At 43.0% G+C, this 142826-nt stretch overlaps 8 protein-coding genes across 19 annotated transcripts in view; 3 read left to right on the forward strand and 5 right to left on the reverse strand.

The window, feature by feature from the left end:
- LOC139411428 (myotubularin-related protein 13-like) overlaps positions 1-2859 on the reverse strand; it is a 160275-nt gene extending 157416 nt beyond the window's left edge. For both annotated transcript variants that reach the window (XM_071157776.1, XM_071157775.1), the window contains exon 1: positions 2710-2859. In XM_071157776.1, coding sequence (XP_071013877.1) covers positions 2710-2764 — 55 coding nt within the window. In that variant the 5' untranslated portion in view covers positions 2765-2859. The remainder of the gene's footprint in view (positions 1-2709) is intronic.
- A 3491-nt stretch (positions 2860-6350) lies between these two features.
- LOC139412177 (adrenomedullin a) lies at positions 6351-8979 on the forward strand. The gene is made up of 4 exons (XM_071158994.1): positions 6351-6510; positions 7072-7187; positions 7324-7449; positions 7674-8979. The coding sequence occupies exons 2-4, from the start codon at positions 7084-7086 to the stop codon at positions 7975-7977; spliced, it is 534 nt and encodes a 177-aa protein (XP_071015095.1). The 5' UTR covers positions 6351-6510; positions 7072-7083; the 3' UTR covers positions 7978-8979.
- A 4019-nt stretch (positions 8980-12998) lies between these two features.
- Positions 12999-30883, forward strand: LOC139411431 (adenosine monophosphate deaminase 3a). Of its 4 annotated transcripts, XM_071157780.1 has the most exons (16): positions 15540-15710; positions 16283-16344; positions 17665-17887; positions 17989-18175; positions 20537-20702; positions 21270-21489; positions 21571-21700; positions 21797-21991; positions 26225-26356; positions 26575-26738; positions 26885-27011; positions 27100-27263; positions 28096-28216; positions 28742-28915; positions 29015-29125; positions 29511-30883. In XM_071157780.1, exons 3-16 carry the CDS (start codon positions 17667-17669, stop codon positions 29688-29690), a joined length of 2292 nt encoding a protein of 763 aa, XP_071013881.1. In that variant the 5' UTR covers positions 15540-15710; positions 16283-16344; positions 17665-17666; the 3' UTR covers positions 29691-30883. The 4 variants fall into 4 exon arrangements, with proteins under 4 accessions (XP_071013878.1, XP_071013880.1, XP_071013879.1 ...); XM_071157777.1 differs by lacking the exons at positions 15540-15710; positions 16283-16344 and adding an exon at positions 12999-13107; XM_071157779.1 differs by lacking the exons at positions 15540-15710; positions 16283-16344 and adding an exon at positions 14586-14746.
- Positions 30884-31024: 141 nt separating this feature from the next.
- LOC139412178 (lymphatic vessel endothelial hyaluronic receptor 1a) lies at positions 31025-33864 on the reverse strand. Its single transcript, XM_071158995.1, has 6 exons — positions 33580-33864; positions 33002-33179; positions 32755-32894; positions 32151-32339; positions 31932-32010; positions 31025-31703 (listed from the first exon to the last, which is right to left on the reverse strand). The coding sequence occupies exons 1-6, from the start codon at positions 33662-33664 to the stop codon at positions 31463-31465; spliced, it is 912 nt and encodes a 303-aa protein (XP_071015096.1). The 5' UTR covers positions 33665-33864; the 3' UTR covers positions 31025-31462.
- Positions 33865-36436: 2572 nt separating this feature from the next.
- Positions 36437-58003, reverse strand: LOC139411434 (inositol 1,4,5-triphosphate receptor associated 1-like). 3 transcript variants are annotated; one of them, XM_071157794.1, is made up of 23 exons: positions 57759-58003; positions 54494-54653; positions 53816-54113; positions 47887-48099; positions 45662-45780; positions 45379-45440; positions 44835-45008; positions 44192-44269; positions 44021-44067; positions 43877-43933; positions 43120-43617; positions 42804-42882; positions 42177-42279; positions 42039-42069; positions 41230-41370; positions 40999-41130; positions 40184-40337; positions 40036-40085; positions 39682-39834; positions 39484-39548; positions 38561-38680; positions 37155-37286; positions 36437-37031 (listed from the first exon to the last, which is right to left on the reverse strand). In XM_071157794.1, the coding sequence occupies exons 4-23, from the start codon at positions 47956-47958 to the stop codon at positions 36785-36787; spliced, it is 2514 nt and encodes an 837-aa protein (XP_071013895.1). In that variant the 5' UTR covers positions 47959-48099; positions 53816-54113; positions 54494-54653; positions 57759-58003; the 3' UTR covers positions 36437-36784. The 3 variants fall into 3 exon arrangements, with proteins under 3 accessions (XP_071013895.1, XP_071013896.1, XP_071013894.1); XM_071157795.1 differs by lacking the exons at positions 53816-54113; positions 54494-54653; positions 57759-58003 and adding an exon at positions 53441-53447; XM_071157793.1 differs by lacking the exons at positions 53816-54113; positions 54494-54653; positions 57759-58003 and adding an exon at positions 53294-53427.
- Positions 53878-67948, reverse strand: LOC139412422 (centrosome-associated protein CEP250). The gene is made up of 11 exons (XM_071159218.1): positions 67885-67948; positions 67556-67736; positions 66424-66570; positions 66180-66297; positions 65505-65537; positions 65327-65386; positions 64633-64773; positions 64342-64436; positions 63342-64059; positions 54593-54653; positions 53878-54113 (listed from the first exon to the last, which is right to left on the reverse strand). Exons 1-11 carry the CDS (start codon positions 67946-67948, stop codon positions 53878-53880), a joined length of 1854 nt encoding a protein of 617 aa, XP_071015319.1.
- A 2030-nt stretch (positions 67949-69978) lies between these two features.
- Positions 69979-79400, forward strand: LOC139411433 (CTR9 homolog, Paf1/RNA polymerase II complex component). The gene is made up of 22 exons (XM_071157792.1): positions 69979-70142; positions 70597-70695; positions 71513-71752; positions 71845-71962; positions 72055-72144; positions 72227-72483; positions 72574-72681; positions 72773-73009; positions 73159-73377; positions 75074-75257; positions 75347-75621; positions 75723-75810; positions 75923-76071; positions 76185-76301; positions 76862-77007; positions 77093-77164; positions 77367-77502; positions 77710-77853; positions 78002-78129; positions 78214-78313; positions 78425-78531; positions 78631-79400. Exons 1-22 carry the CDS (start codon positions 70098-70100, stop codon positions 79022-79024), a joined length of 3453 nt encoding a protein of 1150 aa, XP_071013893.1. The 5' UTR covers positions 69979-70097; the 3' UTR covers positions 79025-79400.
- Positions 79401-81632: 2232 nt separating this feature from the next.
- On the reverse strand, positions 81633-88782 carry LOC139411435 (eukaryotic translation initiation factor 4 gamma 2-like). Of its 6 annotated transcripts, none has more exons than XM_071157802.1 (21): positions 88589-88782; positions 87668-87778; positions 87445-87510; positions 87237-87362; positions 86883-86985; positions 86656-86787; positions 86446-86512; positions 86209-86360; positions 86015-86125; positions 85753-85935; positions 85526-85661; positions 85277-85440; positions 85060-85161; positions 84814-84942; positions 84610-84714; positions 84292-84507; positions 83929-84187; positions 83621-83825; positions 83312-83520; positions 83089-83210; positions 81633-82941 (listed from the first exon to the last, which is right to left on the reverse strand). In XM_071157802.1, the coding sequence occupies exons 8-21, from the start codon at positions 86290-86292 to the stop codon at positions 82876-82878; spliced, it is 2091 nt and encodes a 696-aa protein (XP_071013903.1). In that variant the 5' UTR covers positions 86293-86360; positions 86446-86512; positions 86656-86787; positions 86883-86985; positions 87237-87362; positions 87445-87510; positions 87668-87778; positions 88589-88782; the 3' UTR covers positions 81633-82875. The 6 variants fall into 6 exon arrangements, with proteins under 6 accessions (XP_071013903.1, XP_071013900.1, XP_071013901.1 ...); XM_071157799.1 differs by having other exon boundaries at positions 85048-85161; XM_071157800.1 differs by having other exon boundaries at positions 85060-85167.
- Positions 88783-142826: the final 54044 nt, after the last annotated feature.

Consider the following 142826-nt stretch of genomic DNA (forward strand, 5'->3'; position numbering starts at 1 on the left):
ACAAGAGTGTAATTACCAATTGATCTCACGAAAAAGTGGGGAGGGAAAAAAAGCGTACAAAAAAAAAACTGCGTGTAGCCTACCAATAGCCTACTTTTATTCTGGTAAAACAACCTTTTGAAAAGTGCATTTGATTTTTTTTTAAATAACCTAGCAAATTACATTTGTTGTCACTCAACTAGTAAAGCCTATTGCGCAAGCCATGCATAAAATTATGAAGCGTAGCCTTCAGTCATTTAGTCAATCGAAGGAAATAGGCAAAAAAAAATTTAAACAGATCAAATGCAAGACAGTTAAGAAGTGTCCGCTATTATTAAGTATAGACTATAGCCTAAAACCCAAGCATCCGACCAGGGGGTGGGGGTGAAGAGAAACCATATATTCTGACAGGAATTCTCCGCTCTGTCTGGCCTGCATTACTCTCTTGCGTTGTGTAACATATTGAAATAGGTAATAGCAAATAGAATAGGCAAATCACTCGGAATTTCACTTGTGTGCTGCCCTGCTGTGCTCTACCAGACACTGTTCTATACTGTGGGGTGCCAGTCAAATTCAAATAGGCTAAACCGTTGTCTGTCACATCACGATGTCGTCACCATCAACAATGGCTGTCAATCACTGTCGATATTATCGTAATATCGTCCAACCCAACTTCTATTCATTGTTATCTATGTGACCACAGTGATGCAGACACAAAAGAAGAAAAATAATTTCCAACAAAAGCTGCCATCATCATAAAAGGTTCCTTTCCAGGTAGGGCCTACCTCTCACCCATGCTGAAGTCAAATTTAGTGGTATGACAAACTGAATGTAGTGGGTTGATGTTGGCTAGATACGTGCCTTTATTAAGGTCTCCAAGGAATGTAAGAGTTTGTGTGCTAGGCCAAAAATCCATGAAATTATGCCTTGGACAATATGTGGCTCGTCCTGTTAGTTTAATGTCTTACCTGACCAATGTATCTTTTCCCAATCTTCCTACATGGAGGGAGGCTCCCATTAGTAAAATGTCACTGGAGTAGAAATAGCCTAACCTAGCTTATGCCATGGACTGGCTGGGCCGCTCTCTTGACAGCAGCCCTATCCTTCAACAAATGACAATTAGCATCAACATGATTTTTTATGAGTCAGTCATTTGGAACAGAATTGGGTCAAGTGTGGAGCAGGAGCCACAATAAAGCTGGGAAGTGATCATGACTTCTGTGTGGATCCCTGGCTGGACTTAACGATCAAGGTGGAGAAAAAACAGCTGCTGTCTGTCTACTCAGCCCACTGTCTGCAGTCCAGCTTTACAAAAGAAGGACAAAGCAATTAAGTGAAATGCATTCTCAGGGAGACATGTTCTTGTTGTTTGTTTTCTTTTTGTGAGAGTCTGTATTAACTCTAAAAAGCATTTCCAGTTTTCTAGTAGAGTAGAGAATGCAACTCCAGTTCACACAACGGGACATCTATGCAGTACAACTGCTGATTCCCCCCAGGTCCAGACATCCCTGGATGTACATAATCCCACACCTCAGTAACACATGAGAAGAGGATGGGAAAATAAACAGAGGATGGACAGAGATACTTTTTTATCTGGAAATTCCCATCCCTACTAGAGGCGTATTCAATCACCTCTGGCTGTAACAAACATCCTCTTATCAGGGAGATCCACCACTCTCTCAGTCTATTCATCATTATCCATCTCGGTCAGAACTGGGGGTTTTATGAGCGGGCAGAATCCATCTAGGCTCCAGCGATGCCTAAATGGATGAACATTTTGTTCCTACAGCACAGAAGTTGTTTGTCAGTTGAGTGATATTGTGGCCACTATTTACCTAGTCATGTGGCTGCCTCTAGTGAGTGAGTTGATTCAGCTGGATTGGTTGGTTGTCTCCCTCTCACACATGTGCCTGGAAAGATGCCACTGCACTTGGGATGTGTCTTTACTCCCTTACGGATAGTCTACGTTCCTTCATCATTCTTCGAATGCAGGCTATACTTTGGGCTCAGTATAAACATCCTGTTTCTTGTTTGCTCTTCTTCAGTAGGTTCCTCTTTCAACCAAGCCAATTCAAAAGGAATGTTCCAACGGTAGGCCAAGTAATTTTGTTACAAAAGTACAGTATAACAATGGTTTAGCAGACCAGAGTGTGGGTCTGGTTTGGAACCTCAGTTCTGGGCCCCACTTTTGAGTCCCCCCAAAAATACAGAAATACCAAGTAATTGACTTCCCCTATGCCCAGCCCATCTTGGAGGAACGTTGGATAAAAACAATTTCATATAAGACAGGAAGTTAGGATTTCTATTCTCATTCTGCCGGTGTCAAACAAAATATGATATCCTACAAGTTGCAAATGATATGATTGTAAATTATATGAGACTTATGCAAACCTTACAGCTGAATGCATTCTCCAAAATCATGATACCAAAGCTGCTCCCGGTGCAAGCCACGTACGTCACGAACTACAATTCCAAAGGGCTGGATTTGTCACATCAACAGGATGTTACAGTTCGACTCAATGAAACTCCAGTAGTGGTTTAAATATCTACAACACTCAGTCCCAACAATGACACGCTGCAGACTGTTTCAAATCTCAGATATCAATAGCTAACCACCTAGCTAGTCTAAGCTAACCAGCAAGCATTACCAACACTGACGGCCTGGATAAACCCAATCATTTGAAGTTCAATGTAGCATTCGTGTCCCAAGCGTTACATTCAAAAACTCACCAGTTTTGTCCTGATCTAATCTCACGACAATCAAATAATCAGCCAATCTCGCCATGTTTGCTTCTTATTCCGAAATCTACCAACACAATTCAGCATTTTTCTTTCTTCAAAAGCACAGCCATGTTTGACAGAAGGAGTGATATTGCGCCTGCGTGTAGAAGTAGCGACGCCATGGGCGTGGGCGCTTGGTTTACAAATAGAAACTGTGTGGCAGCAAACAGGGTCACACCCTGCCACACCGCTTGTTGGCCCGCACGGAAAACCATCTGATGACCACTCGAATCCCTTTAGCATGCTCATTAAAAAAAAGTTACCTACCAATTGGGGAGAAAAGGGGTAAAAAAATAAATAAAAAAATGTTTAAAAAAATTAGTTACCCAAATATTTTCAAGTCCATTCGAGAGTAGATGAGACAAAATAGAGAACTAGGCTAGATGAGAAAAAATAGTAGCCTAATTTTCTTTGCAAGAATGTGGGTTATAATACATTAAGATAAATTAAAAGTATTGTAGGTTGTGGCATCCAGTATTTCTTAAACATGTATTGAATTAATTGTGTAGGATATTTAGTTTGCTAGAAGCACTTAGCAGAGGGTGCTGGTGGGAAAATCTGTGTCAATAGCATGATTACTATTTTCCATAATCACACTGCCTCAAACTTAAACATCCCCTCCCTTCTCTCTCTCTCTCTCTCTCTCCCTCTCTCTCTCTCTCTCTCTCTCTCTCTCTCTCTCTCTCTGACAAAAACACGCGCATTACCTTTAAATGTCTATGGCGCACACACACAAACACACACACCGGGGGGCATTAGGGTCACTCACACACAAGACTTGGGGGTAAGGTCAGGCAAAATGTGAAATAAGAGCGCACAACTCCACTCACTTCTGGAATTCTGTGGACAGTGAGTGACCTTTCCTGCCAATTAATAGGGGAGGGAGACGCTGCTGGGTGGAAAACACCAGTGTGCGGGAATCCTTCTCTTGTGCTGTTTTTGCCAACATCTCAACGACTTGGACTGAACATATTCCACAACATCATGGTCCCTATTTTTTCCCAATTTGAGAGAGAATCTCTTCATTAACAAGTAGTCTATTGTTAAGTTAATTTTGATGATTCCGCTCCGCCAAATATTTTGCTTATGCAATCAGCTGCTTCTCTCCTGTAAGGTGTTATCATATCTGTCATGATAGGGTCTTCACTTCAACACCAGACATGTAGCTTAGTTATATTTTTCACAAAAGCATAATATTTCTGAATAGAAAGTATTTTACAATAATACAGTATGTCTGCCGCTCCGTCTGCAGTTGAAATAATAAATCAGGACTTTCGTCGTCTACTCTACAGAATTTGGTATTTGAGTTGTTGAATACATATTTTTAAAAATTGTTTCAGGTCAATGGGGTTCAAGGGAGCAGAATGAAAGAATGAATGACTATACAGGTGCAAACCCCACAAAGCTTCCAGGTCTATCAAATCACCATGACAACATTGAGGAACATTTCCATGACATATCAATATCTAGGTATGTGTTCATCTATTCCTCTATAAACCTTCCAAGACATAGCTTCATAGTTTACGTTCCTTCCCACCTTACCTGTTACATTAACATACCACAGCTGTGACTGAACAAATTGCAGTCATGTTCTTGACACCTGTCTTACAAGAAGCTAACAAATGATTGCTCCATATAAAGAGCCACTGAACAATGATGCTGTCATGGTTGCGCAATATTCTTCTCTCCATATTAGGAGATTAAATGACTTGGGTACTTGGGGATTACTTGTCTGGCAGAGGCAATTATCATTACAAATGGTTACAAAATGTTTGCTGGTTTACAACACGTGTTTCACATATGTATTTACATATGTATTTACAGTGACACAAGGGACACCAGGTAAGCAAGGAAGCCGTAAGAGTTATGTATAGAATTGTGTGTAGTAGGATTTCTATTCAAGGCTGAAGGGAGATTTAGGTGACTTTCTGTCTGAATTACTGCACGTGACATAGTAAAATGCGATACACACAGATGTGTTCTATTCAGCACGTACAAGGTTCTTTATCAGTTGTTTGAGATACATTCTGAGCACTGAGAAAGCATTTCACATGTTGTTCCCAAAATACTTACGTATTTGCTATTAAAGACATTACACATTGAAAGCCACAAATTGTGATTATCTGATCACATCTAGGCTTACATGTTTTTCAGTGTTCTTGAGATTTAAGACCAAGTCTTGGGGACTACACAAGCTAATTTCAATGCACTGTTCCCATCCCCAGACATACCCTCACCAGACACCAGCTTTGGGTCAGCTGTGTGGTTGACTGGAATGAAAAAACTAAAATCGTTACACTCTGTGCTAATCCTGATGGCATCTTCTGCAGATATCTGTCCCCAGGGGCCTGTAATCAACATCTGCCTTATGACCCTCGCTGAAATTGTTTTGACCCCGCTGCATATCTCACTTTATTTCACTGGCCGTACTTTGCAATATGTCTCACCATTCATTCGGAATGGTTTAATTTAGCTAAGCCCATGTGAAAAGTAAATGTACTTTTATTATGGTCAAAGAGCTAAAGGGGTTGAGTGCAATCATTATACTTTGGTTTGAGATGAAGTCATATAATCAGTGATTGTGAGGAGCAGATATCAGTAACACAGGGATAGACTTGCTGTCTCTTGTGACTTAACCTATTATCCCCTTGATTTAATGGATCTCAGTTGTGATGTGTTGAGCACGAAGAAGTCATCCTAATTGTTTTTGAAATACCATGTTAGTTAGAGATTATGTAAAGCCAACAGATATAATCGTATGATAAATAACCCTCTTGATTTATTTGAGATAATTGCTAAATTCCTCTAAACATTTACATTAGTACAGCCAAATATTTGCCCTAATGTCTAAACAAATGCAGACACGGAGAATGTTGTGGTTATAATTTGACACACTTACTATTAATGAATAACTACTAAGTGTTCTTGTGTTATCTCGTGTCAAGCCCACTAATCAACTTTTCCTCAAGATGACTAAACTTGTAATCAGATCATTATTTTGCCCCTTGAGAGGGCATTGTGTCAACATTGAAGAAATTATATATGACAAAAAATGTGCCGGAATGCAGGTGGACAAAAGTTTATAACCCCTTGACCTCAAAGCTCAGTTATGTCTAAAATGTTTCATTATGTCAGTGGACATAATAATTTGGTTTAGAATGTTCTCTGCCTCCTCCCCAAATACCAAAGGAATGAGCACTCACCATTTTCTCTGTTGGGAGTGTGAATCATTATTTCATAATGTGTTTGCGAAGACATACTTTTTTTAATGTAATCTTTATAAATGCATTTGATAAAAAGAAAGTTGTAAAAATGTGAATTTCAAATCACAAATAAAGATTCTGTCAATGAAAAGCAGGAAACAACAACAACATTCCTTAACAAGTATGACAGTAAATCACTCTCATGTGACCCAAATATTTATTGAATTACTTCTGGCTGATTTAAACTTTTTTATTCTCCTGGGTTTGCTATGCTGTTGCATTATCCCACTGATAAAGCAGGCTTTCAGCAGTCTTGGTCTGTGTGGGGTGGAGTAGTGGGACTGGGATGAGTCTGTGTGTGTCAGTCAGTGAGCCCCTCCCACCTCCACTATAAAGGCTCATCGTCTGGTGTGTAGAGACTATTAGCACAGTGTCACAGCTGCCTTTCAGCACCAACAGCAACTTCAAGAAGCCTTTGGAATACTCTCTCCACATTGACTCTACTATAACTACTTTATCACCCAAGTGAATTATTGAAGGATTTCAGGTATGTACTTTCAATTGAACCAGATATTGACTGTTGCTCTGTTTGCTACAGATGGCTTTATCAGGAGCTCAAGTGCGTTAGACAAGGACAGGTTATCAATCTTATTATATAAGGAGTGCCGGTCTTCTTGTGCATGACTGTGGGGGGTGGTGGACGTCAGGCAAAAATACCAAATAAGGCTTATCTCTTTCTATCCAACCTTAGGTTTACCTGTTTTTTTGGGTTATGGATATAATTGATTGAATGGGATTGACTTTGCTCAGGGGAGGTTAAAGCTTACTCTAGTTGAGGAAACTCTGTCATCTATAGACTGTGTCCTGCTTTTCACTGGCCAGGGCCTGCAACTTGGCTGTAAGTTTACTTGAGAGAACAAAATGTGACCTTAGTGTGACATTTAAAATAAATGAATGATAAGTGCAAATAACTTGGCTTTTGGACTCTTCTGTAAGCAACAGCAAGAGGTTTGTGGGGGGGGGCTCACATGTAATGATAGGAGGTAACTAAGTAAGTTATCGTTAATAAGTAAATAACTAACAAGTTTTTTTCCCACTTTCCCCACAGGTACCAGTCAAAATGAAGCTGATCCTGCAGTCTTTCCTCTATGGCTGTCTGCTGGCCACCATTGCACAGAGTGTGGCTGGATTCCAACTTGAAATTAGCCCAGAGCTCAAAAAGAGGTGAGCTAATTGATGAGCTATTTGTCAAGATAAGTCTGCTACAATGCATAGTGACCATGATATCAACACTTACTGTTGTGTATTTTTGTGGACTTCTTTGAACAGTTTTTAATGAGTTGGATTTCTTCTTTCCCAGGTTAAGCATATGGATGCAGAGCAGATTGAGACGAGATCTAAACAGTTTTTCTGCAGAGAGGATAGCAGAGTCTGTACAGTTTGTCAGCCCAGAAGACGTCAGGGACACCCTGATTCCTCATTCCAGGTAAAAGCCTATACCATACAAACCTTTAAATAACTCAATGTGCATGGTGCTATTTCGTTATCCTTGTGAAATCAAGATTTCAAATCGAATTAAGAGACTAATCACCATTGTCAAACAAGGGTCATTAAAGTAAGCAAGCTGCGGAGGGGATCTCTGAGCCAAGTTGTGTCCGCTCAGGAATGCAAGGCATTAATTAATGGTCCTCTCCCTCCTCTCTCTTCCAGCACTGACATCAGTGTCCGAACCAAGAGGTCCAAAAATTCAGTGAACCAGGCCTGGAGACCGGGCTGCTCTCTGGGCACCTGCACTGTGCACGACCTGGCCCACCGCATCCACCAGCTCAACAACAAGCTAAAGATTGGTAGTGCACCCATCGACAAGATCAGCCCACATGGCTACGGCCGGAGGCGTCGTTCCCTCCCTGAGCGCAGGGCCACACTGAGGCTGGAGGGAGGCAGGCTGAGGCCTGTGTGGGGCAACACAGACTCACACGTTCACAAGCTGGAGGAGCTGCTCAGACGGACATGAGCTGGACTTGTACGGGGGAGGAACAGGGGAGGAGAGCAGCAGCCGAGGCTTAGTGTCTCTGCCCTGTTCTAAAATTCTCCAAATGCCTCAGACTTTTTCCAAATGTTCTCCAGTGCATTTTTTCCAGACGTGAGTACTGAGCGATAGCTGCAGCGCCTCTGGAAGCTGGACTTAGCAGAGGCATTGGCGATGCAGAGCGCCAAAACGACAGCTGGTCTACAGGCACTGGATGGCACCGTGAAGAGAGAGAAGGAGAGATGCTGAGGATGGTGCTATCTCTGCCCAGCTGTGGGAGAGGAGCAAGGTCAATACAGAGGTACAGACTCAGAGAAGAGTCCACCGCGTAAATACTGGGACTCCATAAACCTGTTATGCAGATCCTGAACTTTGAGTTTTACCCTGTGGATTTACAGGAGCCAATTTCACCAAACCCTCTATACTCATCTGCACTTTTCAGTCCCAGCCTTCTCAGTCAGACATCTACGTGGACCTAAAATATATCCAAAGACATCTGGTCCATGCCAAACAGGGAGATAAGACATAAGGAGATGGACGTATAATAAAGAGCTATGAAGCTGAAGTTTTTGGTCACTGTATGAGGGAAATGCATTAGAGATTGTATGAAATATCTGTGCCAGTCCACAATGGATGGAACTATACTTGAATATGTTTTGTATAAAACACATGTGCAATCTATGTATGTATATTTTTATTTGCCAGTTTGTATATAAGATATTTCAGATATCATTATTTAAATATTATATAGGTTAGATTCAACTACTTATGGAGAGATAACTATTTTTGTACAGGAAGAAAATATAAGGGCATTGTAACTATTTGTTGTTTCCACTATTGTTTGCATCATGGATGTTATATGTTTCGAACTGTGCTCATAGGATAAATGGTTTTATAGCTATGGTATAATATATTTGTAAATGTGGTCTATTTTATTTGTGTCGAAGCAATTAACATTGTCATACAATAAACATTTTGCATATACAAGTTGACTCTGTCCAGACATTCTCTTTTCCACAGGAAATTACTGTTGTAAATTGAAAGTGGCATTCTATTGTCTGCCCAGCTCCAGTGAGACATGTAGCACCTGGTCTGGGTTAAGTGATTTTAGGGTCTCATTAAATCAATTCCCCTTCCACTTTCCCTGTGGCCCCCCTGGAGGGCAGACAGGAGTGCCAGGCGCATTCCTGCATAGTACAGTGCATATTTGCTGGCTCGCTCCACACTGCAGCGTGGCCCTTCAGCCATTACGGGAGGATGAGAGACCCAGCTCCATCTGCACACAATGGTAGACGGTCTGGACATCAGGATGCAGCGCTATGAGGGGGATGGAGGGGGGTCTGTGTAACATTCCTGCGAGGCACGCAGAGAGCATTGAAAAAACAGCCATCACGAAGCGCGTTCATGAGCAGTGCAGACAGACAGACAGACAGACAGTCATTGCTATTAATCAGCCACAGGAAGGTTGCAGTCACTCCATGGATGTTTGAAATATCAAAGCCTGTAAAAGATTATGTCTGTTATTTAAATATGCCCATTAGGTCAGGAACAGTTATTAATGCCAATAACAACATTCAATTTGATTTCATTAAACTTTACTCTTCCACAGGCAAATTCTAAATGAAACTTTGAATAACATTTAAGTGTTTCCAACAACTGTCTGTGGTAAACCCTACCTAGGTTGGTTTGCTTGCTGACCAAATCTATCGAATATGTTGCCGCACAAGTGAAGTGTACACCAGAACTCTATTTGATTGGTATGCCAGATACAATTTGGATGAATGTATGGTTCAAGAAGAGGCCATTGTATTTCCTTCCTGTCTTTTTCAAAACATGGTCATTAGTAACTCCACGGGGCCAGAGAGAGGTTATGGACTGTCTTGGGTCATTGTAAAAGTCAGGGATAGGTGCCAATGGAATTGCAATGCAATTATTATCTGATTGTATAAGAAGGCATGCACTACAAGACAGCTTGCCAGAGACATGTTTAATTACATTGTTTTGGTTCTAATGCCATCTAGTGACTTAAAATGGCACCAGCTTGACAAGGTAATTGCTTTCGCCACTTACACAAAAGCACAATTTTAAATGGTACTAATGGAAAATACATATGCCACCTATTCATTCTCCAGAAATGGTTTTTGAAATCCCTAAAGAGTAGTGAAACATCCTGGGCCTGTTACAGTTGGACCACAGCAGTGCTGAAATCCAGACAGGCAACACTGAGGACAGTAGCAGTCTATAAGGTGACATATGAGCTAAATGATGAGTATACTCAGGTAAATGTCTCCCTAACCAGTGTTTGGACACCTCATCATCAATCCTCCTTCCTCCGGGGGACACCTGGACAGTTAGAGGCGTGGCAATCCTATAAGCCTGGGGGCCATGCATCTCAAGTTCATTACTTTCCTTCATGTAAGGAATGTAATTCTTAAATGTGAGAACCGAAAAACAGCGGAAATATGCCAAGAGGCTAAAACATGCAATGGACCTCTCCATCTTCAAAGCCTCTGACAGTAATAATTTGAGTTGAAGAGGTGAGAATCTCTTTGCTTTTGAACAGGGTGATCTGACTACAGATGTCACAGGACAGACGGTGCAGCAGGCCTTACATAAAGCATTATGTATACAGGTCAAGACTGATCAAGGAAAATGTGAGAGTTGTCAAATACTAATCAATCACATTTTAACAAATTCCACCATGGGTCACCAAGAAGGCCCTGCTAGCCAAAAGTTCAAGGCTTTTCCTGGAACTATGCAGACAGAACAAACACAAGACTTCTGGCCAAGTGAGACAACAAACTACCTAAAAACTACCCCGACCCCAAAATCTGCAAGCTATGTCAAGTTTCCAGGATTCTCTTTTTTTTAAAGTAGAAACTAAGTGGCTAGCCAGGTAGAACTTCAGCGTATGTAAGACCATCAAGTCCAGACAGTTGTCCATAAAGCCAAGAAGTTACCCATCACACAGTAAGACGGCACGGTACTGATGCCTTAGGGCTGTCATTCATCATATAACTGTAATGTACATTAGAAAGGAATATCACACGTCTCATACTGTACTGTAGAATATAGAATATACATGACAATACGCTTGCCCACACATGTTCATATTAGCTCACACTTTGGATTTATTTCAACAGTACCTGGCCTTAGGTTCCGCTCTATCAATAGACATATGGATATGACGCTACGGTACTACGCTCTTCTTTCTTGGCAACTCTGCCACCTGGTGGTGGGTACAGTATCTGACGCTTGCCATACGCTGCTCTACAGTCAGTTGAACGACTGCTCACATAGGAAAACTCAACACGGGTCCTGTCATTGTTCTGTTAAAAATCTGAGAAGACAATTAAATGGATAGATGTGCCTTGCCATAGGGACACAAGGAATCATCCAATGGTGTGATAGCGTCTACAAACTGACTAGTGCAGGTTTCCAATCAGTCAAAATAATAACTCTCCCAGGCCCTCCTAGATGCTTGATAAGAACCCATGGATTTGTAAGAGGTGTGATTCTTGTGTTCCTCTTAGACAGTTATCACAAAGTCACAAGAGGGCCATTCTTTCACAATGCCATTGGAGATACTGTATGTCAACCAATAAATATCACTAGATATCAATGCATAATTGAATCCTCCAAATTAATGTAATCAATTGGTTAGCACAGCATGGCACGTGTGATATAAACACAGTCTGAAGCTGTCAGGGAAGCCAAACACCAGCATACAACAAGGCTTTGATAAGATCACATACCTATGCTGTTTATGGACGCAGCCAGATCACTTCCACAGTCATATCGGTGGGACTCCATCTCCTTTCCCAAGCTTCACATGGAAACATGATGCAGTTTTCCATTCTAGTTATGGAAGAAGTAAAGCATCTGGCCAACTGTGACATGCTTTTCTCTACCCCAGGACGACAACTAGAGGAGCCCAGGGCAGATTCATACAGTACAAGCCCATATCATTCTGTCCTGCTGTCTGTCATTCAGGAGCAGCAGACCGATGGCTCTGTGAGTGAGTCTTCCCCAGTCAACTCTAAAAGTGCCCTGATAAGTGGAGCAGGGGAGGATTAGTGTTGTAATCTAGCACAGTGCCAGGCTAAATCAACACCACAAGGCCTGTGGCGGAAAAGGGCACAGCGGTAAAGCTGGATCGCCTCCTAGGCGTAGTTGGAGTTGACATGATACCAGATCTGGGACCAGGCTAATCTCACCCTAATATCCTGCAATAACAAATCCTCCACATGAGGGCCCTCTGTGTCTACAGCTGAAAGAGGACTCTTCACAAAGGACTGATGTTTAACAATATGCTCTTTGCAAAACGTCAGCACCTCTTTTTCAGTTTGTCTCAGACTGAAGAGGGAGTTGCCAAAATGAGGGGCAGCAGTAGAATATGCAGAGAGGGACGGTGAGAGGACAACAATGGTAGTGTAACCTATGTGAGTTATGACCAACTGATACTCATTTGCATTCTGGGTAAGTAGTAAGAATGAACACTTTACTTTATGTCATTTTCTATGCAGCAGCAGTGAAAGAGTTAAGGATGGTGTCTTGTGCACTGGAGGGTGATAAGTGAGTTATCTCCTTACCACCACAGGAGCAGATAATGACTGAGGGTTTTCTCTCAGGGAACTTCCAGAGTTCAAATAGTCTGCCTGACTGCAGAAGGTACGGAGGCACGGAGACAGAGGAGGTGAGTGAACAGCTATGGTCTAAAGATGTTATTGTATCTCACGAAGACTCAAATGATAGATCATTGACATATGTTGGTGATATGTTGATGCTACATATTGAATGTGCATTGTGTTTCTTACATATTCTTACATATTCAGCAAATTGCTGTCTTCTCCAGTTTCTCTGTCTGAGATCATATCAAAGTGATAAATGACTTGTATGTTTATGAGCATCAATCTGTCAACGCTATGAGACTAATGTAAATGCATTAAGGGCCCATCCAATTGTGTCCGAGGAACACTCTGGGTAAAGCTGCGTTGCGCTCGTGCATGACTGCACTGTTTTGTTTTTCTCTCCCAGCCCCAAACACTGTGAGGAAGATGAGGAGAGGAGACACCCCTCTGCTAAAGCAGCAGTCAAGCCCCTGCTTGGGAAACAGTAAGCTTGCTCTCCCCCTCCTCCCCCTCTCTCCCTTTCTCCCCCTCTCTCAGGCTTATTCATTCACTCAATCTCTCACATGCTCTCTCACTCATACATGTAGACCCTCAGACATGTAGACATCAGCCCTATAAATAAAACAACACCACTCCAACCAGTGCTCATAAATGTTGATGTACTGTACTGTACTCTCTTAAAATATCTTTAGCCAGGGTGATACGTGTCTTTCTCATACACAGACTGACAGAGATGTAGTTGACATTCTCTTATAGAGGTGTCTTTGACAGAAGGTACAGTAATTCAGGACTGGACCCCCACCAGTGACAACAGGCTGGTGTCTGAGAGAGCCCAGAGAGGACATGATAAAAACTGTCACGATCGTTGTAAGAAGCGGACCAAAGCGCAGCGTGGTGTGAATGCATCATTTAATAGATGACGAAAGCCGTGAAGCTATCATAAGAACTGTGCTGACACAAGCAACTAACAGACAATCACCCACAAACAAACAGTGAAACCCAGGCTACCTAAGTATGATTCTCAATCAGAGACAACTAATGACATCTGCCTCTGATTGAGAACCATACTAGGCCGAAACATAGAAATCCCAAAAATCATAGAAAAACAAACATAGACTGCCCACCCCAACTCACGCCCTGACCATACTAAATAACGACAAAACAAAGGAAATAAAGGTCAGAACGTGACAAAAACAGTGTGTGACAGCTGTGTTTGAGGCAAGAGAACGACTAATGGCTGCCCAGAGACAGGGAGCACTACGGTAAATGATCCAACACAGACAGGAAGATAGCAGGAATACAATGACCAGACCGTTAGGAAACAACCCATTCAGGAGATGCTCAAAATTCCTTTTTGCTCCAATGTGCTAACATCATGGTATCAAAATGCCACTTGCAAACTCAAAGGGGCTTCCTGGAACGTACAGAGGCTTAGAACAACATAGCTCAACATGATCATGGCTCAGTTCTCTCTCATTCTCTCTGTCTCTCAGTCCCCACATCCCACTATCATAAGTACATCAGTGCAGAGGGGAACCATTGAGATCAGACTGTGTCTGTGCCTACATTTAATCTCCTGTAATGCTCTCTATGGAGCTGCAGCAGAAATCCCCTCGGTCACATGATCTAATGCTTCCAAAACCAGATGTGCAGATCAATAATAGGAAGTCAGCTCCAATGCAGAACAACATTATTTCTCCATGTAATGAAGCTCTGAATGAAATATAGAGCAAGCTGAATGACATTGTTGCTGTCCAAAGATACTGTAAATAATTCTGCTGTGAGGCATTAGACCTTCAACTTCAACAGGCCAGGTAAAAATAAACACGGATTGTTAACATTGTGACCTGCATGTTGGAGTGTGTGTGTGTGTGTGTGTGTGTGTGTGTGTGTGTGTGTGTGTGTGTGTGTGTGTGTGTGTGTGTGTGTGTGTGTGTGTGTCTGAGCCGTGGGGGTTGGACAGGCAACTGGGATGTGAGTTGTAGTCATGTGGGGGTAATCAGAGCTGCAGCAGTTGTCCATTGGGGGAAACAACAGGACCTTAACGACAACACTGAGTTTAATCTGCCCTACATCTCTCTTTCTGGACCTCTACTGGGAACGCTGAACAACACCAATACCAGGTAGGGAATGAAGTCCTATGTCATGTATTTACAGCATACTACAAGCTATGTGAGTGTCTCTGCTGAAGCCAGTGTCAGATAGGATCAGCCTGGACTGAAATCACACAGATCAGGGTAGAGGGTCCTATATGGTTTCAAATTGGCAGTTTTGAGCACGAACATGAAGGACAGTGTGTGCATGGATAAACATGGGTTTGTGGGTCACTGTTTTGTCATCACTTATTCTAATTGGGCGATGTTAGAGTGTGAGGTAGTCTGATCCTTTACTGAGGATGATTACCCATCAGCTGACTGACATGATGCCAGAGAACAACAGCAGAATTATTCATTCTAACACTATGCACCTAAACCAAGGTCAGTCAGGGCTGAGATTAAGTGTGTGGGTGGGTCTGTCGAGGCTCTGAGGCAAAGCAGTGATGCATGGCTGCGCAGCGGCAGTCCTCTCAATCAGGGCTGCCTGGGTAATGTTTACAATACTTGCAACGGCTGCATAGCTTGCTATCTGGCTCCTTAAGGAGGAAGGCTGCGGCTACCAGCTTGTGATTTATCACTGTCCCAAAGGTGGAGAGGAGTGTATGAGGAGTGTTTGTGTGTGATTGTGTGTGAGCCCAGCCAGCTGAGGGGAGCGCCGGTGGCTCGCCTCTGGGCTCTCTCTTTGTTGACAGCCAGTTGTGACATATCCCAAGGATTAGTGGCTCTGTCGACATGATGCCATTGGCTTCTTAAAATAGATAGAGAAGGACACTCAAAGAAAACAGAACCGCAGTCGTGAACCACGGCAGGCTCAGAGTGGGACCGACCCACATCGCAGCCAGCCTGTCAGAGTCAGGCGACTAGCCTGTTAGCCAGTCTCTACCGCAGAGAGCCTGTACAGAGACACTGTGATCCTAGCTGAGATCTCCATCATCAGGACTCCCAGTGGTGACTGTACAGCACAGAGAGATGGCTGTGAACAGACCGGAAGGTAAGGCACGCAGATGATAACGAGTTAAGGTACACTACATACTGTTCTAGCAGCTAGAGCCTTGGAAACTATTGTGTTGCTGTTTGAGAGAGTGTGTTAAAGTTCATAATGTGTGATAGAAATGAGATGGCTATTACTCTGGGAGGAATACTGATGGCTTGTGGGTGTCTCTGACTGAGAAAATGATGTATAACTGATGCAGCAGTATAAGCAGAGAGACAGAGAGAGCGAGAGAGAGACAGACAGTGTGTGTGTGTGTGTGTGTGTGTGTGTGTGTGTGTGTGTGTGTGTGTGTGTGTGTGTGTGTGTGTGTGTGTGTGTGTGTGTGTGTGTGTGTGTGTGTGTGTGTGTGTGTGTGTGTGTGTGTGTGTGTGTGTGTGTGTGTGTGTGTGTGTGTGTGTGCGAGTTAGGCAGCACTCCAATTCATTGAGAGGAAGAAGCGGTGCTAAATTATTTATGAGAACCCATCTATTAATCAATGCTGCTGCTTCACCGAAACTCTCTCAGCTTTCAGAGTTCACCTGTGGTCTTTGCTGTAATGTGCTGCTCTCTCTCTCTCTGTCTGTCTGCAGTGCAGTGGGCAGTGGACAGGCGCTAGTTTGATCCACAAAGCTGTTCTTGGAAGTGGCTTAGGGTGAGCAGTGGGGTGTTTGTGGCACAGCATTTTGGCAGGAATGGCAGCCCTCTTGGAAAGGCTTGGCAGAATGGAGCTTTGACATTACTCTGTCACTGATAACACCAGAGCTTTTCTCTCAGGGGCACCAGGTCTGTATGGCCACAGTGCTGCCTGGGTGGAAAGGGTTTTATGTCATTTGGGGTATCAAAAACCCCTTGCGGTTTGGTCACTTGATCTGTCGGTGCAGACACGTCCCTGAATGGGACAGCAGTGTGGTAATTGGACCAGTGACCGACAATCAGACACTGGGCTATAAAGTCTACAGTACAAACACTACTGTCACGGTTACACAGTTTATTATGATTAGGACCATAAACCTGAAAGGAATAGAGCTGGTATGTGTCTGGAGACAAATCAAAATGGCAGTCATACTGTATAAGTCGATACATGACCAACAAACATGTTCATGTAACAGTATAAACAACATCGTTGCAGCCTGAGTGTACCACTGCAGATACTCTGGTCTTCAGAAAAATGAAAAGAAAGATGGAACAGCTGGGAATGAAAACTTCATTAAATCCCAGGGGTAATAAGATGACCTCTGACAGTACAATTCACTCAGCAGGCAGTCTATGAATAAGATAAACACTAACCTGATGTCATTCTCTACCCTGTCTCTATGTTGTCCTCAGAGAGGATAGTATGGGGCCTGGCATTGACCCTAAAGGTCATAAGTGAAAATAGCATATTGTCTCGGAGGCAAGTACAGTTAGCATGTTGGATGTAACGTGATCAGTTGTCAGTATTTATGTCGGTCACAAGTGCTCAAGGATCCGCTTACCAGAGTCATTTCAAAAGGAGATTGCAGTACGCCACAATTTGTCAATCTGTCATGGCGGTTGTTTTGCCTTGCCTCGAGGTAACTGCTAAGCAAATAAATGAATATATGCTAATAGATCTAATATTAGCTAACACATTGTGCTAATAGTTCCCATTTAATACTAGGTGAATATGCAAAGCAATGCTTATATAGCAGAGGGATGTCATGACAGTGAGGTGTCGTGATGACAATGCAGATTTGAGTTCTGAGTGGATAGAAACGTCGGAAATGGCCGCTATTTCCGGGGAGAGATTAGGTGGCAGCTCCACCTCCTACAATAACCCCTCCAAAACTCCAATCTAACCTCTCCAAAACTCCAATCTAACCCCTCCAAAACTCCAATCTAACCCCTCCAAAAATCCAATCTAACCCCTCCAAAACTCCAAAGTGTATACAGTATGTACATACTGTATCTGTACAGTGTTTCTACTAAGCTGCTACACCTGGTGTTTTAACAGACATGCCGAGACAATTCCCTAAGATCACGCTGAGCGAGGTGGATGAGGAGACACGTCTGCTGGCTGAGAAGGTGTACGCGTCAGCGCTGAAGGAGGAGGACACTAAGGATGCCCTGTCCATGTTCACCGTCCCTGAGGACTGTCCCATCGGCCTGCACCAGGCCAAGGAGAGGGAGCTGCTCAAAGAGCTGGCAGAGCAGCACTCAGAAGAGAGCGCCAAGAGGTGAGTCTGGCTCTCAACAACACAGGACCTCATGGAATCTAAACTAGCTGATCAATTCAGTACTGGAGTGTTAAGTATTTATAAGAATGTTTGGTTTCCAGGAAGAAGAGTTTCAAGATGATCCGTTCGCAGTCTGCATCCTTGCAGGGCCTGCAGATCCCTGTGACTGCAGAGTGGGCCCGTTCTGTGGTGACCCCATTCCTCTCACCCTCCTCCACCTGCTCCTCACTTCCAGAGAACTGCCCCGAGTACCAGAGGGTCACCATCAGTGGAGACTACTGCGCTGGTGTAAGTGCTCCAAGCAGGTGGCATACAGTTCATACTCAACTCATACAGTATTTCACTGCATACTGGAAGAGTTGCAATGAAATGGGACAGTAATGATTGTGTTTAGCTTTTCGTGTATTGATGTGAATATTGATGTGTATAGTGTATATTGATGTTTTTGGTACATCTGTAAAAGAGAACTTGGACTCTTTATTTTATTTTTATTTCACCAGGTAGACTAGTTGAAAACAAGTTCTCATTTGCAACTGCGACCTGGCCAAGATAAAGCAAAGCAGTTCGACACATACAACAACACAGAGTTACACATGGAATAAACAAACATACAATCAATAATTGTAACGGTTTTCTTCCTGGGAAGGAGAGGAGGACCAAACTGCAGCGTGGTTATTGTTTTAACATCTTTAATATAGACGATCAACGAGAACACTACAAAATACAAAACAATAAATGTGAAAACCGAAACAGTCCTATCTGGTGCAATGACACAAAGACAGAAGACAATCACCCACAAAATACCCAAAGAACATGGTTGCCTAAATATGGTTCCCAATCAGAGACAACGATAAACACCTGCCTCTAATTGAGAACCAATCTAGGCAACCATAGACTTCCATAAACACCTAGACTAGAAAACACCACATAAACAGAGATTTTTGAACTGGAAGGAGAGGTGGCCAAAGGAAGAATTGGCTTTGGGGGTGACCAGTGAGATATGCCTGCTGGAGCGCGTGCTACGGGTGGGTGCTGCTATGGTGACCAGTGAGCTGAGATAAGGCGGGGCTTTACCAAGCAGAGACTTGTAGATGACCTGGAGCCAGTGGGTTTGGCGACGAGTATGAAGCCAGGGCCAGCCAACGAGATCATACAGGTCGCAGTGGTGGGTAGTATATGGGGCTTTGGTGACAAAACAGATGGCATTATGATAGACTGCATCCAATAAATGCAAATGACATCGCAGAAGTCGAGGATTGGTAGGATGGTCAGTTATACGAGGGTATGTTTGGCAGCATGAGTGAAGGATGCTTTGTTGCGAAATTGGAAGCCGATTCTAGATTTAATTTTGGATTGGAGATGTTTAATGTCAGTCTGGAAGGAGAGTTTACAGTCTAACCATACACCTAGGTATTTGTAGTTGTCCACATATTCTAAGTCAGAACCGTGATGCTGGACGGGCGGGCAGGTGCAGGCAGCGATCGGTTGAAGAGCATGCATTTAGTTTTACTTGCATTTAAGAGCAGTTGGAGGCCACAGAAGGAGAGTTGTATGCCATTGGTTATGATGTCGTTGGAGTCCTTGAGTCCTAAACGACATGCACCCATGACCATCTCTGAAACCAGATTGCATAGCGGAGATTCGAAATGGTCGGTATTCTGTTTGTTAACTTGGCTTTCAAAGACCAAGTAGGCAGGGTAGAATAGATATAGCAGTTTGAGTCTAGAGTGTCACCCCCTTTGAAGAGGGGGATGACCGCGGCAGCTTTCAAATCTATGGGAATCTCAGACGATACGAAAGGGGTTGCAATAATTTTGGCAGATAATTTTAGAAAGAGATGGTCCAGATTGTCTAGCCCGGCTGATTTGTAGGGGTCCAGATTTTGCAGCTCTTTCAGAACATCAGCTGTCTGGATTTGGGTGAAGGAGAAGTGGCGGAGGTTTGGGCGAGTTGCTGTGGGGAGCGCAGGGCTGTTGACCGGGGTAGGGGTAGCCAGGTGGAAAGCATGGCTAGCCGTAGAAAAATGCTTATTGAAATTCTCAATTATTGTGGATTTATCGGTAGTGACACTGTTTCCTAGCCTCAGTGCAGTGGGCAGCTTGGAGGAGGTGCTCTTATTCTCCATGGACTTTACAGTGTCCCAGAACTTTTTTGAGTTTGTACTACAGGATGCAAATTTCTGTTTGAAAAAGCTAGCCTTAGCTTTCCTAACTTCCGGTGTATATTGGTTCCTAACTTCCCTAAAAAGTTGCATATCACGGGGGCTATTCGATGCTAATGCAGAACTCCACAGGATGTTTTTGTGCTGGTCAAGGGCAGACAGGTCTGGAGTGAACCAAAGGCTATATCTATTCCTAGTTCTACATTTTTTTGAATGGAGCATGAATAACCAGGCATCCTCCACTGACGGGATGAGGTCAATGTCATTCCAGGATACCCCGGCCAGGTCAATTAGAAAGGCCTGTTTTCAGAAGTGCACTCAGCATGACTCCCTGTCAAAATACAAGTTTGATAAACAATTTAAATAATAAAAGTGGTACTTTGGTATGACTTTAAATCCCCAGGTGGTTAGGAATACATTTGTGTGGCAGAGATGAAATTTAAAGCCATGTGGGAAGACTAGTAATGACAGCTCTCTCCTCTCCCCAGATCACAGTAGAGGACTATGAACAGGCAGCAAAAACCCTGATGAAAGCCCTGTTCATTAGGGAGAAGTACTCCAGACTGGCCTACCATCGCTTTCCCCAGACCGTCGCTCAGTTCCTCCGCAGCGCTGAGAACCAGACGTGGAAGGAAGAGGACGGGGTTCTACCAGGTATAGACTGAGTGTACAAAACATTCATAACACCTTGCTACTATTGAGTTGCACCCACCTTTTGCTCTCAGAACAGCCTCAATTCGTTGGGGCATGGACTCTATAAGGTGTTGAAAGCGTTCCACAGGGATGCTGGCCAATGTTGACTCCAGTGCTTCCCACAGTTGTGACCATTCTTGATACACACGGGAAACTGTTGAGTGTGAAAAACCAAGCAGCGTTGCAGTTCTTGACACAAACCGGTGCACCTGGCACCTACGACCATACCCCGTTCAAAGACAGTTAAATATTTTGTCTTGCCCATTCACCCTCTGAATGACACACATACACAGTCCATGTCTCAATTGTCTCAAGCGGATTTAACAAGTGACATCAATAACTGAACATAGCTTTCACCCTGAATTTCCCTGGCCAGTCTATGTCATGGTGTTGATAATGTTTTGTACACTCAGTGTACACTCAAACAGTGCCCATAAATTAACTATATGTACATAATGTGTTCTTAACGTCCTGTACAAGTGGAGTCCATTGTATTAGTCTATGTCAGTCATACTGGTCTCCCCACAGATGTCTGCCCTTGCCCTAGGGAGGGGGAGGACCCTTACAGCATTGAGAATATCCCAGACAACCTGAGCTATGAGCTGCAGACGAAAGATGGCATAGTGTATGTGTATGAGAACGCAGAGGCTCTAAGTCAGAACAGGCCCCGCAGCCTACCCTACCCTGACCTGGAGACCTTCGCCATAGACCTCAGCCATGTGCTGGCCATGATCGTTGATGGACCCACGTGAGTGACCACCACTTCCTGAACTCACCACTGTGTAATGGAGCTTAATTTGTGTCTCTGTATAACTAATGTGCTTTACAGGAAGACCTATTGTCACAGACGCCTGAACTTCCTGGGCTCAAAGTTCTACCTGCATGAAATGCTCAATGAGATGGCTGAGCTAAAGGAACTGAAGGGTGTTCCACATAGAGACTTCTACAATGTCAGAAAGGCAAGTTCCAACACTTGAAGGTGAAAGCTAAATTTGTCCACCATTTAGACTCAATCTGATTTGTCCACTTTCCGACTGTGATGTCACTTTCCCCAGGTGGACACACACATCCACGCAGCCGCCTGCATGTCCCAGAAGCACCTTCTTAACTTCATCCAGACCACCTACAAGACGGAGGCAGACCGTGTGGTGCTGGAGAAGGGTGGGCGGAAGCTGACCCTCAGAGAGGTGTTTGAACACCTCAACATGGACCCCTATGACCTCACTGTGGACTCCCTGGATGTACACGCTGTAAGACCCTCCCTCTCTCTATCTATTTCTCCTGCCATCATGCATACCCTTACAAAGAAAAACAAATGAAAAAATGTGAAAAAAAAGGTGTTTTTCAGACACGTGTGAAGTTTCACATGTTAATTTTCCATGTATTTGTCCCTCGTGTGAAAATATATAACTCTAGTACTCTATTAGGTGTTTAAAGCGGCAATCCTTAATTGAAACATGAACAAAGGGGTCTCCCCACCACAGTTTCAGTAAAAAGCCAAGGTTTGGGGCTGGAGAAATGCAACCACTCTCAAATCCTTACCCTACGCTATGGATGCAAGGACTGTACATCCATGATACACTACATGACCAAATGTATGTGAACACTTGCTCGTCAAATATCTCATTCCAAAATCATGTGCATTAATATGGAGTTGGTCCTCCCTTTGCAGCTATAACAGCCTCCACTCTTCTGGGAAGGCTTTCCACGAGATGTTGGAACACTGAATCTTCTACAATGTCATTGTATGCTGTACCATTAAGCTTTCCCTTCACTGGAACTAAGTGGCCTAGCCCGAAACATGAAAAACAGGCCCAGACCATTATTCCCCCTCCACCAAACTTTACAGTTGGCACTATGCATTGGGGCAGGTAGCATTCTCCTGGCATCCGCCAAACCCAGATTTGTCTGTCGGACTGCCAGATGGTGAAGCGTGATTCATCACTCCAGAGAACTCGTTTCCACGGCTCCAGAGTCCAATGGCAGCGAGCTTTACACCACTCCAGCCGACGCTTGACATTACACATGGTGATCTTTGTGCATGGTGAACCCATTTTATGAAGCTCCCAACGAACAGTTATTGTGCTGACGTTGTTTCCGGAGGCAGTTTGGAACTCGGTAGTTGCAACCAAGGACAGACCAACTCCAGAGTGTTGCAACCGAGGACAGAACATTTTTAAGCGCTACGCACTTCAGCACTCAGCACTGAGGCAACATATTTTATATTCTTCAAGAATAAATTGGTAAATATGATTAATTCATAAATCCAAAAATGGATGTAGTCACTAAGGATTGCCCCTTTAATAACAGGCAGTGACTTTCATACAGCAGAACGACACGGAGTGTACAAAACATTAAAAACACCTTTCCATGACAGACTGACCAGATGAATCCAGGTTAAAGCCATTATCCCTTATTGATGTCACTTGTTAAATCCACTTCAATCAGTGTAGATGAAGGAAAGGAGACGGGTTAAAGAATAGTTTTTAAGCCTTGAGACAATTGAGACATTGATTGTGTATGTGTGCCATTCAGGAGGTGAAAGAGCAAGACAAAAGATTTAAGTGACTTTGAACGGGCTATGGTCGTAGGTGCCAGGCTCACTGGTTTGTGTCAAGAACTGCATTGCTGCTGGGTTTTTCAGTTTCCCGTGTGTATCAAGACTGGTCAACCACCCAAAGGACATCCAGCCAACTGTGGGAAGCATTGGAGTCAACACTGGCCAGCATCCCTGTGGAACACTTACGACACCTTGTAGAGTTCATGCCCTGATTAATTGAGGCTGTTCTGAGGGCAAAAGGGGGTTGCAACTCAATATTAGGAAGGTGTTTTTAATGTTTTGTACACTCAGTGTATATCGCCATTTGAACGTGATCCATTAACATGCCCGAAAAGAGAAATAATGTTGTCCATTGTTCTGCGAATGTCCCGCATAATTTGTAGAGCATTTAGGATTTTTAGATGCAGTCACCCTAATTCCAGGGGTGGAAACATTGCTACTGCAACATGTTAACAGAATAACATTATTTCAACCCCACATGTGAACTTGCAACTCCACATGTGAAGTTTTCTTACATGTGAAACTGCACATTTGAATTATTCGTAATTTTTATCATGAATTGTTCACATACAGTGCCTTCAGAAAGTATTCAGACCCCTTGACCTTTTTCACATTTTGTTACGTTAAAGCTTTATTCTAAAATATATTTAATTGTTTTTCCCCCCTCATCAATCTACAATCTACCCCATAATGACAAAGCAAAAACATTTACTTATGTAAATGTGAAATATCACATTTATATAAGTATTCAGACCCTTTACTTAGTACTTGAAGCACCTTTGGCAGCGGTTAAAGCATCGAGTCTTCCTAGGTATGACACTACAAGCTTGGCACACCTGTATTTGGGGAGTTTCTACCATTCTTCTCTGCAGATCCTCTCAAGCTCTGTCAGGTTGGATGGGGAGGACAGCGACCCTAAGCACACAGCCAAGACAACGCAGGTGTTGCTTAGGGACAAGTCTCTCCAGTGATGTTCGATCGGGTTCAAGTCTGGGCTCTGGTTGGGCCACTCAAGGACATTCAGAGACTTGTCCCGGAGCCACTCCTGCGTTGTCTTGGCTATGTGCTTAGGGTCGCTGTCCTGTTGGAAGGTAAACTTTCGCGTCAGTCGGAGTTCCTGAGCGCTCTGAAGCAGGTTTTCATCAAGGATCCCTCATTACTTTGCTCCGTTCACCTTTCCCTCGATCCTGACTAGTCTCCTAGTCCCTGCCGCTGAAAACCATCCCCACAGCATGATGCTGCCTCCACCATGCATCACCATGGGGAAGGTATTGGCCAGGTGATGAGCAGTGCCTGGTTTCTTCCAGACGTGACGCTTGGCATTCAGGCCAAAGAGTTCAATCTTGGTTTCATCAGACCAGAGAATTTTGTTTCTCATGGTCTGAGAGTCGAAGTGCCTTTTGGCAAACTCCAAGCGGGCTGTCGTGCTTTTTACTGAGGAGTGGTTTCCGTCTGGCCACTCTACCATAAATGTCTGATTGGTGGAGTGCTGCAGAGATGGTTGTCCTTCTGGAAGGTTCTCCCATCTCCACAGAGGAACTCTGGAGCTCTGTCAGAGTGACCATCGGGTTCTTATCTATCGGGTTCTTATGTCCTCAGCTCAGTTTGGCTGGGCGGCCAGCTCTAGGAAGACTCTTAGTGGTTCCTAACTTCTTCCATTTAAGAATGACGGAGGCCACTGTGTTCTTTGGGACCTTCAATGCTGTAGAAATGTTTTGGTACCCTTCTATAGATCTGTGCTTCGACACAATCCTGTCTCTGAGCTCTATGGCCAATTCCTTCGACCTCATGACTTGGTTTTTGCTCTGACAAGCACTGTCAACTGTGGGACCTTAAATAGACAGGTGTGTGCCGGTCCAAATCCTGTCCAATTAATTGAATTTCCCACAGGTGGACTCCAATCAAGTTGCAGAAACATCTCAAGGATAATCAACAGAAACAGGATGCACCTGAGCTCAACTTCGAGTCTCATAGCGAAAGGTCTGAAAACTTATGTAAATAAGGTATTTATTTTATTTTCATTATTAAGAAATTGGCAAAAAGTAAAAAAAAATAATAATAATTTTGCTTTGCCATTATGGGGTATTCTATGTAGATTGTTGAGTTTATTTTAAAGTTTTTTATTTTATTCAACTTGGCATATCAGTTAAGAACAAATTCTTATTTACAATGACGGCCTACCGGGGAACAGTGGGTTAAGGGCCTTGTTCAGGGGCAGAACGACAGATTTCTATCTTGTCAGCTCGGGGATTCAATCCAGCAACCTTTCGGATACTGGCCCAACGCTCTAACCACTAGGATACCTGCCACCCCAATTTTCACCTCAGCATGTTATGTGAAAACATGTTTCTCTCCTCACATGTTCAACGGTGGTGTTAACATGTGGATTTAAGTTCAACATCTGAAAACAGAATGCTTATTTGACATGTTTTTTTGTAAGAGTATATCATCCATACTGTACAGGAACAGCTGTTATGCCATAAAACACATTTATTGTGTAACCATAGCTGTTCAGTTATATCTATATGTAGCGGTCCTATGTGTAGCTGGTGTAGGGAGTCAGGCGCAGGACAGCAGATATGAGTAATTAAAGTACTTTACTCAAAAATTCCAAATATACAAGGCAACAATAATGGCCCACAAACATGGACCGAATACAATAAACAATCACTCACGAACACAAAGTGGGGAACAGAGGGTTAAATAATAAACAAGTAATTGGTTGAGTGAAGCCAGGTGTGATAAGACAAAGAACAAATGGAAAATGAAAAGTGGATCGGCGGTGGCTAGAAAGCCGGAGAGCGACCGACTTCGGCGGAAGGGAAGTCGTGACACTATAGCTAGAGACACGTGTTCGTTTTGGAGATCTGTTAGCACCAATCATAAGCTAATATTAGATCACTGTGTGTGTCTCACCCCACAGGGCAGACAAACCTTTCACAGATTCGATAAGTTCAACTCCAAGTACAACCCAGTGGGGGCCAGTGAACTCCGAGAAATCTACCTGAAAACAGACAACCTCATAGATGGAGAGTACTTTGCACGCATTATCAAGGTATAGTTCATTCATACAGAAAACATTCTGATTCTCAAATTGATAACACATGTTATGTTGCATAAGCTATCATTATTATGCAACAACATGTGCAGCAACACATTTGCACATGTGCTACTCTGATGGCTGGGAGGTGACAGAGACCCCGAAGAATGGTGTTTGGAGATGAGAGAACTTCTCATTTATTTGATCTTTCTACCACGTCTTGCCCTTGACAGGAAGTGTCCCATGACCTAGAGGAGAGTAAGTACCAGCATGCTGAGCCTCGTCTGTCCATCTACGGACGCTCTGCAGACGAGTGGGACAGCCTCTCCAAGTGGTTCATCCAGCACAAAGTGCACTCTACCAACATGCAGTGGATCATCCAAGTCCCCAGGATCTAGTAAGGGCTGCTGCCTGAGTGACAGCTGAAGGCAAAGAGTTACATTTCACTTTCAAATGGCGGAAGAATGTAACATGGCTACTATGGAAGGTAGTCCTCTTTTTGTGAGATGTTTGTCATGGTTAAAAATGTTTCACTTCTTTCAGTGATATTTTCAAGTCAAAGAAGTTGATCACGAACTTTGCCAAAATGTTGGAGAACATATTCCTTCCTCTGTTTGAGGCTACAGTCAATCCACAGAAGCATAAAGAGCTACATGTATTTCTCAAATATGTGAGTATAATTCATTTAGATTTTCCTGCAAAAACTATCCTGATAGTGTCAACCATTCACCATTCAACCCCATATTCTTCCTGTACAGGTGACAGGCTTTGACAGCGTGGATGATGAGTCCAAGCACAGTGACCACATGTTCTCCTACAAGAGCCCCAAACCTGAGCAGTGGACAGCAGATGAAAACCCTCCCTACAGCTACTACCTCTTCCACATGTACGCCAACATCATGGTGCTCAACAATCTGAGGAAGTAAGTACCTGTTGCTGTCTGCCCCTCTCAGGCCTCTGGTAACGGACCCAAACCATTATATCTCTTTCAAGAGAAATCAAGAGTTCCAACTGTCCTTCTACTGATGCTGCTGACAGGAATACGTAGGTGTTACACCCATTGTTCAGTTGCTATTATTCATTGAATTTCCAGTAAGGCACTTCAGAATGTCCTGAGGGCAACCAAGGGGAGCAGAACAGGTGTCTGATTGCAGGCATGCTACATTGCTGCACAGTGTAATGCACCAACACATCTATAAATAAATTCCCTATGATAATACAAAGGAATAGAATTACAGTCTCTGACAGACTTGAATTACTGGCACATTGTCACGACTTCCGCCGAAGTTGGTGCCTCTCCTTGTTCGGGCGGCGACGTCACCGGCTTTCTTGCCTCCTCCGATCTATGTTTCCTTTTCCATTTGGTTTGTCTTGATTGTACACACCTGGTTTCCATTGCGTTATAATTTATTCCCTATTTAACCCTCTGGCTCCCACATGGTTTTGTGCTGGTTTGTTCTTTGTTAAGTGGTCAAGATGTCTGTGAGCTGGTGTGGTTTTTCCCAGAGTGGAAATTATTGTTTTATTTTCGAGGAAAGTATGTTTTTACTCAGTTTTGTGTCCTGCGCCTGACTCTGTCCTAACTGCTGCACACTGACACTTGATACACATATGGTCAAGGATCTCCTCCAAAGTCACTGAAGATGCTACTGTAGGCCTGGATAATACGTGTGTGTGTGTGTGTGTGTGTGTGTGTGTGTGTGTGTGTGTGTGTGTGAATACGACCACTGAATATTTCCCTGGGTCTCTTCCAGAGAGCGAGGCTTAAGTACCTTCCAGTTCCGTCCACACTGCGGGGAGGCTGGATCCATCACCCACCTGGTCTCTGCTTTCCTCACTGCTGACAACATCTCCCACGGCCTCAACCTCAAGAAGGTCCTCTACTACCATACTGATTCCTGCATCATCTGTCCTCAACACACTCTAGCCTACACACACTTATTTGCCATCAAATATGCTGTAATTGCTCAACTCCCCAGCATGTTTGAGTGGAGCACTCTCATGCTGATCTCCCATGTGATACAGTAGGTGCTACTCATATGAATAGTGGATGTCATGAGATTACCCTAAATAAATGCAAAGCTATCTGAAATATTCTCACATGAAAGCACGCTGTATAAATGCTAGTCATTGTAATGCAGTAACAGTGTTCAGCCCTTTAGGCCTCACTGTTTGCTTCATTTTCCTGTCTATCTGTGGGCCTAACCAGCACACAGACAAAGGCCCTGTCTACCAGGCCTGCTCCATGCAAATACAACCACTGAATATAACCGAGCCAGGGACAGGAGCTAGTTATCAACTTCCAACATTTTAGCATCCACCGTGTCTACTGAGCAGGTGACAGCGAGGTATGTGTGAGTCTGTGTGTATGTACTGAGTGTCTGTCTCTCTCTGCCACAGAGCCCCGTCCTACAGTACCTGTACTACTTGGCCCAGGTGCCCATTGCCATGTCTCCTCTGAGCAATAACAGCTTGTTCCTGGAATATTCCAAAAACCCTCTCAGGGAGTTCCTACACAAGGGGCTGTGTGTGTCTCTATCAACAGATGATCCTATGCAGTTCCACTATACCAAGGTAAACTGTTGGAGAAATAGTAGCTCAAATCAGCTCCAGCTGAGTGTTCCATAGCTGTTTTGTAGGACAGTACTTGATGACAGTGTGTCCTGTCTGTAGGAGGCACTGATGGAGGAGTATGCCATTGCGGCCCAGCTGTGGAAGCTCAGCACCTGTGATGTGTGTGAGATTGCCAGGAACAGTGTGCTGCAGAGTGGCCTGTCTCACCAGGTAGAGCCCTGGGCATTGATATCTACCCTCTTAGAAAAAAGGGTTCCAAAAGGGTTATTTGCTGTCCCAGTAGGAGAACCCTCTTTGTTCCAGGTAGAACCCTTTTTGGTTCTAGGTAGAAACCCTCTGTGGAAAGGATTCTACATGAAACCCAAAAGTATTCTACCAGGAACCGAAAAGGGTACTTCAAAGGGTTCTCCTATGGGGACAGCCAAAGAACTTTTACCTTCTAGATAACACCTTTTTTATAAGTGTGTATCATAGCATGAATGCAAAATAACATTAAAATATCCTTCCCCTGTCCCCCATCTAATGGAGTGATTATACCTAAGGAGCTTACATGATATACAATCTCTGGTAATACTGTATGACTCATTTTGTGCAGGAGAAGAAGCACTTTATTGGGGCCAATTACTTGAAGGATGGACCTGAGGGGAACGACATTCGGCGGACCAATGTGGCTCAGATCCGCATGGCCTACCGCCACGAGACCCTGTGCAATGAGCTCAGCTTCCTAGTGGATGCAGTGAAAACTGAAGCGGCCATTGGCACACAACCCGAGTGACCACAATAACATGGGATTTAGCTCAATCTGTGCATGTAAGCTCTCAACCCTCACAACGATATCTCTTGCATTCACGGGAGAAAAAACCCAATAGTTTGAATGAATAAGTGTGTCTCTTGTTTCTCTGGCTGCATGTGTGCTAGTAGTGCTCAAGTGGCAAAGTGGTCCCTGAAAATTGTGTACTATGTGCAGATATATGCCTAAGTGGCTGGCCCACATGGAGGAATATGTAGGCCAAGCACAGTTTCCAGAAAAGCAGTTGCTTTCAAACTAGGCATTTCATGGATAATTGAGGTAAGACAGTAATTCTGCTAATATATCATGCATGTATGAACTACACATTGACACATCCAAAGTGGGAGGCTTAATAAATACTTATTAGTCGCCAAAGTTCCGGAGCATGTCTTTAACAGTATAAAAATAGTTTGGAGAGGTAGCAGTAGGAGCCAACTACATCTTAGTGTCTAAATTATGTATGTCCACAGTACAAGGGTTTCCTTCTACAGTACAGCAACATCATCTGCACTAAGGCTGGCTCACTCTGCAGAGCACTTACTCACAGTTCAGTAATGGAACAAAATATTTGGGAGAAAAAACACTGGCCACATCTATTTTGATGTCCGACACTCACTGTATCATGCCTTCGTGATGGGCGGTCCCAGCTGTTGGCGGAACCTGACAGTGTTTATCTCTGGAGCTGGAACACTGCTTTAGCTGTGATGAATGGTACATTTCCACTGTCCCTTTCCATGTGAGCTCGTTTTTTACAGGATGTCATGCAGTAGGTTGCAAGGAGGACACTGAAGTCAGTTGTGGGCACTGTAGGTACAAAACATTGTACTTGTATGCACTGTATGATATTTGCTTGAAATATTTGTGTGAGTGTTTTATTTCAATTTGAATGAAAACGGGCGTTTCTATTGGTCAGAGTATGCAATATTTAATTTGAATGTACTGTATGTATAACTTTGGAAAGCAACTATGAGCCAATTGAATGTTGAGAGTTTGGACAAGAGAGAAAAATGTGAAGGCATATCTTCTCCTCTAGTTGCACTGAGATACAAGTGTCCAAAGATGGACAAAGATGTTATACTGCTCTCTCACCTCTTGCTCGTTAATGGCTGACAGAATGCTGTGAAATAGCCTGTTCTTAATTATGTTACTTTTGTTATCAATAAAGATATTTAAAAGTGGATTATTCCCCTTTTTTTTGTCATGCAGCAATTTAAAACTGTGAGATGATGGAATACATTGTTTATTAGAACACGAACACTAGGACTTATCATGGCAGTAACCTGCCACATTTCCAAAAAGGCTAAGAAGTAACTGCAAGGCAGGGAAACAAATGTTTGAATTTATTGCATCAGTTCAAGATTGGCATTAGTTAAAACACATGATTTAACATGCAATGGCCATGGCATACTGACTAACTTTATCTGAAGTCATCAAATTAATCTGTATAGCAGAAAATATGAACCCATTTTCAATTCAGCTACTCAACTCATCCAAGCTGCAGCGATAATTGCCTTGATGACATCGCCATCTAGTGGTTAAAATATAGGATGATCTCTAGAACAATCTATTTTGAATATGAATGACACAAAGTCACTTTGTAAAGCAAAATTGTAAAGGCATCCCATGCTATAAATAAATGCATTTGAATAACATCAATGCACACTTTGTACAAACTACTAAACAAAACTTCCATAAGCAAGAACATAACTTTAAAAAAGCAGCCTGACCTTATCTTTGGTTTTACATAATCTAAAGCATCAAGGTTTTGTCTCTGATGCTGAATCAGTGTTGGTCTCATCACTGATGTTCACACTGATGTCACTGGCGGTCTCTTTGCACACATCCTCCTCAGCCTCAGCCTCAGCCTTAGCTTCTCCCTTAGTCTGGGCTTCCTTTGTGTCCTTCATACAGGTGTGTGCTGCACACTCCTCTGTCTCAATGTACTCTTTCTGCTGCTCCCCATCCCAGCAGAGGAGAATAGTCTTGAGGCCATTGATCCTTTTTAAAGAGGAAAAATAAAATGTGAATTTTTTTAAACACAGTTAACACTATATCAACTTACATCCCTAAAGTCACTCTGATATAAATCAAACGTATGCATGACCATGTCAAAATGTATATGGTATAGTAATTGTGCTTAATGAATTACCTTGATCTAAATAATGGCTTTCAATTCAAGGGATCTATTTTTTTTCCCCTTTTACAAAAGAAAGTAAAAACACTTACGTTCTGAAGTACAAGAGAACGGCCATTGCAGTCAGAAGAAGAACAATGGCCGAGGTGATAAGTAATGCTTTTGGCACCGCTAAAACAACAGAGCACAGGAGAGGGAAGAGATTACTCATACAAAATGAGCCTGGTCACTTTCACTCCTAATGGTAATGATGACAGAACATAGGAGTGGTTTGATGGACAACAGCAATGTTGGTAGTTAATGTCTCAAACCTCCAATTGAAGACTTTGCACTGCTCATGGACTGAGGTAGTTCTACCTCTACCTCCTCTGGGTTATCAGAAAAACTACTGAGAGAGAGAAGGGAGGAGCGAGAATGAGAGGTGGGCCGTGCGGACTGTGTGGAAGGGACAAGATGAATGATGGCTGGAGAGAGGGAGGTAGAGGGGGGTGAGGCCGCTCCTGAAGGAGAAGGATGTGGTTAGCAATTTTATTCACATTCGATTAAATGAATAAATTGATATCCAGCATTGACATCACAGTGGCTGTTTGCCAAATATTTTCATTTCACTCAATTCCTAAAACTTGGTCAAACCACCCCAGGGACAGTTCAGGAAGTTAATGTAGGATGTTTTTCACACTCAAATGTTCCCTTTTCCTCTCACGTTCATACAATTGTTAGTTTCAGAAAGGAAATGAAAGTACATGATTTGACTTTCTGGAAAAATTCCAATTACCTCAGAGTTTAGGGTCAACAAAAAGCTACAGAGCAATTAGATTATGTATCCATGAATCACCATACCATAATATTTCTCTACTTTATCTTTGATCCATTGACTGCATGGAAATTAAGATTTAAAAAAATCCTTTACTGTACCTGAAGCATTGAAGCAGAACACATCAAAAAGTTTGGTGACAGAGGCTCTCCATTTGATGACACCGGTCTGGTTTTGACCACAGGTTTTACTGGCCTCAATACGAGGGATCACTGCAAAATGTTCATCAATCCACCCAAACCTAGAGACACAGCCCATTTAAAATGGATTCATTCATTCTCAGAGGTTATCTATTATGAAAAGGATCACTAGCATACAAAGAAGAATCGAATCCAAAAGCCATTTTACCTGCATGTTTCCAAGCCCAGTCTCTGAGCCTCCTCAACCTGGGAATTGGAGGCCATGGTTACACCCAGAGACCAGCACACCTCCCTTGCCTCAGAGGCATTAAAGGAATAGGCAAACTGGTTGAGGTCATTTGTGTAGCTGACCAGAAACACCCCAGCTATGTGTCTCTCTGGGAAAGCTGGTGATAAGGGAATTGAAGATAAGTTTCTGTGCATATTTGCTGGTTTTAAAACACGAGCAATATTTCACTGTTCTTGTTTCTAATTAGTCAAGTTTATCAATTTGAAAATCCGATAATAAGTCCGAATATTTTAAAGTCCTTTTTCGTTTAGATCATTTAGTGAAAAATGATCACTTAATGCATTTCCATGCCTTGTATAATTTAATGTATTTTTATATCAATGTTCATCAGTAATCATTAATGAAGATAATAAAATCACTTCAAAATGATAATAATTCTCCAAAAGCACAGTGCATATTTGAGAACTGATTTTGATTAGTGAAAGAAGGCAACATCTCTGAGCTTTGAGGCACATGCAGTATAATCAAAATAATCAAAAGAAAAAAAGAATTCTTACCATGAATTTTGCTAGGATCAACATGTAGACCAGAGAATGACCGTGTGAGAGGCAGCAGTAGTGAAAGTATCCAAACCTGCATCATGGTTACCAATGGTCAGAGACACAGGACTGGAAGCTACTGGGGTGACAAGTGTTCCACTGTGTGTCTGTGAGCCAAAATGAAGAGGTAAGTGAGAGGTGATTCTCTTCAGATCAGAAGGGTGGGTTCATGAAGTAAACAAGGCTGTTGCATAAATGACCAGTCAGACGAGGTGCTGACATGGCCACGGAACCACCACGAACGGGAAGCAGGAAATACGTTGTACAGGCCATTCAGTATGGGCACTTTAGGATCCAACCAGGTCCAAGAATAAGATAAATGTAGCAAGACGTTAACATAACATGGGGCAGAAGCTTCGGAAGTGTGGCATAAACTGCTGAAGCAGTTAATTAACTGAGAATACGATGAACATCTCTTACTCATAATAGTCTGTAATAACGCATGCTTGAAAAGACGTATGGAGGATTCCATCCAAACTGATCTTCAGAACTCCTTTACCAGTTTCAGGAAAACATTTCTGAGATGATCATGTAAACTACTAACATCAAAACATTGAACATGAGGGAAATTTGTTTTAATAGATAGGCACGTCAAATTGGGAGACTGCCAAAAAAACGTATGAATACAGAATAAGCAAAAATCAAACAAGCTAGTCCTTAAGTTGTATTCTTTCAAGAGAGTACAGGATAGATGTTGGGCAAGTTGTTTATTTTTATTGGCTTTGGCACCTCACACAATAATTTCCTCCCTCTGCCCATTGCTCAGTCATTAACAAGCTCATGATCCCTGGCATCCTCTGATGTGACTCTGACACACAGCGAAATCCCACTTCCAGCAAACACCTCACCCCAACCTAGTACAGTAGGAAATGACGCAGGCAGAACCGAAAAATAAGCAAAAGTAGTTGTTTGCTGTATGAGAAGAGTCAGTGACATTTAAACATCCCCAAAAAATTGACATCTAAAGAGAAAATTTATATTTTATTTTGTGACATTAATTTAATATTAAAATAGAGAGAATCACTCAAGCAGCCTTGACACACTGCAGCTACAGCTTAATGGAGCCAAGTAGATTACATAAGTGGTTTCCTGAGAGATATGAAAGGTTCAAAAGATCTTTCATTTTCATAAGTGCATGGAGGAAGAGAACAAGCGCTGTGCTGAAAAATACAATTACTGTGTCACTCATTCCTCCAAGGAAACGACTGATTTGGGAGGTTAGCATGAGAACTCTGCCAACACACCTGTTTGCTTCATGGAAACTGCACCTGTCTGTCTGACATACATTATTCACTATGGAAATGAATACTGCGAGTTAAGGCACCTTTATTTCAAGGCGAAAATGACACAACAGAAAACCCTGGCACGCATGCGGGAAGAAGACTTCTCATGCTGTCTAAAAGTGCTCTCGTACATTAAGGAAATCTTTCAAGGCTCGGAGGACGCAAACCAACACAGTAACAACACAAACAAACAAGAACCATCAACTGCTAAATATTGCACTTGAGGAACTACTTTGGAATGTGTTTATATTATAGATTTTCCAAAAAGTATCTGCTTAAATACCACAAATATATATATTTTACTAAAGATAAAAACAAAACAAAAAAAACATAGCTATGTCCTTAAATATCTTTGTAAATCTCTTCAGGGGATGTCCTCTTACTGGACCTGAGAGAATGAACATAAAATAACAGAGTGGTAGATGAATGTACATTAGTTTAATGTCTACTGTGACATTTGTCTTAGGGAACTCATCAGGAATCTTCCATTTTTGCCCATGGGGCCACATTCAGTCCTCCAGGAAGACATTCAGGGTAGGACCAGGAATAATAACAATACATTGTGAATACATACAGTGAGGTCCAAAAGTATTTGGACAATGACAAATATATATTTGGGGGGGGGGGGGGGGGGGCTCTGAACTCCAGCACTTTGGATTTGAAATGATAAAATGACTATGAGGTTAAAGTGCAGACTGTCAGCTTTGGTTTGAGGGTATTTTCATCCATATTTCATCCATTAAAAATTACAGCACTGTTTTGTACATAGTCCCCCCATTTTAGGGAACCAAAACTATTTTGAGAAATTCACTTCTATGTGTAACAAGTAGTCAAAAGTTTAGTATATGGTCCCATATTCATAGCAAGCAATGACTACATCAAGCTCGTGAATACAAACTTGTTGAATGCATTTTCAGTTTGTGTGTCAGATTATTTTGTGCCAAATAGAAATGAATGGTAAATAATGTATTGTGTATTTTGGAGTCAATTTTATTGTAAATAATAATATAACATGTTTCTAAACACTTTTAAATGAATGTGGATGCTACCATGATTACGGAAAATTATGAATGAATCGTGAATAATGATGAGTTTGAAAGTTACTGAGGTGTAAATATCATACCCCCCAAAATGGTAATCCTCTCTGTTCATTCTGTTCATTGTGTCCTTCAGGATTATCCGCAATCATGGTAACATCCACATTAAAGTAGAAGAGTTATTATATTAATATTATAATATTATATTCTTATTTATAACATCAAAATGACACAATACATTATTTACCATTCATTTCTATTGAGCACAAAATAATCTGAAACACAACCGAAACAAACTGTGAATGCATCCAACAGATTAGTAGAGTCACACGCCAAATACTACACTTTGGACTTCTATAATACGCATATAAGTGAATTTGTCCAAAACCTTCTGGCTCCCTGAAATGGGGGGACTGTGTTCAAAAAGTGTTGTAATTTCTAAACAGTTCACCTGGTATGGATGAAAATACCCTCATATTAAAGCTGACAGTCTGCTTTTTAACATCATAGTCATTGTATAATTTAAAATCCAAAGTCCTGGATCTCACTGTACATAAGAAAATATTTCATCACACTATTATACTTGGCCCCCTAAGCAACAATCATATATCACCATCACAAACACTTGGACAGCTTTCCTAACACGACATAAATATGCCTTGATAAAGTTTATGATCATTAGAAGGCTTATCCTCTGAAACCAATAAAAAAAACTCAATAAACGCTCCCAAAGATACATCGCCAAACCCTTCAAAACCCTATATTCAAGTTCAGCTCTTGTATGGTGATGTATCATGGAAAGAATTGTCTGTGGACTGAGAGAAGTATGAGACAGGCTCTTTGTTATTCTGGAGTGGGATTCTTTGGCTGTACTCCTACATTCAGTTCAAAGATCTTCTTCTTGCCCTGGACCATGGCTTTTTCTGCCGACATGTCCCCATGGTTATTATAGCGATCACTAAAGTATGTGAAAACATTGACGACCAGAAACGTGACCAGGAACAACGTCAAAACAATCCAGAGAAGTCGGTTACCGCGGAAGATCTTGGGGCAAAGCCGGTCAAGGACAACTAGGACCTCTTCAACCTTACTGTAAAGGCAAAATTGAGAGGGGATTCAGAACAATTCAAGGTATACACCCAGTCACTATACAGCGGCTAGTATAACTACATAATAATTCATTTACAATTGATCTACATGAAGTGAAAATCACCTGCTGAACTTTTCTTTTCTGGTGATTTCTTTTCCTTTTCCTTCATCCTTCTTTTCTGGCTTTTCCTCTACTTTCTCCTCCTCTTCCTCCACCTCTTTGATTTCTTTGCTTCTCTTCAGTCCCTCTTGGTAGCTGTGTTTGGAACGTTACAGTTGTTTTCTCATTAAAGGCACATGAGCTGATAGTAGAGGAAGTATCAGCAGTGGCACAGCAGTGGCACATTACTACCATTCAAAAGTTTGGGGTCACTTAGAAATGTCCTTGTTTTTGAAAGAAAATAAACATTTTTGTTTTGCTTCATTAAGTAGTACCCGCAAAACGCCAGTCTAAACGTCAACAGTGAAGAGGTGACTCCAGGATGCTGGCCTTCTAGGCAGAGTTCCTCTGTCCAGTGTTTGTGTTCTTTTGCGCATCTTAATATTTTATTTTCATTGGCCAGTCTGAGATATGGCTTTTTCTTTGCAACTCTGCCTCGAAGGCCAGCATCCCAGAGTCGCCTCTTCACTGTTGACTTTGAGACTGGTGTTTTGCGGGCTCTCTTTAATGAAGCTTCCAGTTGAGGACTTGTGAGGCCTCTGTTTTTCAAACTAGACACTCTAATGTACTAGTCCTCTGGCTCAGTTGTGCACCGGGGCCTCCCACTCCTCTTTCATTCTGGTTAGGGCCAGTTTGTGCTGTTCTGTGAAGGGAGTAGTACACAGCGTTGTACGAGATCTTCAGTTTCTTGGCAATTTCTCGCATGGAATAGCTTACATTTCTCAGAACAAGAATAGACTGACGAGTTTCAGAAGAAAGTTATTTGTTTCTGGCCATTTTGAGTCTGTATTCGAACCCACAAATGCTGATGCTCCAGATACTCAACTAGTCTAAAGAAGGACAGTTGTATTGCTTCTTTAATTAGCACAACAGTTTTCAGCTGTGCTAACATTGTTGTAAAATGGTTTTCTAATGATCAATTAGCCTTTTAAAATGATAAACTTGGATTAGCTAACACAACGTTCCATTGGAACACAGGAGTGATGGTTACTGATAATGGGCCTATGCAGATATTCCATAAAAAAATCTGCCATTTCCAGCTACAATAGTCACTTACAACATTAACAATATCTACACTATATTTCTGATCAATTTGATGTAATTTCAATGGACAATGTACTTGTCCTTTCTAAGTGACCCCAAAATTTTGAATGGTGGTGTATAAACTACTTTACTTTATTGCAATGCTGACTATACTGAATGTACAGTATATTTCGTTGAGTATTCATATTCTATTATGTACTGGGGCTATTATGTCAGTACAGTACAGCCCGTGTTGAGCCACTCGTCTGTCAGCGTGCACAGGGTGTGTGACTGTGGGTATGATTGTGGGTGGTCAGGGTGAGTGAGTACATAGAAAAGGGCCTCACCCTTTATTGTAGGCCTCCTCCTCGATCTTTGCCTTGATCTCTGATCTGATCTCCTCTAGGTTGATGGAGGGCTTGGCTGGGGCAGATGGTTCAGCTTCCTGCTCTGCCACAGTCTTTCCACTGCATTGTTTCATAGCGGAAAAAACACATAGAACATTTTACCAACAGACATTATGAGAGAGAGGAGTGCATTATGGTCATTAGGCTTTCCATCATAACACTGTGGCCTTGTGTTAATGGACAGGCTGGAACGCAGTTGAAAGGCAGCGTGCGTGGATGGCACCATCACTGCCAGGTAAGCTTGTGTAAAAAACAAGTACGAAGGCAAAATGTGTACATGGGGACTCTTAAAATGTCCCTGGCTTTTACTGAGCAGACACTTGATACATTGTTATTGTCTCTCTTGCTTTGAGAGATCCTGAGATTTTGGCATGGGGCGAATTAAGAGAGCACATCTCCCTCTCCCTCTCCCTCTCTCCTGGCTTTTGTCAAGCTCCCCAGCCCAAATGTTTAGATTACATCTCAGAATAGCCCATCAGCCAGTTGCAGTTGGGTTTTTATGGAATGTTGCATAGTTATTTTGGGTGCATAGACAATCTGGGAGTTGCATAAGGGTAGTGCAGTTATCTGCTGTGTATGGTCCCTGGTATCCGGATGGTAATGATTAATCAAGTTACTCCCCCGGGAACACTTCCTGAAGGTCAAGTACATGAGGCAAATACTCTGATACAGCACAAGATGTCTTCTGATAAGGGTTTACATATATTAAGGCCCCGCATCGCCCATTGTTTCACAGCGCTGTGAACTGACCTTGGGAACCAGGCAATACAGGCAAGGAGATAGATTGTGCTGAGTACAGTATGTACAGTATATTTGTGGGTATGCATTAGGTCAACATTATGACAGAGGATGGAGGAACATACCTCTCATCTATAGCTGGATGTGTAGGCTCAGTGGGAAAGTTGCTTTTCACACTGTTGGCTTCACACTGTAATTAACAAGAACGAACAACATGCATGTAGACGAAGCAGACCAATAAACTTAAATAGACAGGATATTACCACTTAATCATGTGGTCAGGTTGACAGGCTGAGAAGGTTGTGATTGGGTAGAAAACATACCAGGACAGGAAGTGCTTGGCCCATGGTGGGTTGGGGGCTGGGTCCCATGGCAACGCTGGGGCCGGGTCCTGCCATGACCGGGGTCTGACCAGGGATGTTCAGGAGGTTAAATTTGGGGACTACCGCAACACTGACCCTCCGCCTGGGCAAAGCCTGATAAGGAACAATTGGAAAGGAGGGAGAGAGAGAGGGTGAGAGATAGAGGGAAGAAGAAAATAGAGGGAGAGTTCAGTTGGGGGGATTATCCTTAAAAATATATTGAGATGTGTCAACCTGATATAACCAGTCAAATCCAGTGCATACTCTCAACAACAAACCCAGTGGAAACACTCTGTTCAACACTACAGCACCAACCTTTCCCAGGGTCAGCGACATTGATCTGGATGGCCGTGGGACTCCATCATCTAACCAAAGGACACAGGAGAATGCAGTTTAAGTCAATCAACATTTTGCAACAACTCGCCTATCATGCACTGGAGATAAAGGGTTTGTGCAGGTGTACCTCCAGTGTCTATGGATCCTCCATAGCAGCGACTGGAGTTCTGGTTGGCCAGCTTCTTGAACTCCATCAGCTCAGCGTGGTCCTTCTCATAGGTCCTCTTCAGATTCTCCACGTACTGCATCATCACCTCTGTGGCCTTGTTCATACGTTTCTCCTGTCACACAAAGGGTTCCAAAAGGGTTCTTTGGCTGTCCCCATAGGATAACCCTTTTTGGGTTCCATGTAGAACCGTCTGTGGAAAGCGTTTTACTTGGAACCCAAAAGGGTTCTACCTGGAACCAAAAGGGGTTCTCCTATGAGGACAGACAAATAACCCTTTTAGGTTCTAGATAGCAGCAACAACAGTCATTACTCTCTATGGGCAGGAGAGTTAACCATACAGTCACACGAGAGAGAGAGAGAGAGAGAGAGAGACTCCAACACTGTAGAAAACCATCATCATGTCAGGTCTGAGATCAGTTCTGGGGTCAGCAGCAATATGTTGTTAGTCTATAAATCACAAGGGACTTGTGTGACGTCTAGCAACGGACATACCCCTGAGTCCTTCCCTAGTAATTTATTGGAGTTGGCTTTGGCGTGAACGATAACCTGAGGGAAAGCATAACATCAGACTAAATCGTTCATAAACATAACTTATCTGTCCAAAAACAAACATACCCATGGCCCTGAACATCCCAAAGTGTTTTTCTCATGACAGGATCATGGAAAAGTTTTCACTTCCACTCAATATTTTCTTCTCTCATTCATGGGTTTCCTCGAATCATTAGTGTACCCCGCGGATGGCCTATCCTATCCTATTGCCTGCGTTCCAGTACCTGTCTGACTGCTCCAACCATCTCAGCTCTGCTGGAGAGCCTGGTGGCCAGACGGTGCAGTACTGCTACTGTCTCTATGAGGCACTGGTAAGACTCCCGCTGCTCCATGTTACTCCACTGTGGTGCCGTGCACTGAGGAGACAACACCAACAAAACACAGGTCTTTTATAAGTGAAAGTGAATCACAACTCATTTATTTTCCTGTGTCATCATGGCCGACTAAAGGCTGACCTTCAGAGAGCCTTTGAATTCTTCCAGTTCCTTCTCCGTGTTCTCCTCGGTCAGGGTCCGCTCCCGCACCGCCTGTTTGAGCCGTGTCTCCAGAGTGTAGTTGTCGTTCCGGAACGCCAGCGACAGTTGAACAAACGCATTCTGTGGGGAGGATATGACTGTGTTTAATGTTCATTAAACCGTCACCAGGGGCACATTAGATACCATTATTAAGGACTGTGACACACCAACTCACTGGACCTCCACAAAACTGTAACATAACTGTTATGCTAGCAATGTACAGTATGCGGTAATGTAAAGCACAACTACACCAGCTGGCTACCCAGCTGCCATATAGAGCACCAACTAGCCAGTGTGTTGACAGTGCTGCTTGCTACCAGGCCTTAGATGAGCCTATAACGTGCAGCGATGCTGACAGATGAACTCCTGGTGCCATGCTGTCATGATCAAACGGTCTTTGCTGCAGAATCCCAAACATCGTCGCAGAGTACCGAGACAGGCGTTGAGAGGAAATCGGGGACTTCGACTGTCCTAGTGCACAACATGTATCCCCCTGGGTGGAACCGGTGTCTGGGTGTATAGGCAGGCGGGGCTATAGCCTAGGCCAAGTGCTCTGCACTCAAACAACACAGCCATGTTTGCATTTTCTTCTTAGAGACAGGAAATCATTAAGGCTCTCATTAGTCTCAATCATGGGTAGGGACTAGGGGCTTCCTGTACATTACATTCATGAGGCCACAGACAGGGGGAGAACATGCACTATAAAACTGTTACTGTTGTATAATACACTCTCCAGAGTAGATACTAACCTCAACTTCTTTTTCCGTGAGTGGAGGTGCACTACAAAATAATCAGAGAGGAAATATAGGTTCAGTATATAAGTAGAAAAAAACCTAAATATATGGTCAAAGGTCATTCCCTGTCAGTATAAATACTGTGATACCCACCAGCCTGGTAGCCCTCTGTGCAGTTTGAGTTTCCTCAGCATGATGTCTGAGATGTTGGGCATGGCGTCTGACTTCTCTTTAGCCTCCTCATCAGTAGGAGACCCTGCAGGGGGCAGAAGAGAGGGACCAGGCCACACACACACACACACACACACACACACACCCATTAGATAGTTACAACGTGGCAATCTGGTCTCTATGGGAAAACCAAATTTATTTAAATGATCAGATTACTATTTCGATAATCGACCTACTTCTGAGAAACATTGTACTGCAATTTTCTTGGATCACAAACTACTTCACTGATGTCTTTTCAAAGTTTGGGCAAACCAATATTAGCTGACTGGGTTCTCTCATGTTTTAGTTAACACTCACACCATCTGCTGGTGCAAACTAAAAATAACATTTCAGGTTGCCAATAAATTGCAGCTCTGTGCAAACTTAGAACAGAACATGCCCTCAGTTCTAAGGAAAATCTCGCGGGGTCAGTAAGGACTAGCATCCTGTGACGTAGCTGGGAGCCTTGACTCCTTTCCCCCTCACTAGATAAAAGTCTACTGTCCACAACCAATGGTCTGTTACACAGCACTGTCTCCTCTGCAGGTCAGACACAGGGTAACACAGTACCTCTTTCCTGTTCAGCTGTTTCATTCAAGTCTGCCAACTTTGACCCCACAATGCTTTGGTTCCACATCAGCTTGTGCTCCTGTATACAGAAGAACAGTGCACATTTAGATTTTTAAGAGCTTTCATGTTGTAATAACTGTGTCGCACAAAGATGTTTACAAGAACAAAACATTACAAGAACAAAACATTCTCTCTCATGATTTTAGCATTTACTAAAAGGCTTTTAAATCCCCAAAACATGCAATAAATGTCACATTAATGCTGTCAGGTGAAACTCAAGGGATGAGCCCCGGTCCTTAAAAGACTCCCATCGTACCTCTCTTATTTTGGACAACTTCTGCACGTTGACAGGCTGTACAGGGAAGTCCTTGTACCCAGAGGACTTGAGCAGGGCATCCCGGGTCTTGTCTTGAAAGGAGAAGGTTTCCTCGTTTGTAGGGGGGAGACTTGGTGCCCCATTCCTGGCGTTGAGGGTTCCAACAGTGTCCCAGGACACAGCTCTCATGAGGGGAGGAAATGCCCCGATTGTCTTGATCTCTGCCGTGCAGGGGGCCTGTTGAGTGGGGGGCCGAGGGACAGGCTTGGCCACCCCAGTGGCAGGGGCCTGGTTGGGGGCTCGAACCAGACCCTCCTCTGGCTTATTGACTAGTACTGGTTCTGGGCAATTCTTAGCTGTTACCCGGGGGTCACAGTTCTCCTTCTGGCCCCCATTGGGCTCCCTGGGGGGTGGGGGGCCAGAGTAGCGGGGAGCCAGGGTGCCTGAGGACACCTTACGCTTCTCATTGGGCTTCCAGTCCACCAACCTCCTGGTGCTCTAAAAACAGCAATATCATAATTCCTTAAACACTGTCAATTCAGGAGAAACAAATAAGATTTTCTTGGAGAGCAAGAATGGCAACATTTACAATTTTCTACCGTAAATGAATTATTGTATCCAACATAGCTATGAGCATAGCTATTCTGGAGTATAAACTCATGTAGGTTTTACTAACTACGTATTGCATTTTCATGTATGACTAACTGTTCCAGGGTGCCACTTGAGAATGAGAGTGGTGGTGAGAGTGCTGTGCTACCTCATGCTCTGGTGTACTGGTGTCAGCCTGCTCCCTCGCAGACAGAACCTCCAATCGCTGCCAGAGAGGAACACAAAACAACACACATCAACATAGTGTTGACACCACTACTGAGTGCATCAGAGAAATCCATACTGGTCTTACCAGGCTGACAGGCGATGAGGGGGCATAGTTCACCTCTGTGGCTACAGCTGAAAGAAAAAGGTTTAGAACAAAAGCTGTTTAATTAAATGCATTTTTTTATATTTTTAAGCAAGGCTTTTCATGCGCTCCATTGAAGAGAGTGAGTATTCTCTAACAGACAGAAATATGTACCTATTTGAGGGGCTGTGATAAGAGAGCTGCTTCTGGACGGTACAGGTGATGAGGATGGTGTGTGGTTAGGAGAAAGACCTGTGGATAAAACACACACACGTGTTTTATGTTTGGACAATGAAAGTACAGTATACTGCATCAGCATCGCTTCCCAGATAACAACGCAACAATAAAACTATAGTTATTGGGACTTCATTTGATATCTGTCACTGTAGTCTGTTACGTGATGGAAGACTGGACTTATCTGGCGTGCATTCAGAATGCTGCAAGACGAAGGCATGAGGGCACGTACGTGATGTTCAGATAACTCCGGAAGTCAAGATAGAAAAATGCTGCAATTACAATGACTCACTCACGCAACTCAGCTAGCAGACCTGAGGGACCCTGTTTCACTTGTATTTCATAACCAATGTTAAGAGTCAAAATATTGTTCAACCAAATCTACACTTCAACAGCTGACTAAACATCTACTGTGCAAATAGTGGTCTTAAACTGAAGAGCTTAATAACGTGACATTTCTTGTATCATCTTTCTGCCTCTGTCTTACATACTGTATACTATACAGTAAGACTTATCATAAAGTACTTGTATATTTCCCTGTTTCACTTGTATACCAATCTGTAAACCAGTGAGTGTCTCTCACCTGTGGGGGATTCAGAGAGGCTGCAGGTGGACTTTCGGCCCCTGCGGCTCAGGAAGCGGTCGCTGACTTTCTTGGCCTCCTGCAGCAGCACCAGGTTCTTCTGACGGTCCTCCACTGAGAGCTGCAGCTCAGGCAGATGGTCTTTCACCAGGTCTATCACATTGCCTGTACTGTCTGAGAAGGACACACACACACACACACAAACACACACGTAATTAAAACACAAACAGAGACAATAAGAGACAAATGGCAACAACCAATAGTATTCTCTCTGAACTCAGCACAGAGCAACAAGCCAACATCAATAGTGATCAAAGCAGAAGCATCCCGGCGCTGAGAGCTTGGGCTATGCTTTTCTAAGGACAAAGGGCACAAGTCAGAAACTGATGACCAAACTTAGACATTTCAATAGATGGAATTAAATTAGCCATGCAATGTTATGAAGAAAAAAATCCCAATGGAACTCACATTTTGAACAATGGACTTATGTACGTTTTGGTAACACAAGGCTATATTTAGCCTTTAAGTATTTGATTGTACCCACCGACAGTAGTGATTGGTCCTCCCAGGGAGTTTCGGGACAAGCGAGATCTGGGACTGTGTGGTCTGGGAAAGAGAAACGTTTCAAATTAACAGACGGCGTGTTCTTACGACACAGTCTTTATTTACATTTAGCTACTCTAAACACTTGAAGAAGGACGGATTTTATTTTCTAGAAATATCTCGATCCTGGCTTGGTTAAAGTGGCAAATCTTTCAAGAGGTGGTTTGCTCTCAAGCCTTTTTGACATGAACAGTCCTGTTCTCAGGATTAAATAACACATGTACCTGGTCTGCTCCAGAGGGCGACCATCTGCTTGGACCACGGTCACGGTCGCTTGCTTTGGGAAGACAATGGTGGGAGCAGGCATCGCCACGGTAACTGCTCTACTTTCAACTGGTGTATACTAGATAGAAAGACATGTGAGAAACAAAAGGTTATGCAGCAAGACCAGAACTAGACTGCATGCAAAAGGTTTTGAGTGGACTTTTGAGGGACCTGGATCGCAGACATGGGATCCTGCCATAGAAAAATCTGATATTGTCTCTCAAATAGAAGGCAAATTCATAGATATGGATATTGTTATTGCAATGACGTAAATTGGGGAACATTTTCATTTAAATCATTCAAAACATAAAAGCATGCAACACAAGGATTACAGAGACATTTGAGTAAACATGTCACCAATTGGCTTGTGTCACCGCAAAGGCACTTTCTCATTCTCTACCCTTTAACCTTCCTGCTTATGTACACATCTATAAAATATTGTGTACACACCTTCACAGAGATGTTTGGTGACTTGGTTCCCCAAATTGAAGACTTGGTGTTTTCATAAGCTTTTAATGTCGATATTAATGTGAAGACAGAGCCAAATATACACCTTTATGTCTCTCTAGACCCTCCCTGATGTTGACCATGGCTGGGACTGTATGGGGATCGTGGTGGAGTCCGCAGGAGGAAAAAGACTTCAAGGCATACCCATTTCAAAGTACTTTTAAGGGGAAAATAAATACACTTGTGGTCCTCTGTGATCGGTGGGTATTTCAGTGAGGCACTTAGCTCTGTTGACTAGGAGGTGGTCCATGGTTTCCAGCAGCAGCAGCATTTTTAGCTCAGCAGCACAATGTCAACAGCCTGAACCCCTGAACATCAGAAACTCTAGACAACGTCCCTCTGGACTAAACACATCCTGAACTCACTGGACCTCAGCATCCCAGGAGAGTGGAAGGACAGAATGAACACTCACTTGAACCAAGTCAACCATATTAAGTATATTTCCAACATTAAAAGGTCAGGCTTATATACCCTGTACATGTTTTATTTATATCCTAGTGTCCCAGTTCTATCCTCAGAGAAAATTATGCAAATAAACAGGGAGGCATTAAATTAACCTTCACTGAGAGCTTCACTGTGACCTTTGTCCTGGAAGAGAATATGAATAAATGTTATCCCTGTAACAGTCTAAAACTGAAAGGCCAGGGAATTTGTTTAATAAAGGAGGATCATTTCATACGGCTGCCATACCCCCAGGTTAGATTACAGAGGCTCATTGCATTCCTCAGTGAAGTCTTATCTAGGCCGTGTTTATGACTGAGTGAAACGAGTGACAGTATACTTCTAGGAGGTGTAACTCTGTGGTTCTGGTGAGGCAGTCATCCGCTCAACACAAATCTGTATATAGGTCCTGATTGTACACAGACAGCTTTCAGGAAGCCTCTACTTTTTGTCTCAAAAACAGAGTTTCAAGAGCATGTTTTCTGGGAGACACACTGGACTAGGCAAAGCCACATTCAGAGACTCATAAAACATCCAATCTGTCCACTGCTCTGTACAAGTACAAGTACTCAGCTCAATAAACATTAGGGTGGGGAGTCACACGGGATCTGAACAGATGACAGAACAAAACAACGAGAGACAGTGCAGTCTTCAAAGTAGAGCCAAGATTTGGAGTGGTCTGGACACACTGTGCTAACCTGTCTTGACCACCAGCGCAGTGCAAATTATCTCATCAACACAAAAAACAGGTAATAAGAGGCTCTGGGAAAAAAAGGTTGTAATCTGGACAGAAGAGGAAAGAACATCCTGCTCATGTTTTTGCTGGGATTAATTACATATTTTCACTGCTGAGTGAAGCTTTGTTCCTGAGCCAAAAATAGAAGTGGATGAAACGCACCCATAAAGCACAGGAATCCCAAACTCAAATCATGAATGAATTAAAGTCTGGTTAAAGACAGTGAAAGGATTCATTGTTACTAAAGATACACACATCCAAAACACACTAACATGTATTAGCAATGAATATGTGAGCAACACTATGAGCATAGATATGAGCTAAGACTAATGCTCATATTGCTCATATGCTATTGTTGCTCACACATTCATTGCAAATCAGTATAGCTTGTCAATACTGAGGTTCTAGGTTCTGTATTAATGAGATAGTGTCATGTATAGCTCTGAGTGCAACATACCACAGCTTTAGAGGGAAGGTTTAATGTAATGGATAGGTACTCACTGTGCTGGGTGAGCTGGAGGAACTGTCGAGCTCCTCAGGGGAATCCTCCTCTTCTTCCGGGAGGATGGGCATAACAGGGGGCTGTGGGGCTCGGGGTCGTGTCAGGGGGAAGAAAAAGGGACTCTCAGCTGGAGTGGGTTGGGTAGGGGAATCCTCTAACTGCTGTTCAGTCTGAACCCAGGGAAAGCAGTACAACTCGTGGCCCCCTCCTTCCTGAAACCAGAATTATATGCATGCAAGCAGGAAGTCACACAGGTACAAGTGAGAATAGGCAGCCTCTGATAGCTTCTAACTATCTGGGAAACCACAAAGAAGCATGACGCTTCCTCAAATAGGATAAGTGTATAGATACATTTGCTTGAACAGGTGTGCCAACTGGTGGTGGCTATGTCTGTTTGAACTTTGATGTTGGAAGACAAAAACCTATGATGTCATAAGGAAAGGGCCTTGTAGACATACATACATACATACATTCAAAGTCTGTAAATAGTATTGCAGTTGCACTGTTCTGGTCATCTCCGTGTAAAAGGACCAATGAGCACCAACATGTGACGCTTATGGGTTACATATCACATTTGGTGTCAAATGAAAGTCTATATCATTTTCCATTTAAAAAAATGTGACATAAGTCAAAACTTTGATTTGTGGATAAACAGAAGGAAAAGGGGTCTTAGTAAACATCTTCCAGAAAAAGTCTTAAAAAGGTATCAGAAATACATTAAAAACAATCATGTTGAAGTAAAGACCTCATGAGGAGGGAGGATAATGACATTTCACAGAAATAACAAGTAATGGTAGACCTACCGATTAGTTATAATGTTTCTACTGATAATAATATTGGTAACAGAGTGATTGAAAAATCTGCAACATAATGACTGCAATTGAATTGGCCAAAATGGAAAATCATAGTAGTCATAAACCACAGTTGCAGTACAACAGAGTACAGGACAGTAGAGCACAGTAAAGTAGAGTACACTATAATTGATTGGACTCTTCTGCACTGTACTTTACTGTACTGTACTGTGCTCTACTGTTCTCTACTGTGCTGCACGATGTCCAAACTTGTGAAACATAGACGTCTATGATTGGTACAGATTTGGTCCGGTCTGTGTAGAATAATACCCAAACATGCAAAGGAGGATATTACATTTCTCTACCTTTGTGTACCCATTCAGGTTGTATCACCATGAATATAAATGACATTCACAATTGCATTTCTGTATAGTCCAGATCAAGGACCCATGATCTGATTTCTGTTACCATCATTATACTATCGGGTGTTGATCCACTTCACGTACTAACCAAAATATACTGAACAAAAATATAAACGCAACAGGTAAAGTGTAGGTCCCATGTTTCATGAGCTGAAATAAAAGATCCCAGAAATTATCCATATGAACCAAAATCGTATTTCTCTCAAATTGTGTGCACAAATGTGTTTACATCCCTGTTAGTGAGCATTTCTCCTTTGCCAAGATAATCCATCCACCTGACAGTTGTGGCATATCAAAAAGCTGATTAAACAGCATGATAATCACACAGGTGCACCTTGTGCTGAGGACAATAAATGTTCAGTTTTGTCACACAACCCAATGCCACAGATGTCTCAAGGTTTGAGGGAGCATACAATTGGCATGCTGATTGCAGGAATGTCCACCAGAGCTGTTGCTAAATCATTTTATGTTAAGTTCTCTACCATAAGCCGCCCCTAACGTAATTTTAGAGAATTTGTCAGTACGTCCAACCGGCCTCACAACCTCAGACCACATGCAACCATACCAGCCCAGGACTTCCACATCTGGCTTTTTCACCTGCAGGATCATTTGAGAGCAGCCACCCGGACAGCTGATGAAACTGTGGGTTTGTACAACCAAATAATTTATGCACAAACTGTCAGAAACCGTCTCAGGGAAGCTCGTCTGCGTGCTCGTCGTCCTCACCAGGGTCTTTACCTGACTGCAATTCGGCATCGTAGTTCGGCACCTTCAATGGCCACTGGCACACTGCAGAAGTGTGCTCTTCACGGATGAATCTCGGTTTCAACTGTACCGAGCAGATGGCAGACAGCGTGTATGGCGTTGTGTGGGCGAGCGGTTTGCTGAACAGAGTGCCCCATGGTGGTACGGACAACAAACACAATTGCATTTTACAGACGGCAATTTTAATGCACAGAGATACCGTGACGAGATCCTGAGGCCCATTGTCGTGCCATTCATCCGCCTCCATCACCTCATGTTTCAGCATGATAATGCATGGCTTCATGTCGCAAGGATCTGTACACAATTCCCGGAAGCTGAAAATGTCCCAGTTCTTCCATGGCCTACATACTCACCAGACATGTCACTCATTGAGCATCTTTGGCATGCTCTGGATCGACGTGTACGACAGCGTTCCCGCCAATATCCAGCAACTTCACACAGCCATTGAAAAGGAGTGGGACAACATTCCACAGTCCACAATAAATAGCCTGATTAACTCTATGCGAAGGAGAAGTGTCGCGCTGCATGAGGCAAATGGTGGTCACAACAGATACCGACTGGTTTTCTGATCTACACCCCCTACCATTTTTTAAGGTATCTATGACGACAGATGCATATCTGTATTCCCAGCCATGTGAAATCCATAGATTAGAGCAGTGTTTCCCAACCCTGGTCCTTCAGTACCCCCAACAGCACACAGTTTCGTTGTAGCCCTTGACAACCACACCTTGTTCAACTAATTGAGGGCTTGATGATTAGTTGACAAGTTGAATCAGGTGTGCTTGTCCAGGGTTACAATAAACATGTGTATTGTTCGGGGTACTTGAGGAGCAGGGTTGGGAAAAAAAACTGAGAGATATTTTACTGTCATTCTGTTAACAAACTTTGCATCTGCACTGTTCCTCTAATAAATGTGTTTTAGTAACATTTTCAGTGGCAGTTGTTAAACGTAGACTTCTGTGTATAGGGGTGCGGTTTGGTAAAGGCTCAGTGCAGTCAAAAATGAGATTGTCTGTGTTTTGATATATATTTCCACACTATGAAGTTGGACTAATACTGTGAAATTGTGGAAATTATAATAATGCATTTTCAGTATAAGAGCTGTTTGAACTGTACTTTCAGCCTGTTTTGGTCTGCCTGGTGACATCACTAGGCTGTAAGTGTTAATAATAGACCAGTAAGAAAGAGAGTTCCTCTCTGCCAATAACAGCTAGTTTTCAGATTTCCCATCCCCACTCAGACCACTTCCAGACAGTCCTAGCAAAATTTTTGCTTCAGAAATTGCTCTTGCTGAGAAGCTTTAATTTTGATTGAAAACAATCACAGAAGTTGTATAGGGCTGGTGAACTGGCGAATACACAGTATCTATGGGGTAAAGTTGCACTTCCTAAGGCTTCCACTAGATGTCAATCGTCTTTAGAAACGTGCTATTAAGGAGGGGGGAATGGGAGCTGAATAAGTCAGGTGTCTGGCAGAGTGTCTCTGGCTTGTGACGCGCTGTCCTGACAGAGTTAGCTCTCGTTCCAGTGCTTTTCTACAGACAATGGAATTCTCCGGTTGGAACATTATTGAAACTTTATGTTAAGAACATCCTAAAGATTGATTCCATACATCGTTTGACATGTTTCTACAACCTGTAACGGAACTTTTCGAGTTTTTGTCTGGACGTAGTGCTCGCGCCTCATGAAGATGGATTACTGGGCTGAACACGCTAACAACAAGTGGCTATTTGGTAATAAATGATGGACTTTATGCAACAAATCAGTCATTTATTGTCGAACTGGGATTCCTGGGAGTGCATTCTGATGAAGATCATCGAAGGTAAGTGAATATTTATTACTCCAACATGGCGGATATTTCTTTGGCTGGATTGGGCTCTGAGCGCCGTACTCAGATTATGCTTTTTCCGTAAAGTTTTTTTTTAAATCTGACACAGCGGTTGCATTAAGGAGAAGTCTATCTTTAATTCTGTGAATAACACTTGTATCTTTTATCAATGTTTATTATGAGCATTTATGGGATTTGATGTGGCTATCTGCAAAATCACTGGATGTTTTGGAATCAAAACATTACTGCACGTAACGCGCCAATGTAAACTAAGATTTTTGGATATAAATATGCACATTATCGAACAAAACATACATGTATTGTGCAACATGATGTCCTATGAGTGTCATCTGATGAAGATCATCAAAGGTTAGTGATTAATTTTATCTATATTTCTGCTTTTTGTGACTCCTGTCTTTTTTGACTTGGCTCTGACCTAACATAATCATATGTTGTGCTTTCCCTGTAAAGCCTTTTTTTTATCGGACACGATGGGTAGATTAACAAGAAGTTTATCTTTCATTTGCTGTATTGGACTTGTTAATGTGTGAAAGTTACATATTTCCAAAAAATATTTTTGAATTTCATGCGCTGCCTTTTCAGTGGAATATTGTCGAGGGGTTCCGCTAGCGGAAAGGTTAATAAACTGCATGCTTTCCCGAGATGTAGTTGGAGGACCACACAACATATCATCACGATATGATAGTTAGTATATAAATATTTGCCCATGAAGGCGTTTCCAGCGCTATTTCTCAGATTATTAATTTAACCGACACAAAAAGATCCCACCATGTCGAACAAACAAATTGTTTGTTGGCATTTATACAATTGTACCGGCATTTTATGTTTCCATCAGCCCGGTCGTGACTTTTTTCATGCGTTAATTAATCCGCATGAAATGGTTGCATGAAAACGTGGTTAATAAGACACTTAATTGCTATCCAGAAATGATTGGATATTGAGATAGGAATGGCTGGATTGGGCCTTTAAACTTCGCAAACATTGTAAAGTGAAAGAGAGAGTCTCAGCGTCACTCTGTTACAATGGATTTGCCCTTCTCTCAAATAACTTGGTTATGATGCAATGAATTATCATTGCAATATTCCAGATCCAGCACAAATCTCTAGCGGCATATTACTGTAATAACGTATCAGACAAACCACCACACAGACATGTCAGCTGCTTCTCTCTAGTGTTAAACCTGACTAGCAAGTCCTGCAGCTTACAGCACTGTGCATAAACAAATGTGAACTTTGTCTCCCCAGAGGCGGGGGCGGATGAGCCAAATTAATCTGGGAGAACGGGAATCCCAGAGGAACGCATTCTTCCAGCTATTAAAGTTAGACTTGTTTAATTCTGAGAATGAACAAAGAAAAACAAGATACCGATGCCTTGCAACGAATTTGAACATCTATGACAGGCAAATCAAACTGGGAGGGCAGCGAGGTAGCACAATGGAGGATGAAAGGTTAGCAGTGTCACAATTAAATCGTCATAGAGCAAGGTTAGTTTGAACTACCATATTTACACTAAAACGAGCATATCTAACCACACAATTGCAATCACAATCACAGTTATATCGCAATCACAATCGCAATCACAATTGCAGTTATACTTAACCTGTCCATTTCAACATGCCCATGGAAATAATACACTCGGAAAATGTCATTCAGCAGAGCCAGAATCATCCAAATCAGACATGCCATCAGTCAGAGCTCTGTCGGGGTTGACGGAGGTCACATTCTTACCGGAGTCTCCCTCTCTGAGCCTAATGGTCTTTGCCAGTGCTCACTCCAGGACTCCCTGCCTCCATTCCAACCCCGCCCAGCCCAGGCCGTCCTCCCTCATCCTGCCCTGCCTCTCTATCCATCAGCCAACCCATGCCCCCCACAGCCAGCACTCAAGCACCACTCACTCCGCTTCTCGGTATGGGAGGGGGTTTTTGTGTAGGAAACCATGGCTTTGGAAGGATGTGGACACCTTAAATGGGTAAAATAACTTGCTTTTGTTTCTGTCTCTGCCCATTTAGAACTACAATGATTTGGGAATCACTCAAGTATTTAATAATAAAAGAGGCTATCCTCATTAAAGTAATCATTAAAAAGTGTTCAGTCCTAACTTACCTTATCTGAGCCTGTTATTTAAACAGTCGGTAGAGCTCGAGAATGGAAACTCCCACAATGCTCTAGATCACACCCAATATCTGTTGGTTGTAATGCATTGCTCCTCCCACTATCTTCTGGTTCAGAGGCTTTACTACCAGCACTGTCTTCTGGGTTTGATGGCTGACTCCTCCCACAGTCTCCAGGCGGCAATGCTTGGCCTCTCCCACAGTCTCCAGGTGGCAATGCTTGGTCACTCCCACAGTCGCGGGCCTCTGACTGACAGTAGTCACGGCAACTAGGATCCTCCGATCTGACACTGATCAAACACATCAACACACTGTTCTTTATCCATAATCAACAGTTAAATCTCTCCAAAATCCTATCAAACACAATTATAACCAGTATATCAGCTTGAATATTTGTAATAACTTCCACAGCTTCCTGCTATGTGAAATAACACCACCTCCTCATTCTAAACCCGGAGAGGTGGGCCTTTCCTAACACACATTATGCAATCCTCTGACAGTTCCCGCTTCCTCCTAGGAATGTACTGAGTGCCCCTGTAACTTATCGGGGAGCTGGTGTGGCATCCCTGCACAGTCTCACCTTAGCCTAGCTCTTCAGTTGTGGGAGGATGTTCATCTAAACACATGCAATATCCTCTTCCTGTAAAAGAGAGAGAATATAAACACTAACCCTGCTACATTCTCCTCAGTGTGAGCGGCAGCGTGACTGCAACAGGCAGACTGGGGGAGTGTATCCGTTGGGAACGTAAGTGAAGGGGCACACTCGTACTGGAGGAAGACTTGTGATGGGGACACTGGGGGTGTTTGTGTCTCTGACACTGGGATGGAACCTATGAGAGGGAGGAACCAACATGGTCAGACAGGGAGGTCCCAGTCACACTAACAACATGGCAGTATAGGCAGTAGCAGACATTTGAAAACAAAACACATGAAACAAGCAGATGGACAGGGGATAGGAGCAGAAATGACAGGCAGATGAATGGTGGCACTGTATGACCTGCCAAAAGGAAGTGGAAGATATGTGAGGTGCACATGAGCATTTCACTGTACCTATTTTACCTGCTGTAAACTGTGTATGTGACGAATACATTGGATTTTGATTTGAAGACGACAGTGGATCTATTACCTAAAAATGCAGGTGCAGGACCATTACTGCTGGTACTGTTGTGCTTTTGGTCTGGGACAAAGTCAGGACATTGGGCTTGGCTTGTTTTGTTGTCATCAGTGCAGGGTGCCTCTGAATCGTCACAGCTCTGACAGAGCGAAAACAACATCTTCCATTAATCCATTCATGAACTATGATGTGTCATCCACACTCAACATCTCCTAGCCCCTACCTATGTTTAATAATGTTTTATGGGGCTGTTAGCCGTATCAGATCTAGCCGATTTTGACGTAATAAAAAAAGAGAGAATGCATCAATGGATTTTTCTGACATGCCGGCAATGAGGAATTCTGTGTCATGTGTTCAGTATACACTAAGCAGAAGGGAAAAAACAATAAGCTGTAGAACAGAAAACATTCACCCTCTTATCTTTGCTCATAAGTAATCCAGAGTGCACATTTCCTTGAGGAATGGCTTCCTGAGTCCAAACACAGTACAGTAACAGTATATGCTGGTAAATGTCATGACAAACATGGCTAACGTGGCTAGAGGATGCTGGGAACGTGAGGCTAATAGACCTATCCCTCACAAGAGAGGAAGTAGACTGTTTAGCGGTCTCCTAGGAACAAGAGGGATATTTAGACAAAGCCTCAGGAAGATTTTGTAAATGTATTTTACCTTTAACTAGGCAAGTCAGTTAAGAACAAATTCTTATTTACAATGACGAGGCCCCGGTGCACAACTGAGCAAGAGGACAGGTACATTAGAGTGTATAGTTTGAGAAATAGACACCTCACAAGTCCTCAACTGGCAGCTTCATTAAATAGTACCCGCAAAACCCCAGTCTCAACGTCAACGGTGAAGAGGCGACTCTGGGATGCTGGCCTTAAATCACTATCCTGTTATGGCCTTCACAAAACACAATGTCCAGATAGGCCAACTTCCTACAACTGGAGCTGTGTTGAACCACTCACATACAACACAAAATGCACCCGGATCTCCTGTCTAACATACTACAATAAACATATAATTGTTTTGTCATGAACGTTTATAACCAGCTGTTATAAATCTCTAGTGCATTATCAAACACCAGAGAATGCTATTTTCATTAGTGTGAGGGTATAGTGAGGTCAGGTTCAGTACCGAAGGTCTCCTCCTTATCAAGCCTGCGTATTTACTCCTACACACTTCTATATCTGTACATGATGAAGGAGATGACATAGAGAGAACACTTTCAAACATAGCTAAGATACTGATAAAAACAATCACCTAAAGAACAGTCACACAGTGACATACAAAGGCAGTCCAGAAAGACTGCTGTACTGTGACTGTGCAACATTGCAAGGGTTTTGAGACACTGTAAAGCATGTTTTATTTCTTTCAAATTAATATTATTATTATTATTAATTGGTTCCACAGCTTTTTGTTTTGTTTACTCAACTTTTCGGTCAGTTTTACCTGAACTTAAAAAAATGTGTTGGCCCAAACTTAGCTCCAACATTTGAAAAAGTAGGCAAAAATTCAGTCAACTTTAAACAATGTTTGCTTAAATTGTCTCATATGTTCATTCAAATATAAATTATTATTTGGGTGGTGTAGCAGGAAGACCAGAAGGCCTTGAACCAAGAGGTTGTGAGTTCAAATCCCAGGTGAGGACATGTTGAATAATAAGGACTGTATACATGCACAATGTAATCATGTATGTCAATGTGTGTCAAATATATAAGTTGAAAACCTTGTATGTTAACAGCACTGTGTGTGTAACTAGTTCCACAGCCTTGTTTTAGGTAAGATGCCCAAATAACATTTTTGTTGTTGAATGAACACATGAGAAAGTTTAGCACACATCATTTTAAGTTGTTAGAATTGTTGCAAAAGTTTTCTCAAGTTGAAGCTAAGTTTGGATCAACACTTTTTATTTGTTCAGGTAACACTTGAGTAAACAAGTTGAGGAAACAAAAAATGTTGTGGACCCAGTTACAATTAGTTGAAACAACTAGATTTGTGGGTACAGTTTTTTTTTTTACAGTGCAACACTGGAATCTAGAAGCAATGTCCTGGGCTGAGATAGTTTCTGGAAGTCCACAGTGAGAGTAAATTTCAAAGCAAACAGAGTCGAGGGGGCCAAGTTGAGCTGAGGGCCACAGATTTACCTCACGGCAAGGCAGAGGGCTGGCCTCGCTGCTCCCTCATGATAAAATGAGCTGAGCAGAGCGTTTTCCGACCCCCTTCTCACCTGTTACGTAAGCTCTCTGCCTGTTGCCAGATTTGTTTAAAATGTGGTTGTGTGAAGCACAGGGAGTACAGAACCGGCAGAGGAAGTGGTGGTTACACAGCCACCATCCCAGATAACAGGATATGGAGGGAATGTGAGAAAGATGAGAGATGGATGGTGAGCGATAGAGGGGGAGGCAAGTGAGCTTGTTCAAAACACCAATACCATTTAGACGATCATGGCTATATACAGTATCGCAATAAAACAAATAAATCATTAGCATCTGCTGGTCCATGCATAGAATCCCAGTATCTGCAACTTTCAACCAAGTCTTGTAATTATTGTTCTCCCTTAGCAAACCATTACTATCTTCCCAATAAGTGACAGCCTGTAAACCCTCACAAGAGATATACATATTCCAACATAATCCCAAAATGATGATGAACTGCGCAACTGTTTAACATGGCTGTCAACTCGATGCACATAGCCAAAGATACTAATGATAAAGTGCATGTCATGCAGCTGCAGGCTCTCTAATCTCTAAACAAATAAAACATGCATGCAATACATCATCTCTACCTGTCCACAGAGCAGAGAATAGATCAATAGCTGTACCTGTAACCTCCTGTGAGAGATACAACCTCCACTGCTTAGCTCCACATAAACTCCACATAAAACACCCGACAGAACCTTCCCTCAGTCAAACTGTAATTCCCAGATTTTTTTCACAGAAAACCTAACTATCCCTAGCTGTCTCTTTTCCTTTCTTTTCCCTGTCTTTTTTTTCCCAGCACCAGCCTCTCTTTCACTCCTGGGAGCTTTGACCATTTAAGGAGAAGGCTCTGTGTGCCTCTCTGGGCTGCTGCTGTGTATGTGTACAGCTTTTCTCTGAGGCTGCCGCTCCTCTCCCCTCAGCCCTGACTGATCACATCTCCTGAATTACACTCCAACTCTGAGCTCCAACTCTGAGCTCGTACTCTGCCTGGGAGCGCCAAGTCACTATTTTTTTCTCTCTGTGATCATTCTTGTAGAGGCAGAGGTCTGACCAGGGAAGGGTAGAGTTTGGACGTGTGTGTGTTTGATCAAAACACTGTATAACTCAAACTATCATTCCTCCATCCCCCACCAGATCGGAGTCTAGGACATGGTTTAGGGTGGAAACAGTCTTCCAAGCAGTCACATAACCTCAAGAAATGAAGGGTAAGGTGGTAGCTCCTACTGAGCCCCTAAAATAAACACACAGACAAACACAAACATTCATACTCATGCACACATGTGCATCCTCTGTTCTGTACATACAGAGGCAAACAGACTAAAAAAGCTCTTCTGATAAACTTCTCGAATATTATGGATTATCTGAGGTTCTAAGCTTCTTTTTTTTAGGGGTAATTAATAGACCATAAGACCATAAGAGACAGTATGAGAAACAGGAGACACTACATATCACATAAAGTACGTGGAAGGTGGAACCAGTAACAGCAGACACATTATGGAACCTGTTTACATTTGGAATCAGATCACAACAAAGAGAAAAGGCCTTCTGTTAGTGTGTGATTATTAAATGATCCAATAATGACACAGCTAGCCTGTATCTCACTGTTCTGGGAGCAGCAGTACAGTTTGCTCTAATATGGGCTGACAGGCCTCTGCTACAGTGTGAGGATAATTGTTTATCTCAGGTTTGGATGTTTGAAGCCCAGAAAGGATTAGAGAGGAAAGGAGAAAGGGCTGTAGAAAACATTCTAGATATTCCTATCGTATTTAACTCGATTAAAGGGTGGCAGGTAGCCTAGTGGTTAGAGCGTTGGACTAGTAACTGAAAGGTTGCAAGATCGAATCCCTTAGCCGACAAGGTAATAATCTGTCGATCTGCCCCTGAAAAGGGCAGTTAACCCACTGTTCCTAGGCCGTTATTGAAAATAAGAATTTGTTCTTAACTGACTTGCCTGGTTAAATAAAGGTAGATTTAAAAAAAACACAAGCTAGCGCACACCCAGAATAATAGTTTGTGTGGAGGTGCTGACTAACGGCGAATAAATTATAAACTATCAAAATAAAGAAAGTCGCACACTCCATATATAATCTCCCAGCAATTTAATGGGTATTTACCAACGTTTCGGCATCACTGTGCCTTCCTCGGGGTAATGTCATGAATACTTGAACCAGGTTATGTAGACACACAGTGCAATTAGTGTAACCAATGACAGTGGTGAGGGGTGTGTCAGAATTATTATGTTAATTAAAATTAATTAGTGAAACTGTTAAACAATATCATATGGCATATTAAATATATTACGCTATTGTTATCATATAGAAACATAATGAAATATTGTGCATCAACATACATTATTGTTTCATTCAATTTCACATAATAATTTCATATTTCATTTTTGTTACATGTAATATTTTGGTTCAACCTTAATATATAAGGAACATCATCAACTGGGGGAACATACTGTATTAAGTGTATGCAAATAAGCTGTAAAAATAATAAACATATTTCTTCAGACACCCACATACAGGTCGAAAGATCCCTGTTAGGGGTATCATCTCATGTAAGACCAAGGGAGTATTCTATCTCATCACCTGTTCATGTGGAAAAGTCAACGTAGGACAAACGAAAAGACAATTAAAACAACGCATAGCTGAACACCGCAGCAAAATCAGGTGCAAGAACATTGACTATCCAGTAGCAGCTCACTTTGTTGAAGCTAACCATCCCATCTCCTCCCTCAAATACACAGGCATTGAGCATGTTGTTCTACCAAGGAGAGAAGGTAACATGGAGATCCTACTACTACAAAGAGAGGCTTACTGGATATCCTATCTAAAAACATTGACCCCAGTTGTCTGAATATTGACTTTGATCTCAGGCCCTTCTTATGAACACATTTTCCTCTATAAACAAGTCAACAAATTGAAAAAATATTTTTACAGCTTAATAGCCTACACCTAATATGTTCCCCAGTTGAGGATGTTTAAAGTTCTTCAAAGTGGTAGGCATGTTGTGTAAATCAAATTATACAAACCCCCTAGAAATCCATTTTAATTCCAGGTTGTGAGGCAATAAAATAGGAAAAAATGCCAAGGGGTGAATACTTTTGCAAGCCACAGTAAAATATGAACTTGCAAACAATTTTTCTTATTTGTTATTTTATCCTATACAATACCAAAAGTACCAACAAAATAATATATATATATTTCTTACCTTTCTGCCACTGTTGTTGCCTCCTCCAGTTCGTGAATAAATGGCACCTGTTTGAACCAGAGAAAGTGAGGAGGGCTCAATTTGCATGTTACTGGTACTGTACTGTATGTCATGTAAATGAATGCCATTAAAATGCACTAAATTGGGCAGTATTCCTCTGAGGATGACGCACAGAGTGAGCTGTCTGTCTAATTGGTGGACCGGACAGTATTTCAGGAAGTCCTCTACCTCACCCCCTACCTCCATTTCTAGGGGCAACAATAACCTGGCAACCAGTTTCATGGGAAGCTTGATCCTCTGGTTGAAAGCACTTGGCCCATGGCATGCCTATTGTGTCATATCCTTTTGAATCTCTCCTGAAAGACAGTGTCGTTCCGTCATTGCTAACAAACAAAAATCTAAATGACACCAATGCTACATGCTACTTGAAGCATCCTTATCACTGAAAAAAGTCCTCATGGCTTTGATATCTAATTACAGAGGGAAATACAATGATCACAAGGATCTATAATTCATTCATGCTGGGGTCAGTGGCAGGTTGAGAAAAGAAACCACATCTCAGCTACTCAACTCCAACAGTGGACAGACAGGAAAACATCCGTTCACACCTCACGTTGGCAAAACATCTCTGAAGCACTTCATTCTTGTGTAGTATCTATTTTACAACGTCGCCACCAAAGGCTCTCAGCCTCAGAAAAGCATAAACGGTCATAAGAGCCTTTTTTCTTTCTGACTCTAGTAGAAATGTCACATTTGCCCCTGCCACTGCTGATTTGTTACGTGTGGATGTAAATTGAGCCAATCTCTTGATAGTGACATACACCTGCTCCACAAGTCTTTGCTGGAGTCCTATAGGTATTTCTCACGTGAAAACCCATACGCACCTGTACAAGTGATACTGTACATAATGATAAGGCCTACAGTACTGAATGTTCAATATTGCTTCAGTTTACCGTACTACTAAATACAAATGTTTTGGCACAAAATGTTCAGTATGAACAAAACATACTTGGATTCTAGTTAATATGTTCTAATAAACACAAGCCCATATTAAACTGCCTTGGTTGATATGAAACCGATGTGCAGGGGATATAAAATTGTTTTTAAGGTTTTACGGGTAAATCGGAGTAGAGGGACTTAGTAGAATGTAGATAACAAGGTAAACAGACTGTCACGACTTCCGCCGAAGTTGGTCCCTCTCCTTGTTCGGGCGGCGTTCGGCGGTGGATGTTTCACCGGCTTTCTGGTCACCACCGATCCATGTTTCATTTTCGTTTTGTCTTCATTGTACACACCTGGTTTCCATTCCATAATCATGTTCCTTATTTAACCCTCTGGCTTCCCCTTTTGTTTTGTGTGTGACGAAGGCTAGTATCCAACAAGCTTATTTCAGGAGATGTTACAGTCAGTGTGTTGGAATACTGGCCTTTTACTAACACCTTAACAGGCCTACATTTGCAAGTTATATTCCAAATATCTTCATTTCCATGCGGGGAGGGCAGGGGGTTCATCCTGTCTTACTGGATGGAATGCATTTGATTTTGAATATCAAGCTAGAGCCGATGCTGGCATCCAGAGCTCCTTTTATGGGGAGTTCCTTCTAAAGTGAAAGCAGCCAGGAGTCACATCAATTGGGCTAGATTACACACAGCCCACATCTAGAGATACTACATTAGCCTGGTGCTGGCTTTTAGTAGTCCACATATCACATATCCCACCTGCAGTGCCTGCAGTACCTACATGCAGTATGTGCCATATTCTATGGTTGTGTGAGAATGCCTGCCAGGTGAGAATGCGTAAGGTAAGTGTCGTGATGTTATTTGAGCATCAGAGGATGCTTCTGGCATATTGCTGTTCTCATGGCAGATGCTTCATTTGTTAAGCAAATAGAAGACTACTCATCACCACAAAACCCTGGCAGAACAGGGGTAAGGGTCAGGTGATAAACTACACTGTACTGCAGAAGTAATGTAGTGATCTGATCACCAACACACTACAAACACTGACCAGTTGGCCTGTTCATACCAAACAACTTCCACTGATCTCCAGCATTATCAAGATTTTTCAAACTCATCAACTTGACCGTGAAGAAGGCTAGGGAACAAATAAACAATAAGGCTGTGACCTTGCTTAGATGGACTCTCGTCACGGAAGTCACATGAGCATGACTCCCTTTCGTATGAACCAAACAAAGCTGGTCTTCCCTCTAGCTGTGAGAGCAAACCACACCAAATGTTCACTGTTTACATCCTGGTGTTTCTACTGAGGGGCTTCGTCTATTCCTCCCCAGATAATAAGGCTTGGGCTCCCGAGACACAGAAAACAAGGGCAAGGCCCATGATGGCCACAGTAAAACCTTCATGATCAGTGACACTCACCAAGGGGCCTTCAGACACTCTGCGCCAACTGCTTTGTGTACGTTACAGTCTGCTGGGTCTATTTCAGTAGCGTCCAAAGGGATTACTAATAAAAAAGAAAGTGGCTAACTAATTTGTTTCTTTCTGTGTTTCTCCTCTTACAATAGAATAGGCTCATTAATACTGCTACATTCAGTGACATACAAATGCTGTGTTTGCCCTGTATTTCAGTAGTCGTAGTCTCATCATACCGCTTATAAGGGGCCATCTAGACTTGCTGTAGCTTTCGGTCATAGGCTCTGGTGGAGAGGGATTCCTGGGTCTATCTCTGCCTATAGCTTCAACACCAGGCTGGGCTGTCTGCCCTATAGGACCTGGCAACTTCAGAACAGAAGAGAGAGAGGAAATGTAAATGAAACAGCTGTAAATAAATTGTAAGAATTTTACCGGAGGAAAACAACCTAGTATAAAAGGTCATTGGTCATCATTGCAAAAGTAGATATGTGAACATAGATGTGGGGCTGCATATTAAACATGCAGATACTAGATTAAAGAAAATTTGAAACTTTTACTGTCAGGGCTTATTTGAGCTCACTATTCTTGTAATACACAGAATAGACTATGCAAACTGACCTGAGGTTTGGCTGTGACCCTGGCCTCCAGGGCACTGAGCTGATCTTCTGTGTGCGCTGCTCTGGTCAGAGCTTCCTCCATCTTCTGAGTGATACTCTCCATCCTCTCCTTGACCTGGCTGACCCTTCGCTGACTCTCCCTGACCAGCTCAGCTGCCTCCAGGGCACTGCTGACCATGGCCTCCATCCTCCTGAGGGTCACCAGCAGACCCTCTGAGGTCACAAGCTGGGCTGCTACCTTCTCTGATCTACCTGGGTCCTCCACATGGTCTGTAGCCACAGCCACGTCCTTACGCTCCTTTAATGCCTCCTCCCCAGTCCAGCCAGGTCCCTCTCTCACCGTGTTGGTCTTCTTGTCTTTGTGAAGAACACCCACCCTGTCCTGAATGTATTTGTGCTCAGCTACGTCCTCCTGGGCAGTTCTCAGAGCCGACTCAAGGTGGCATACCTGCTCCCTAATCTTTGTGATGGTGTGCTTTGCCTGTTGGAGCTTGGAATCTGTGTCAGTGAGGGCCTTGCTGGGCTGGGTCAGGGTGTCTTCCGGCTTGACCTTGGTCCTACCCCCCTCCACCTTAAGGGTTCTCCACCAGTTCACCACAGCTGCCCTCTTGGCCTGGGGCTTCTGCCTCTGCTCCTGCTGCTCCTGTAGCCTCCGTTGTTCCGCCACCTTCTCCTCTCTCTCCTCCCACAGAGTCGTCTGCTGCTCCAGTTCGTTCAGTCTGGAAGAACAGCCTGAACTTTATAAACAACTCACTCACACATTGTTACATCTTGAAACAACCAAGGATTCTAAAACTGCACTTATCTGCACTTATATTAGACAGAAAGCCAGTAACTACTGCTGATGATATAATGGTAGTCCATATAATTGCTCTGGCAAGTAGCAACACCAGACTTTCTTTTTATTGTCAGAATGCGTTTCAATAAATAGCAACCATTGTCGTACCTTTATTATGTCAGTAATCACAACAGAAGAGAGAAGGGGATAAAAACTCACATACACATTAACCAGCTGCTGCTTGATGCTAGGTTGTGGCTGTTGGCTGTGGGGATATGGCCTCTCCAGGGTCTCAACAGCACAACCACCAACAGAATCCTGAGTGATTGAACAGACATCAGACCCTAAAAACAGATTTCTACACTTTTATCATTCATCAGACACAAGTGTGTGTGTGTGTGTGTGTGTGTGTGTGTGTGTGTGTGTGTGTGTGTGTGTGTGTGTGTGTGTGTGTGTGTGTGTGTGTGTGTGTGTGTGTGTGTGTGTGTGTGTGTGTGTGTGTGTGTGTTCTCACCCTCTCTGGGTAGTGTGCGTGGAGAAGGTGGGCCAGCTCAGCAGACTTGATCCTGTGAATTATGTTTTGGATATCTTCCCTCTGAGTGTGAGAGGACCAAACCCCACATACTGGACCAGTCATCTCCTCCAGAACCCCACGCTGCTGAGGGAAATACATCATTATAATAAACCTATAGTAACACGATAGGGCTTTTGATAACCAACTGCAGAACTAAAGCCTTTGTCACCTGCTGAATGTCCTGGATCTCAGCATGCAGAGAGCGGTGGTTAGGAACCCCTCCACTCCTTCCCTGGAAACTTGTTGGACTGCCACAGTGCCTGTCAAACCTAGGAATTACAGCAACACAGCACCACGTTAAACACACTGACCCCTCTGACCCCTAGCATGTCCCTTTGTGATTATGTCACTCACATACAGCACATTCTCAGTAACGAATGAGCCCCAACAAATATGGCACCTGAACAGCTGTTGGGTGAGATGTTGGCAACAAAAATAATGACGAGTAGCATATGGACATAGAAATGATTGACAGCACTTAACTCAAAAGAGCTTGCTGGGAATGCTCTGATAAATGCATAAACTCTGACTGTAGCCCCTTCAACGACAAGGAAAAAACAATCAGAGCTACTTTCTGCTAGCGCACAGGCATAACTGCAGGCACTTGAAATGATGAATGTTATTATGAAGATACCTCAATGATTCTGTGGTTCTCCAGATGAGAGTTCTTCAGCTTATCCATCAGTATGTCTTTCTGGAAAGGAACAATAAAAAAATACAAATCTACCAATGCAGTCATTGTAAAACAGAGAATGAACCGTCTATGTGTGAAGGTATGGTATACTAACTTTAGTGAGTTCCCTGTCTCTTACAGCCAGCATGACAAGGGTCTCTTCAAGTTCCTCCTGCAAAACAAATTAGAGGATCTCCATTACTGCACTCTTATCTCAGTGACAGACAGAGATGTTCTGGCCAACAGTTCTTACCCTCATCTCAGCATTAACCTTTCTCAATTTGTTGAGACAATCTTCAGAACAAGTCCCCTCGAGTGTGAGTTGTTCATTCTGCAGATATAAAAGTGATTGTGTCACGCACATAAAATATACAGTATGTGACATCACACACTTTGTACATTTATTATGAAATAATAATAAAGATCAAATTTACCTGGTCTTCAAGCACTTTAATGTGTGCTTTCAGGCAGTCACATTCTTTGCTCTAAAATTGAAGAAAAAAAATGTATATGGAAATGTATGTAAATGTATATGGAAATGTATGTAAATGTATATGGAAATGTATGTAAATGTATATGGAAATGTATGTAAATGTATATGGAAATGTATGTAAATGTATATGGAAATGTATGCATTCCAATAAAAATCATCCACCCTCTGGTCTAAGACATTTGTATACCATTTCCTTATATACCATTTCCTTATATACCATTTCCTTATATGCCATTTCCTTATATGTAATTTCCTTATATGCCATTTCCTTATATGCCATTTCCTTATATGTAATTTCCTGCTAAGAGCTGAGTGCAGTACCAGTTTGCAGCTGCTAGCCTGGGCTTGGCTGGCTCTCTCCTGTGCCTCCATCAGGGATATCCTGGCATCCTCAAGCTCCTCCACAAGGGACCTGGTTCTCCTTGCTGACCGCTGGGCACTGGGGATGTCACATAAACAGTTTTACAACAGTAAATCATTAGAACTACCACGCCTTGCAATAATGAATCCATATAATGTTCCACCATATCAAAACAACATATTTCTCCATCCTCACAGACAGTACCTGGCCAGCTTGGCACTTAGTTCAGTGAGCTGTAGGTTGGTGTCCTCACCCTGAGATACAGTCCTCAACAGGCTGTTGTTTTGCTTACTCATTCTACTGTGCGCATGCTTCAGCTCAGACACAGTGGCCAGCAGCTCCCTGGAGTCACTAGAGCCAAAGGAGTAGTCAGATTTACAGCATTAATACATTTACATTTTACATTTTACATTTTAGTAATTTAGCAGATGCTCTTATCCAGAGCGACTTGCAGTTAGTGCATTCATCTTGAGATAGCTAAGTGGGACAACCACATCTCACAGGCATAGAAAGTAACATTTTCCTCAACAACGTAGCTGTCAGTAGAGTCAGAGCTAGAAGGGTGTGTGGGTATGTGTGTGTGTGGGGGGGTAAGTGTATTTAAAAAGGGGAGGTGAGGAGGACGATTATTTAAGATACTGTTTGAAGAGGTAGGGTTTCAGATGTTTTCGAAAGATGGCCAGGGACTCTGCTGTACTAGCTTCAGGGGGAAGCTGGGTCCACCCCTGGGGTGCCAGGACGGAGAATAGCTTGGACTGGGCTGAGCGGGAGATGCCCTCCCGTAGGGGTGGGAGGGCCAATGCGAGCTTCAACTGGAAGCCAGTTGAATACAGTAGAATACAGAAAAAAAGTACTGCATAGAAAGAGTCAAATCATGAGTGACTGAGAAAGCTGAATAACTTACCAATAACACTGTTCTCTCTCTGAGAAGGCAGTTTTGATCTCAGGACCTGAGAAATCCATCCGTGAAAGAACAACACAATGAGTGAATTGCACAGTGAGTGAATTACACTGATATCTGAGACAGATTCCCAGGCTGCCTACAAAAGCAAAACCTTACCATTTATAGACACTTTACAAGGGTTTTCCCCTGAAATATGTTTGTCATCCTCATGCATGCTGAAAGATACAAACAATCATTAGTCTCCAGTTATAGATACAAAGCGGATTAGCAGGTTAACCAATGTTATATCAAAATAAATCACACAAACAGATGTAATCAACTAAAAATGTCAGTCATTTTTAGTGGCAGAATTTCTGAGGCATGTTGTTGATTATAAGGCTGCTGCAGATGAACATTCTATAGCAGTTAACTGTCTGAAGGTTTTTTCTTTACCCATCCTGGCTGCACTGGGCAATCCACTCCCTCATGGTGGATTGGAATTTGGCCCTGCTAATAGCGGGGTCCCGGCACTCAGGGTCCAGCATACGATTCAAAGCATTCAGCCTGTCCTGTTCTGGGCTCTGGCTAGTCATAGTCTGCAGGTACTGCATGATCGTGGAGGCCAGAACCTCTCCTATTGAGAACAAAGACTTAGGAAGCATGCGAGTATACAAAAAGAACACTAATGTACAGCTGTTATTACAAGAGATGATCTGTACCTGTGCCAGTGGTATTGCATGCCTCAAATGTTATATCAAGAAGCTCTTCCTCAGAAAATGTACTTGTGTCCACGGATTCTTCAGTAGAATCCTCTGGTCCATAGCTGCTCCACACTAAAACATCCATTTGGCTATGTCATGTACAATTTCAAAATTAGCGAATACAGAAGTCAAAATGCAGTGGTGAAAGTAGTTTTAAACTTAAATGTCTATTCACATCTTTAAAAATAAAAGCATCCTGTTTCCTGATCTTAGAAAATAAATGCCTGGTTATCAAGATGTTCTGTATTATAATAATGTTTAGTGCCATTGACAATATGTAAATATTAACATCAATGCTTACTTTCATTGCTGTCCGGTACCAGGTAATGCTCTATGGAGCTAACTCCAGAGTCTCTTGAGAGTGCTCGTGCTATGTATCCCCTTCTGTCATCTCTCATCGGCCTGGTCTGAGTTGATGGCCGGCTGCTTTCATGGTTCTCACCGTGGCTGCTCAGAAGATTAAACTCAGATTTTTCACCATGAAAACTCTGACCTCCATTCATTAAGTTCTCCGAGACCATAACATCTCTCTGTATAAAGAAAAATATGACATTGCATATAAAATACTTGTTTATAAATTAGTCTGAAAAAGTCTGAAGTTTGAGTTTGAAGAAATTGTTAGAATTGTAGTGTTATTTTTGTAAGTAAAATATCAAATATGTCTATTTGATTGTGGGGGGAAAGTCTGAGTTAGAATAGTCCTTAACAAGCCATCGCTGTAGAAGTGCATCATCTGCATATAATACCATACTTACATGCACGGTAATGTATTAAGATCCAGTTAGAATGGGAATGTTCTTTTGTTAACTTATGTTTCCTGAACTCAGGTGTTTTTTCCTTTTGGGTCCCTGGGCAAGAGAAAGGAATGACCCCTCAGAACTTTAACCTAACCAGGGACTAGATTTGTGACAGTCATGTAACTGAAACTGCAGGTCAGTCAACAGCACACGAAGCAAAGAAAGACTGTGGAAACATTACAAAATAAAACAGAGAGAGGTTGTCTAAGCTTACTAGATGTCAAGTAGTCTACATTAGATGTTTACAGTTATTAATGAATCAAGATTGCATTGTGAAGTTATACAAGACATATATACTTACCCTAACCATGTTAGATATATTAGAAAAGAGTGAGAATACATACAAATAAAGTCTTACCTCCCAGTTGAGGAATATTCCTTTGAAAGCTGCAGAAAATGTTCATTCGAAAACATATAATAACTAGCTACATCTCATCACATAAGCTGGTAAAAAATGCACCCTAATTTTAGACAGCTCTATTGCTGCCAGTTTGCAGTGGGAAACCCTCAAGATGCTCTTCAGTGAGTATAGCCTTTGCCTGTTTTGATCATTCACTGCCACACATCAAAACCAGCTGACACCTCCACTCCCTCCCCTCAGCTCCACCGATTGCTGGCTCAAGCCAGCAAACAATAACACAGTTAATGGACTTTTTGAATTAACATTAGTCAGTTTAACATATCAAATTATTCTAGATCATCTGCATAACATCTCACGCATAAACCAATAGGAAATCACTAGTTTGTTTTTTTCATACAGTAGCGATCAGAATCTTTTGGATAGGGCAGGGTCAATGAAGACCTGAACTGGGCACAGGTCACAGAAACACATCACAGAGGATTATCACAATTATAACAGCTTTTATTATTGTCTTATTTTTCCCTCCCTTAAGCAATCATCAATCAAATATTTATTTCCCTATCTTGTCTTTTATTATTTGTAGATCAGTCAGTCATAATGTACCCATGATACATCACGGTTTTGATGCTCTCGAACACGACCACTATGGAGCTTGAATGGAAAGGCACACTGGCGCACTGCATAATGAACAAATTCAAGTTCCCTACTTTGCGCATGGTAAAATAGTGAACACAACACCATTTATTATTAACAAACATTTACAGATTTCTAAACAACTAGTATACCTACTACTTTTGAAAATACAACAAATACTACTGTGAAAATACAGAATGTTTCTCTTTCAGTCGAAAGAAGTTTAGGTTGCCAAGAAGAGAGATAAAACATTTGCTACCGGTATTACACTAGTGTGTCATATTATTCCACCAGTCGCTCGCTGTACTACCCGGACATTGTTTTGTGAACACCTATGTATTTGTTCTAGAGCGGAAGTGGAGCCAGATCTTTGAGACCACGGGGACAGCTGAACACATTTTGGGAATATATTGGAGTAGGGACGTGGATTTCCATCAGCCAATATGTCTCGGGGTTCAATTGAAATCCCCTTACGGGACACCGACGAGGTAAGGACTAGCTACGCTGCTTTGTTTGACCGTGGATTGCTACAGCTAGCCTACTAACGTTAGCTATTAACGTAGTATTGCCCTGTGTTTGTTGACTAACGTCAGCCAGATCGCTAAGAACTTCTGAGATTTTGTAAAAACATGTTTTACTATCAGTCATGAAAATGATGGGTCATAACCCAGGTTAGACTTGTAAGTTGTCTATTGCTACAGTTGATATTGTCGTTCAGATCATTCAGTAAGCGAACTAGTTAGCTAGTTAATTAACGTGAGATACAAGTCTCAGGAACCAATAAAATGCAGCCACTTCTTGTCCCCAGTCAAAACATTTAATAAAATAACTTGGCCTCTGATCAAGCTTTTTAGCCATAGGTTAAAGGTCATGTTGTATGTGTACAAACTGGTGTTCACGTAGACCTGTGTATTGTTAGTGAATCAATGATTTGTTCTGCAGGTTATTGAGCTTGATTTCGACCAGTTGCCAGAAGGAGATGAGGTCATCAGTATCCTGAAACAGGAGCACACACAGTTGCACATATGGATTGCTCTTGCTGTAAGTATGAATACACAGACTGGTATGAGAATTCATTTAAGCCTTAAAAAATGTAATGGTTGAATTGATAGTTGTACATTTTACTCTGTGTGAGTGTTGCATCAAATACAGTTAGATTGTAATTTGTACTGTTACCTGTTACCCTGTAGCCCTACAGGCTTGCCGCCATGTACAGTTATTTTACAGTAACATTCCGTCTTAGGGCATACCATTAGATAGACGTGTGAGATATTTGCTGGCCTGTGCCTGTTTGGAGACACTTTTCCCATGTTGGAGAGTATATCCGTGGACAGTTCTGTTAAGGAAATTGTTGTCTGCATCGCTGAAGGAAATAATTTAATCCATTTGTTAGAGGATACCATCCCCAAGTCAAAACCAAACATGGATGTCAATGTTTGCGCGAACACACTCTGTTCTACTACCCGTCTGCAGCAGCATGCTGCCCAATTGTGAGGTTGATTAGCTAGACAAACAAGTGTGAAACACACAAGCGAGACACAACATGGAATGTTTTGATTTGGGGGGGGTGGTAGCATCTAACAATTTAATGTAATCATTTCCTGGGCACAGCCCGGTGACGTAAACAACAATTTCCTTATCGGAACTGTCCACCAACCGCTGATATATTCTCAGATTTGGGAAAAGCGTTACCAAACAGGTATGGGTCGGCAAATATCTCCCAAGGTGTCACACAGAACTCTGGTCCAGGAAATGGGCTATCCTCCCTGGTGAGTTATGTAGTTGCATTCCCACTGACTGGGGGTTTGTTCAGGGATTATTTGTCACCAAAATAAACAAAAACATATATTTCTTTTAGCTGGAGTATTACAAACAGACGAAGACGGAGGACTTTGTCAAGCTGCTTGAGGCGGCCCGTATCGATGGGAACCTGGACTACAGAGACCATGAGAAGGACCAGATGACCTGTCTGGACACCTTGGCAGCCTACTATGTCCAGCAGGCACGTAAAGAGAAGAACAAAGATGCCAAGAAGGAGCTCATCACTCAGGCCACCCTGCTCTACACCATGGCAGACAAGATCATCATGTACGACCAGGTAAGAAAATCTGCTTAACAGTTATTGGATAATGTGAAAGTTAATTTCCCCATCATAAAAAATCATAAATGTAATCTATTTGTTTGTAACAGAACCACTTGTTGGGAAGAGCCTGTTTCTGTCTGCTGGAGGGGGACAAAATGGACCAGGCTGACGCTCAGTTCCACTTTGTCTTGAATCAGTCCACCAATAACATCCCTGCTCTACTTGGTAAGTAAATCACAAAGGGAAAGATCTACCATTACAACCACAAAGGTTCACTTTGAAATAGGGCCTAACCATTATACATTTTATTTCAACAGGTAAAGCTTGCATCTCCTTCAATAAGAAGGATTACAGGGGAGCACTGGCCTACTACAAGAAGGCTCTACGCACAAACCCTGGATGTCCTGGTAAGCATTTCACTTGCACCTGTCATATTATAAATAATATCCCTGGTGTCTCCTAATATACTGTCACTATTTATCTTTCCAGCCGAAGTGAGGCTGGGGATGGGCCACTGCTTTGTCAAGCTCAGTAAGCTGGAGAAGGCCCGTCTGGCCTTTGGCCGGGCCCTGGAGCTCAACTCCAAGTGTGTGGGAGCCCTTGTGGGCTTGGCTGTGCTGGAGCTCAACAGCAAGGAGCCCGACTCCATCAAGAATGGAGTGCAGCTCTTATCCAGAGCCTACACCATCGACCCCAGCAACCCCATGGTGCTCAACCACCTGGCTAACCACTTCTTCTTCAAAAAGGTGAGAAGGTTGTCATCTTATTCCTGGTATATAGTAGCATGTCTTGACCTGAGCATCGTTTATCATTCACATTGATGTACTTATTTTCAGGACTACAGTAAAGTGCAGCACCTGGCTCTCCATGCCTTTCACAACACAGAGGTGGAAGCTATGCAGGCTGAGAGCTGCTACCAGTTGGCCCGATCCTTTCATGTACAGGTAAGCGCTAAGGCCTCAGTTTATTTTTCGGGAAGAATTTTGCTTTTCTAATTGAATTGGCATTACATCTCTCCTTGCTTGTGTGTTTCAGGAGGACTATGACCAGGCCTTCCAGTACTACTACCAGGCCACCCAGTTTGCCTCGTCTACCTTTGTGCTGCCTTTCTTTGGCCTGGGGCAGATGTACGTGTACCGTAGAGACAAGGAGAATGCAGCCCAGTGCTTTGAGAAGGTCCTAAAGGCCTACCCCAACAACTATGAAACCATGAAGATCCTGGGCTCTCTTTATGCTACTTCAGATGATCAGGAAAAGAGAGACATTGCCAAAGTAAGTAAAACCGCTATGTGAAGGTGAACCTCACATGAAGTATGTGTTTGTCTGGTCTTTGTGGCATTATCTCTTCACTTGTAACTTTGTAGATGTCAATCAGCACTATTGCAAAAATCAATAACATGTAATGTCTTTGTGTTCTGCAGGGTCATCTGAAGAAGGTGACCGAGCAGTACCCTGATGACGTGGAGGCCTGGATCGAGCTGGCCCAGATCCTGGAGCAGACCGACATCCAGGGCGCCCTCTCTGCCTACGGCACAGCCACCCGCATTCTGCAGGAGAAGGTCCAGGCTGACGTCCCCCCTGAGATCCTCAACAACCTGGGGGCTCTCCACTTCAGACTGGGGAACCTGGGAGAGGCCAAGGTACAGTTTAGGTGGATGGCAGAGCTGCCTGACTAGAATTAGTCATTACATGTTGTAGCAATTAATTAATTAACTACTTTAATGGTTATTTGTAGTTTCGTAACTTGCCTTTGGTAATGGTAGACACTAGGGTTGGGTGATTTTCGATTGTGTCGTCTATCGACGATGTTTGACTGCACCTCTGGAGTCTGGCAGCGAACAACAGCGCTGCGCAGAGCACACAGCAGGGCGACATGCCAAATGGCCTATTCCCTATTTGCCATAGCCTAAATGTTCAATACATATGAGGTTGTTAGACTGTTAACATAATGCAAGAGAACAATGTAAACTCAGCAAAAAAAGAAACGTTCTCTCACTGTCAACTGTTTATTTTCAGCAAACTTAACATACAAATATTTGTATGAACATAACAAGATTCAACAACTGAACAAGTTCCACAGACATGTGACTAACAGAAATTGAATAATGTGTCCCTGAACAAAGGGGGAGGTCAAAAGTAACAGCCAGTATCTGGTGTGGCCACCAACTGCGTTAAGTACTGCAGTGCATCTCCTCCTCATGGACTGCACCAGATTTGCCAGTTCTTGCTGTGAGATATTACCACACACTTCCACCAAGGCACCTGCAAGTTCCCGGACATTTCTGAGGGGAATGGCCCTGAACCTTTTAGGTCTGTTTTTTTATTTTATTTAAACCATGTCTTAGGCCTACCTAATGGTTTCTGGCAAGGAACACCAGCATGTTCAACTTTTCTGCCCCAGAGTAGCGAACTCAGCAGGATGATGGACTTGTAAATGTTGACGGAGGTTTGTAGTCTGTCGATCCTTTGCCCTGATTGTCTTTTTACACGTTATGAAAGTGACTTAGGTCAGGTCTGCTGGCTCACCTTTATTCAGGTCTGCTGGCTCACCTTTATTCAGGTCTGCTGGCTCACCTTTATTCAGGTCTGCTGGCTCACCTTTATTCAGGTCTGCTGGCTCACCTTTATTCAGGTCTGCTGGCTCACCTTTATTCAGGTCTGCTGGCTCACCTTTATTCAGGTCTGCTGGCTCACCTTTATTCAGGTCTGCTGGCTCACCTTTATTCAGGTCTGCAGGCTCACCTTTATTCAGGTCTGCTGGCTCATCGTTATGTCAGGTCTGCTGGCTCACCTTTATCATTCAGCCTGAAACCAAACAGGCAAAGATTAGCTTTTTTTTCCTCCAAGGAGCCATAGTTTTTTTCTGTTATGGCATAAGGCAGACTGTACTATAGTGAAATCCCATCACGCCTTTTTTTTAAATTTTGTCTGAAACTGTTGGAAAGTAGCCTAATGAAATGACAGTGGACTACACTTGATACGGCTATAATATTAGTTTTTAACTGATATCGGAGCATTTTTTATAAACAAGAGAAACCGCTACCAATTTTGTATATAATTTTACAGCCTCAACTAGATAAATAACTAGGCTTTACACTGTTCAGGCCTAGAAATGTGTCCTTTATAGTGCGTTCTTCCCGCCAATCGACTGACAATCGACTGTGCAACGCGCACCCCCCAGATTAAAAAAATATATATATATTTTTTTTACTATACAACCGTATATCAATGGTGTTTGGACAGGATGATGTGTCATTCCAAGCATCGCCCAACCCTAGTAGACACAACAGAGCTATAAATAGTTTTCAGGGGTTTGTTCTGTCTGTCCATGTTTAGAAATACTTCCTGGCTTCTTTGGAGCGGGCCAAAGCTGAGGGTGAGCATGACGAGCATTACTACAACGCCATCTCTGTCACCACCTCTTACAACCTAGCCAGGCTCTACGAGGCCATGTGCGAATTCCACGAGGCGGAGAAACTCTACAAGAACATCCTGAGGGAACATCCCAACTACGTTGACTGTAAGCACTGAAGACACACTGTATGTTTTGGTAATGGCTGTCTCCTTAGGGTGTGTGCGTATCAATTGGTCCTTTGTTGTTGCTTGCAGGTTACCTGCGTCTTGGGGCAATGGCTCGTGACAAAGGAAACTTCTATGAAGCTTCCGACTGGTTCAAAGAGGCTCTGCAGATTAATCAGGATCACCCAGACGCCTGGTCCCTGATCGGGAATCTCCACTTGGCCAAGCAGGAGTGGGGTCCGGGTCAGAAGAAGTTTGAGCGTATCCTCAAGCAGCCGTCCACTCAGAACGACACCTACTCCATGCTGGCCCTGGGCAACGTGTGGCTCCAGACCCTGCACCAGCCCACTAGGGACCGGGAGAAGGTACGGCAGAATATCAGTTGTTTTGATGTGGAGCCATAAATCATCACTGTCAGAAACATTGCCTTCATCATTTGTCTGTGTCTGTGGTTGTGTCCCTCCAGGAAAAGAGACATCAGGATCGAGCCCTGGCCATTTACAAACAGGTCCTACGAAACGACTCCAAGAATCTTTACGCTGCCAACGGCATAGGTTTGTTGGCCTTCTCTCACTCATTGTATTCACATAAATGCTTAAGCACAGTCAAGTCTGAGTATTAACTATTAGCATGTAAATACCTCAGTTTGCCGTCTTTTCTGTCCAGGTGCCGTCCTGGCCCATAAGGGCTACTACCGAGAGGCCCGTGACGTGTTTGCCCAGGTGAGAGAAGCCACAGCTGATATCAGCGACGTCTGGCTCAACCTGGCCCACATCTACGTGGAGCAGAAACAGTACATCAGCGCTGTGCAGATGGTAAGGCTCTGTACTGGCTCATAGTACACACTGCAGGGTTTTTTATATTCCTTTTTACATTTTTTTTACTTGAGTTCTATTAAAATATCTTATCCACTCATTGTGCCGTTTAGTACGAGAACTGTCTGAAGAAATTCTACAAGCATCAGAACACTGAGGTGCTGCTGTACCTGGCTCGGGCACTCTTCAAATGCGGGAAACTCCAGGAGTGCAAACAGACTCTGCTGAAGGTGAGATTTGTGTGAAACGAAGCGTCTCTCATTCCTTTTAGTAACCCTATGGCTGGGCTTCATTTGCCTGAGCTTGTTTATGTGAGAGCAGGGTGACCCTTGTGTGAGTTCTGTTACTAGGGTTGCAAAATTCTGAGAACTTTCTATAAATTCCAGGGTTTTCCTGAAATCCCGGTTGGAGGATTCCCGTAATCTGATGGGAATAAACAGGAAATTCAATATCCTCCAACCAGGATTTCTGGGAAACCAGGGAATTTATTGAAAGTTCATGGAATTTTGCAACCCTACCTGTTACTCACTGATGGCTCCCGAGTTGCGCAGCGGTCTAACGCACTGCATCTCAGTGCTAGAGGCATCACTACAGACCCTGGTTTGATTCCAAGCTGTATCACAACCGGCCGTGACTGGGAGTCTCATATGGCAGCGCACAATTGGCCCAGTATCGTTAGGGTTTGGCCGGGGTAGGCCGTCATTGTAAATAAGAATTTGTTCTAAACTGACTTGCCTAGTTAAATAAAGGTTAAATGGAAGAAAACAAAAGTGGCTGGCTGTGTCCCCAGGCGCGTCACGTGGCCCCCAGTGACACGGTGCTGATGTTCAACGTGGCCCTGGTGCTGCAGAGGCTGGCCACTCTGGTGCTGAAGGACGAGAAGAGTAACCTAAAGGCTGTACTCAGTGCTGTCAAAGAGCTGGAGCTGGCCCACCGGTACACCCTAAACTCACTTTAACACCTCTCCTAAAATGATCCTTCACTTTTCTCAGCCTAATTCTGTCTTCTCTTTTTGTTTCAGGTATTTCAGCTACCTTGCCAAGGCTGGTGACAAGATGAGGTTCGACCTAGTGCTTGCCTCCACTGAGGCCAGGTCAGTTTGAACAAATATCTCCCCTCTAAAATCCAAATTCAGGCCAGTACTTACTTCATAGCCTTCATTAAATCAATAAACCACTCTTAGCCAAAATTCAGATCATATCTCAGAGGAATTAGAGGAATGACAGCTGAGCCCAGCCATCAGATGTCGGGCTAAGCCTGGATTGTGAGCTGTGTTTGTGTGGGGGCCGTTGCAGGCAATGCTCTGACCTGCTGAGTCAGGCCCAGTACCACGTGGCTCGGGCCAGGAAGCAGGACGAGGAGGAGAAGGAGATCCGGGCCAAACAGGATCAGGAGAGGGACTTCCTGCGCCAACAGATGCATAAAGAACAGGTCTGTCTATGGAATGTCACATCTCCACAAGTCCCTCATCCCTTCTATGTTGTACTTGTAAACCATAATGGATAAGACATTTAAGTAAACAGACCTTACTTGAGCCTGTGATGTCTTGAGTAACATGTTTCTTTGGTCCACTGTAAATGTATTCCTTTATAACAGTGTGACTAACCCACTGACCTTGTCTTCCTCCTGCCCCACCAGGAGGAGAAGAGAACCAAGCAGGAAGAGGATCAGAAGAAGCTGCTGGAGCAGAGAGCCATGTATGTGGAGAAGACCAAGGGTCTGCTCTCCTTCGCCGATGGAATGAAGGAGGAAAGGAAAGAGAAGAAGAAAGGTGGCGGCCGAGTGAGTGTAAATGTGTCGAACAGCTAGTGCAACGCAGAGGTTTGGGTTGATCAATGATTAGCTCATGGCACATCAGATTGATATGAACCTCAAACAAAGGCTCTAGGGTGCAGTGTGACCATATTGTTGTTTGTTTTGTTCTCCCCAGCGCAAGAAAGGGGGTGACTTTGATGAGTTTGTCAACGATGGCTCTGATGAGGACCTGCCAGTGAGAAGGAGGAAGAAGAGGAAGGGTGGCAGCGGAAGTGAGGAGGAGGGCCGCAAGAAGAGGAGGAGGTGAGACTGCTGTGGAAAGTGTTTTATTTGTAGTGACCGGTAGGAAAATGGCCTGGTGTGAGTGGCATTGTGACTGTATTTCAGACCCAACAAAGGGGGTGACGATGGCAGCGATGACGAGGAAGGAGGCTCACGGCCCAAAAAGCAACGCAAACCCAGAGCGGGCGGCAAGAAGTTCCAAAGGGTCAGTTAAATCTAGTTTGTTACTGTCTTTTTGTCTTTCTCGTGTTTTTTTTTTTTTTACCCAAATGCCCGGCCTCAGGCCCAGAGTTGTAACCGTTCTGTTTTTGTCTAGGCCGAGCCTGTGCCACCGTCTCTCAAAGGCAAGATCAAGTCGAAGGCCATCATCTCATCCTCTGACTCTTCATCAGACGAGGATGGACTGAAAATTGCTGAAGACCGGTAAGGGCATAAACTCATTCGTACATAAAATGCTACATGAAAATACAACTCCGAAGAGTTTTGTGCCACTAATATGTCATATATCTGTTGACCACCCAGAAACCCTAGAGACAGTGGTTCAGGCTCTGATAATGAGGGCAGCCACAAGAAGCGCATCGCCTCCGACAGTGAGTCCGACGGGGGCCGGAACCGCTCTGGCAGCGACGCTGGAAGCCCCCAACGCTCTGGAAACTCGGGTAGCGACTCAGGCAGCGAACGTCCAGTGAAGAGGAAGAGAGTGCAGCAGCAGTCTGACTCAGAGCAGTCTGATAAGGAGAGCAAGAGGAGCCGCTCTGGGTCGGAGAACGAGTCCCGGCCAGGCTCACCGGCCGCAGCCTCTGGCTCTGAAGCGGGCTCTCCGGCGGGCTCCCCACGCCGCTCCGACAATGGATCAGAACCAGGGGGCTCTGCCAACGAGGCCTCCAACCACGGCTCTGGCTCTGACAGCGACTGAGGCTTCAAACTCAGAACTGACTTTTTTCCAACAAAAAAAAAAGTTATTTTGACATTGATTTTTGTAGAGGCTTTTTTGTTCCGTCTTGGTTTGTACCATGAAATTGAAATGAGCACATGCAGTGTAGCATTGTGGCCCATAATGTGGGTTGTCTTTAATTGTTTTTTGCCACCAGACTGTTAAGACTTTTGCATTGATGCTGTACCTCATGTGCTTTTGTTTTGTTGATGGGAAATGTGACTTTTAAGTATTCTGACAGCTGTAACCCATATTTTATATCTTAAAATGATTGGAAGAGGTGATGTCATGGAAAATTAGTAAATTGGCCCAGATTTGGGACAAATTCTATGTAGATAATAAACAAACACAAAATAAATAGTTTTTTTTTCTATTTCTGATTATGAAGCTGCTTGTATGACATTGGAAAACAACTTGACACGTATCTTCTGATTATGGGGTAAATGTGTCAATTGTTTTGGCTGCATTTGCCTTGTTTGTGTATCAACATGCCCTCTGCCATTCAGAAAAATATTGTTAGTCATGTTGAGGTGAATAAAATGCCAGATTACAAGTTCAGAATCAATAGTGAAAGTGTATATATTTGCCATTTAAAAAAAATTAACATTCTCTATATGGAGGCAAGAAGTGCTAAGTAATCTGGCAGCAGACCTAGGTGATGCAGTTGTAAATGTAATTATAGAGTTGACACATCGAGACCCTGAATACATGGCCCCATTCCAGAGGTACCTCTGTGGGTCCTGTCTGTGGCCAGCCTCTGGAACTGACAACACCAGATCAGGGTACAGTGCCTTGCGAAAGTATTCGGCCCCCTTGAACTTTGCGACCTTTTGCCACATTTCAGGCTTCAAACATAAAGATATAAAACTGTATTTTTTTGTGAAGAATCAACAAGTGGGACACAATCATGAAGTGGAACGACATTTATTGGATATTTCAAACTTTTTTAACAAATCAAAAACTGAAATTGGGTGTGCAAAATTATTCAGCCCCCTTAAGTTAATACTTTGTAGCGCCACCTTTTGCTGCGATTACAGCTGTAAGTCGCTTGGGGTATGTCTTTATCAGTTTTGCACATCGAGAGACTGAATTTTTTTCCCATTCCTCCTTGCAAAACAGCTCGAGCTCAGTGAGGTTGGATGGAGAGCATTTGTGAACAGCAGTTTTCAGTTCTTTCCACAGATTCTCGATTGGATTCAGGTCTGGACTTTGACTTGGCCATTCTAACACCTGGATATGTTTATTTTTTAACCATTCCATTGTAGATTTTGCTATATGTTTTGGATCATTGTCTTGTTAGAAGACAAATCTCCGTCCCAGTCTCAGGTCTTTTGCAGACTCCATCAGGTTTTCTTCCAGAATGGTCCTGTATTTGGCTCCATCCATCCTCCCATCAATTTTAACCATCTTCCCTGTCCCTGCTGAAGAAAATCAGGCCCAAACCATGATGCTGCCACCACCATGTTTGACAGTGGGGATGGTGTGTTCAGGGTGATGAGCTGTGTTGCTTTTACACCAAACATAACGTTTTGCATTGTTGCCAAAAAGTTCAATTTTGGTTTCATCTGACCAGAGCACCTTCTTCCACATGTTTGGTGTGCCTCCCATGTGGCTTGTGGCAAACTTTAAACGACACTTTTTATGGATATCTTTAAGAAATGGCTTTCTTCTTGCCACTCTTCCATAAAGGCCAGATTTGTGCAATATACGACTGATTGTTGTCCTATGGACAGTCTCCCACCTCAGCTGTAGATCTCTGCAGTTCATCCAGAGTGATCATGGGCCTCTTGGCTGCATCTCTGATCAGTCTTCTCCTTGTATGAGCTGAAAGTTTAGAGGGACGGCCAGGTCTTGGTAGATTTGCAGTGGTCTGATACTCCTTCCATTTCAATATTGTCGCTTGCACAGTGCTCCTTGGGATGTTTAAAGCTTGGGAAATCTTTTTGTATCCAAATCCGGCTTTAAACTTCTTCACAGCAGTATCTCGGACCTGCCTGGTGTGTTCCTTGTTCTTCATGATGCTCTCTGCGCTTTTAACGGACCTCTGAGACTATCACAGTGCAGGTGCATTTATACGGAGACTTGATTACACACAGGTGGATTGTATTTATCATCATTAGTCATTTAGGTCAACATTGGATCATTCAGAGATCCTCACTGAACTTCTGGAGAGAGTTTGCTGCACTGAAAGTAAAGGGGCTGAATAATTTTGCCACGTGTGGGCACTGATGATCTTTGACGTGTTCTCCAAAAGGATCAGTCCATTGCAAGAAAACCTTTCAGTATGGGAATAGACAAATAATGGTGTGACAATGTGCTATATTAAGGCAAGAATTCCTTAAAAATCTAAACAAAGTTAACTTCCATGGTAACAGGAATTTCTGTAATTGTTGGGCATTCCTTAGAGGCCTACTAAGAAACACAGGAAGTGTTTGAGAGCTTGCCTTGGTCACTGGGGAGTTCTACATAGCAACCATACACGAATACAGTAGTTGAAGGACGTTATAAACCATATTAAAATGGCCATGTTGCTGCTCTTGGGCTCACATTTACAAGCCTGAAACTCAATAAATATTACCCAGGACAAGTCTAAGTGAACACAGTGTTTAACTTTATTTGAAAGTTAAGCAATAGTGGTACACAAGAACATTCTTAGCACTTACAGAACATTACAGTAACACTTTTATAGAAAGTTGTACAGTACAGATGTATACCGCATAATTTCATCAGATCATAAATTGAGATGATTATTTTTTTAATCATGATAAAAACAATCAATAAATATCTGGATCAGACATTATGGCAAACAGGCTTCAAATTTTCACACGGGGGGGCAGAGAAAGTGTAACAAAATCTAAATAATTTCTCATGTTAACATCATTCACCAATAAAACATGTTGCACTTCTGTGTAGTTTGAAAATTGTTGCATGAGAACAGACCAAGTGAGTTGGTTTTGCATGGCCAAATGCCCCGGCTGGGTAACTTGCACATTTTTAGACCATTCCATCAGGCACCGAGCCATGCAAAACCAACTCACCCATTGTTTGGTTGTTCCCCGTAAAGAAAATCAGAATTCAAGTATCACAATGTTTGACAGATACAGAAGGGGGGGGGGGGGGGGGGGGGAGACACAGCAACTAGGGTTGATAAATTAACAAGGCCGCATAATTTCATCTCTCCCAGGTGATGTGCCATACATACATCCACAAAACCACTTTGAATTCTTACAATCAGGATATTATTGTGCAAGTAAAACCTTTTTTTTTTTTATTACAGACTTGTGCATTAGTCCAGAAGTGTTTACATTTGAAATGGAGACATTATGTAATTCAAACCCAGCACATGAAGCCCATAAGGAGGAGGTAGAAACACAAGCAAATAAAACCATTAAATGTTATGGTAACCAATGATTACAGTTGAGGATTCTTTGTAACAATCAACAGATGAGTGAATATTGCAACGACTCATGTATGACGTTGAGCAAAGTGCATCTCTACAGTGTTGTTAATTGGTTAACAAAAAAAAAGGCATAGAATTCAGCAGCAGGAACAAGGCCCTTGCAATTTTCTTGAAGAATAACAAAGGTCTATTCAAAGCAGCTAATACCACTGATCTTAAAAAGGGGCTCTTAAAAACAGATGGCAAACCATTATTAGCGCTAGAAAAGAGCCAAAAAAAAAAATAAAAAATGCATTGGCTTAACATGGCCAAAAACTTGATAGCGGAATGAAGTGTTGCAGTGGTTGGGTATGCATATCATATTGGGACAGGGGAACAACAAAAAAACAGTATCAATAGCATGTTTTGCACCATAAGGCTTTTGGCTGGATCTTCAGTCAGCTTCCTCCTCAGACTCCTCTTCCTCAGCAGTCTCCAGCCAGGTCAGCCACTGGTTCACCTTCACAGGGAACATACCATGAGCCCAAAACAGAGATACACCACAGACACGGGTAATACATTTCTGGTCTAATAAAAGCCAGTTTAGTATGCACCTGCAATGGTGTGAGTTGCAATACAAATGGTCTGGGAGTACAAATCTAATTACCTGGAATAATGCTTTTCCCTTTCCAGGAAACTCTTGAGTTATGTCTTCTTTCCATGCAAGGAAGGCTTCTTCTTCAATGATTTCCATATCGTAGAAGTGGACAAAATAGCGCAGTAACATGCCTAGAGAAGAAAAATCTGTATTTAAAAAAAAAACTTTAAACAAAAACCATGAGGCAAATGTGTTTGCATAGTAATAATTTGACCCCGTGACCTGTACATACCTTTAGGGAAAGCTTTAGCGTTGCAGTGGACCTGCAGTGCGTAGAGGGCACTGACTTGCAGGTCCTGGTGATCATGCAGGAACTTCTGCATCACTGGCTTGAAGGCCAGCAGCAGCTGCTTCTCCTGGTCCAGCTGTTCTTTAGTGGGGGCTGATAACTGGTCTTCTTCCTCATTGGCATTTATCTCTTGGGCAATGTACTGCAAGAAACTGGGGTGGGGGAGAGCAGAATTCAGACAGTCTAACATAAGTAATTTCAAGATGCATAACCACAGAACTCTGCTATGTGGGCATTAGCCCTTTCCCATACCTGGTCATGAGGATGTTGACGAAGCCCTTGTCGGTGTGGAGCTTAGGGGAGATGTTGTCCTTGATCCACTTGTAGATGGACTGGGGAGAGGGGTCTGTTTTGATCTGCTTCAGCAGTTCCTTTTCCAGCTTCATGAGTGGGAATAAGAAGCTCAGGCCTTTGCCCTCCAAGATCTCTAGCATGCGATCTTTGTTTTGGTCGATTTCTGCAGATGTAAGTTTTGGCAAATGTCAAAATCACAACAATCATGTTCAAATGTGAAAACTTGAGAACTTTCTAGGATAAGGGTTTAGGAGATGTTAACATACCAGGCAGCATCTTCTGCATGTTGACCTTGCTTTGCTGGAATAGATCAGTGAGCCACTCTCGATCCTTCAGCTTGGCAGTCTGTTGCAGACAAAGCAGGAAGAGGGGAAAGTGGGTGCCATTCTCCAGAGGGTGGGCCAGCTCATCCATGCTCACCAGGTCTGCGATGATGGCTCGAGCCGCAAACTGGGCCAGGTAGGACTTCACCAGAGGAACGTCCACTTCGATCTTGGGACACTGGTCCAGAACACTGAGGAAAGCCTGTAAAAAAAAAAGTACACAGGCATGTGGTGAGTAAATTCACTGAACAGTAGAACCTTTGATATCTTACAACAAAAGCTCTTTGCCGTGACTGGAAGACTGACCCGCATGAAGCTCTCCCCAGTAACAAGGCCCTCTGTGCGGAGTGTGTGGATCAAGGTGCTGGCATGCTCCTTGTCTTCATCTGGGCAGTCAAGAGAACAGATCACGATCTTGCTCAACATCTCAGGCAGGAAGTGTTTGGGAGCCTTCATCTCTCTTACACAGTTCACAGCTTCATCAATGTTTTTGCTGTTCAGGTAATCGGTCACTATGGTCTCCTGATAAGATATATGGAAGAATACTGTTAGCTTTCACTATTTTTTCTATGGGGCAAAAAGTACAACTTGAGCGAGTGCCTGAGATTGTTCCACTTTACTTACAGTCATCTTAAGCAACTCTTCCTTTGCAGGAGGCGGTTTCTTGGTGGTCTTTGGAGGTTTTTCCTGAATTGGAGGAGGGTTGGTTTTCAGACCAAGCAGAGGAGGCTGAGAAATGATAAGACCGTTTAGAGTGGGCACAGACTTTAGATAAGCATCATCTCCAGCTTAATGCTATAAAAAAGCAGTATGCATGTTTGTCTTTACCTGTCCCAGTGGTGGTGTTTGAGTGCGTGGAGGTTGAGCACTTGGCGGAATCATCGTTGGTATCTGTGGCTGCAACTTTGGGACTTGGTTTGTGTTGAGAAGGAATGACTGTGCCGGCCTTAGACTGATCTAAGAAGGGGAATATAGGGTATTATGCATCGTTCTCATCTCTTGCACTAAAGTGTTTTGGCTTATTGCCTGTGCAAACGGTGGTTTAAAAGAGTGGGTATCTACCAGGTGTTGTACCTCATCAGCGTTGAGCGATCCTTTCTTGATGAAACGCGGTGCCATGTCCTTAGACTGAGCCTGCTGTTGCTGCGAGTGATTCTGGTTCTGGAAAATTTGATTCTGCCCCTTAGAAAATGTTTGAAATTACTTTGGATGCAATGCCAAATCCATCAAGATTTGAGCAGTTAAAGAATACTAAAAAGCTGCTGCTTTTAGTAAAGGGTGCAACTTTCACCTGGTTAGATTTGATGAAGGGCTTGCCTCCCATCTCGAACTGAGACTGGGTAGCAGGGGCTGTGTGCCCACTGTGGCCATTGAAGAGTGGGTTGGTGCGGTGACGGCCCATGGTGGGTGAATACCGGTCCTGAATCACTCCAGGGCCTGTGCCGATCCCACTCCCTAGTAGCCAGGACACATGTTAAACAACAGGACTCGAGACGACAGCTATAAACTCAAACTACTCAAGAGTCAGTCGTGGATGTACCTGGCATCTGTCCAAACATATCCGCCAACCCTCCAATAGTTTCCCTGTCAAGTTTCATCCTAGGCATGAAGGGCCCCTCCAAAAAGAAGTCAGTCCTCATTCCCTGGGCCATTGGTGGAATAAAAACACCCAAATCCTGCAAGACAAAGCATACGTGTATTAAGACAAGCCGTGGCAATACGTTTTCATAAGATTTGGCTGCACTTAATAAAGAATGGTTAACTAACTTTTACTGCTTCCTGACGAATCTGGTTAATCGTCTTTGGTCCATTATCGATAAAAGCTTTGCGAGCCACCCAATTGTTCTCTCGCAACTCCACTGAATCCTGCACCAGGAAACGAATCCTTGCCGGCAAGTCCTTGTTGTTCATTAAGGATTTCATACGGCCAAAGTACTGATCCATTAAAGACTGCAAGAGAAACAAATTAGCCACGCCCAAATGGAAAATATTAAGACACTAAATAAAAATGACTTGAGTATATGCTTACCCTAGCCTTTTCATGATCGAGTCTAGGCCCCACTGTTCTCATTATCTGACAGAGGCACTCCAAATCTTCCCCCATATCCTTAAGTTGGACTCTCTTCTTCTTTTCCAAAAGCTGAAATAAAGACAAAAGATTAGTTAACATGCATTTCATATGGTTTAACAAACGTAAAAACAGCTCTAATATATTCAACTTACTGTTTTGATGCACTTATGAAGGATAGATTCATGGATAAGATCAAGTTTGCCAAGTTCCCCGATGAATTTGATATTGCCCAGCATCTTAAACTTGGCAATGGCGTGCTGCTCCTCTTCCTCAGAGGTAAGAGGGTTGTCATGTTTGTCATAGACTGAGGGAATAGAAAAGAGCAAAGGTTAACACAACCAACCACACAGGGCACAGAAAATATGCAAATTTTTCAAACGTTCACTCACTTTCAACATTTTTGGCACGGTTCTCAAATTCATCTTGAAGCTTAGAAATCAAAAGTCTCCTGAATGTCTGCAACACACATTGTTGCCAAATTAAAAGATTAGAAGGAGAAAAACGACAAAACGAGACTCATCACAATGTTGTTTAAACCCCCATGATACCATTGTCTATTATGGTAGTAATCAATCTGTGATGAGGATGACTATGCTTACGGTGCTTTGTTTTTGTGGCGTTTGGATCTCTGGCGATGGGCCGTCAAAGTTCGGTGCGTCCTCTGCCAAGCGCAGACATAGCTGAGCATAAAGCGAGCTATACTTGGGCTCTTCGAGGGCTTTGTCAACAATCTGTTTGAAATGGGGTGACCGCACACTTAACAATATAGCCGTTTTCCACTCGATCAATAAACAATGCACACAGAGCTAATAGATTTTTAAATTACCAGCAAGATCACTCCTTTTAGGACGAGTTTTGAATCTACGCCCACATTCAGGAGCTCAAGGCATAGCTTGTCAAACTTCTCGGGGGTCAGTTTATTAAGTATGCTGAGGATAGAAAGAATAGGAAACATGAAAAATACTGCATTCTGAAGACAAGGCATGATCTGGTTTTAGAAAATAGCACCACTAACACACATTTACTGAAATCTGCAGACTTGCAAATGTGCCAGTCATTTCTGATGGATTTTTTTTAAAGCAATGGGAAACAACCAGATTCAAGTTGTCAAACAGCCTACAAGATTACCTTTTTATTTGAATCTAATTTGTGTAGCCACAATTTATTAGGGGATACATACCCTCTCACTTTCCTGAAGATTGCATCATGTCGTTCTTTTTCATTGGAGGCATTGGCATCTCGTCTAGTGCTTCGTGAAGGAACCCATCTCTGAACGCTAGATCCTGGGGCTTTCCCCAGGAACTCGCTGCAATTAACAGCATTAGTGGCATCTTAAGTAAGATTGTTTGGAGTAACATTTAGTTTTAGTAAAATGGCTTGAATAGTACCTGTTGCCGACAGTCTTGGGATGGTACTGAGAGGCACCCCTACCTCCTCCCCCACCCGAAGAAGCACTGTGGAACAAATATGATTTACTTGCAGAATAACGTGAACAAAAGCTAGGATTATTAAAGCTATAATCTATTCTACACTATGAGGGATATCAGTAGGAAGTGAAACAACGACCTATGAGGACTAAATTGCATTTAGACAAACAAGTTACAATCTTACCTGAAACGAGAAGCACCCCCTTCTGCAATCACACTCTCCACTTTGGCGGCTTGACAACGATGAATTCCCGAAAATATTAATATTCAAAAGGTGGGGGTAGGCAAAAGCGACCTTTAGAAAGAAGCCTTTTTTAGAGTACAAAGTAAATGAATACATTTGACGCATGGCATACACTTCCTGCTAAAGCACAGAGCTAGCTAACGTTAGCTAGTTTCACTCGCAGCTAACGTTACACATCCTTTGTTGTAAATGCCTAGTAGCTAACGTTAGGCTACTACAGTAGTTAGCTATGTTTGACTCATTTAACCAACTAAACAACATGGCAAGGTCGTTGTAATGCTGAGATTCCGAATCCATGGCATGTGTAGCCAGCCATGTCTGTTTTGATCAAAAGTGGTCGCAATTTAGTAATGATAACGTTAGCGAACAAGCTAGATAATTAATGCTACCGGTAACTAGCTCATCATTTCCTCTCTGCCTGTTGGTTGAGGTGGACTATTCAGCTACGTTAGCTGGCTAATTAGTTAGTAAGCAGTCACTTTCAACATTTCAACATCATTATTGTCAGCGGTCTTGTGATACGATATCAACATTTACAAAGCTTATTAGTTAACCAGGTAGCTGTCATCATTAACAGTTAAATGAAAATAACAATATACCGGTTCTGTGTGGCAAGCGCTTAATATTAGTAGTATTTTACCAATGGCAAGACTCAATTTTCTGCTAATGTGTCGTGATAAATTGTAGTTCAACTGCTAGTTAGGTTATAGACTGCTATCCAGTTAGCACACGCAGGAAACGCCACATTGGAAAGCTAGCCAAGTAGCTAGCTAGGCTAACAATCGGAAGCCATTTTAGAACAGTTAAACGGCCAACTAGCCAAACCTAAAGTTAAATAGAGACTAGATGTAACGATCATACCTTCACCGAAGGAACGTCAGTTTTGTAGGTTGTGTGGTTCCAAATGTGAGAAATAAAAATAAAGAAGGAAGGACCCTGTTTGGTCGTGATTAATTAACTGGAAATACTGAAATAAAAAGCAGTGCGTTCCAGGACGAGACCGAGCACCGGTGAAAAGAACGCTGACTGTAATCTACGTCATACGTTGATGGGACTGCCAGCCTTTGTATCACACATAAAACAGAATCAAATACCCCCCTCTCCAAGCGCCCCTACATTTTTTTAAAACCCCTAAATAAAAAATGTAACGTCAGTTTACTGGGGGAAATAAACGCAATATGTATTTATGTGTTGTATTCCTGGACGGAATGCATACACTGCATTCTCTCTCAATTGTTATAAAGCCTTTTATCTAATTATTTTAATCCATCATATCAGAGGTTACTGTCTGTTTTTTCCATTCTATTTATTTGTGTCTGAGCTATTGTAAATGTGAGTTTGTGTTTTTATATCATTATTAGTTGCATATCTATATTTTAGAACAAAACATATGTGGTGTTCTCCCATGGTAAAACCCCTCTTCATTCAGTTTCTGTAAAGCCATGGGTAGTATGTGTCTCATTGGCACGATTATCAGAGAGCCAAAGTGCACAGGATGTGGACTCAGACAATGTGGTCATTTGCCAGTGCAATACATTGATTGACGGGGTTCCGGTGCCTCCAGGCAGTATGTTTAGGTATAGGAGGCTCAGTGACACATCTCTGATATAAGTGAAAGATAATATTGGTTTCATGTAGCCTATTGTTGTGAGTTCTTAGGGATTAAACTTGATTCAGTGGGCTATTTTACGAGTGTCCTGACTTTCAGTATTCTCATTCAGTGATTTCAAAACATGAACACTATTTGATTTACAGTTAAGTGTAGTGTACAAAACGTTCTGCTCTGAGATTTCACATGGTCATGATGAACTGAGATGAGGGCCAGACTATGTTGCTGAAAGAAGTTCCTGGAACCTGCTTGTTGTGACACCATTGCTTGTTGACACTATTGATCAAAATGCTCATAAGGTCATGTTAAGTCAGATCCTCATGCCTCTGGTAAATGGCTACCAGTGCTCAGGTATCTTTTTCTACCACCCACACCATACATACAATACAGTTCCTGACTTATTCACTCGTTGTACCTCAAGGCCCTCCACCAGCGGCTGAAACTTTAATCAATCTTTCTCTTGTCTATGTGTCTATTGGTTTTATGTACTGTTTGTGTTTGTCAAGGTTCATTAGATTACATCATGGTCGGTTAGAATTTTAAGCACTATATGTAAGCACTGTTTTCTAAACAACTGGGCAGAGACGTCAATTCAACGGCCATTTCACCTTGGTTCCATGTAATTTCATTGAAATGACATTGAAACAATGTTGATTCAACCAGTGTGTGCCCAGTGAGATGGAGCATAGCCCTAAATAATGGTTGAATTATCAAGGAAGTGAACATTGTGTTTCTCCCAAGTATATTTCTGTTTGGAAGATGATTTTCTTGAGGCCGGCATGGCTCAAGGCTAGACACATTCCATTCTGCCAGTCTGTACCTGTCTGTCTCTCTTGTAGTGTGTCATCAGCCCAGCCCATTGTCTGCCACAGTAGACATTAGGAAATGCCAGGATGGAATACAAAGACAATGATAGATACATTTAAGTTTTCTTATGCTTACTGGCAACCATTAACATTGAACAGGAAGCTGTTTTTACTACACACAGTTGAAGTCGGAAGTTTACATACACTTTAGCCAAATACATTTAAACTCAGTTTTTCACAATTCCTGACATTTAATCCTCGTAAAAATTCCCTGTCTTAGGTCAGTTAGGATCACAACTGTATTTTAAGAATGTGAAATGTAATAATAGAGAGAATGTTTTATTTTTTTCATCACATTCCCAGTGGGTCAGAAGTTTACATGCACCCAAATCGTATTTGGTAGCATTGCCTTTAAATTGTTTAACTTGGGTCAAACGTTTCAGGTAGCCTTCCACAAGCTTCCCACAATAAGTTGGGTGAATTTTGGCCCATTCCTCCTGACAGAGCTGGTGTAACTGAGTCAGGTTTGCCGGCATCATTGCTCACACACACCTTTTCAGTTCTGTCAACAAATTTTCTATAGGATTGAGGTCAAGGCTTTGTGATGGGCACTCTAATACCTTGACTTTGTTGTCCGTAAGCCATTTTGCCACAACTTTGGAAGTATGCTTGGGGTCATTATCCATTTGCGACCAAGCTTTATCTTCCTGACTGATGTCTTGAGATGTTGCTTCAATATATCCACATAATTTCCCTTTTCATGATGTCATCTATTTTGTGAAATGCACCAGTCCCTCCTGCAGAAAAGCACCCCCATAACAGGCTGCTGCCACCCCCGTGGTTCACGCTTGGGATGGGGTTCTTCGGCTTGCAAGTCTCCCCGTTTTTCCTCCAAACATAACGATGATCATTATGGCCAAACATTTCTGTTTTTGTTTCATCAGACCAGAGGACATTTCTCCAAAAAGTACAATCTTTGTCCCTATGTGCAGTTGTAAACCATAGTCTGGCTTTTTTATGGCGTGTTTGGAGCAGTGGCTTCTTCCATACTGAGCGGCCTTTCAGGTTATGTCGATATAGGACTTGTTTAACTGTGGATATAGATACTTTGTACCCGTTTCCTCCAGCATGTTAACAAGGTCCTTTGGTGTTGATCTGGGATTGACTTGCACTTTTCGCATCAAAGTACCTTCATCTCTAGGAGACAGAACGCGTCTCCTTCCTGAGCGGTGTGATGGTTGAGTGGTCCCATGGTGTTTATACTTGCGTACTATTGTTTGTACAGATGAATGTGGCACCTTCAGGCATTTGGAAATTGCTCCCAAGGGTGAACCAGACTTGTGGAGGACTACAATGTTTTTCTGAGGTCTTGGCTGATTTATTTTGGTTTTCCCATGATGTCAAGCAAAGAGGCACTGAGTTTGAAGGTAGGCCATAAAATCCATAAAATCCACAGATACACCTCCAATTGATGTCAATTAGCCTTTCAAGCTGTTTAAAGGCACAGTCAACTTAGTGTATATAAACTTCTGACCCACTGGAATTGTGATACAGTGAATTCTAAGTGAAATAATCTGTCTGTAAGCAATTGTTGGAAAAATTACTTGTGTCATGCACAAAGTAAATGTCCTAACCGACTTGCCAAAGCTATAGTTTGTTAACAAGAAATTTGTGGAGTGGTTGAAAAATGAGTTTTAATGACTCCAACCTAAGTATATGTAAACTTCCGACTTCAACTGTATATTCTGCTAAATAAATTGCGCTCCTGTCAGTGGTGACGCTGCTTTCAAGCATGTCTATTGAAGTAATCACATCAAGTATTAAGTATGGAGCTGCACGTAGCCGAGTGGGTAGAGCGTTGGGAAAGTAACCAAAAGGTTGCTGGATTGAATCTCTGAGAGCATTGTGAGCTAATGATATTTTGAAGGAATTCTTGTACTTTATTTATTTTTTATTCAAGACAATGACCAATGAACATCACATGAACACTTAGAGTACTTTTCAAATTCTATGGTCAATAGGCCCGAGATTCCTTTGTCAATGTGGAAGCTGGCTGGTTCATGGTCAGTTCTTATTACACACTCAAATCCTTTTCTTTTCTTATCATTGTGGAGGTTGTATAGACTTTCCCTCACATTTCTACAGGCAGCTGTGTGACTGTAAGGCTTTCTTAAATCATTAAGAGAAATAGACCAGCTGTCTGGCTTTCAGCGCCCACTGCTGCTAATAAGGCCCAAAGTGATGCCATCAGAAGGCCATTTGTATGAGCTTGTTGTAAGCAAGTTTACAGTAGGCCCTATGTATGTAGTGTTTGTGTGCGCCTGTGCTAATGTGTGTGAGTAGCAGCAGGTTTTAGTTTGGCGTCTTCAATATACAGTAGCTATTTACAGTACGAGAACTGCCTTGCTGCCCTCTTTTATATGCATTTGTCATTTTAACAGTGCTTACGTATCATCAAACATATTACTATCTGTGACTTTTCCTGGTGCGTCGTCATTTCAGTTTCATATGCAACCTCCCACATTATACGGACTTGCCTAGTGAAGGTTGAATAAAAAAGGGCTCAGCTCTTAGTAGCTCTAATAATATCACTCACACATTGCTGCCTTGACGGTTTTGGATCCTAATGGGAGACTTATATGATCCTACAGTGTATTTATGTTTTCACATTATAGACTATCATTGCAATACTCCCCATGCAGGAAGGCCAGGGCTCAGCACTTAGTAGCTCTAATAATTTCACTCACACATTGCTGCCTTGACGGTTTTGGATCCTAATGGGAGACTTATATGATCCTACAGTGTATTTATGTTTTCACATTATAGACTATCATTGCAATACTCCCCATGCAGGAAGGCCAGGGCTCAGCACTTAGTAGCTCTAATAATTTCACTCACACATTGCTGCCTTGACGGTTTTGGATCCTAATGGGAGACTTATATGATCCAACAGTGTATTTATGTTTTCACATTATAGACTATCATTGCAATACCCCCAATTTAAACAAGTTATTCATGATATTTAATTGAACCTTTATTTAACTAGGCAAGTCAGTTAAGAACAAATTGTTATTTACAAAACTGGACGACGCTGAGCCAATTACGCACCTCCTCATGGGACTCCCAATCACGGGTGGTTGTGATACAGCCTAGATTCGAACCAGGGTGTCTGTAGTGACACCTCAAGCACTGAGATGCAGTGCCTTAGACCATCTTACATGAATCCTGACTAGCAATATGATAGGAATCTCACAAATGCAAATGTCCTAGCAACATTTACCAAATATAAATGGGATAGAGAAAAAAGAAAGACAAATGGAAGTCTTTTCAATGCATATCTTCAATGAAGAATACAGCATAAGCATAGCAAAGGTGACTCTAGAAATGTAGAAATATTTATGAATCATAAATGATAGGTACCCGTAGTAATATTTATCTGAGCTTCTATGTCTGTTAGAATGTTAGGCTATCAGTACCCAATATTTCTGATAGGCTATCAGTACCCAATATTTCTGATAGGCTATCAGTACTCAATATTTCTGTGAAGGACTCATATTATTTACTTGCTCTATTACAAATTACCAGTAGATGGTAGTGACGAGCTCTTTGTAATTTTGAGCCTCTGCTCGTTTCTCTTCTCTACCTCACATGCACACGGAGTGTTCATAACTAGCTGCATGATGTGCCAGGAATCCAGCCTAACTCTTTGAGTGACTAAGTAGATCACCTATTTATAGAATTGTCCGTTTTTTACTGGTTCTTTAGCCAAGTGACTAAACAAACAGTCTGATTAAATCCCTGTGTAAAGTGAACAAATGATACCCCAGTGTGGTTCATTGGGGATGGAGTGTTGCAGTGTGGGACCGCTTTTGAAGACTGAGGCACACTGGTTGATGACTGATAGGCAGGCTCTCTGGCAAGCTGCACTCTGAGAGATGGAGGTCCAGCCTCGACAGTAATGGCCTGTCAACCACCTGAAAGAGCGACCCATCTTACCCCAGTCTCACTACACTTACATACAGCCCTTGAGGTTGTCATCATATTTCAGAGGGAATCGCTGCAAATTCTGAAATGATCCATGATCTGTGAATAATAAGCAAACAACTTTTTCTGTTTAAGTATAGTTGACTGTATCCAAGAATTAGAAACACTGTAAAGCCAGCTGATGTGAATTGTTAATTCCAAGCTGTGTTGGAATGAAAAACGGAGCTCCAAATGTTGCATAATATTGATTAATTTCAATCAAATCATAATGAAAGTGCCCATGTAATCATTTCATGGGTAAAGAGCAAGGTACTGTTAGTTTAGCTGTAGTCCTGATACCCAGGAGTGGCAAGAAAGTTACAGACAGACAAAAACCTTGACCCTGCTCAAATGAGCCACTGTTATGTCACTGTATAATATTCCCAACCAAATCCCTCAGGCTTAGTGAGAAAAATGGCCGTCAGATTGGTGGTGCCAAATTACTTTGGCATGCAGAGAGGTGTCCTGTCAGGACTGAGCAATGTGGGTGCTCTATCTCCCACTCTGATACACACTACGAATTAAAGCCTGATTAAAGGACTGGCCTATCTAAACAGGCCAAGCCACCTGGGCCAGATGGCCAAAGAAGAGAAAAGACCTTTAAGGAGTATTTCATTGTAAAACTTTTAAACATAGAATGTGGTTGTAATACAGTAATGTGTTAATAGGCTACATTGGTAGATTTACAGAACTGGTTTCTTGATTCCCTTTCAATGTTTAGATGGACTTCATTGTCTTTGGAACTTATAGAGATGCTGACATGAAGAGAAATGTGTCCACCATCTCTGTCCACCAGAACTCAATACTTGGCCATCAAGTGGTGTTTGATGGATATTAGCTGTGGACTGAATCTTATGACAGACCCTAAACTCTAGGTATTGATCGAGAGAGGGCTTGCAGCCGTGTGTGGAATACTGAGACTGGAAGCAGTCTCACTCACTGACTGAACATACTGTACTGTACTTTATTTTGATTGTGTGTGATGTGTGATTTTTAGTCATATTCAGATTATTCATATTCAAATGAATACAGAAGTCATGCAGCAGTGATGTTCTCTGGGTTTTTACTGACCGTTTGTTTGTGTTTCGGAATAGAAAAGCATATGCTCTTCTTGTTGAGAGCAATGCAGCTGTTCATAGTACACTATTTCAATAAATGCTTTCTCGCTACACTCACTATCTTATGTGCTTTGTGTTTAACGTGCGATGTGAAAACATTTACAAATGTTTGAGCACAGACCAAGTAAATATGTTAATCTGAATTTAAAATCCACAACGAAGTCTGAGACATCCTCACTGGAGAGAGTTATGCTGGGGTTTTCAATAGGTGGCCTTGGATGAAGATTTAAAGAGGACTGTCGAGGCTTGGTGAGGCATTGTCTGAGGCATGAAGAATGCAGGCACACACAGTAGAGAATTGAAATGAAATGCTTGTGTGTGATGGCACCAATTTTCAGTTCAAGTGAAGAACAGCTCAAAGATGATTCTGGGTGTCTCCATCATTTTGGAAAAGTCCGTAGAAAGTTACACTCAGTTCCCATGTTGCTCGTTATGAATGAAGTGTCAAGGCTGTCAGCGCAGAGATTTTCAACACCCAGCAAAGGCTGAATTTAAAGTGGGCTTTCAGGAGATTTATCAAATACAGTGCATCCTTGATGTGATGATTTCATGGTTGTTAGTGATTGGATTCCTCAGGGACAATATGTAAACATTTTAGCCTTGTCAAATATGATAAATCTAAGTATTGACAGTCATATATATATAATATCCATAGATTTTTTTGACTAATCTTCATCCACTTTCCATATCAGCTGCCCTTTCCACGGGATCTCCATGAGTGAGGTATTTGTTCTGCTGTTAGCAACACCTCCAGAACAGAGCATTTATCACATCCTCAAACACTCTCTCCAGAGTTGTTTTTACCAACAGTAAACAACTTCTGTGCCTCACACATAAATGTGAGAATTGAGACAGGATGAGGCCTGGCAGTATCCTGAAAGTGTTCACACTGCGATGTGCCTAGATGTGCTGTTCATCTTGGTGCTGGCATGTTATTTGCTGCCAAAGGTGCTCTTCATTACTCATACTGCATGTGTGTGAGTGTGTTTGCTTGCATGCCTGCAAGCCCTTGGTTTCAGTATGTTTCTTTGACGGACCTGCGCTGTATTCAGCAGTGGGGGAGGATCTATGCCAATATTCCAGGAAGGCAAGGCTGCGATCTGCATGTCTTTGATCATGTTTATATTTCAGAATACAGATTAGTTTAGCCAATACTGACCTCGTTTTGATGGGGGCAGGGTGCCTTGCCCTGCATCCTGAATCTCACATACTGAAATATCTATGATCTGTGTGCCACAGAGCCAAAATCTCCATCTTCTGCATTTAATATTCCTTGATGAGGAGATGCGACCAGGCTTTATGGTAGCCTTGGTTTCTATGAATCACAAGTGTGGTCAAAGAGAGCATGGCTTTTTATTACACTGAACAAAAATATAAATGCAACATGTAAAGTGTTGATCCCATGTTTCATGAGGTGAAATAAAATATCCCAGAAATGTTTCATACATTTTTTCTCTCAAATGTTGTGCACACATTTGGTTACATCCCTGTTAGTGAGCATTTATCCTTTGCCAAGATAATCCATCAGTGACTGGTGTGTCATATCAAGAAGCTGATTAAACATCATGATCATTACACAGGTGCACCTTGTGCTCGGGACAATAAAAGGCCACTCTAAAATGTGCAGTTTTGTCACACAACAATGCCACAGATATCCCATGTTTTGAGGGAGTGTGCAATTGGCATGCTGACTACAGGAATATACATTTTTCTACTATAAGCTGTTTGTCGTTTTAGAGAATTTGGCAATACATCCAACAGGCCACATGACCACAGACCACATGTATTGCGTTGTGTGGGAAAGCGGTTTGCTGATGTCAATGTTGTGAACAGAGTGCCCCATGGTGGCAGTGGGGTTATGGTATGGACAGCCATAATATATGTATTTTATTTAACCTTTATTTAACTAGGTAAGTCAGTTAAGAACACATTCTTATTTACAATGACGGCCTACCAAAAGGCAAAAAGCCTCCTGCGGGGACGGGGGCTGGGATTAAAAAATAATAATATATATAAATATAGGACAAAACACACAACACTACATAAAAATAGACCTAAGACAAAAACATAGCAAGGCAGCAACACATGACAACAAAGCATGGTAGCCACACAACATGACAAAAACACATGGTAACAGCACAAAACATGGCACAACTGTCATTAAGAGTGTCCACGATTGAGTGTTTGAATGCAGAGATTGAGATAAAACTATCTAGTTTGAGTATAGAGTGCAGTGATGTGTCCTATAGGGAGCATTTGTGGCAAATCTGATGGCCGAATGGTAAAGAACATCTAGCTGCTCGAGAGCACCCTTACCTGCCGATCTATAAATTATTTCTCCGTAATCTAGCATGGTGTCACGACTTCCGCCGAAGTCGGCTCCTCTCCTTGTTCAGGCGGCGTTCGGCGATCGTCGTCACCGGCTTTCTAGCCATCGCCGCTCCATTTTTCATATATCCATTTGTCTTGTCTTGTTTTCATACACACCTGGTTTTCATTTCCCCAATCAATCTACTTGTATTTAACCCTCTGTTTCCCATCATGTTTTGTGTGTAATTGTTATTCATGTCATGTGATGTTCGTTAAGCACTTTACTTTATTGTTCCGTTTTTTGAGCGCGTTTGTTGTGCTCCCGGTTTGGGACTATAATAAAGTGTGCTTTATTTAATCATACTCTGCTGTCCTGCACCTGACTTCGACTTCATACACATCTTGACAGAATTACACACCGATTGAATAGAGTCAGCAGGATTAGGTACCCCGGTTAGAGGAGTGTTTGTGCCTGTTTGTTTCCCTGAGTTTCCCCCACATTCCCAGCATAAGGCGCTCGTCGATTCAGGCGCAGCTGGGAATTTTATCGACAGAGCCATTAGGTTAGGGGTCCCCATTTTTCCTATAGTTAGACCCTTCCCGGTACACGCTCTAGATAGTCGATCATTAGGGTCCGGGCTAATCAGGGATGCCACTATCTCCTTGGCCATGGTTATGCAGGGGAATCATGAGGAGAGAATCAGTCTCTTTCTCATTGACTCACCTGCATTTCCTGTGGTACTAGGCCTTCCCTGGTTGTCTCTGCATAACCCCACTATTTCCTGGCAACAGAGGGCTCTCACGGTGTGGTCGCGAGAGTGCTCAGGGACGCGTGTAGGGGTTTCTGTTGGTGCTACTAGGGTGGAAAGTCTAGTTCAGGTCTCCACCGTGCACATCCCCCCCAGAATATGTAAATTTGGCTCTCGCCTTCTGTAAAAAGGCGACTCAATTACCACCTCATCGAAGGGGGGATTGTGCGATAAATCTCCTGGCAGACGCTGCACTTCCCAGGTTTCACGTGTATCCCCTGTCGCAAGCAGAGATGGTGGCTATGGATACATATGTCTCTGAATCCCTGCATCAGGGGTACATTCGGCCCTCTACTTCACCTGCCTCCTTGGGTTTCTTTTTTGTGAAGAAGGATGGTGGTTTACGCCCGTGCATTGACTATCGACTATCGAGGTCTCAATCAAATCACGGTGGGGTACAGTTACCTCTTATCGCTACGGCGATTGAGTCAATGCATGGGGCGCACGTATCCAGGAGGGAGACGAGTGGAAGACAGGATTCAGTACCACCACAGGGCATTATGAGTTCCTTGTCATGCCGTACCGGTTGAAGAATGCTCCATCAGTTTTTCAATCCTTTGTAGACAAGATTTTCAGGGACCTGCACGGGCAGGGTGTCTGTTGGAGCATGACCTGTATGTCAAGGCTGAGAAATGCTTGTTCTTTCAGCAGGCCGTCTCCTTCCTAGGGTATCGCATTTCCACATCAGGGGTGGAGATGGAGAGTGACCACATTTCAGCCTTGAGTAATTGGCCGACTCCCACCACGGTAAAGGAGGTGCAGCCTACCAGAGATTTATCCAGCTGAGCGTAACTATGATGTGGGGGACCGGAAGCTGTTGGCTGTGGTTAAAGCAATGAAAGCGTGGAGACATTGGCTTGAGGGGGCTAAACACCCTTTCCTCATCTGGACTGACCACCGCAACCTGGAGTACATCCGGGCAGCGAGGAGACTGAATTCTCATCAGGCAAGGTGGGCCATGTTTTTTTTTACTCATTTTGGATTTACCTTATCCTACAGACCAGGTTCCCAGGATAAGAAGGCAGATGTACTGTCCAGACTGTATGACACAGAGGAGCAGCCCATGGATCAGACTTCCATACTCCCGGCCTCCTGCCTGGTAGCACCAGTCGTGTGGGATCTGGATGCGGACATTGAGCAGGCGCTGCGTACGGAGCCCGCTCCCCTCCGTTGGGCGTAAGTACGTTCCGTCTGCTGCCCATGACCAGTTGATCTCTTGGGCCCACACGTCTCCCTCCTCTGGTCATCCGGGGATCGGTCGGACGGTGCACTGTCTGACTGGGAAGTACTGGTGGCCCACTTTGGCAAAGGACATGAGGGTTTGTTTCCTCCTGCTCGGTGTGTGTAAGGCTCCGAGACACCTGCCCAGAGGTAAGTTACATCCCTTACCCGTTCCATGACGACCTTGGTCACATCTGTCAGTGGATTTCTTAACAGATCTTCCTCTCTCACAGGGAAATACCACGATCCTGGTCGTTGTGGATCGTTTTTCTAAATCCTGTCATCTCCTCCCTCTGCCTCGTCTCCCTACAGCCCTACAGACTGCGGAGGCCCTGTTTCCACATGTCTTCCGGCATTACGGGGTGCCTGAGGATATAGTGTCGGATCAGGGTCCCCAGTTCACGTCGAGGGTCTGGAGGGCGTTCATGGAACATCTGGGGGTCTTGATCAGCCTTACCTCAGGTTTTCACCCCGAGATTAACGGGCAGGTAGAGAGAGTCAACCAGGATGTGGGCAGGTTTCTGCGGTCCTATTGCCAGGACCGGCCGGGGGAGTGGGCAGCGTTCGTGCCCTGGGCCAAGATGGCACAGAACTCACTTCACCACTCCTCCACTAACCTCTCCCCCTTTCAGTGTGTATTGGGGTACCAGCCGGTTCTGGTACCATGGCATCAGGGTCAGACTGATACTCCTGCGGTGGACGACTGTTTTAGGCGTGTGGAGGAGAAATGGGAGACCGCTCGTGTCCATCTCCAGCGAGCCGCGGGTCGTCAGAAAACTAGCGGGACCGTCACCGTAGTGAGACCCCTGTGTTCTCACCGGGGGACTGGTTCATGCTCTCAACCCGTAACCTGCCCCTCCGCATGCCCTGCCGGAAGCTGGGTCCACAGTTTGTGGGGCCATTTAAAGTTCTGAGTAGGGTGAACGAGGTATGTTACAGATTACAACTTCCCTCTTATTATCATATTAACCCCTCGTTCCATGTGTCTCTCCTCAGGCCGGTGGTGGCTGGTCCGCTACAGGAATCTGAGGTGCGGGAGGTCCCTCCACCCCCTTTGGACATCGAGGGGTCTCCGGGGTACATCGTTCATTCGTTCGTCCCATCTTGGATTTGAGGTGTCGGGTGGGGGGCCTTCAGTACCTTGTGGAGTGGGTCTTTCTCATGGCTACCCATGTATTTCCATGGAAATATAATGTTTATTTGGAAAATAATAAATATATAGATATTTTCAAAAGCATTCATGATTTGCTTAAATGTAATATACTAACTATTAAAAATATGAAATGGTATTACATTTGGTGAAGAGCACATTATGACTTGTTTAGGACTCGAAACTCAAAGTTTAGAACTTGACGGTCTTGACTTGGGACTTGAGTGCTAAGACATGAGACTTACTTGTGACTTGTAAAACAATGACTTGGTCCCACCTCTGGAAATATATAACAGCTTGGGGCTAGCCATTTTAAGTACAGAATCACTCGCCCCAACAGTGCATGTGTGCTGTAGGCAAGCAAAAGCTGCTGAGAACAAATCGCCAGGTGGATCAAAGCAGCAGTTCAGCAGGCAACGGGTGTCACACCCTCTTGGGAGAAGCTTTTATTTCTGGAGACAGACTTCTTGTAGAAAATGCCGGTGGATGGACTGAACAGCAGGAGGGGACTTCAAGGCCTCTGGATTTGAGTGAGGTAGCCTACCATTTGTTAGGCTCAAAGGCTTCGACACCCCTCGCTTCACACGTCAGTGCTAATTGAAGTTGTATCTCTTTGTCCTAGCAAGCTTGGTAGCCTTAGCATTCAGTCCTTATGAATTAAAATATGTTATTATAGTATTTTTCTTCTTGGCTTTTGAAAGTAAAAAAATAGCTTCAGACTAAGCATTACTCACTCAGCTCCAGGTTGGATGGTGTTTTCGGGTCTCTGCTTGTTTGCCAGAGCATTTGCTGTATAGTTTAGGAATACTAATCCATGGGTGTAGAAGCATTCCAGGTAATTCCGACCGAAATCAAGTTGTAGGTGTGGAGTTTTGATTTGGAGTGAAGGTTATGTTGTTTAGGGTAGCATCCTGTATATATTTTGTTTGTCTAACTCTAAATCTATCTTTTTTTTTTAAACATGATGAAAAATGTGAGAGCTCATCTGCTCATGACCTCACTCTCTCTGGACAAAGTACACAATAGCATTTTATACCATAACAACATCCTGAGGACCATTGTCGTGCCATTCATCCGCCTCCATCCCCTCATGTTTCAACATGATAATGCACAGCCCCATGTCACAATCTGTGCACAATTCCTGGAAGCTGAAAATGTCCCAGTTCGTCCATGGCCTGCATACTCATCAGACCTGTCACCCATTAAGCTTGCTTTGGGTGCTCTGGATTGACGTGTATGACAGCATGTCCCAGTTCCCGACAATATCCAGCAGCTTCGCACAGCCATTGAAGAAGAGTGCGACAACACTCCACGGGCCTCAATCAACAGCCTCAACTCTATGCAAAGTAGATGTGTTGTTCTGCATAAGGCATGGTGGTCACACCAGATACTGACTGGCTTTCCGATCCAAACCCCTACCTTTTTTTAAAGGTACATTATCTGTGACCAACATATGCATATCTGTATTCCCAGTCATGAGAAATCCATAGATTAGGGCTTAATGAATATATTTCAATTTACTGATTTCCTTATATGAACTGTAACTCTGTAAAATCTTTGACATTGTTGCATGTTGCATTAATATTTTTGTTCAGTATACATAGAAATGTAATTTGGAGGTTGTCCTTTTATTAGCAAGCTGGGCTCTACATAAAGAGAAAAACATTTGTATACGTACAACCACCAATTACAGACTTCACTGTTTCGTCAATGTGTTGAAAATGTGTCTACCAGGACGAGCAATGGGCAAAATCGATAGAGGTCAGCATTGGAAACATACCGTAGAGATGAAGACCACAATGAAATGGAGCAGGTATCACGTTTCAGGTAAGACCCAGATGCAGACAACATCGAATTAACAACAGTTCATTAATCCAACAGGGGCAGGCAGAAGACAGGTCAAGGGCAAGCAGGTCACTAATCCAGATAGGTGGGGTAAAGGTACAGGACGGTATTTAGGCTCAGGGTCAGGGCAGGAAGAAAAGGTCAAAACCAGGAAAACAGGAACAATTGAGAGACAAGAACAGAGGAAAAAATGCTGGTAGGCTTGACAAAACAAAACAAACAGGCAACAGACAAACAGAGAACATAGGTATAAATACACAGAGGACAATGGGGGAGATGGGTGACACCTGGAGGGGGTTGGAGACAATCAAATGGCGATTGGCCCATGGCAGAGCAGGGAAGGGTTCTGCGGTCGTATTCCACACACACAAGCTGCTGGCTCCAGGTGGTGGAGTTGGTAGAGACCAGGCAGCGCAGAGGTGTCTCGGGGTCCTGGTTGGCTCGCTCCAACTGGCCATTGGACTGGGTTGGAACCCAGAGGACAGGCTGGCCAGTGACCCAATGAAGGTGCAGAAAGCCTTCCAGAACCAGGACGAGAACTGAGGACCCCGGTCGGAGACCATGTCCACGGGCAGTCCATAGATCCTGAAGACATGCTATATCACTAGCTGGGCCGTCTCCTTGGCCGAGGGTAGTTTGGGGAGAGGAATGAAGTGGGCGGTTTTGGAAAACCAGTCGAACACTGTCAGGGTGGCAGTGTTGCCCTCAGACGAGGGGAGACCCGTGACGAAACCAGGGATATGTGGGACCAGGGATAGTGAAGGACAGGCAGTGGTTGCAGAAGTCCAGCCAGAGCTTGCCGAGGAGTCTTGATCTGAGCACAGACCGGCAGGCTGCGACAAATGCGGTGACATCCGGAACCATAATAGGCCACCAAAAGCATTGTTGCACGAAGGCCAGGGTCTGCCGGGAGCTCGGGTGACAGGCAAGCTGCAGGCAAGCCACTCCAAGACCGCAGAGCGGACAGCGTCAGGCACAAACATCCGGTTACCTAGACCCTCCAGGGTTCGGCTGGGACCACTGCGCCTCTTGGACCTGTTTCCCTGTACCCCAGCTGAGTGCCGTCACCAGGCATGATGTGGGAAGGATGGTCTTGGGCTTGGCATGGTAACCATGTGGCAATAGCGGTGAGATAGGGCATCCGGCTTGACGTTCTTGGACCCCGGCCGGTAAGAGAGGGAAAAGTTGAACCAGGTAAACAGCAGGGCCCATCTCGCTTGCCTGGAGTTGCGATGCTTGGCGGTGCGGAGATACTCCAGGTTTATGTGGTCGGTCCACACAATGCACAAATGTTCTGCCCCTTCCAGCCAGTGCCTCCATTCCTCCAACGCCATCTTCACCGTGAGAAGCTCTCGATTTCCCACATCGTAATTCCTCTCCATGGCGTTGAGGCGGTGGGAGAAGAAGGCGCAGGGATGCAGCTTAAGGTCCAGGGTAGAAAGTTGGACAGGATAGCCTCCACTCAGACATCCAAGGCATCGGCCTCCACGACGAACTGACGGCAAGGGTCAGGATGAACCAAGATAGGAGAAATGGTGAAGCGGTGTTTGAGGTACCAGAATGCCTGATCAGTGGCAGAGGACCATGTGAACGGAACCATGGTAGAGGTGAGTGCAGACAGGGGGGAAGCCAGGGAGCTGTAACTCCGGATAAAGCAGCGATACAAGTTGGAAAACCCAGGAAATGTTGCAGCTGCACCCTGGAGCACCCTGGACGTAGGCTGAGGCCAATCCACCACTGCTCTCACTTTCCTGGGATCCATCTGGACACTCCCAGCAGAGATGATGCAACCCAGAAATGGGATAGTGGAGCGATGGAACTCTCACTTCTCCGCCTTCGCAAACAGTTGATTCTCCAGAAGGCGTTGAAGAACCTGCCGGACATGGAGCACGTGTTCTTGGGGGGAACGAGAGAAGACAAGGATGTCATCAATGTAGATGAAGATGAACCGGTTCAACATGTCATGGAGAACATCATTTACCAGAGCCTGGAAGACAGCAGGGGTGTTGGTGAGGCCAAAAGACATGACCAGATACTCGTAGTGGCCACTGGCCATGTTGAAGGCAGTCTTTCACACGTCCCCCTCTCGTATCCGCACCAGGTGGTAGGTATTCCGTAGATCCAGCTTGGAAAATGCAATGGCCCCCTGGAGAGGAAATGAGTGGTAGCGGGTAACGGTTCTTAACAGTAATGTCATTGAGTCCCCGGTAGTCAATGCACGGGCACAGGGTCTTGTCCTTTTTCTCCTCGAAGAAGAACCCTGCGCCGGTGGGTGCGCCGGTGGGAGAGGAAGAGAGACGGATAAATCCTGCAGCTAGGGAGTCCCCAATGTAGGTCTCCATAGCCTTGGTGTCCGGTCCCGACACAGAGTACAGATGTCCCCGGGGTGGTGTGGTGTTAGGGAGAAGGTCAATCCTGCAGTCATAGGGTTGGTGCGGCGGAAGCGACATGGTCACTCATAATACCACTCCCATCAACCTACAGGTGTTGCTGAACACCTCTCAGAGGTCCTGGTACTCTGCGGGGATGGCGAAGAGATCCGGGGCACCTTCCGAGCACCCAGGAAGACGTCCCGGGGCAGGTTGCGCTGACTTCAGACAATGGCATTGCAGAACGGACTCCAGCCCATGATGGCACCCGTAGACCAGTTGATGAGGGGATTGTGTTCGCTGGAGTGAGGAGAATCCCAAAACCATGGGAATCTGAGGAGACTTGATGAGCAGAAATTGAATAGTCTCGCTGTGATTCCCTGACACCTGTAGGTTGATGGGAGTGGTATTATGAGTGACCCAGTCTATAGAGAGCCCATCCAACACTCTAATGGTGAGGTGCTGAGTGTGGATGTTCAGCTCAGAAGCCAGGGTAGCGTCCAAAAAGCTCTCATCGGCCCCAGAGTCAATGAGGACCCGGAGAGATTTAGACTGGCATGAAAAGGGGTGCGAGCAAGGGAAACAGAAACGTTTTCCATATGGCCCACCAGAGTACTCGCTCCTACTGGTGAGCCTGGTCTTTTTAAAGGACAAGAGGACACAAAATGACCAAGAGTCCCGCAACACAGACAACTCTTCGTGTTGATTCTGTATTGCCGTTCCGCTGGTGACAGCCCAGTTCTGCGTAGTTTCATAGGCTCGGGAAGCGGTAACTCGGCAATCTTCAGTGACTCTCGGGAAGGTCAGGAATCCTCGGGTTCTCTCGGCAACGGGACCATCGGGGAGTTCCGGGATGACTTGGAGGCAAGGTGGAATCTCTGGACGTGTGAGCAAAATCAAATTTCCTCTCCCTCCATTGTTCCTGTAATTGCCCATCGATACGGATGGTCAATGCGATGATGGAATCGAGATAGGTAGGTAACTCCCGAACAGCAAGGTCGTCTTTGACCTCCTCCGAGATGCCGTGCAGGAACATATCAAACAGCGCTTCCTGGATTAGCTTCCTGACAGCTACTCTCCCGGAGAACGGGGCATCAAAACCTTCTTCACTTCTCCCACGAACCCCTCCAGACTAACACATATAGTCAGTCGGCTGTTGTTCCCATACAACAGTAGCCCAGGTGAGAGCCCTCCCAGACATCAGCGTGGTGAGGTAGGCTATCTTGGAGCGATCCGAGGGGAAGGAGGAGGGCTGAAGCTCGAAGCGTGCCTACCGATGGTGGCTCCTTGAGAGAAGATGGCGTTGCACAGCTGGCCCGGGTCTGCTGTGTAAGGAGGTACCAGTTCGTACTATCATGTTTCAGGTAAGACCCAGATGCAGACAACGTCGAATTAACAACAGTTTATTAATCCAACAGGGGCAGGCAAAAGACAGGTCAAGGGCAGGCAGGGGTCAGTAATCCAGATAGGTGGGGTTAAGGTACAAGACGGCAGGCAGGCTCAGGGTCAGGGTACGCAGAGGTCAGTAATCCAGATATGTGGGGCAAAGGTACAGGACGGCAGGCAAGCTCAGGGTCAGGGCAGGCAGAAAAGATCTGAACCGGGAAAACTAGAAAACAGGAACAATTGAGAGACAGGAATAGAGGGAAAACCGCTGGTAGGCATGACGAAACAAAACGAACTGGCAACAGACAAACAGAGAACTCAGGCATAAATACAAAGGGGATAATGGGGAAGATGGGCGACACCTGGAGGGGGGTGGAGACAATGACAAAGACAGGTGAAACAGATAAGGGTGTGACAGCAGGTAGCCTAGTGGTTAAAAGCGTTGGGCCAGTAACCAAAAGGTTGCTGGTTTGAGTCAACTGTTAAAATCTGTTTTTGTGCCCTTAAGCAAGGCACTTAACCTTAATTGCTCTGGATAAGAGTGTCTGCTAAATTACTTAAAATTAAATGGGAACTGTGTCTCAAAGTGGGGCAAATCAAGGCAAAACAGAGCTCTTGAATGATATTGTGCAGCTGCCCTATGTCAATGCAGACTGGATATGTACAGAATGTGAGCAATGGAACTCAGTAGCATTGAATTCAATTGATGAAAAAATACTTGCTGTTAATTATTTTCTCTGTTGAAAACCCACCCCCTCATTTAACTTGTTCAGTGTATAACCAAATGTCTTGAAAACAATTATCATCGTTCAATCCCAACCGTTTGAAAAGCCTGCATATGTGTAATTTAGAGGAACTCCATTTTTCAAAATGTCATTAATAATCATAATAATGGATTACATTTTCTATTACGCTTTCTCTCGTCTCAAAATGTTTAACATTGTATGGGTAGCACCCACCTGGGTAATACATGTCAGCCTCACATCAGCTTCCAATGCAAAGAAGCAAGTGGGGGTTTTACATCCCTGCCCTTGTCCTTGGGCATTGGCTTGGCCTCCACCACTTGGATGATCTCTCATTAAGGTACCCACCAGGCCTAACCCAGCTTAATTTAACATAAAGTCAACAGAGGAATGGTATGACAGCTGACTGCCACACAAACACACATTTCTCTTCAAGCCACGGGTGTTATTTACTCTTTCATATGCAATTCCACACTTGGTCCAAGGGAGGAAAGCTGTCATTCTCTTGATGGCATTTTTATGTGCCAGTCACTTTTATAGTGGTTCTCCAGAGAGACATTTTAGCGAGTGGTGAGTATTCAGTGTGCTAAAGCTCATGCTGGTGTTTTTCATTTCAAGGACACATAAATCATTACCTGCCTTTCACTGAAATCCCCTTTCCATCCTTTGAGCCCACCAAAGCACTCCAGTGATGATTGGCAGGAGGTATTGCATACATAGAGCTCAGAGTTATGAAATGAACACATGACCACCGGTTGCACTTCTCACCATCCAGGCAACTCCTTAAATGCCAACACTGGTGACTCATACAAAAGAGGGGTATCATTTGAGGGAAGAGGTGTCGGATTGGTTCATGTTTTATAATTAGACTGAATCTATTAGAGAACAAGTACAGACAGAAAACTTTTAAGTGCAATTATTTTAAGTCACTCTGGACAAGAGCGCTTGCTGCTAAATTACAAAAATATATTGTAAATGTAAAATATATTTTTGTTATTCTTCCTAGATTTTAAACTATACGGAACAAAAATATAAATGCAACATGCAAAGTGTTGGTCCCATGTTTCATGAGCTGAAATAAAAGATCCCAGAAATGTTCCACACTCACAAAAAGCTTATTTCTGTCACGACTTCCGCCAAAGTCGGTCCCTCTCCTTGTTCGGGCGGCATTCGGCGGTCGACGTCACAGGCCTTCTAGCCATCACCGATCCACTTTTCATTTTCCATTTGTTTTGTCTTTGTTTTCTACACACCTGGTTTCAATTCCTCCCATTACATGTTCATTATTTAACCATCTGGTTTCCCCCATGTTTGTGTGCATGTTTTTTTTATTGTTAGGCTGTATCTGATGGCTGGTAATATTTTTGCCGGGTTTTGTTGTTATGCCCGTTTATTCATGGTACCGGTATTTTCCCTGCACCATAGTATTGTGTTTGTACTGGTGTTTTCTTGAATTAAATACCTTGTCCACGCATCTCAGCTCTCCTGCGCCTGACTCCTTTCACCAGTTACCCACAGCCTTGACATTTTCTGTCAAATTTTGTGCACACATTTGTTTACATCCCTGTTAGTGAGCATTTCTCCTTTGCCATGATAAGATAATCCATCCATCTGGCAGGTGTGGTATATCAAGAAGCTGATTAAACAGCATGATCTTTACACAGGTGCAACTTGTGCTAGGGACAATAAAAGACCACTCTAAAATTAGCAGTTTTGTCACACAAAACAAGGCCACAGATGTCTCACGTTTTGGCATGCTGTAATTTCCAACACAGCTGTTGCCAGAGAATTGAATGTTAATTTCTCTACCATAAGCCACCTCCAAAGTAATTTTTGAGAATTTGGCAGTTTGTCCAACTGGCCTCACAACCGCAGACCACATGTAACCACGCCAGCCCAGGACCTAACATCCAGCTTATTCACCTGCGGGATCGTCTGATACCAGCCACCTGGGCAGCTGATGAAACTGTGGGTTTGCACCACCAATTTCTGCACAAACTTTCTGAAACCATCTCAGGGAAGCTCATGTGAGTGCTCGTTGTCCTCACCAGGGCCCTGACCTGACTGCAGTTCAACTGACTTCAGTAGGTAAATGCTCACTTTTGATGCCCACTGGCATGCTGGAGAAGTGTGCTTTTCACAAATGAATCCTGGTTTCAACTGGACCGGGCAGAGGGCAGACAGTGTGCATGGTGTCGTGTGGGCAAGTGGTTTGCTAATGTCAACGTTGTGAACAGAGTGCCCCATGGTGGTGGTGGTGGGGTTATGGTATGGGCAGGCATAAGCTAAAGACAACGAACACAGTTGCATTTTATCGATGGCAATTTGAATACACAGAGATACAGTGACGAGATCCTCAGGCCCATTGTCGTGCCATTCAACCGCCGCCATCACCTCATGTTTCAGCATGATAATGCACAGTCCCATGTTGCAAGGGTCTGTACACAATTCCAGGAAGCTGAAAATGTCCCAGTTCTTCCATGGCTTGCATGCTCACCAGTCATGTCACCCACTGAGCATGTTTGGGATGCTCTGAATGTACATGTATAAAAGCGTGTTCCTGTCACGCCCTGGTCAAAGTATTTTGTGTTTATCTTCATTTATTTTGGTCAGGCCAGGGTGTGGCATGGGTTTTTGTATGTGGTATGTTGGGATTGTAGCTTAGTGGGGTATTCTAGTGAAGTCTATGGCTGTCTGAAGTGGTTCTCAATCAGAGGTAGGTGTTTATCGTTGTCTCTGATTGGGAACCATATTTAGGCAGCCATATTCTTTGGGTGTTTCGTGGGTGATTGTCCTTAGTGTCCTTGTAACTGTCTTGTGTGTTAGTTTGCACCAGTTTAGGCTGTTTCGGTTTTCACGTGACGTTTATTGTTTTGTATTGATTCGTGTTTACGTTGTTTTTATTAAACATGAATCTCATTAGCCACGTCGCATTTTGGTCCGACTCTCCTTCTACCGAAGAAAGCCGTTACAGTTACAGTTCCCACCAATATCTAGCAACGCTGCACAGCCAATGAAGAAGAGCGGGATAACTTTCCACAAGCTACAATCAACAGCCTGATTAACTCTATGGGAAGGTGATACTGACTGGTTTTCTGATCCACGCCCCTACCTTTTTTAAGGTATCTGTGACCAACAGATGCATATCTGTATTCCCAGTCATGTGAAATCCATAGATTAGGACCTAATGAGTTCATTTCAATTGACTGATATCCTCATATGAACTGTAACTCAGTAAAATCTTTGAAAATGTTGCATGTTGCGTTAATATTTTTGTTCAATGTAGGTCCAGGTGTATGAGGTACATCTGTAAAGTTGTCAAAGGCCAGCTGTGAGTATGATTATGAATGTATAATTGTCAAAGGCCAGCGGTGAGTATGATTACAAATGTATAATTGTCAAAGGCCAGCTGTGAATATGATTATGAATGTATAATTGTCAAAGGCCAGCTGTGAATATGATTATGAATGTATAATTGTCAAAGGCCAGCTGTGAGTATGATTATGAATGTATAATTGTCAAAGGCCAGCTGTCAGTATGGTTATGAATGTATAATTGTCAAAGGCCAGCTGTCAGTATGGGTATGAATGTATAATTGTCAAAGGCCAGCTGTCAGTATGGTTATGAATGTATAATTGTCAAAGGCCAGCTGTCAGTATGGTTATGAATGTATAATTGTCAAAGGCCAGCTGTCAGTATGGTTATGAATGTATAATTGTCAAAGGCCAGCTGTCATTATGGTTATGAATGCATAATTGGTCATTCAGTTGTGTTTGCTAGAAATAAACAATCATTGTGCATGATGATATGGAATAAAATGCGTTACAGCTGCCTTGAGACCTATTTTCTGCCAAAATGCCATATTAGTTTTAGAATACACATCCCGCAAATCATTTAAACCTACATCACATGATAATTTCTTCCTCGTTCACTCACATTGAAATTATTCATGAAATCAATAACTTGCTAATATCAGATAACATTCACATATTAGCCATTTCTGAGACTCACTTAGATCATTCATTTGATGATACATCAGTAGGAATACAAGGATATAACATTCATAGAAGAGACAGAAATGCTTATGGGGGAGGTGTTGCTGTATATACAGTATTCAGAGCCATATCCCTATAACGCTTAAAGAAGATCTTATGTCAAGTGTTATTGAAGTGTTGTAGTTGCAGGTTCACTTGGCACATCTAAAGCCTTTTCTTTTGGGGTGTTGCTATAGGCCACCAAGTGCTAACCGTCAGTATCTAAATAATATGTGTGAAATGCTTGATAGTGTATGTGATGTTAACAGAGAGGTCTACTTTCTTGGGGACCTGAATATTGACTGGTTTTCATCAAGCTGTCTGCTCAAGAGGATGTTTCTTACTGTAACCAGTGCCTGTAATCTGGTTCAAGTTATTAATCAACCTACCAGGGTGTTTACAAACACTACAGGAACAAGATCATCCACATGTATCGATCACATTTTTACTAATGCTGTAGAACTTTGTTCTAAAGCTGTATCTGACCCATTGGATGCAGTGATCACAATATTGTGGCTATATTCAGGACAGCCAAAGTTCCAACAGCTGGGCCTAAAATACTGTATAAGAGATCATACAAAAGATTTTCCTGTGACTCTTATGTGGATGTGAGTCACAGGAAATGTGATTAATGAGGAACATCCAGATGCTGCACTTGATGAATTTATGAAATTGCGTCTTCCAATTATTGATAAACATGCACCTGTTAAGAAACTGACTGTTAGAACTGTTAAGGCTCCATGGATTGATGAGGAATTGAAAAACTGTATGGTTGAAAGAGATTGTGGAAATTGAAGAAATTGTGACTAAACTCAACAAAAAGAAGAAGAAACTTTATTATGAAGCCAAGATCAATGATTTAAAGAATGATGGAAAAAAACTTTGGAGTACTTTAAATGAAATTATGGGCAGAAAGACAAACTCGACTCATCTCTCATCGAATCAGATGGCTTATTCATCACAAAACCATTTGATTTTTGCCAATTATTTCAATGATTATTTCAGTGGCAAAGTGGGCAAACTTAAGCAGGAAATGCCCACAATGAACAGTGAGCAATTGTATTCATGCATAAAAAAAAAATAATGAAAGTAAAGCAGTGTAAGTTTGCAATTTGTAAAGTTAGTGTGGGAGAGGTGGAAAGATTACTGTTATCGATCAATAATGACAAACCTCCTGGCATTGACAACTTAGATGGAAAGCTACTGAGGATGGTAGCTGACTCTATAGCCACTCCTATCTGTCATATTTTTAATCTGAGCCTAGAGGAAAGTCTTTGTCCTCAGGCCTGGAGGTAAGCCAAAGTAATTCCGCTACCCAAGAATGGTAAAGCGGCCTTTACTGGTTCTAACAGCAGACCTATAAGCTTGCTGCCAGCTCTTAGCAAACTGTTCATAAAAATGGTGTTTGACCAAATACAATGCCATTTCTCTGTAAACAAATTAACAATCCACTTTCATCATGCTTATAGAGAAGGGCATTCAACATGTACTGCAATGACACAAATGACTGATAATTGGTTGAAAGAAATTGATAATATTAAGATTGTGGGAGCTGTACTGTTAGATTTCAGTGCAGTCTTTGATATTATTGACCATAACCTATTGTTGAAAAAAATTGTGCTATGGCTTTTCAACCTCTGCCATATTGTGGATTCTGAGCTATCTATCTAATAGAACTCAGAGGGTTTTCTTTAATGGAAGCTTCTCTAATTGTTAAACATGTAAAGTGTGGTGTACTGCAGGTCAGCATGTGTGTCCATGTATGCTGATGATTCAACCATATACGCATCAGCAACCACAGCTAATGAAGTCACTGAAACCCTTAACAAAGAGTTGCAGTCTGTTTTGGAATGGGTGTCCAGTAATAAACTGGTCCTGAACATCTCTAAAACTAAGAGCATTGTATTTGGTAAAAATCATTCCTTAAGTTCTAGACATCAGCGGAATCTGGTAATGAATGGTGTGGCTGTTGAACAAGTTCAGGAGACTAAATTACTTGGCATTACCTTAGATCGTAAACTGTCATGGTCAAAACATATAGATTCAATGGTTGCAAAGATGGGGAGATGTCTAGCCATAATAAAGAGATGCTCTGCTTTTTTGACATCACACTCCAAAAATAAAGTTCTGCAGGCTCTAGTTTAGTCTAATCTTGATTATTCTCCAGGTGTGTGGTCCACTGCTGCAAGGAAAGACCTAGTTCAGCTGCAGCTGTCCCAGAACAGAGCGTCACGTTTTGCTCTTAATTGTAATCAGAGGGCTGATAAAAAATACTATGCATGCCAGTCTCTCTTGGCTAAGAGTTGATGAGAGACTGACTACATCACTTCTTCTTTTCACAAGAAACATTAATGTGATGAAAATCCCAAATTGTTTGCATAGTCAACTTACACACAGCTCTGACACACACACTTATCCCACCAGACATGCCACCAGGGGTCTTTTCACAGTCCCCAAATCCAGAACAAATTCAATAAAGCATACAGTATTATATAGAGAACTTATTGCATGGAACTTCCTTCCATCTCATATTGCTCAAATAAACAGTAAACCTGGTTTCAAAAAACAGATAAAGCAACACCTCGCGGCACAACGCCTCTCCCCTATTTCAGCTAGACAGTTTTTGTGTATGCATGTTGGCTACGTGTACCTTTAAAAAAATATATGTGGTTCTGTCCTTGAGCTGTTCTTGTCTATTGATGTTCTGTATTATGTCATTCTGTATTATGTTTCATGTTTTGTGTGGACCCCAGGAAGAGTAGCTGCTGCTTTTGCAACAGCTAACGGGGTTCCTAATAAAATACCAAATTCTGTTCAAGTCAAATCATGGTTAACATCTGATAGTCATTTAATTCTCATTCTAATTAAAAAATAAATTGAACAATGTGTAATCACTGCATGCTATAGATGATGCATATTTACATAGCAACTATCACAGTGTACCCCTGCCTCTTCTGTGAACCTTTCATTATGGCCTTTTATCACACGTCAGAACTTTAACGAAAGTCGTCTCATGGAAATGAACAGAGTAACCCTTCATCTCACCTCACGTCTCATAGATTGGCAAGTTGATTCAAAGGTATCTGGAATCAGATTCTCAGGATTAATGAGGCTGAGGCCTCCCCCTTAGGGTTTCACCTTGCCCAATGTCCCTGTGTTAACACACAAGACTAATTAATCATGCACTCTAGCAGTGGTGGTGTACTAAATCATGACCAACAAGCAGATCTCCACACACTGGGGAACCCTGCCTGCACTGAGGGTGATCGTTTGGAAGTTCCAGTGGGACTTCACAGACTAACTTGGGGGTAATGAACTCAATCACTCCTACCAAGATCATAAATGGTCATAAATAACATATTTCATGTAGTGTAAAACTTTGTTTCCAGGACTCAGATTAAGCCTAGTCCAATGGAGAATTTTTATTGAAAACGCTTTTTAGTAATCTGTCTCCCGAAAACCAGCCATTTTACAATCTCACGGGGTGTCACTTTACAGAAAGTGTCCCTAATACCAACTTGGTCTCAAGGCAATTTGTACTATATTCTATGTAACTCTGTGACACTCCATTCAGTATATGTTATGTTACGCTAGGCTACATTATGAATGGAAAAGTGGTCGGTCAATATCTTACAATTTAGAGGACGTATAGTATCAGATGTCTTAACCCTGTGGGAAATAGCATAAACATTAGATTACATAATTTAGCATAGTTCTTGGAGGACGTATAGTATTGCACGTCTTTATCTGAGACCAGATTGCTTGCTGCACCATTAAAACAAAGGAGAATAACTGGGAACATTTACGTTGGCGGTTAGGGGAACTAGCAACGAAAGTTAGGAGAAATAAAATGGCAAAGCTTTGAATTTACAGGTTAGGTGAATTGGATTAAGTTTACACTCTTAGAAGAAAGGGTTCCAAAAGTTTTTGGGGCTGTCCCCATAGGGGAACCCTTTTTGGTTCTAGCTAGAACCCTTTTTGGTTCCAGGTAGAACCCTTTTGGATTCCATATAGAACTCTCTGTGGAATGGATTTTACATGGAACCCCAAAAAGTTTCTACCTGGAACCAAAAGGGTTGTACCTGGAACCAAAAAACCCTAGACCCTTTTTTAAAAGTGTAGAATAAGGGTTAGGGTAAGGGTTATCTAAAATGCTTCAGTTGTCCCCGACGCTAATCGAACATGCAACGTTTAGATTGCTAGACTGTTTGACTGTCGTGGATTAAGTGTACCCATCCCCCCCGCCCACCTCCCTACTTTCATTTCTGTCTAAAGTAACTAGACCATTAGTAAGTATCATACCTCTTGGAGGTGCTCAGAAATACGTAAAGTATATTTTGTATGTCTCTGAGGCCAGGCTGCTAATACCCATGAGTTTACATGGTAATTACAGGTAGGCAGGCGCTATGATTACATGATCCATGTTTAAGTACTACTGTGTTCTGTCCTTGGTAGCCTATAGAATCAAAATTGTTGTTTTACACTCGAGCCAATAATAGGAATTTTAGTCTCAGTCCATCATTCTCCATTCCCTTGGAGCCTGTGAGACTGCAACATGTTGGTTCAGCGGTTGCGCGGCTATACCCGACACCTCTGTCCCCTGGGCCCTTACTAACAAAGGCTCCCAAACACTGGACTGCTAGGTGCCTCCCAAGCCTCTGCATTAATTCAGTAGGCCTCCTTCAAATCCCCTTCCTGCAATTCAAAATGCAATTTAAGTTGTTAATCTTACAGTTCATTATAACACTCTCTCTTTTGTTACTCTTAATACACTCCAGCAATTTAAAAGGCAGATAAGGACTTGTTGTCTGCTTGGTAAGGTATTGTTTGGAAGAAATTCCTTGACATTTTAAGTTCCTACTGTGACTGGTGTGCCTGCCAGGGTTTTGCGTTGTGTATTGATTTTCCGTCTAAATGATTTACCATGATTGGCACAATGGTCAGACCCAAATGAAATTCATGGGAAGTGGGTAGCTCTAGGCTATAATTAAATTTGATCAGTGTATTTGCCTTTGGAAAACAATTGACTGTGTCATTGATTTGTGTTCTCTCATGCGCTGTACCTTTCCCAATGTTATTTAATCCATCAAAATTATATCTGTGATGACTAGCCCTAGGGATGAGCCACACCAAACACAACGTAGCCCCTGAGACCCTGTTCATATACTCCTGCTATCCCTACAACTGAATAGAAAGATTTGGATTACACGACGCTTTAGCAGAAACTGAATGGGAAACAGCAGATGAGGACAACAACAGGCTGTAATAGTGTAGGTGGGACATCAGAATACTCCTCCTCTCATAATGTGACTCAGACTCACAGGACATAGGGAGAGAGATATTTGAACCGGCCACATTTACCACCGTTAAAATTTGATGTTATGTACAGTATTGTCATCTCTATTATATATCACGTACATGTAGTGATTAACTATATGATTAACTATATTGATTTAATGGTCTATGAAGTCCCACCTATTCACACTACAGACATGTCTCAGAAAAAAAGTGTCACATTAATCTCTAGTAGGGGGTGGAGGAAACTCCGAGCTGTTATTGGGTCTATGAATATTTAATGGAGAAGGCCCTTTAATAAAAGTCTGTGAGTAGACCAGTCAAAGAGACGCTGGACCAAAGAAAGCCTTCTGGGAGAAGCTGCCGTCTTTCTAGCAGAAAAAAAAATCAGCTACTGAATGATGAAAGGGGACAATAAACCAAGCAGAGAGAGAGAATAGAAAGAGAGGCAGGAGAGACAGAGGTACAGTCTCTAGCTTCCTCAATGAGAGACAGTGCTTTAAATGCGTGACACAATGGCACAGTTAAAGTGTTGTAAGAGGCATTCAATTTCTGTATAATTGGTCTTGACAGCCATTTTCCAGAAATGCTTGAGTTTAAATGTGTCAAAGAAGCCATGTGTGGACCGATTCTAGAATGTGTTCAAGCAAATAGTCCAGATTATTCCTTTTTAAAATGGTCTTTAGAGGATGGGTATGTACCTAAATATATGATTGCGCACAGGGCCATATCATGCAACATACTATACTGCACTCCCACAGCATAAAGAATGAGTTAGAACCAGTCATTTCCTGGATAGTGGAGGTGCGGCCCAGGAAATGAGTCTTATCAGGGCTCCCTCTGCCTCTCTGTGATGATCCAGCAGTCTGACAAATACAGAAAGCCATAATATTCAGCCTCATTGCTTTATCTGCAGCAAACAAACTGACACTGACTGTTTCAATAACCTGCTGTATCAATCTACTGACAGCCAGCTCATCTGACATCACTTTAGGCCTGTCTCCTTGAGGAGTGTTGCAATTTAATGGTTTGAGATTTAATTTAGTATTCAAATAAAACACTTTAATGGAATAACAGGTTGAGTGCCCTTGGTGCAAGGCCTTTTGATGCAAGGCAAAGTTATATCTCCAAGAATGAGTTTTATTAACCTCTTTGTGAGCCTCTAGGTGACTGCCTGGGGATGGTGCCGAACTTCAATAGGCTGCTAATTATTGTAGTATTGAGTCATTTTGCCAGTTGGTGTGTTGTTGGTTGTCACTTGTCACCACCAGGGGCACTCTAGTCTAGTTACTGGTCAGGTGGTGGGTTTTGTTTTTGTTTTGGTCATATGAAGGCGGAGATTGTGTTGCATTTTGTTGATGGAGCCTATTGGGCACGTTCAAGTTGGCGCGTTGCTGATGATGTGTTTTGAAACTCAAACCTGAGTGAATTAAGAGAGTGATGCAAGCGTAACTGTGCTATGTTGGTCCTCGAAGAAGCAGTACTTGAAACTGTGTTAGGAAAAGGCTTCCCTAGAAGTATAGTCAGTTGGGTTCTGGACAGGTATTGGTGATGAGTCCAATGCCATTCCAATTGAAACGGATTCTAGCAAAGAAGAAAATGCATTGAATTTGAGTACAAAGCTTTGGTGAAGGTGATCGAAGTCATGCAGGAATGCAGAAAAGCACATGATGAAAATTATGGATTGACGTATGCAATATTAAAATATGTCTGGTGTTAATATTTATTTGAAAATGTTCATCAAGCTGTGTAATTCTACTCATACCATACACATTTAACTCTTAGAATGGATGTCTGATGATGAAACCAAAAGGCAAAAGGCTTGGTTCACACAAATCAAATCAAATTGTATTTGTCACATTCTTTGTCACGTACTTCGTAAAAACAATAACACAGGGAATAAATACACAGCGACGATAAATACAATGCCTTTGTAAATATTCAGATCCTTTGACTTTTTCTAAATTTTGTTACGTTACAGCCAAATTCTAAAATCGATTAAATAAAAAAATAAATACCTTATTTACATACAGTGGGGAGAACAAGTATTTGATACACTGCCAATTTTGCAGGTTTTCCTACTTACAAAGCATGTAGAGGTCTGTAATTTTTATCACGGGTACACTTCAACTGTGAGAGACTGAATCTAAAACAATAATCCATAAAATCACATTGTATGATTTTTAAGTAATTAATTTGGATTTTATTGCATGACACAAGTATTTGATTACCTACCAACCAGTAATAATTCCGGCTCTCACAGACCTGTTTGTTTTTCTTTAAGAAGCCCTCCTGTTCTCCACTCATTACCTGTATTAACTGCACCTGTTTGAACTCATTACCTGTATAAAAGACACCTGTCCTGTCACGTTCTGACCTTTATTTCCTGTGTTTTGTATTTATTTAGTATGGTCAGGGCGTGAGTTGGGTGGGCAGTCTATGTTTGTTTTTCTATGTTTTGGGGTATTTCTATGTTTCGGCCTAGTATGGTTCTCAATCAGAGGCAGGTGTCATTATTTGTCTCTGATTGAGAATCATACTTAGGTAGCCTGGGTTTCACTGTGTGTTTGTGGGTGATTGTTCCTGTCTCTGTGTTTGCACCAGATAGGGCTGTTTTTGGTTTTCCACATTTATTGTTTTGTAGTGTTCATGTTTATCTGTTTTTATTAAACATGAATCAATATAACCACGCTGCGTTTTGGTCCGCCTCTACTTCACCACAGGAAAACCCTTACAGAATCACCCACCACAACAGGACCAAGCGGCGTGGTAACGGGCAACAGCAACAGCGGCGCAAAGAGGAATGGACATGGGACGATGTATTGGACGGCAAGGGTTGCTACACCTGGGAGGAGATCCTGGCGGGAAAGGATCGCCTTCCATGGGAACAGGTGGAGGCAGCTAGGAGAGCAGAGGCAGCCGGAGAGAGGAGCCGGCGTTATGAGGGAACACGGCTGGCAAGGAAGCCCGAGAGGCAGCCCCAAAAATTTCTTGGGGGGGCACACAGGAAGTGTGGCGAAGCCAGGTAGGAGACCTGCGCCAACTTCCTGTGCTTACCGGGGGGCGAGAGAGACCGGCAGGCACTGTGTTATGCGGTGGAGCGCACGGCGTCCCCAGTGCGGGTGCACAGCCCGGTGCGGTACATTCCAGCTCCGCGTATCGGCCGGGCTAGAGTGGGCATCGAGCCAAGTGCCATGAAGCCGGCTCTACGCATCTGGTCTCCAGTGCGTCTCCTTGGGCCGGCTTACATGGCACCAGCCTTGAGCACGGTGTCCCCGGTTCGCCTGCATAGCCCAGTGCGGGCTATTCCACCTTGCCGCACTGGCAGGGCGACCGGGACCATTCAACCAGGTAAGGTTGGGCAGGCTCGGTGCTCCAGAGCTCCAGTGCACCTGCACGGTCCGGTCTATCCGTCACCACCTCCACGCACCAGCCCTCCGGTGGCAGCCCCCCGCACCAGGCTGTCTCTCCGTCTCATCCCTACAGGCGCTCCTTCCTCTCCAGCGTTGCCTGAGCCACCAGTCTGCCCAGCGCCGCCTGAGCCACCAGTCTGCCCAGCGCCGCCTGAGCCACCAGTCTGCCCAGCGCCGCCTGAGCCGCCCGTCTGCCCAGCGCCGCCTGAGCCGCCCGTCTGCCCAGCGCCGCCTGAGCCGCCCGTCTGCCCAGCGCCGCCTGAGCCGCCCGTCTGCCCAGCGCCGCCTGAGCCGCCCGTCTGCCCAGCGCCGCCAGTGCCGCCTGAGCTGCCCGTCTGCCCAGCGCCGCCAGTGCCGCCCGTCTGCCCAGCGCCGCCAGTGCCGCCCGTCTGCAAGGAGCCGCCAGTGCCGCCAGTCTGCAAGGAGCCGCCAATGCCGCCAGTCTGCCAGGAGCCGCCAGTGCCGCCAGTCAGCCAGGGGCCGCCAGTGCCGCCAGTCAGCCAGGGGCCGCCAGTGCCGCCAGTCAGCCAGGGGTCGCCAGTGCCGCCAGTCAGCCAGGGGCCGCCAGTGCCGCCAGTCAGCCAGGGGCCGCCAGTGCCGCCAGTCAGCCAGGGGCCGCCAGTGCCGCCAGTCAGCCAGGGGCCGCCAGTGCCGCCAGTCAGCCAGGGGCCGCCAGTGCCGCCAGTCAGCCAGGAGCCCCTCAGCCCAGAGGCGCCAGAGCCCCTCAGCCCAGAGGCGCCAGAGCCCCTCAGCCCAGAGGCGCCAGAGCAGCTGCCCCTCTGTCCCGAGCAGCTGCCCCTCTGTCCCGAGCAGCTGCCCCTCTGTCCCGAGCAGCTGCCCCTCTGTCCCGAGCAGCTGCCCCTCTGTCCCGAGCAGCTGCCCCTCTGTCCCGAGCTGCCCCTCAGTCCAGTCAGGTCATTAAGTAGGGTCGCCGTGGCTAGGAGGCCACGGAAGCGGACAAGGTGGGGGACTAAGACAATGGTGAAGTGGGGGCCACGTCCAGCACCAGAGCCGCCACCGCGGACAGACGCCCACCCAGACCCTCCCCTATAGGTCAAGGTTTTGCGGCCAGAGTCCGCACCTTTGGGGGGGGGTACTGTCACGTTCTGACCTTTATTTCCTGTGTTTTGTATTTATTTAGTATGGTCAGGGCGTGAGTTGGGTGGGCAGTCTGTTTGTTTTTCTATGTTTTGGGGTATTTCTGTGTTTCGGCCTAGTATGGTTCTCAATCAGAGGCAGGTGTCATTATTTGTCTCTGATTGAGAATCATACTTAGGTAGCCTGGGTTTCACTGTGTGTTTGTGGGTGATTGTTCCTGTCTCTGTGTTTGCACCAGATAGGGCTGTTTTTGGTTTTCCACATTTATTGTTTTGTAGTGTTCATGTTTATCTGTTTTTATTAAACATGAATCAATATAACCACGCTGCGTTTTGGTCCGCCTCTACTTCACCACAGGAAAACCCTTACATGTCCACACACTCAATCAAACAGACTCCAACCTCTCCACAATGGCCAAGACCAGAGAGCTGTGTAAGGACATCAGGGATAAAATTGTAGACCTGCACAAGGCTGCAATGGGCTACAGGACAATAGGCAAGCAGCTTGGTGAGAAGGCAACAACTGTTGGCGCAATTATTAGAAAACGGAAGAAGTTCAAGATGATGGTCAATCACCCTCGGTCTGGGGCTCCATGCAAGACTCACCTCGTGGGGCATCAATGATCATGAGGAAGGTGAGGGAACAGCCCAGAACTACACGGCAGGACCTGGTCAATGACCCGAAGAGAGCTGGGACCACAGTCTCAAAGAAAACCATTAGTAACACACTACGCCGTCATGGATTAAAATCCTGCAGCGCACGCAAGGTCCCCCTGCTCAAGCCAGCACATGTCCAGGCCCGTCTGAAATTTGCCAATGACCATCTGGATGATCTAGAGGAGGAATGGGAGAAGGTCATGTGGTCTGATGAGACAAAAATTGAGCTTTTTGGTCTAAACTCCACTCGACATGTTTGGAGGAAGAAGAAGGATGAGTACAACCCCAAGAACCCCATCCCAACCGTGAAGCATGGAGGTGGAAATATCATTCTTTGGGGATGCTTTTCTGCAAAGGGGAAAGGACGACTGCACCGTATTGAGGGGAGGATGGATGGGGCCTTGTATCGCGTGATCTTGGCCAACAACCTCCTTCCCTCAGTAAAAGCATTGAAGATGGGTCGTGGCTGGGTCTTCCAGCATGACAACGACCCGAAACACACAGCCAGGGCAACTAAGGAGTGGCTCAGTAAGAAACATCTCAAGGTCCTGGAGTGGCCTAGCCAGTCTCCAGACCTGAACCCAATAGAAACATTTGGAGGGAGCTGAAAGTCCGTATTGCCCAGCGACAGCCCCGAAACCTGAAGGATCTGGTGAAGGTCTGTATGGAGGAGTGGGCCAAAATCCCTGCTGCAGTGTGTGCAAACCTGGTCAAGAACTACAGAAAACGTATGATCTCTGTATTTGCAAAAAAAGGTTTCTGTACCAAATATTAAGTTCTGCTTTTCTGATGTATCAAATACTTATGTCATGCAATAAAATGCAAATGAATTACTTAAAAATCATACAATGTGATTTTCTGCATTTTTGTTTTAGATTCCGTCTCTCACAGTTGAAGTGTACCTATGATAAAAATGACAGATCTCTACATGCTTTGTAAGTAGGAAAACCTGCAAAATCGGCAGTGAATCAAATACTTGTTCTCCCCACTGTAAGTATTCAGACCCTTATATGAGATATGAGACTCGGAATTGAGCTCAGGTGCATCCTGTTTCCATTGATCATCATTGAGATGTTTCTACAACTTCACTGGAGTCCACCTGTGGTAAATTCAATTGATTGGACTTGATTTGGAAAGGCATATACCTGTCTATATAAGGTTCCACAGTTTCAGAGCAAAAACTAAGCTAAGAGGTCAAAGGAATTGTCTGTAGAGATCCGAGACAGGATTGTGTCGAGGCACAGATCTGGGGAAGGGTACCAAAAAAGCATTGAAGATCCCCCAAGAACACAAAATAATCAAAACTCTTCCTAGAGCTGGCCAAACTGAGCAATTGCTATGATGAAGCATGTTGGTGGCAGCATCATGCTGTGGGGATGTTTTTCAGTGGCAGGGACTGGGAGACTAGTCAGAATCGAGGCAAAGATGATCAGAGCAAAGTACAGAGAGATTCTTGATGAAAACCTGCTCCAGAGCGCTCAGGACCTGAGACAGGGGCGAAGGTTCACCTTCCAACAGGACAACGACTCTAAGCACACAGCAAAAACATTGCAGGAGTGGCTTCTGGACAAGTCTCTGAATGCCCTTAAGTGGCCCAACTAGAGTTCGGACTTGAACCCAATCGAACATCTCTGGAGAGACCTGAAAATAACTGTGCAGCAACGCTCCCCATCCAACCTGACAGAGCTTGAGAGGATCTGTAGAGAAGAATGGGAGAAACTACCCAAATACAGGTGTGCTAAACTCGTAGCGTCATACCCAAGAAGACTCGATACTGTAACTGCTGCCAAGGTGCTTAAACAAAGGACTGACTAAAGGGTCTGAATACTTATGTAAATGTTATTTTTCATTTTTTATTTTTAATCAATTTGCAAAAATTTCAAAAAAATCTGTTTTTGCTCTGTCATTATGGGGTGTAGATTGATGAAGATTATTATTTTTAAATCAATTAAAGAATAAGGCTGTAATGTAACAAAATGTGGAAAAAGTAAAGGGGTCTGAATACTTTCCGAAGGCACTGTACACAGGGTACGAGGTAATTGAGGTAGATATGTACATATAGATAAGGTGGCCAGACGATGAGGGAGATGCTCAGTTATACAGGAGAATTTGAGGAAAAAGTTGCAAACTGTTGAATGAGCTTCATGCAACCACATCCATCAGTCACGAAAATCCAATTAACGTGACTTTTAAATCTAAGAGAGCGCTTTTCCATCAATTTCCCTAATTAAATCTGAACCTGGAACAGACACACAATCATTCATTTTGTTACATGTTTAATTTAAGACCAGAAAAGTAGTCCCAATTTGTGTTAGTAGGAGGAATGCACAGAAAGAAATGGAACCGTTCATTCTCTACTGGCCTTTAATTAGAGCTCTATCAGTGTGCTGTGGGTTTTGTTGTCCTGGCCTGTACCGTGGAGAGAGACCTCTGTTCACATCTTCAGGTGCTGTCAGTTTGTGTTGTGTAGTGTGGCGTAGTTTCTGCAGCCAGCAGCAGCTGTGATACTGTTGTCAGCTTAGTGGTGGACACCTGCTTCAGACTCAACAGGACCAGAGAGAGAGCTGAGTGTCAATACTTCAATCACCTTCAGCATTGCATGCGGTAGTGGTGAAGCTCTGTTTCACCTTCACACACTTTTCTGTCTTTCTCCCTCTCTCTCTGTCAGTTGCGCACACACACACACACACACACACACACACACACACACACACACACACACACACACACACACACACACACACACACACACACACACACACACACACACACACACACACACACACACACGCACACGCACACACACACACCTTTTATAATCCTAGAATAGCACTTTCTGCATTTAGATTTATGATCTGACTCCCTGGTCTTGGATCAGTTGTGCCATGAGAGGGTGTCTAGCTACATAAAGCATACACCTGGTTTTATTGCTGTCTTGGGCCCATTATACTTCAGGACGCTTTTATGGCGAGGCAGCATATTGCAATTCTGTATATTCATCACAAATCCCCCAAAATGGACCCATTTACAATGCAAGAATAAGTAGGCATTTTGTCATTGCACAGTCAACACTGTATTATTAAATTCCATCTCTTCTCCTCCCCATTCTTCATACACACGTGTTGAGGACACAGCATAGACTATAGGTCTGGTTCCACTCAGGTAACACAGGCAACAGTCACGACAGCTAACAATCATGCATTCCCTTACATGCAGCCCTCTAGCCCACGTCAGACTAAAGAAATGCCTCCTCTGTCCCTTTAAAAAGACATATCATTGGCACAGAAGCATCATCCCAGCAATTTAGCTGTCAGTCAATGAGAGGGAAATGTCAGCAGCTCAGCTTCTGACTCGAAACCGTTCTCTGTGTCTGTATCGTATTCCTGTAAATAGGTTCTGAACCCTGTCTCTGTCCATATGTCTAATTAGCCATCAGGATATGATTCAAGAAAAGAGAGACGAAGAGGGATTATTTTATGAAAGGACACATATTCCCTCAGCAGACCAAGGAAATAGCATATGGGCTTATTTTTTGTGCTTGGCACAGACTCAGTGATCACAGAATTGCACACTGTGCATGTTACTTGGTTCTTGTTCCATGAATGTTTTATCACACTGATGCTGTGATGTTGCCACGGCTGTCATTGAGACACTGCATAATATTCTATTTGATGGCTAGTACATTTAATAATAAGGTTCAGTGGGATTTTGATGTCCCTCTGATCAAGTGTCTCCTGATGTGTGGTGAAGCTAATGATGGTCACTGGTCCTGGAACAACCCCCCCCCCCCTCTTTTTTTAAGGGTTCAATAATCAGGGGAAACCCCTCTATACATGCCGGAGGGCAGTGCTGCTGGGTGAAACTGCAATGAGATAAAAGTGATTGCGATGTGTTTCAACAACAGCGAGACTGTCTGAATGGAAGATTGTTTATCAACCTAACTGATGTGATGTAACGCATAGGTACATCCCTGGCTCAGTCCATAGACTCTAATTTAGCTTGATAGGTGAATCATTCTGTGCTTTGTATCGTCCCGAAAACCTAGGAATTAAAATACTAGTAAATACAGTATAAGTACATATTTTGCTGTGGTATTCTTTGATGCAGAAAACGAGTGTGGTGAAAAGGTGCCCGATAATTAATGATACCTTTAGATATGATCTTCCCTCGGGATAAATGTTTATAAATGATGAATGCTCAATACAAATGAGCTGGAAAATTATTTCTGAGGACTGCAGTTTAACTTAATGGGAGAACTAACAGGAGGATTACTCTCAACCCTCCTGAGTGGTGCAACAAAGAAACATTTAGAAAGAAATGTATTTAGTTTAGTTTAGTTTCGCATTGTGACTAATGTGCATGTTAATATTGTAATGTGCAATTGTGTTATCTAGAGAAATAACAGTGTTTGTTATGTGTGATCAGGGGAGAATATGACTCATGCTGGATTTCTCTACACATTCATGATTACAGACACAGAGAGCATCAATTCCTTGTCTCCTACAGTTAAATGGGAAGAAGAATACATTTTCTTGCTGAGGCGTAGTTTCTTTCCCCCAGCTCATTCTGAAACGTTCCTCAACAGATAAAGAGGATCACAGGTCCAGTGCAGTCGCCTCACACAGACATTCCCTTTTTGTTTTTACAAACCATCTTTCATAATCTGAACAGACAATAATGAACAAAACATCCCGGCAGTCCTCATCATTTAGCCCTTTCAGACGTTTTATTTCCACATGTGTATTCACTACAATACAATCCCATTTCAAGAGCTTGTTTGACACAACAAAGAACATTTTCCTTAGCAGAGCAGCAGAATTTGTAAAATAACAACCTGCCCCAAAACCACCTCATAATGCAATCTCCCTATTGACGCATCCGTGCCATAATGCATTATGTCAGCGACTTAGTGCTAATATCACCCAGGAGTATATTTCATTTTCATTATCAAGTCAATTTATCTCTCTTTGTATGCTGTGAAGCTGACTGAGCTCTACGTGGGGCTAGGAGCTGGAGAGGAAGTGCTGAGCTAACAAAGCTGTCTCAGAGCCCTGCTAATGGAGGGGAGTACGGAGGCCCACAGGTTAATTGCCAAACGAGCTCCGGATGCTCTGTACCCCTCTACATAGATTAACAGTTGACGTGTATTCCTGCAGGAGGTCGGCAAGGTACCAGCAGTACAGTATATTCCACTCAATTCAGTCAGATAAACCATTTCACCGTCTCAGTCCAAATTCACACTGAAATATCAAAATCAATATATAACGGATAGGCCTATATCATTTATGCTACATGAAGCATAATATGGATCCCTAAAGTTAGGAATCAATTAAAGAAAGAATGCTGAAAATGTATGGTTTAGTAATCCATTCTGAGCATGTGACCTTCTCAGTTGAATATTCTGTTGAAGTTTTCTTGTATTTTTCTTGTAAAATAAATAGAAACAATGTAGCCACATCGCTTTTGAAACATTTGTTAGAAATTGAATGTCAAAATCGGAATTTTCTCAAAAGCGTTTGAGCTTGTTATTGCCTTCCATCAAAGCACAATGGTAGCAGAGCAGTGATAGCAGCACTGACTACCAACCGGCTATTCAACCTTGCACCTTAGAGGCTGCTGCCCTATATACATAGACATGGAATCACTGGCCAATTTAATAATGGAACACTAGTCACTTGAATAATGTTTATATACTGTTTTATCAATCTCATATGTATATACTGTATTCTATTCAACTATATGTTAGTCAATGCCACTGCAACATTGCTCGTCCTAATATTTATATATTTCTTTATTCAATCATTTGACTTTTAGATTAGTGTATTGTTGTGATTTGTTAGATACTGCTGCACTGTTGGAGCTAGGAACACAACCATTTCACTACACCCGCAATAACATCTGCTAAATATATGTATGTGACCAATAACATATGCTAAATATATGTATGTGACCAATAACATATGCTAAATATGTGTATGTGACCAATAACATCTGCTAAATATATGTATGTGACCAATAACATATGCTAAATATATGTATGTGACCAATAACATATGCTAAATATATGTATGTGACCAATAACATATGCTAAATATATGTATGTGACCAATAACATATGCTAAATATATGTATGTGACCAATAACATCTGCTAAATATATGTATGTGACCAATAACATATGCTAAACATATGTATGTGACCAATAACATATGCTAAATATATGTATGTGACCAATAACATCTGCTAAATATATGTGTGTGACCAATACCATTTGATTTGATTTGTAGATGGTGATCTATGGATTTGTGTTCAGACAGTCACTGAGCAGAGTCAATCTGGGTACAATCACACCTTTTTCTCATTCTTCTGTCATGAGAATGCACAAGCAGTTGTCAATACGTGTGTCAAGGCAATCCTTATTTAGGTTGTGATATTGTGCTATTTCTTTGCTTTCTACTGCATTCTTTTGACTGGTGGTGTTTTGAGATCCATAAAATCAATGCTGGAGCTGTGATTTGTGTCCCATTGTGGCACGCTGCGTGCATATTGTCAACAAAATACAAATAGATGAACCTGTCTCCATATGCGCTGTAATATGAGTCTTCATTTCTCTCATAATGCTATGAGTGGTCCAATATGTCAGTTTATATTAGAGGTAAAGACTATTCAGGGCAATAGACAGGGATTTGGAGGCAGGAAGTCTAAAATCTTCATGAGAACTTGCTCTCTGCCTCTTCCAGTATAGAGATGAGCTTTATTTATCCAACTGTGTGAGAATGCTTCTAAATAAAGAACACAGTGCACCGATACTGAATCACAATACATTGTCTCACCCCAATAAACCAATAGGCTTACACCATGTGATTCCTGTTGAGAATTCTTGATATATTGGAAAGAGCAACAATTTGGGAAAATAACAATACTGTTTCCTAGATCTGAAGTGCACTGCTGTCCACAGCGGACTAAAGGGATTTGTTCAAGTGCTTACATTAACATGAAGTGAATAAGGCGGCAAAGTGCCAAGAGTGCCCCATTGCACAACCCAGCCATAGCAAATCAGACATACCAAAGACTATGAAATACATCGATGGACTCATCCCTGATCTTAAAATACATAAGGCATGCGTTCGAATTGAGCAGAGGTGATATCATCTGTTGGGTGATTTAAGTGGCATAGACTCTATTGACTTACATGTGTGAAGTTTGCAGAAGCATCGAGTTGAAGTTTACTTTGATTCATTGGCCCTTCCTTCAAGGACGACTTTATTTGCGATCAGAGGGATGCAGTTTAGTTTTGACTTCACAACATAGTCACACACACACTGCCTTTTGCAATCATTATTTTGCAATAACTTCTCTCCTCTTGGCTCCTTCAGCTCCTTGTATACTGTGAACTGTTTTTTTTAATGCAGCAGGAGTTGTGTTTGTCATAGAATCTGTTTGGAGGACCACAATTGACACGGAGATGATAAGAAAACTTAGTAAATTTAATTTTGTAAGTCAAATACAAGTAAGACTATGGGGTATTTGAGCTGAGGGTGAAATGACACGAGATACCTAAGCTCCCATCAGCAGACAGCAACCGGTAGAAAGTAAAAACTTCAAGGACGACCCAAAGGGTCCAGGAAATGCCAACGCCTTATTTCAAGATACTGCGTGTGTACACTGAGTGTATAAAACATTAAGAACACCTGCTCTTTCCATGACATAGACTGACCAGGTGAATAAAGGTGAAAGCTATGAGCCCTTATTGATGTCACTGGTTAAATCCACTTCAATCAGTGTAGATGAAGGGGAGGAGATAGATTAAAGAAGGACTTTTAAGCCTTGAGACATTTGAGACATGGAATGTGTATGTGTGACATTCAGAGTGTGGGTGGGCAAGACAAAATATTTAAGTGCCTTTGAACGGGGTATGGTAGTAGGTGCCAGGCACCCGGGTTTGTGTCAAGAACTGCAACGCTGCTGGGTTTTTCATGCTTCACAGTTTCCTGTGTATATCAAGAATGGTCTACCACCCAAAGGAGATCCAGCCAACTTGACACAACTATAGGACGCATTGGAGTCAATATGGGCCAACATCCCTGTGGAACGTTTTCGACACCTTGTAGAGTCCATACCCCAACGAATTGAGGCTGTCCTGAGGGCAAAAGGGGGTGATGCAACTCAACATTAGGAAGGTGTTCCTAATGTTTGTGCACTCAGTGTATATTTATACTAGGGTGGAAAAAACTGTGCCACAAAGGCTGTACACATTAAAAATATGTTTGACAGTGTTTACAAAGCATAAATCTTCTAGGATTGAGACACTAAAAATAGAACTGTTTGGATTAAACTTGAATAGCAAATATAAATATGGACAGTGTGCTCCCTTACCCAGCATGCAAATTCAAAACATTGCTGAGAATCCCATATAGCCACAGAGGCAGCTCTGTGAAAGGATGTGACACAAAGCAAGCACTTCTCACCAGCCTCACCACTGCACAACAATATATATCCATACACAATTGACGTCTCATCACTGAACATGTGCACACACAATGGAAGTCCCACAAGCAATAGACTTCACACTATACTGTGTACTATATGTGCATACACACAATGGACTGTTCCTTCCCCAGTCTCCTGGGGAATGTGATTAAAAGCTTTAGCACTTGGGCAGGTTTTGTGTAGTCACTGGCAGTGCTTCACTCCGGAGTTCCTGCACTAGTCTATTTGTGTCTTTTCCACATCATACTCAGGCTTTAGCCTGCCAACCCTGGGAGTGCACACAGAGACTGGGGCTAAGGTAGATGGGACCACATTTGCAGAGCCACGCTGCCACAGAAATGTGTGTTTATGCAGAATCACGGTGTTTCCCCTGCCAACTTCAGCTAAGCAAATCTTGACACAGAAGATTATAGTGATACAGTTTGATTAGAGTATATTGTAGTCGATTTTCAAGACTTGAACGGACTGCACCTATTATCATTTTTTTCGGCTGGTACAGAACTGACAGAACCATTGTAGCAGCCTATATGTGCACCTGCCTGCGGGCATTCTCAGGTCCTTGGTGTCATGTTATTATGAAGGAGTGGTGTGATCTGATCTTTCTAACGAGTAAAGGATTGCAAGGCCACAGTACAACCCAAGAGGCCTTTTATCAGTGTGTGCATGACTTGTTGAAATGAGTTCTGACCAGCAGAGTCTGTAGTAAGAGTAATATCTGGTCCTCCATGTTCTCTGGCAGCTCCTTCATCTTGTGGCATTTCCTGAGGACGCCAGGAAATGCCTTCAAAACAGGCCACTAGAGGCAACAGTGAGTGCTATAACCATCAAGTAGGCTTGGGTTTTGCTAGGGAGATTGATCTCAGTGGTGGACACTCGTTTTTTGTCTTCTGTTTTAACCATATCCAAACCTTAACCCTTACCTTAAGCATCCGGAATGAGTGCCTAAACTTTAGGTTTAACCCTATCCAAAACCTTAACCCTTACCTTAAGCATCCGGAATGAGTGCCTAAACTTTAGGTTTAACCCTATCCCAAACCTTAACCCTTACCTTAAGCATCATGAATGAGTGCCTAAACTTTAGGTTTAACCCTATCCCAAACCTTAACCCTTACCTTAAGCATCCGGAATGAGTGCCTAAACTTTAGGTTTAACCCTATCCCAAACCTTAACCCTTACCTTAAGCATCCGGAATGAGTGCCTAAACTTTAGGTTTAACCCTATCCCAAACCTTAACCCTTACCTTAAGCATCCGGAATGAGTGCCTAAACTTTAGGTTTAACCCTATCCCAAACCTTAACCCTTACCTTAAGCATCCGGAATGAGTGCCTAAACTTTAGGTTTAACCCTATCCCAAAACTTAACCCTTACCTTAAGCATCCGGAATGAGTGCCTAAACTTTAGGTTTAACCCTATCCCAAACCTTAACCCTTACCTTTTAAATTAGATGTTTAGAGCAACTTCGAAATTTGATGTTTGGAGAAACGGAATGAGACTGAGCAGGAGGAGTCAACCCAGGTTGTCAAAAACACTTAGAAATTTGATGTTTGGAGCAAGTAAATTCTGAAGTTGGACATTTAAGGTGGTCTTTTCAAACAGCTCTTACACTAAAAGGGCGTTATCATAATTTTCACAATTTCACAGTATTATTCCAACCTCATAGTGAGGAAATATATATAAAACACAGAAAAATGTGTATGACTGCACTGGGCCTTTAAAAAAGGGTAACAGATGTGAGATATATTCAAGTATAATGTTTGTTTCAGAGTGAAAATGTTTGTTCCAAACCAGTGCTGTTTGTCACACTTCCAATGTAGTCTCCAAAACTGAGATATTCATTCCATTGCTGCTGACATAGACGATTGGACAGAAAAAGGAGTAAAGTTATCCCTTTATCCTTTCATGCCAGTTTACCCCCTCCTCTCTTATCTGTCCATCCAGAGCTTTCAGTGCCAGTCTTGGAAGGCCCTGCCACTAAGAACAGATAGGAATGTCCCTTCAGTATGTTTGTTTTCGTCGAACCCAATTTACTGATGCATTCTACTGAGCCAGTGTTCTGTGTGCGGTCTCACATCATAGTTCTGTTTGTTTTGCTCTTTTCTCCACTGCCATCTAATCAACTGTGTCAACGTGTTTGTTTTCACAAAGCAAATCTCAAAGAAAACAAAACCTAGGAAGTTGTCACTAATATATACAGTACCAGTCAAAATTTTGGACATACCTACTCATTCAAGGGTTTCTCTTTAATTTTACTATTTTCTACATTGTAGAGTAATAGTGAAGCTATGAAAGAACACATGGAATCATGTAGTAATCAAAAAAGTATTAAACAAATCCAAATATATTTTAGATTTTAGATTCTTCAAATTAGTCAAACTTTGCATTGATGACAGCTTTGCATACACTTGGCATTCTCTCAACCAGCTTCACCTGGAATGCTTTTCCGACAGTCTTGAAGGAGTTCCCACATATGCTGAGCACCTGTTGGCTGCTTTTCCTTCGCTCTATGGTCCAACTCATCCCAAACCATCTCAATTGAGTTGAGGTCGGGTAATTGTGGAGGTCAGGTCATCTGATGCAGCACTCCATCACTCTCCTTCTTGGTCAAGTAGCCCTTACACAGCCTGGAGGTGTGTTGCGTCATTGTCCTGTTGAAAAACAAATGATAGTCCAACTAAGCGCAAACCAGATGGGGTTGTGTATCGCTGCAGAATGCTGTGGTAGGCATTCTGGTTAAGTGTGCCTTGAATTCTAAATACATCACTAACAGTGTCATCAGCAAAGCACCCCCACACCATCCCACCTCCTCCTGTATGTTTCATGGTGGGAACCACACATGCAGAGATTATTCGTTCACCTACTCGGTGTCTCACAAAGACACGGAGGTTGGAACAAAAATCTCAAACTTGGACTCATCAGACCAAAGGACTGATTTCCACCAGTCTAATGTCCATTGCTCATGTTTCTTGGCCCAAGCAAGTCTCTTCTTCTTATTGGTCCTTTAGTAGTGGTTTCTTTGCAGCAATTCGACCATGAAGGCCTGATTCAAGCAGTCTCCTCTGAACAGTTGATGTTGAGATGTGTCTGTTACTTGAACTCTTTGAAGCATTTATTTGGGGTGCGTTAACTCTAATAAACTTAGCATCAGAGGTAACTCTGGGTTTTCCTTTCCTGTGGCAGTCCTAATGAGAGCCAATTTCATCATAGAGCTTGGTGGTTTTTGCGGCTGCACTTGAAGAAACTTTCAAAGTACTTGCCTTTTTCTGTTTTGACTGACCTTCATGTCTTTAAGTAATGATGGACTGTCGTTTCTATTTGCTTATTTGAGCTGTTCTTGCCATAATATGGACTTGGTCTTTTACCAAATAGGGCTATATTCTGTATACCACCCAGCACAACTGATTTGCTCAATTGCATTAACAAAACTTTGAAAATATCTTTAAGTTACATGGGTTTTTGGTAATGGAATTTCAAAGCACAAGGCCATGCTTCTTTAACTTACAGAAGGCAAATAGTTGGCAGGGGTCTTCACTTCAAAATGTTTGTGTTTTAAAAACCTGTATAGGATCGGTGGGTCCCCCTCGGAACAGTTGAGCTAATGTAGACTAATGTGATTAGCATGAGTTTGTAAGTAACAAGAACATTTCCCAGGACATAGACATATCTGATATTGGCAGAAAGCTTACATTCTTGTTAATCTAACTGCACTGTCCAATTTACAGTAGCTATTACAGTGAAATAATAGCATGCTATTGTTTGAGGATAATGCACAGTTATGAACTTGAAAAGATATTAATAAACCAATTAGGCACATTTGGGCAGTCTTGATACAAATGTTGAACAGAAATACAATTGTTCATTGGATCAGTCTAAAACTTTGCACATACACTGCTGCCATCTAGAGGCCAAAATCAAAATTTTGCCTGGGCTCGAAAATACATTATGGCCTTTCTCTTGCATTTCAAAGATGATGGTACAAAAAAATACAAAAACCATGTTTTTTTCTTTGCATTGTCTTTTACCAGATCTAATGTCTTATATTCTCCGACATTAATTCCACATTTCCACAAACTTCAAAGTGTTTCCTTTCAAATAGTATCAATAATATGCATATCCTTAATTCAGCTCCTGAGCTAAAGGCATTTAGATGTGGGTATTTTAGATTTGCCTCATTTTAGGCGAAAATTGAAAAAACGGGGCGGATCCTTTTAATGCATTCCCAATACCTTTTAACGTTTAACAAGACACACCTGTTAATTGAAAACCATTCCAGGTGATTACCTCATGAAGCTGGTTGAGAAAATGCCAAGAGTGTGCAAAGCTGTCATCAAGGCAAAGGGTGGCTACTTTGAAGAATCTAACATCTAAAATATATTTGAATTTGTTTAACACTTTTTTGGTTACTACATGATTCCATATGTGTTATTTCATAGTTTTGATGTCTTCACTATTATTTTACAATGTAGAAAATAGGTCAAATAAAAAAATAAAAAACTTTTGACTAGAACTCTATATTATCTTCATGGCCCAGTGCGTAAAAACAACAACCTTGGTGGTCATACAGCCCAAAGCTTTTGATCAATTCCACGATAACAGGCAAATCCACAGTAAGTTTAACAAACCATACAACTCTATGTACAAGGACTAATTGCAACAATTTACAGTGACAATTTTACAAACACATTTACTGGAAGAACTGAGCAGATGCAAAGTTTGGTGACAGAATTTTGGTAAAATCTCCCTCAGATTTATATGTGAGCATGTTTTCTAAAACCTGTTAAATATCTGCAGAAATAATGGGATGTCAGCTATCACAAGACACTGTGACTTTGGAAAAATATCTTCTGGTTGTTGAACTATAGTAAGTGAAGTGGAACGGAATTTCATCATGGGTCCCTAATCTGTACAACACAGAAATGCATAATTATGTATAAACACAACATGAAAAGTGTTGGTTCCGTGTTTCATGAGCTGAAATAAAAGATCCCAGAAATGTTCCATATGCACAAATAGCGTATTTCTCTCAAATTTTGTGCACAAATTTTTTACATCCCTGTTAATGAGCATTTTGCCTTTGCCAAGAAAATCCATCCAACATACAGGTGTGGCATATCAAGAAGCTGATTAAACAGCATGATCATTACACAAGTGCACCTTGTACTGGGGACAATAAAAGTCCAATAAAATAATAAAATGAGGTGGTGCTGAGGAGTATTTCTGTCTGTAATTAAGCACTTTTGTGAGGAAAAATGCCCTATGCCCTCCCAGGCCCACCCATGGCTGCGCCCCTGCCCAGTCATGTGAATCCATAGATTAGGGCAAATTAATTTCCTTCTATGAACTGTAACTCAGTAAAATCTTTTAAATTATTGCATGTTCCGTTTATATTTGTGTTCAGTATATATGAATGTCATTCTCTGCATGCTGATGTATATTAAATAGGTACACAATGGTAGAAATATGGAATATCATCCTTTCCATATTCATGTATTATTCTACACACTGGTTATTATTTTAATGTGCTCTGCCTCCAAACAAGACCAAATTTGGATGGTCCAGACCAGACCAAATCTGAACCAATCATAGACGTTTATGTTTCACAAGTTTGGACATCAAAGTACAGCACAGTGGGGCTCAGTAGAGTACAGTACATTATAGTGTACACAACTCTAGTGTGCCCTACTATGTACTGTACTGAACTCTACCCTACTCTACTCTATTATACTGTACAGTACAGGATTGTACTCTACTGAGCTCTACTGTGCTGTTATTTTATGTCCGAACTTGTGAAACATAAACGTCTATGATTGGTTCAGATTTGGTCTGGTCTGGAAATAAAATAAAACGAATATTCAAAACTCCTTGCACACAGGAAATCAAGGCCAGGGTGGAATGACGCCTTTTCAACGCCCATAGTGTCGGTAAGGATGCTGGTGAGTAAGGATGCTGGATACAGTAAATAGAAAGAGAGGGGGGTCATGTCTAGGTGTCAGTAAGAGCTGGGAGAGGTGACATTAACCTAAATCAGGATCACACAGTGTTTCTTGGTAGTCCTGAAGTCTACTTTGAAACAAAAGTACAGTATACACCTCACACACATAAAATATAACCAAACCGTTTGACATACACTATATACAAATGTATGTGGACACTCCTTGATATTAGTGGATTTGGGTATTTCAGCCACACCCATTGCTGACAGGTGTATAAAATCGAGCACACAGTCATGCAATCTCCATAGACAAACATTGGCAGTCGAATGGCCTTACTGAATAGCTCATTGACTTTCAACGTGGTGCCGTCATAGGATGCCAGCTTTCCAACAAGTCAGTTAAAATTTCTTCTCTGCGAAAGTTGCCCTGGTCAGCTGTAAGTGCTGTTATTTTGAAGTGGAAACGTCTCAGAGCAACAACGGCTCAGCCGCGAAGTGATAGGCCACACAAGCTCACAGGAAGAGACCGCTGAGTGCTGAAGCTCGTAGTGTGTAAAAATTGTCTGTCCTCAGTTGCAACACTCACTACAGAGTTCCGAACTGCCTACCGGGAGCTGCAGCCGCACACAATATTAAAATCACCATGCGCAAAGCCAACCGTTGGCTGGAGTGGTGTAATCCTTGCCACCATTGGACTCTGGAGCAGTGTAAACGTGTTCTCTGGAGTGATAAATCACGCTTCACCATCTGGCAGTCTGATGGACAAATCTGGAATTGGCATAGTGCCAACTGAAACATTTGGTGGAGGAGGAATAATGGTCTGGTGCGGTTTTCATTGTTCGGGCTAGGCCCCTTGGTTCCAGTGAAGGGAAATCTTAATGGTACAGCGTACAATGACATTCTAGACAATTCTGTGCTTCCAACTTTGTGGCAACAGTTTGGGGAAGAACCTTTCCCGTTTCAGCATGACAATGACCCCATGCACAAAGCGAAGTCCATACAGAAATGGCTTGTCGAAATCAGTGTGGAAGAACTTGACAGGCATGCAAAGAGCCCTGACCTCAACTCCATCGAACACCTTTGGGATTCATTGGAACGCCGACTGCGAGCCAGGCACCCGGGTTTGTGTCAAGAACTGCAACGCTGCTGGGTTTTTCATGCTCAACAGTTTCCTGTGTATATCAAGAATGGTCTACCACCCAAAGGAGATCCAGCCAACTTGACACAACTATGGGAAGCATTGGAGTCTATATGGGCCAGCATCCCTGTGGAATGCTTTCGACACCTTGTAGAGTCCATGCCCCTGACGAGCTAAGCAAATCTTGACACAGTAGATTATAGTGATATAGTTTGATTTCAGAATATTGTAGGGGATTTTCAAGACTGAACTGACCTCACCTATTATACTTTTTCAGCTGGTAGAGAACTGACAGAACCATTGAAGCAGCCTATATGTGCACCTGCTTGCGGGCATCCTCAGGTCCTTGGTGTCATGTTGTTATGAAGGAGTGGTGTGATCTGATCTTTTTAATGACTAAAGAATTGCAAGGCCACAGTAGAGCCCAAGAGGCCATTTATCAGTGTGTGCATGACTTTTTGAAATGAGTTCTGACCAGCAGAGTCTGTAGTAAGAGTAATATCTGGTCATCCATGTTCTCTGGCAGCTCCTTCATCTTGTGAAGGCCCCAGTTGCTGTCAGGTCCAGCAGCCTATGAGCAGCAGCAACACAGATAACAAATGTGCTGCATTGTGAAATAGTTGCCTTGCTTGCAGGGATGCCAACAGACCTTACATGTCCGCCTCTCCGTTCCACTGCAGGTGCAATTGTATTTTCACTTAGAAATGGTAGAAGGGAGTCATTTTGACCTTTATTCTACCTTTCAGATGTAGTGTACTCTGTGATTTACTGTTGTGGAAGAAATGTCTCCCCTTGATCCCTAATTGAACACATCAGTTCCTCTGTGCATCTGTGCTCCACCTGCGTTCAAATTTTTGCTCCACCCCTGAAGTGCCTATAGCCTCCAGTCAGGAACCTCTCCTGTCCCGTCCTGTCCTGTCCTCTTCTTCCATACCACATACCACCACCGTCTTTCAAAGGGATGACATCTGTCCAGCCTGCCTCCGGTCCCATCTGTGCCAGAACCCCAACTTTCATTTCAGAACATTAAAGTATGTTCCAGAATGCTACCATTTCGTTATGTTTCAAAATGACCCCAAAGTTTGATGAAGGTCCAATGCAACCATTTCTTATTTTTTTATTCCCCCCCCCCCACTTTTCTCCCCAATTTCGTGGTATCCAATTGTTGTTAATAATTACTATCTTGTCGCATCGCTACAACTCCCGTACGGGCTCGGGAGAAACAAATGTTGAAAGCCATGCGTCCTCCAAAACACAACCCAACCGCACTGCTCCTTAACACAGCGCGCCTCCAACCCGGAAGCCAGCTGCACCAATGTGTCAGAGGAAACACTGTGCACCTGACGACGCTAGGCCAATTGTGCATCGCCCCACCGACCTCCCGGTCACAGCCGGCTGCGAGAGAGCCTGGGCGCGAACCCAGAGTCTCTGGTGGCACAGCTAGCGTTGCAGTGCAGTGCCCTAGACCACTGCGCCACCCTAACCCTTTCTTCTTATTATCAAATCATTTCTGGGCCGCAGTTAAGTACTTTACTGTGACAGTTTTCCAAATAAAAGGTTAAAAAAGAGAAACCAAAATAGCTTCTTAGCAAAGAGCAATTTCTCAAGCAAGAATTTTGATAAAAATGTCTGGTAGTGGTCTGAGTGGGAAGGGGAAAACTGAAAAATAGAGATTTAGAGCTCTCTTTCTTATTGGTCTATTAAGTAATTTACCACCTGGTGATGTCATCAGGCAGGCCAAAACTCCATCCCTCCAAAACAGGCTAAAATTTCCAGGCAGATTGCTCAAGAGTGACTTCAAAATTGGACGTCTATCCATGTCCTGAGGACGCCAGGAAATGCTTTCAAAACTGGCCACTAGAGGCAACAGTGAGTGCTACAACCATCACGTAGGCTTGGGTTTTGCTAGGGAGATCGATCTCAGTGGTGGACACTCGTTTTTTATCTTCTGTTTTAACCATATCCAAACTTTAACCCTTACCTTAAGCATCCGGAATGAGTGCCTAAACTTTAAGTTTAACCATATCCCAAACCTTAACCCTTACCGTAAGCATTCGGAATGAGTGCCTAAACTTTAGGTTTTAACCCTATCCAAAACCCTATGACAAAATAATTTTCACAATTTCACAGTATTATTCCAACCTCATAGTGAGGAAATATATATAAAACACAGAAAAATCATGTGTTCGACTGCACTGGGCCTTTAAAAAAGGGTAAGAGATGCGAGAGTCATGCAAGTAATGTTTGTTTCAGAGTGAAAATGTTTGTTCCAAACCAGTGCTGTTTGTCACACTTCCAATGTAGCCTCTAAAACTGAGATATTCATTCCATTGCTGCTGACATAGACGATTGAACAGAAAAAGGAGTAAAGTTATCCCTTCGTCCTTTCATGCCAGTTTACCCCCTCCTCTCTTATCTGTCATATATGCACAGTCACTTTAACTATACATTCATGTACATATGTACATACTTCCTCAATTGGTCCGACCAACCAGTGCTCCCGCAAATTGTCTAACCGGGCTATCTGCTTTGTGTCCCGCCACCCACCACCTGCCAACCCCTCTTTACGCTACTGCTACTCTCTGTTTATCATATATGCATAGTTACTTTAACCATATCTACATGTACATACTACCTCAATCAGCCTGACTAATCAGTGTCTGTATGTAGCCTCACTACTGTATGTAGCCTCGCTACGGTTTTTCACTGTCTTTTACAGTTTTTATATCTTTACTTACCTATTGTTCACCTAATACCTTTTTTTGCACTATTGGTTAGAGCCTGTAAGTAAGCACTGTAAGGTGTTGTATTAGGCGCACGTGACAAATAAACTTCGATTTCATTTGATTTGTCCATCCCTAGCTTTCAGTGCCAGTCTTAGAAAGCCCTGATCTCCAAACTTGTGAAACAAATATCTCTGACTGGTTCATATTTCGTCCATTCCCGGACGTAATAACATTCCACCCATGAGGCAACTCGATCATTTGACTGGAGGAAAGAGCTACCTGGAAAGAAAAGAGAGAGAGAGAGGCAAAGAGAGCAATAGGGAGAGAGAGAGAGAGTGAAGGGTTGTCCAGACTGGTTTCACACTTGCTTTGGGTTATTAGCAGAACATAACAGTACGCCAGTTGAAGGATGACTGTAGCAGGTGACCCAACTGTGGTTTATGACTATTATGATTTCCTATTGTAGCCAATTCAATTGCAATAATTCTGATAGTGATTTTTTTGAAATTCTGTTATCAGTTATCAGTTTGGTAACTGAATTAAAATTGTAATCACGTAATAGTTAATAAACCAAATAGATATAAGTAAAAACACTAACTAGTTGGAAGGTCTAGCTTTATTTGTTACTTCAGTTAATTTTTATTATCTTCCCTCCTCACAAGGGAGAGAAATTTAAAAATATCTTTAAGTTATGTGGAATTTTGGTAATGGAATTTCAAGGCCCAAGGCCACGTTTCTTAAACTTACAGAACGCAAATAGTTGTCAGGGGTCTTCACTTCAAAATGTTTGTGTTTTAATATATTTCTCATACCTTTAACTATCTGTAGATGTTTTCTAAGACCCCCTTTCTATCTGTTTGACTAAGAATCAAACCATTTAGTTAATTCCTAATATTTAGGTTACAAAATTGTTGTAAAATGTATATGCATTAAAGGTAGATTTAGTGAAAGGACGTTGCCACGCGCAGCACCACGTATTGTTACGTGCCTCCTAACGGAGGGAGGTGCAGGAATCAGGAGCAGGAGAGCAAGGAAATCCCAACTCAAATACAACATGGGACTGAAACACGCCCAAACGAGGTTGCCACACACACAGGGAAATAAAGCGCTACACACGGAGTACCCGCTACTCCTAAACTCAATACCAAACGGCACAACTGCCGTGGGACCAGAAACCCCGTGGTGCAGACACGCACCCCTAATAACGTAACCACAGAAAACAATCCCGCACAAATACTAGCAGGCAGCGGAGGTAAATATACCCACCGAAATCAACTAATAAGACTCAGGTGTAAACAATACAGACAGACACAAACGAAAAGGAAAAATGGATCGATGGCAGCTAGTAGGCCGGCGACGACGACCGCGGAGCGCCGCCCGAACAGGGAGAGGAGCCACCTTCGGTGGAAGTCGTGAGACATATATTGAGATGAGTGAGATGCAAGACTTAGCTCCCAGGCAGTTACACACGGTATGTGCTCATGTGCATGGGATCGGTTCACGCCTTTTTACTGCGTGGTAGCCAGGGCACCGAAACAGCGGAAAAGTTGAGACTCGCACTTCAACGCTCTTAGTTGTTGTGGAAATTAACCCACAATGCTGTTTACTTTCTGCACCTATGTAATATCGCCTAGTCTACCTTTAATTAAAAACAAAAAAGACTCAGTTTTCATTTGACATCAGATTTGACATCAGGAGTGTTTATCTCCGCTCTGCTAACAAATATTTGTCTTTGCTCATACAGTAGTAATAAAGGCCTAGTTCAATAATTTTTCTAGAATTGTTTTACTCCATTTTTTATTTTTATTTATCAGGGGGAGCTGCAGCACCCCCATGACCCCTACTTCCTGTGGCTATGCTTATCACAATACATTTCTCCCTGCATAGTGTTTACATTTAGTCCATAATTGATCCCAAGATACTCAGGAAGACATATGGCCATATCAGCTATATTACCACACATTCAAACCCTTATAGTAGAGTGGATGTGCTATGCTCCAGTCTGTGAAACGCTTCATTATCTCCCGTTATGCCAATGATTTAGGACTTATTTGTTTTGCTCCAAGGAGCCTTAGAAACCAAATAATAAATTTGTCAAAGCATGTTGTCGTGGACGTGCCTATTTCAGGGTTAACAGCGGTGATTATGCAAAACTCTAATTCTGTTTGAGCAACCTGCAAGTCAATCATTAGCTATTCATGTCTTATCCTCAGCATTTGTGAACTCCCCACACAGCTTATGCATATTTATTTTTTAAATAAAATTCTCATGCAGCACATCACATTTGCATAACCGCTTTACAAGCTTCTTCACAGTGTTCAATGATCCCTATTTCTCCATCCAATCTGCTTGGCAGAGGCTGAGAGTGAGGCTGCATGTGATTCATTCCACCAGACTTGCAGTCACAACGGCTGCATTACATATCGCCTTTGATTCATTTGCAGGTGTTTTGAGTTGGGCTATGCGTCAGATGGGTAATTCTTATTCAGCCATGTCCTTCAGATTGGCCCCTGGGTATATATTATTTTCCCCTTATCATGACAAAAGTTTGTTTTGTGTGTGCATATAGAAAAATCTATGCTGCAGCAATGTTGGCCTTGTCTCTTTGCGCTGTTCTGGTGTCAGCCAGAGTGTGTGCAGGCAGGTGTTATTTTTTACATTTATTTTACTAGGCAAATCAGTTAAGAACAAATTCTTATTTTCAATGACGGCCTAGGAACAGTGGGTCAACTGCCTGTTCAGGGGCAGAACGACATATTTGTACCTCGTCAGCTCAGGGGTTTGAACTTGCAACCTGCCGGTTACTAGTCCAACGCTCTAACCACTAGGCTACCCTGCTGCCCCAGCACCAATGTTCTGTACCAGGCTGGCCCTCCTGGAGCTCAGTAGGGTTGCTGATCTGGGGCCAGTCTCCAGTCTTGCAGCTCTTAGT

Source organism: Oncorhynchus clarkii, chromosome 6 (assembly GCF_045791955.1).
Source record: "Oncorhynchus clarkii lewisi isolate Uvic-CL-2024 chromosome 6, UVic_Ocla_1.0, whole genome shotgun sequence".
NCBI lineage: Eukaryota > Metazoa > Chordata > Actinopteri > Salmoniformes > Salmonidae > Oncorhynchus > Oncorhynchus clarkii.

What these genes read in the sequence shown, in the direction of transcription:
- LOC139412177 (XM_071158994.1), top strand. Translation starts at nt 7,084, where the DNA reads ATGAAGCTGATCCTGCAGTCTTTCCTCTATGGCTGTCTGCTGGCCACC. An exon ending in AGCCCAGAGCTCAAAAAGAG is followed by an intron (nt 7,188 to 7,323) that starts GTGAGCTAATTG and finishes CTTCTTTCCCAG; the next exon opens with GTTAAGCATATGGATGCAGA. An exon ending in ACCCTGATTCCTCATTCCAG is followed by an intron (nt 7,450 to 7,673) that starts GTAAAAGCCTAT and finishes TCTCTCTTCCAG; the next exon opens with CACTGACATCAGTGTCCGAA.
- LOC139411431 (XM_071157777.1), top strand. Translation starts at nt 12,999, where the DNA reads ATGACTGCACTGTTTTGTTTTTCTCTCCCAGCCCCAAACACTGTGAGG. An exon ending in TCAGAAGAGAGCGCCAAGAG is followed by an intron (nt 17,888 to 17,988) that starts GTGAGTCTGGCT and finishes TTTGGTTTCCAG; the next exon opens with GAAGAAGAGTTTCAAGATGA. An exon ending in TGCAGTTCCACTATACCAAG is followed by an intron (nt 28,916 to 29,014) that starts GTAAACTGTTGG and finishes TCCTGTCTGTAG; the next exon opens with GAGGCACTGATGGAGGAGTA.
- LOC139412178 (XM_071158995.1), bottom strand. Translation starts at nt 33,664, where the DNA reads ATGATGCAGGTTTGGATACTTTCACTACTGCTGCCTCTCACACGGTCA. An exon ending in CTGGGCTTGGAAACATGCAG is followed by an intron (nt 32,895 to 33,001) that starts GTAAAATGGCTT and finishes CTGTGTCTCTAG; the next exon opens with GTTTGGGTGGATTGATGAAC. An exon ending in TGCAAAGTCTTCAATTGGAG is followed by an intron (nt 32,011 to 32,150) that starts GTTTGAGACATT and finishes CTGTTGTTTTAG; the next exon opens with CGGTGCCAAAAGCATTACTT.
- LOC139411434 (XM_071157793.1), bottom strand. Translation starts at nt 53,398, where the DNA reads ATGGCATGTCTGATTTGGATGATTCTGGCTCTGCTGAATGACATTTTC. An exon ending in TCACGGAAAAAGAAGTTGAG is followed by an intron (nt 41,371 to 42,038) that starts GTTAGTATCTAC and finishes TCCTCCCCACAG; the next exon opens with AATGCGTTTGTTCAACTGTC. An exon ending in AGGATCCATAGACACTGGAG is followed by an intron (nt 40,086 to 40,183) that starts GTACACCTGCAC and finishes TCCTTTGGTTAG; the next exon opens with ATGATGGAGTCCCACGGCCA.
- LOC139412422 (XM_071159218.1), bottom strand. Translation starts at nt 67,948, where the DNA reads ATGGATGTTTTAGTGTGGAGCAGCTATGGACCAGAGGATTCTACTGAA. An exon ending in TGAAGAATCCGTGGACACAA is followed by an intron (nt 67,737 to 67,884) that starts GTACATTTTCTG and finishes TGTTCTCAATAG; the next exon opens with GAGAGGTTCTGGCCTCCACG. An exon ending in ACGCACACTACCCAGAGAGG is followed by an intron (nt 64,437 to 64,632) that starts GTGAGAACACAC and finishes TCAATCACTCAG; the next exon opens with GATTCTGTTGGTGGTTGTGC.
- LOC139411433 (XM_071157792.1), top strand. Translation starts at nt 70,098, where the DNA reads ATGTCTCGGGGTTCAATTGAAATCCCCTTACGGGACACCGACGAG. An exon ending in CTTGCCTCCACTGAGGCCAG is followed by an intron (nt 77,165 to 77,366) that starts GTCAGTTTGAAC and finishes GGGCCGTTGCAG; the next exon opens with GCAATGCTCTGACCTGCTGA. An exon ending in AACAGATGCATAAAGAACAG is followed by an intron (nt 77,503 to 77,709) that starts GTCTGTCTATGG and finishes CTGCCCCACCAG; the next exon opens with GAGGAGAAGAGAACCAAGCA.
- LOC139411435 (XM_071157796.1), bottom strand. Translation starts at nt 86,292, where the DNA reads ATGCTGGGCAATATCAAATTCATCGGGGAACTTGGCAAACTTGATCTT. An exon ending in TCGATCATGAAAAGGCTAGG is followed by an intron (nt 85,936 to 86,014) that starts GTAAGCATATAC and finishes TTTCTCTTGCAG; the next exon opens with TCTTTAATGGATCAGTACTT. An exon ending in TTCGTCAGGAAGCAGTAAAA is followed by an intron (nt 85,662 to 85,752) that starts GTTAGTTAACCA and finishes TTTGTCTTGCAG; the next exon opens with GATTTGGGTGTTTTTATTCC.